The sequence below is a fragment of the Gasterosteus aculeatus genome, chromosome 14 (genome assembly GCF_964276395.1).
Source record: "Gasterosteus aculeatus chromosome 14, fGasAcu3.hap1.1, whole genome shotgun sequence".
Lineage (NCBI taxonomy): Eukaryota > Metazoa > Chordata > Actinopteri > Perciformes > Gasterosteidae > Gasterosteus > Gasterosteus aculeatus.
This window is the reverse complement of record NC_135702.1, coordinates 8,500,385-8,630,802: the sequence shown is the minus strand read 5'-3', so window position 1 is coordinate 8,630,802 and position 130,418 is coordinate 8,500,385. Positions and strand designations below refer to the sequence as shown.

Sequence of the window (130,418 nt, the reverse complement as noted above, 5' to 3'; positions counted from 1 at the left end):
CACAACTACACATGTTGTAAGAAAATCAAGAAAACCATCGGGAACCTGAAAACACTCCGAGAACACACGCGTCCACCAAGGCGGCACAATCCCAGTCTTATGACATAAAAACGTTTACAGGGAACGCCGTGCTTGCTTAAAGAATTTCAACTCAATGACCAGATATGTGGAACCCCCCCCCCCCCCACACACACACACAATCCTACAAAAGCACCACTTTCAATTGTGTCTCAACCAGAAACAAGTGATTCAGCATGAAGAAGCATAAAATATGAGATATTTACTATACTTATAGTCCACTAAGAGCAAAAAAATGTCGAACAAAGCGACCGAAAAGGTTGTGTATATATACAGGGAGTGAAAATACACTCAGAGTACTTTGTTTGTGATGAAGAACAGAGACAGTTCAGCAAGTACAGCGACCTTGTAAAAGCTTATGTAAGCTTTATCTCTGACTTTTCTTTGGTAATTCTAGCTCACAACAGTGACGTCTAAATGCATTTATTCCATCCGACAAACACCTTCACATCACGCTTGGAGGTCTGTGCAATTAAACGTTCCCTCAGGGAGAGTGATGGTCTGATTTCAATAGGTTTGATGACACTTTTCTGCATGAATCAATAGCAGATGGGAGATCAGCTTGTAGTGCTTTAAATCAAGATCTTGACCCTGCAATGTAAACAAGACGTTCAACCAAAGTCTCTTTTTAAATCCGCTATCATGCCTTCCGATGGAAAAAGAAAAGAGGACGGCCTTTTACATTGAGCTATTTTTGTTGAATAATAGCGTCACATGATATTGCATATAAGAGGCCCCTCTTTAACCAGAATAAATGATAGAACTTCCTTTTCTGTGTTTTTCTCCGGAAAGCAACCTTCCTTCCTTGTTCTTTAATTGACAGCTAATTCAGTTATTAAAAAAACAAAAACCACGGGAGGGAAAGGTTAATGTGGTATTGCTGTACGCAGACACCCAGTAAATTAGCCTTTATTTGATCCCACGTCAGGCCGTAATGCCCTGCGTGTTGACTCCGCTGTCAGGCCGCCAGCGATCGAGGACCAATGGGAGCTTTCTGCTGCCGCAGCCGCTTCCAGCAGCCGCGGGTCCAAAGCTCCATCACGCCAGTGGGGTTGGAGGAGAGAGGGCCAACGACAACAACAAATATATTTTCATTTAGGCTGCAGCCATATTCCTCTCGGGAGAAGGGGGTGAAGGACGCTGGTGGGGGGGGGGGAGGTGTGGAAAGCTGAGGAGAGAAGGGAGAACCGACATGGATCAAGAGAAGCAGGAATGAGGAGATAAAAAAAATATATAGTAAGGGAGGAGAAGAGACTCATTTTGAGATTGTGTCTGCTCTAACTCAGGCTCTGGAAAGTGTTTCATAGTTTTATCAAGCCTGTCTGAAATAGTTTTACTAAGTACATGCTTACAGTTTTGTTTCCATCCCCATTAATCAAATAAACATGTAACATATTCAACATCAAGCTCTGCTAACTTTTCCTGAATATTTCTGCAGGCTTTTTTTCCTCCCTGTTTCGTTTTATTTCTGTCTTACCCTCCGCGTCCTAAATCTCCTCACTCTTCTTTTTCTGAATCGATAAACAGAGGCCTCACCTCAGTGCAGGCCAAGGCAAATGTTTGAGCCACCTGTTGTAGGAAACTTGAAGCCCTCAGGAGATGTGAAGATGGAGCTGGAGCTCAGGCCGCGCTCCAGGTCGCCCCTCAACCAGTACAGGAAGGGCAACGGAAAATGCAAAGCGTGCGTGTGCGTGCGTGTGCGTGTGTGTGTGTGTGTGTGTGTGTGTGTGTGTGTCAACGCACAGGCAGGGGGTGAACTACCTGATGTGAGGGTTTGTGTGTGTTACAATTTGTGTGTGTGTGTGTGTGTGTGTGAGAGATGAGACATTTTCAAATTAGATGCTGGGATCCTTATTTCTATATTTAAACAGACAATTAATAAAGAAAAATTGTATTCTCTTATTTACGTCTTTTTTAAGTTTAATTACTAGTCCCAAGAACATTTTACAAATTGTACTCATCCCCTTCTCATCACGTTAATGATCACCACTCAAGGGATGAGAGGGATCCTTCTCTCATTCTCCCATTTGTGTCGGGTTTGGGTGGGTATATGTGTGCTTTTGTTTTGTCATCTGCTAACTCATGGTTGACCTTAAAGCAGCGGGACGTTTATTCGCTTCATCTGTTTTTTGGACCGCTGACAGTAAATCTTTTCTCGCTAGAAATGTCTGATTGATTTGCTTCTGTCTTTAACAGTGTTGATTGGAGCAGTGAGATTTGAATTAACCTTTGGGCTATGCAACCAAAACAGTGAAACGTGGAAGGCTAAACAGTCGTTTTTAGCTTGAGACTTTTGTAATGCGTCTCTGTGGGTTTGTCCGTACACAGCACAAGCCCTTCAGTTGAGTTAACACTTAGTGATTCATTGCTTTTATGCCACCTATTCATTACGTTCCATGCAAGGAATAAATGTGTTATTGGAGAGAAAGCGAGACGATGTCAAAAGTTAAGCAACAAAGGACTAAATGATTTTTTTTTTTTTTAAACTGGAAAGTTCAGTAAAAGGAGCTGGACATGCAAGTAGGAGGAGGACTCCTGCTTCACCTCCTCGGTTCCAGGAACTCCCTTGGTCTGCTTCCAATGATTCCCCCCGAGCCCCTTTGCCCCCCCCCGACCCTCTTTACCTCTGCAAATACCCGTTTAAACCACCCCCCCCCAACCCTCCAAACCTCTGGCAACTCCTTTAATAGCCCCCCCATCACCCCTTCTTCCTCCCAGCCCCCCCTCCTTTCAGCCTTCGGCATCCCGTCCTCACTGCTGCCCTTTCAGCAAACAACTCCCCTCCTCCCTTTCTTTCTGCCCCCCCCCTCTCCGTTTGACTGCCGTAAATGCCCCCAGGACTATACGGTCCTTTCAGTTGTTCACCTCTTCTCCAAACCCACACGTCTTTCTCTAATTCAGAGCTTGCAAACTCTCCACGCCCCCCCCCCCGCCTCCCTCCTGTCCCCCCTCCTGCCCCACTCCCCGGGAAGTAAAATATTCACAGCTGCTGCTGCGGTCGGGTCGCACGGCCACAAGACTCTCTGAGCAAACAGCGGAGCTGTGAACGTGTGAAGCCAATGGTGTACGTTTCATTTGAGGTCCGACACAGGTCCGATAGATCCCGATGTAGTCAAAACAGAAACCGCATACTGAGCCTCGCCACATGCCTCAACAAACCAAACACTAACCAAACACACCCAAGCACAACACTAAAAAATGACATTGGCAAACAGCTTTTAGTAACATGTTGGGCACGCTGCAGAAACAGGAGAAATGATGCCTGGCTGGGTGCCGCTGAGCAGACTAACTCAGATGTCATTGGGTGGATAATCAGTGTGAAACATCTGTCTTGGATAAATGCCCTTGCTTTTAAAAAGCAAGAGCACATTGACTCATGTTAAAGTCGCCATGAAAAAACATCAAGGTATTCCAAGAGGTCTACACATGGTTTACTGAATGGGGTCTTCAGTCAAAATTCCCCCGAATGAACAAATTTGTCTCAATAACTGTTATCTGTCCAAGTTCTAAAAAGGACCCGAACGGGAAATGTTGGTCTTGGGGTCTCTGAAGTTGTACCACCAGATAATAAAAAAGAAATCTCAGCGTAGGAATGCCAGCCCTTGAACTTTATGAGGGAGGGAGATTGGGGTGGTGTGGGGGGGGGGGGATCAGGGTAATTGTACATGATACGTCGTTTACAGAACACCCAAGTAATCATATAAACAAAGGACTAGATGCCCTGGGAGGATGAAAGGAAATCCAAAATCTCCCTCTGATGCATCATACTTACTCAGGTTTGACATGAGAGTTAAGAACTGAGGGCTCCTGAGACCCAAAAAGAGGATCTAGAACCTTTTTGTAGTAAACACAGCAGGATGGACGGACTCTGGAGGACTCCACCTTCTCACACACACACACACACACACACACACACACACACACACACACACACACACACACACACACACACACACACACAGGAACAGATGGCAGAGAGTTGAAGGTGATGGATGCAATGTTACAATTGCCGAAGCCCTGTGTGTGTGTGTGTGTGTGTGTGTGTGTGTGTGTGTGTGTGTGTGTGTGTGTGTGTGTGTGTGTGTGTGTGTGTGTGTGTGTGTGTGTGTGTGTGTGTGATAACCTTGCTCTAGGTCTGATCTCGCTAAATGCTGGAATCTGAACTTCACCAAGACGTGACAAAAGTTTAAAAAACAAGGGGGCGAAAAAAAAAAGGGAATGCAGCGCTGGAGGAAACTGCAGTTCCAGGACACTAGAAAGGGAGTTTGAGAAAAGAAGAGGGAAAGCGAGGGAGGAATAAAGAAAACATGACATCATATTTAATTGGAATCAGGTGATAAACAAGGGAGTAATATTTACGTTACACCATATGCCGTGTTCCCTGTGTCTTTCTGCCTCTGGGGGGGCACAGCAACAGGTTTCACACAAGTCAGGTCAAGGAGGAGGCTTTTCCCAGCTGTTGGACCACACTGATGCGCACATCGCTTTGCCCAGCCGCCTGTGTGTGTGTGTGTGTGTGTGTGTGTGTGTGTGTGTGTGTGTGTGTGTGTGTGTGTGTGTGTGTGTGTGTGTGTGTGTCAGCCATTCCTAAAGCCTGTTTTGTCTTTGTTGTTATCACATAAAAGACGGTGTTTATCCTCCTGGAAGCCATGTTTGCCAGGTGTACTTGTAAGAGGAGCGGTCTTTGCGGCGAGAAAATGAATGTCTTGGTTTTTGAAAGTATTCATCGACTTTCTCACTTTGTTATAGACTGATTTTCTAGATGTAGACGATTATTATTAGAATATTTGAGCTCAGATCATTCTTCACTTTGAAAAACCAAAGGTCCGTCTGCCATCTGAAATCCTCAGGAAAAGCTAGAATATTTAGTGAATATATATTTAGTTTATTAATGATATAAATATCATATTTAGTTTATTTGTCAATTTATCTCTTTACTGTCCAATTACAATGTCATCAACCAACAATTGAACTATCAATAAAAAAAAAGATTGAGTATCAAACCGCTTAAAGACAAATATATTTTATATATTTATTCAGGTTTAAATGATGAAGTATTCAATAGACAAGCATAAATGGTAAAAAAAAAAAGACAAAGTTCATCCTTTTTTCTGTTTTTGTTCTTATTTGTTAAATAATACACTAAATAAATAAATTTAAAGAAATATGATGGTGTTAGACTTGCTGTTGTGATGTTGCTTCTTAACTATTATTTTAATTTCTGGCTATTTTATTCTTTCCTCCTGCTCTTCTGTCAGTCAGCTTTCTATCTGTACTTCTTCTTTCCTTTCATCTCTCACATCTTTCTGTCATTTAGTTTCATCCCCATCACACAAATTACATGTACACAAATCTAGAAATGTGAGTTACTAATCACATTTGGCACAGAAGTCATTTCTTTTCATATTTTCTACTGTGACAATGTACATGATAACTTAAAACTGAAAATAATTGTAAGGCAATATATCTTATTTCTTTCTTTCAATATAGAAACGTCTTTTATCCAACCGAGATAAATATGTCCGTAGATTTCCATTGCGTTCCTCCTCAGTGCATCATTCAGATCTGATTCAGATCTGTCCAATGTAGCCGTCGCCGTAAATCCCCAAAGGTCCGGCGCCCTGCGCGGAGCGGAGCTCCCTCTCAATACGTCCGTTCACCGCGGTTGTACCACGATGGGCAGGAAGTGAGTGGCAGTGTTTTTCCTACGAGTCTTCTTCCCCCTCATCGGCTTGCCGTTGGCGTTCAGTCCCACAAACATGTGCTTTTTCTTGTTGCGCCACTCTGCTGAAGCGTAGGTGTTGTACTTGTTCTCCTCGATGCGTTCGATCAGGCGGCAGTCCGGACCAAAGTCCCTCTGAAGGTGGGGAGAAGATGCAAAGAGTGTAAATGTCAGATTGAAAGACCTGAAACCATTAAATTACTACTGCTGAGTCCAGTGTGTAGTGGGCTTTTTATTTTTCTTGTATGAATAAACCTAATATCCTTTTTACTGTAGACTTTTAAATGAGTAATCAATCATTCTAAATAAACATTTGGTGCGTCGATTTCATATCCAGCATGTCCCAAATCAGATGGTTATTTTAACGTACAGCTGTCGTTGCTCAGACTGTTTGCTTGTAAAATGTATTCATCCAACAACTTGATGGAGCCCAATCTTCACTCAATAAGGATCTTCTCCCCTTCCAATTTTTATTGTCCTCAGTTCCTCTTCTGAATCCTTCGGCTTCATTGTGAGGAGTTCTATTATTACTCATAGTTTGATGATGTTGTTCTGAGCACAGATACAGTGAGATATATTTCTTCTAACGGCAGCATGAGCCAACAAACAAACAAAGTCTGTGGTTCTGCACAATTGTCAGTGCGATCAAACGGATAACACAAATTGTACACGGAGCTCTGTGTGCGTGATGATGTTTGTGTGCCGGTGGAGAGGGTGATGGGGGAGCGAGAGGTGAGCGTGACGTCTCAAAGGTTCGGGCCGCGTGCCAGCGAAGGGCATCGGGACTCTGTGTTTGTGGCTTTTGTTGCTGCAGTGACCACCCACTGCGGAATAAAGAGAAAATGATCTGAGCGAGCAGCGTTTGTCAGTTTACTGGAAGCTGCCCTTGTGCTTAAGTCTAACGTTGCTTAAACAGCCTGTTCACTTGTTGTTCGTAAGCAAAAATGTGTGTGTGTCTGTTTTGCTGGCTTCAGGATTTTAAAAGTGGCTACGAATTAAGTGACATCAAATGATGATAATGACATTTCGGGCCTTTTTTTATTTTTATTTTTTTTTATTGCAGAATTCTATAGAAATTGAATTATGTCAAAACCTTAAGGCCATCATAATCCTTTCGTGTGCCCTGTGAGTGTTGTTCTGTCAATGTAATGAAACAAAGATTTCATTTGATCACCAGCGGATAAAGAAGTCACTGTGCAAACCTGCAGAGTGTAATCGAACGCCAGCCCCTCGCCGGCGTGCCACCAGGGCTTCTGTTGCACCGGGCAGAAGACGTCATGGGAATTCAGTTTCAATCCACGCAACAGAATGCTTCTCTGTCTCTTTCCGCCGTGTGTCATTTCATCTGCGGCGCGGCTCCCAGAGAGACGCGCCGAGAGTTCGGGCTCTTTTCAAAAGCGAGCGAATGAGATGAAGGGAAGAAGGGAGAGGGGTGAGGGTTGGGGGGTGGGGGGGGACAACGGATGAAACGAGGGCTGCCCTCCCCAAAGGGACTGAAGGAGAGTTGATAAACGGAGGGATTGGGTTTCCAGTTTGTGAATGGAGCGGTGGGCAGCAGGGAGGAGAGCTCTCATTGACTCACCGTGGTTCCTGTTTCTAGAATAGACAGTCTTGTCCATTGTTTTAAAAAGCTTTTAAAGGGGAAGTCGAAAGCAGCAGGGTCGCCCGTTTCGAGGAGAAAAGTCGCTTTGCAGAGGCAATAATTCAATAATATCCACACATGTGTTTCATACCACAGCGGCAGTTAAGACTGCATTGGTGTTTGACACCGAACGCCTTGAAGAAGAGGAGGTCCTGCCGTGACAAGTGATCAAAACGGGCCCGTGCTGGTGAAAAGGGTACCGAGGCAGCTACTCACCGCTCCGTACAGCTCGCCCTTCTTGCTGATTGCCAGGTAGTAGTTACTGCTGAGGCCCCTGATGGCCACGACTCCCACGTCCACTGACTTGATCTCCAACATACCTAGTGCGGTGGGGACAGAGAGACGGACGAGTGAGAACTCTACATTCTTTCAGTTCTGTTGATTTCACATTTTGGTCGTAAGTGATGTTTGTTTGGTGGTTTGGATTCAGATGTTAGTTGTATAATGAATCCTGTGTCATAATGAATAAAAATACTTTTACTGTCAGCTTGTTCGATTAACTAACTAAACCCTTTGAGCATGAGTGCTGCAGTTTGTTCACTTCCTGCGAGTGTTTGCCGCGTGTTTCGTTGTTACCAAGAAAGTAAAGTGAGGAGGGCTTGAAGATCAAGAGAGTTTCCCGCATTGGCATCGATTTCAAATGTTAAGAGGGTATTTTTTAATTCATGGTTTCAGGTCAGCACGCTTCGCTCTTAATCAGGTCCCATAATGCTGTAAAACGCTTACAACTACTGCATACGCATGCAACCACTGCAAATACTGCAGGAGAAACCGGAATCATCTCAGTTTCATTTGCACAAGTGAACCCCAGTCTCTCTTTTTTTCTCCTCACTCTGACAGTCAGACCTCAGACCGGCCCTCCTGCCCGCGGTTCATTTGCTGGTTACCTTGTGGCCTGCGTGCCTTGGGACCGAGGTGTAAGCCAGGAAAAAAACATTTCTCCGTCCCATGTTTGTTTTTCTGACCAGGGGAGCCCAGGCGGGCGGGGCTCGCGGACGGGACGGAGAGAGGCCTTCTGGCTGCCAGACTGGCACCGGGTCAAGGCGTCCGTATCGGCTTTCAAGCATAAAACAATTACTGGTTTAAGCTGCGGTCGCCGGGCCTTTCTTCTTCCTTCCTCAAGCCAGTTACGCCGAGCCGTAAAACTACCGGGGGTTTGAGAGGATTAGCTAAAGGGGCCACTGAGAAGTGGAGTGTGGTCGCAGGAAGAGTTGCAAAGACGAAGAGCGAGACGGGGAGAGAAAAGCGAGCATCAACTACGGTGTAATATTGTCTGTCTTGGGATTTTAAAGGGAGAGTCTTAGACAACTTCTTGAGTTGTGTTTTATGGACAAGCTTATGTGATAGAAGGCCAAAAATCCATTTGATTTGTTTCGCCATTAAAGGGTGAATTGGCCAGATAGACAGTAGTGTACTCTATAAAAGACTCACGATGGACTCAACTTCAGGCCAGAAATTGTCTTCGTAATGTTTTTGTGTATGAGTTCTTTCTGAATGTTGCACATTTTGTACAGCTTTGCACGGGCAGTTAAACCAGTCACCTCAAAAACGATTTACCAAATAATAAAAATATCAGAATATAGGCGAGATGAAGGGTTAAGATCAAGCTTATGTCCGTCTAATTAGATATAAAGCAGCTTTCTCACCAGATGCCCCCTTCGCTGCCCTCTTTCCTAAGTCTTTGTCTCTTAATGGAGTCATACATTGCTGTTAAATATTTAAATATGTAACTGTTGTCCGCCGTTGTCTTCATATTATCATCATGAGACCAGTGGGAGGCCATTTTGCGGTTGGAAATGTACAAAATTGGCATCAAACGAAGCTGATCTTCGGCAGTTACAAGCAATTTTCTTTTGTATGAGTGCAAATTGTTCTTGGCCTTATTTCCTTTTTTGTTAAATGTGACCTTTTGGCATCAATGCATCCCCACGGTTCTTTTTTTGGTCAACAAAGGCTCGTTAAAACCTCTAAACTTTGGAAAAGGTTTCTGTGACTCAAAGTGCATCGCGTCCACCCGTTCCACAACGCGTATCTATCAGGTTAAGAATCCACAATAAGATCTGCTGCACTGAAGGTTTCTCCACCTGTTCAAACCTTTTCCCCTCCTCCCGTTTGGTGTGGTCTGTCAAAAAAAAAAGCACAGGACTCTTTTTATGTTACCAGAAGCAGCCCGTCTGCCTGCGAGTTAAAAGGCCCGTCTGCAACAAAAGCCTTGGATTGCAACAACAGAGTTTGTGGCACAGAGACGGAGAAAAACAGGACCTAAGCGTGAAAAACACACACACACGCTGAGGCAGTCATGCACTTACACTTACACAACTCTGGTGTAAGATCTCTCCCTCTAATAGCCACTGGACATCAGCCCATCTTAATCATGAATTCATGTTTTAAGTGCAGAGAAAAACAGTTTTGTAACACCAATGAAAGCACAAACCGCTCAGGGCTCAGTTAATATAAAAGGCATGACATTTTCCCCCATCAACATTTATTTTTTAATTTATTTGTTTAACTACCAAGGGCAAACACCTGCTTGCAGCAGGGCAACACAGCAACTTTCATAGAGCAAGCCAAAAGGGTCGTTGCCAGCCAAACACAAACTGTGACACTAACAGAGCTCTGAGTACAAATAAACACAACTTGGCCTCCTGACGGTAAGAAACGGTTCATTAACCACTTCATAAAGATCACCGTGTGGTGATGTTTAACTCCAATGTGACCGTGTCAAACCATTAACGTCGGTGGAAATCGTCGTCTTATAATGCCAAACAAACACACAGAGGATGTTTTATTTATTGTGTTTCTCAGAGGACGGCAATGACACCAGCAGATTAAATGTTACATTCATCTTTGTGTTTATGTCTGGTTCTCTCACTTCCTAACCACCACCTTCTATATTGCATTTTTTTTCTCTCTCTCCTTAGGTCCTCGTCACTGTTTCCCAGTAAACCTTTACATTTAACATATAAGTATACGTTTACTGCAGCAGACGGTCTGGTTGTGTCCTTCTGGTAACACCTGAGTCAGCGATTCTCATTTGTCTGATGCATAATATGCTCACAGACGCACACAAACAGGAACACACACGCACTGCAGATCTTACTGTCGTACTGTCGACCCCCCCCCTGCTGTTGTTGAGACTCCAGCTGAACCTAAAGTTTCCACTGTTTATCCAGGGACTTTTTTGTAGGTTATACTACGGTTGTTCACAATTTGACCTGGACAAGGTGGCCATGTGTGAGTGTCCCTGCCGTGTCCCTGCTGTCCAGAGCTGTCTCACTCCGTATCGGGACGAATCACACCGGTGTCTCTAGTGACCTTCCCCTCAGCGAGATGCTTTGGTTCTTTTATCTTGGGTCAAAAACTCTAAGATATTTTGGGGGAACTCTGACCTTCCTGTGTTTTTTCATGCAGCTACTTATTGCATCCTTGCATCCAAGTGAAATATAAATGTGTCATCCAAGGAACAACATCACGAAGCAAACATCATGTTCAAGAGTTATCGGTTTTCCATTCCTCTTAAACTCGTGCATCAGAGTGACTAATTATGTCTCGTGTTTATTTTGACGCGATCAGGGTTCTGATTAGGGTTCTTTTTTATACCGGAAATAACAAATAAGAAGTAAATAATGCAGAAAGTTTCAGAAGAATGAACCACCAGCCTGCTTACGCATGTCAGCACACCAATCAATTCTCAGTTGTGCAGTTTGTTTGGTGTAAGCCGGTGAAGATGTTGTGTTGGGAGAGGAAACCTCTGCGTGTGTGTTATGCGCTGAGGTCTTGGTTTGGACTGATGTGGTTGACAACGGCATCGACCTGCACTAAGTGGCAACATCAAAGCCTGCATGGCCAACGGTTACGACCAACACTTAATAAACAAAGGCCTGCAGCGGATTTTAGCGGCAAAAATAAGGGCCGAATTTTTAAATGAGTTCTAGTCGTTTTAAATTTCTGGTTTATAAATGAATTAAACAAACATGCATGCATCCGTTTTACATCCAACACCTTTTGCACTGCGTAGAATGGGGTTCAATGTGTGTTTTTCATTATCAGGGTTGTTTGATTTGACCTGCACTCACTGCGTTTTTCATTTTATTCTCTCCCCCTTCATGGTTTTATTTCCTCTCCTGACCAGAACACTCACATCACTTGTCTTTTTCTTTTTTTTGTTGGACAGAAATAGCCGAAACCACACACTGTTCTTCAAGCTGTATGTGATTTCAAACCTGGCAGGAGAACGAAAAGAAAAACAAACCCAGATAATTCCAAAACGAGCCGACGGGATCACCTGAGCGCAAAGAGGACGCCAACAGGCCGCGTCTGTTATCTCGTCTTTGGCGCTGCGTCATTTCAGATCAGCAGGTGATGTCACACAAGTGTAAGAGCAGCTTGGAGCAAACCAGACGTAATGCGCAGTGATGTTCATGGTGATTTGATGGAGAAGAGAAAAAAAAATGTATATATATCCACCGTGGATTGTGATTCCTTGAACACGGCTCACTTTCTTACATGCAAAAGTGCCAAAGATGCCAGTTTAGCAAAACGTCTCACAGGCCTCTCACGGAGGAAGTTGTGTTTTGAGGCAAAGCGCTGTGACGTTCGTCTGCATTTCGCACATTTTCAGTTCAGCTGCCAGCGAGATATTGCCCAACTGTTGTGGTCGGAGTTGATGGCGTTGGACTTTTAGCTTCAGGATTCTTGTTATTTTACAAAATAAAGAAATAGCAACGAATATTATTCAATATGACGCATGCGGTTTTCTGTCTCTGTTTGGTGCGTAATGCCTTTGTCTCTCTGCTCTCACGTCGAGTTCATTCTCACTCACACACACACACACACACACAAATACAGGATAATTAGCTGGCATTCCTGGCTGCTCTGTTCAAACGGCACAGGCTGTCCAGATGCCCCCCTGGTCTCAGCTCTACCTTTGATGACTCCATTAAGAGCCTCACTTTCATGCCGTGTGTGTGTGTCCGTGTGCATGCATGTGTGTGTAGCAGGGCTAGGGGTTAGTGAGAGAGTTTGTAGGAGCAGGAACGTGACGAGTACATGTGTGTATTTGGTGGAGGGGCGGGGCTTCTTTCCCTGAAGCATATGGTGTGTGTATGGCAGCAGCTCTGGATGTCATCTGTCGCAGGTGCTGTTCTGCACCTCCCGCTGCTTTGCAGGCCACGCATTCTGCAGCCGGACATGGAAATGACACTTCTTTTCATTTTTGCATTTTTAATGCAATTGAGGCTGGGGATTGTTTGGGGTTTTCCAAGCGAAGTTTGTTTGAGGACTGTGGCTAACAGATGTTTTCTGGATTGGAGTCAGAATCATAATTGAATCGTATATTAAAGTAACAATTGTTTTCTTTGAATTGAATTGATTAATTTCTCTCCAGCGCCCAATCGGTTACTATGATAATGGTCCCTTTAGATTCTTACGGTTATTACGTGTCAGAGAGTTGTTCTGGTTCCTGCTACAAGAGGTCACTGTTCAGCCCACTTCACAGTATCAAGGATGATTAAATAATCAAACAACACAACTATTCCACTGCAAACTGCATTTGTTTTCATTTTACATTGATGTTCGTCGAGTTTTTCTTATTTTTCCTCGCAATGAAATCCTTTCTAGAAACAAAGTAGTACCGGTTTGCTGAAACTACACGTACAGACATTGATCTATGGTGGAAGAAAAATACTGTAAATTCCATTTTCTAACTAGAAGTAATGAAACTAAAGTTTCTGTCAATGTTTACTCCAAAAAGAATATTGCTGTGAATACGATGCCTCTCCGGTAAAATGGACACATTGGGCTGCATGTAAAACTAATTAACTAGTAAAAGGATTTCTCTCTACTCCCAGATGCTTACAACACAAACTCCACATTATTACACGTTTGCTCATTTAGCACACAGCAGCTACATGGAAGTGGTGTTTCACACTAAATCCTGAGCTCTGTTTAGACGTCCGGCTGATTACTGACAGAAGTCGCTGTAGGTCCCCCTGTTCCTCTTTCGTTATCGCCGTCTCTCAAATATATTGATGCATTGTATTCTGCAACAAAACATAAACAATAAAAAAGGCCGTACATCAAAACGAGGATGTCCAATTTAAGACACTTTGCGTATTCTATGCCCAGCGAAGCGCTCCAAAGCGGCAGAAGATCTCACAGAAACACGATGTGCTGTTTAAGGTTTTGACTCATTTTTCTGTTTTGTTGGCAGCGAAACGATGGGGAAATATCAAGAAGCGATGATAGAAAAAAGGTTAACAAGTGATGCATGAGACATGAGCCTGTTGTTGCCCTTGGTGACAAAAAAAAGCTTGTGCTTTCAAAAGTGCAACAACTGCACTTTCACAACATCCACATCTTGATGGGAAACTTTCATTGACTCTGAAGAGTTGATGTGATCATTTTCAGCATTCCGTGTTTCTTTCAAAGACATCCAAAGCATCAACACACACATGCTCCATAAATTAACTTGGTCGGGTGGTTTCAGGGTCAAAAGGCACTCGTACATCTGGATCTCTGGACCTTCACATTCACCCCTGTGTGGGAGACGGCTAGTAGTACTTTCATAATAGTAATTTATTTTTCCTTATCTTTTCCTGTTTAAGATATTGATGACCTGATTTCTGAGAGCTTTTTATTAAGTGTGACATAAACTAAACCACATAGACTATGGGAGTCAGGGATTGTGCAATCATTTGTTACCCGTTAACAGCTTGATAATCTCAAAGGTCTACGACAGCGTTATCAATGCATCTGCTTGGTTTCATTATCGTTATTATACAAGATATACTTTGCTCCGTGGATTCCTTCTCATTAATAGAAGTTATCAATCAAAGCTTCCACATCATTTGATGACAAAGCGTCGTTATGAAGAGTGGCGATGAATTGATGATGTGTTCGCCCATGCAAGCAGATTGCTGCTCATAAGATGTTACGAGGTTCTAAGTAAAGGAGCCCAGTTTCACTCGTTACCTCCAATGGTTTTCCATGACTTTTATTTACAGCCCACAGGGAGCGCTTCCTATTTATTTCAGCCATAAGCACAGCGATCGTCGGAGTAGTGCAGGGAGGATCAGAGGGCGTGTGCATGCAGTATATGTTTATTGTAGGTTTTTCGGAGCACAGCTGAAGTTAATTGTTGATGTTAAACATGGAGTACTCCGCCATGTTTCAGTGTTTCCAGGACAAGCTTGTGCGGTGACGTTTCGCCATCACTTTTTATTTACGGCCGTTGGAAAAGAAGAGTCCATGAAGATGTCAGAGCTGCTTTGAATGAAACGCAACGCTGACACTAAACTCTGGTACATCCAGGACCTCCTCATAACTCTCTTTTATTGGCCACACTGTTACCTTTTCCCATGAGAACCCTAAACACGCTCATCAAACAGAGAGCAGAGAGGAACAGCGAGGGGAAGGCAGCCAAATGAAGACATCCAGGAACCGAAAAAAGGGGAGAGCCAGCAATATACGTTGATACATTTTCTGTTTGCGTTAATCTTGCTGAGACGTTGGAGGTTTATGGATCCGGAGGAGAAATATTACAAAGTGCTTGAGGTTTAGAAGATCAGAGGACACAAATTTACATTCTGCGTGTATTTAAAAGGTGAAGAGAGGCCCATTAGGTCTCTTGGTGCTTATTTTGTGGCATTGACCATAGTTGCAAAATATCTCTATCTCACTAAATGATTTTTATTGTGTCCTTTGTAGTTGTATTTTATCAAAACAAAGCGGAAAAATCTGCCACTGTAGTAAAATGTTAGCGTAGCAGTCCGCTTTATTCTGTCTTCTTACTGACAGTCAAGTATTTCTTAAAACATGTTACACAAATTGTCTTTGTTGGATGGAGAATATGCACTGTAAGCATATATGTTTTCTTCCAAATAACACGTATCCAAAGCTAGAATTGAAAATATAAATGTATCATACTCTTTTAAAAGGAATGTGTAATTTGCATCCCCCAACTACGCCACGTACCTAACAGTGGCAGAGTAACAGAACGGCCAAGAGTGATGCACGATGTGTAGCGTTGACCTTAGCGTTAACAAAGCTTCCTGACTTGGGTCAACAGCCAGAGGTCAAACCAGAGGTGGCGGACCTGTGTAATTACCCTGGACACGGCAAACGTGCACAAGGATCAATGCTAATCACACGACCTTCTGACTGGATGTCCAGATTTGGACTCGGAGCGCCTTTTATTTTGAAGGCCCTATGGGATGGATGAAATGGCATCACATGAGCAGGAATACACAAACGGGGACACGCACCAGTGAGCACACGTTCACAAAACGGGGCCTAAACAGTGAATGATGTGCTGCCCTGAGCTTTGGCCAGATGATTAGAAAGGCTCAGCTGTGGAGGAGAGCCTCGACCCCGGAGCTGAAGCTAAAACTTCATCACCTCTGACACCATCTAATGACACTCATTTGCAATCTGACCTCCTGAACATTACCAGACTACTAGACCATGACAACGACACTAACAACTGCCCCCTCGCCAGCGTTCAATGTAGTGTTTTCTCAAGAAAGTAGTCCATTTTTGACAATTAAGATCATCTATAGAACTATCAACCACAGTTGTGCAACGCCTGAGTTTGCTGCATTCGTTAAATAACACTATGATAAAAATATAGTACGTTATATGTAGAGGATTTTTGCATTTATTTTTGATTGAAAAAAGCCATGTGGGTTTAAGGAGCACATAAGGGCCAGAAAACTACCTTAGCTCTCAGGCAGTTATTTTGTTTCTCTGGCTCTTAAACAACCTACAACGTATAAACCATTAATGTTACAGTCTGTAACATATACATAATATGCATATACATATCATGCAAAAACACTGTAAATGATATATATATATATATATATATATATATATATATATATATATATATATATATATATATATATATATATATATATATATATATATATATATATATATATATATATATATATATATATATATATATATATATATATAATAAATCAATTACCCTATCCTTGTTTGCCGTTAGGGGGGGAGAATCTAATCCGGTTCTGTTTGGTTTAGTTTGAAAGGTACCATTTATCCTCTGCGGAGCAGAAAAGTGGCACATGAGCATGCAAGCGTGTGCGTGGATGCAAATACATATAATTAATGATACAACATAACTCCTTAACATGACTCCTTATTTGATTTGTTGTTTCAGTACTGCCAAACCTCCCCATTAAATCTCCAAATTTCCGCTCATCTTATTTTAATCCGAACCATGTTAAACATCTGGACATGGAGTATCCACAGAATATACAAATAAAGACAAAATCTAACCTGAAAAATTCGGCCTTCATGCCCAAATTTTCATTTTTAAAATTTTCCCCGTCTTTATTCTTACCTACATCCCACCACAATCAAGTGGCAAGAGCTGTTGAAAGTGATGGATGGCGCTTCTAATTCCATGACATGATGCCATTACAGCTAGTGACACGTTGCACCCTAATGGTCGAGCTCTTTATGTGCACGTGTGTGCACATGTGCGTGAGTGTGTCAGAGAGCACTGCAGGCAATGGGAGGGAGGAACAGACGCTAATTGAAATTCCTTCAACCATGTCTGGCAGAGCCTTGGTGTCTGAGTGGCACCCACACACACACACACACACACACACACATATATATTCACGCTGGCCCTGGCCCTAATAAAAGTGGGCTTTGCCATATGGAGGCCATGTGCAAGACTGGCCTCTCTGTGCTCAAGTGTATGTGCTCGTAGCAGGAGAGGCTTGGACAGCAGCACGGACCCACAGGCCGATGCATACAAACCTATGAAGCTGTGCCAGTGATTAAGATCCATTTATGCAGATTATTACAGTCTCACCCACAATTCCAAACACACACACACACACACACACACAGTAGACGCAATGCATCATGAACCGTTTGTTCAACCATGAAGAAATCAACTTGTGTTTTGGACGTCTCCTATTTAATTCAATGAGCTGAGCGGGAAACTGTGGCCAGATAAATGTTGGAGTAATGTTCTGTTTCCCTTAACAACTGCTGTCAATGCGCCCTGAGGCCGTGCAGCTTTTCTGAGTTGCGCAGCTAACAGAAGACTGCGGCACCGCTCGGGAAATTCCAGATGCGTTTGACTAAAAGATGAAGTTGTGGACGACAGAATAATAACAGCTGATTTTCTCTTCTCTGTCCTAAATTACTACGATGGCCCTTACTCCCTTATAAGTCATTAAAAATATTCATATTTGCTATTGTAGTTAATATGTTTTTTAACAAACTGAAAACAAAGTAAAAGCTTTTACTTTAATTGTTATTCTTGTATTGCAATGATTGATTAATAAAACCTTTTATCTGCCTTCCTACTAACTTACAAGGAATTTTGTATTCATCATGCAGTCGTACTCTATAAGGCAAAGTCCTCGCGAGGTGAAATAAAGGCACTAGTTGAGTGCTGGGAGTCTCCTCGGTGTGAAAGAGAAGAACTTTAACTGGGAATTTGAGACTAGGTGATGCTGACAAAAGAGCAAGTGTGCTCAGTGACCCTTCTCAGGATACACAAAGGTTCAAATCATATTTCACAGCCCTCAAAATGTAAAACCATCAAAAGGAACAGAAATTGCATGGTTAATACTTTACGTCTGAGTCCATATAACCTCATACTTAACAAATGCCCACCACCACAATGGCAGCGGGGAGTACTTGTCATTCTCCCCGGGGGTTTGGTAATGGCTGTGTTTTAAATATTTCCTCAAAGGAAAAAAACTTTCTGGGCGGTTTCTAATTTGTTCCAGTGGATCTTCTCTCTTTTCTTTCATCTTCCTTGCTTACTCAGTTGTTTTTTTCCCTTTCCCGCTCTCATTCTCTCCCTCTCCTTTCCTCTCTGGCCTCTTCATGGTAGAAAGGCTGAAAAGCACGCGGCTCCGCTATTCGAGTCCACCTGTCTTAATGTCTGCAGTTGCCCTGGGAGGAAAACCAGAAACGTTGCTCTTCCCAGATAAAAACAAGATGCAGTGGGTGAAAACCAGTCCATCATTTGGCCATGGAAACGTCAACGGCAAACATCCAACCGTGCACTTTTAGCTCTTTTAAGCCTAACGTTGCTGTTTCCATGCTTAGACTAAGAACAGCTAAAACACATTTTGAAGGGAAGCAAAGTGGACTTACTGTATGGATCATCCTCAGTTTTGGTGCCATTAACTTTTCCTTTCGTATCGATGCGAAGGAAGAATTTCTGGAAGGAGAACAGTTTCCTCCTGCGCACGTCCCCTTGCAGATGGTTGTAGCTGCTCCGCACGTGGCGCCCGACCACGGTGGCAGAGGACGACGACGACACGTTGGTCGCCCTCGGCGACCTCGCAGAGGATGCGTGCGGCGGCGCGGGCGACGAGGGGGTTGGCCGGCGCGAGATGAAGGCGTGAGGGGGCGTCCCTCGGGGTCCATCGTGGTTCTTCTCAGAGTCCGGCGATGAGGTGGACAGGGGCGCCGACGCGGAGGGCTCGAGCAGGAGGAGCAGGGCGAGGAAGACGAGGGAGAGGAGGAGTGAAGGGGGCCTGTAGCAGGGGCAGGCGGAGGACCAGGCGACCGGTGCACCTTGTGTCACTGTCCATCTACACATGGTAGTGGAGCTGGGAGAGCTGTGGAGGTGCTCAGGGGCTGGGGCATGCTGAGCAGGGTGCAGGGAGAGGGAGCGAGAGCGGGAGGAACTCCCCCTTACTGACCCACTGCACCTCCTCTCTTTGGGGGCCCACGACCTCGCTGGGGCTGAAGGTGTCAGAATGGCCGGCCGCGGTGAACGCGATGTGGCGTTGTCAGTAATGATGATGGTGCTGCAGCTGCTTGTGGTGGTGAACCCTGCGGTGTTGCGGCTGACTCGGCCGCGGTCTGCGGTGCCGCTTGTTCCTCAGCGGCGCCGCAGGAATGCGTCAACGTCCATAACTCAGATCACCTCGCGGCTGGGGGGTGGGCGGGGGGGGGGGTGGGCGGGGGGGGGGGGTTCGCCCCAGAGAGCGCTCACCGCCGCCTCCCAAAGACTGCTGCTTTTTGTCCCGGGTTGCTCTCCCACACACACACACACACACACACACAAACACACACTCAAAATCCTTTTCAATGGACACTTTCAAGTCTCACATCCAAATACGAAAAGGCCCAATTAATGTATATAAACCTCTAAAATCCCAAACCACTTTTTTGCTCCAGTCTATATATTAGGAAGGCAGATGAGGTCTGGATAGAAGATGCCAAATTGGTCAGAAGAAATTGAACAGAAGTAAAAAAGAAAAAAAAAGAAATAGAAAAATCAAGGATTAATGCTGCTTCTCATTAAATGTCCCACGAAATCCACGCGAGGCGGGCCACATCAAAAAGGGTCACAGAATCCAGACTCTGTTCCTTCCTCCTGTTCTTTCCTCTCTTTGTTTCTCTGGAACAGTCAAAGCGGGTCTGAAGTTACTTGAGTGTGTAACTGATCCCGGCAGCTCTCGTCTTTCTCCCCTTCTCTTGTTGTGCGTCTTGTCAGTGAGCTGAGCTCTCTATCCCTCCTCTGTGCTCCTGGAGTCTGAGCACTGGAGCAGTGTGGTGCCTCTCTTCTTTCCTCCTGTGTGTGCCTCTCTCTCTCTCTCTCTCTCTCTCTCCCTCTGCTTTGGCCCCCTCCCTCTTTCCTCGGCCTCTCCTCTCTCCTATCAGCGGTGCGCTCTCTGCTTATCTGGAGTTTCTCTGAGGTGGCTGAATCTTGTCTTTCCTTTCACCTTATTTATTGGCTGCCGGTCACCAGATGTTATCTCTTAGTGTAATTGGATGTCTATGAAAACCACTTGGCTTTGAAGAGCTGTGTGTGTGTGTGTGTGTGTGCATGTTTGTCTGCACACATACATGTGTGTGTGTGTGGGGGGGGTCTGTACCGTTTTCTCTCTCCCCCACCCCCACCCCCCTCTCCTCCCCTTAACAGACTAAACCCCAACCGTTTAACCGAGTCCAAAGAAAACCATTCTACATATCGCTGTGCTTTCGCAGTGCTCTTGATCGATGCTACAATCAGGTCCGTCCTCCTGATTAGTATTGTTAGTTTTGGTTCAGCGCTGATGCCGATAAGGTATTTATTCTGGTAGTTGGAAAACCAAAATAGCACTCGCAAATTTGAGAAAAATAAGCACGTTTCTCTACAAAGCACTTCATATGAAGCCAGCTATAACTATGTATCACAAGAATGTTTCCTAAACACAATAGTGTGAGAATGGCAGAGTTCATTTGAAGATTCTGAACGTCAGCATCTATGCAATGCAGCTATGTTTTTTTTTATTTTATTCTCTAGGCCGAGCTGGGAACTTTTTTTAGTCGATATAAAACATCATTGAACTTCATTATAACATACATAACTGTGTACATGTGCAACAATAAAAGGGAATTTAATATTCCTCAGTTCATATTAATACCCGACAGCGTTAAGTAAATAAATGACAGTAGTTCAAAGTTCACCGATGCATAAGAGCTGAAGTGTACGATTAGTTCAGACATCAGCTGATTGGCGCCAGCTGCTTTATTCCAGCTTCACAATCCCCCGGCCCGTTCTCAGCTCTGCGGCTACCAGCCGGCATGTACGTATATCCCAAAATGTTCTCGCAGGTGTGCGGCTATTATTAACTTGACACCTCACACTATTACTCCCCCGCACCACTGCAACCTTCATTCAGCAGATTCCGTGTAGCTCCGTCGAAGGGCAGAGCCTCGATTACGTTTCGTTCCCCACGGGTCAGTAAAGCGATCTGACGTGGTGTTTGTGATGATGTCAAAAAGCCCCCAACTCTCCGTGACCCACGGTGGCCTTTGACTGGGGATTTCCAAAAAATGTCCTGTATGTGATAATGCGTAGATGCCGTGACGTCTCAACTTGGATCTTAATTTTGAAAGTAAATATCGCCCTTTGTTTGGATAAGAGAGAGTTGTATCTCATGTGTGTTGCTGTGTTTTGCCTTTCAAGAATCCAGGTCTGCTGTCTGGTTTCAGTATTGTTTAATTTCCTTTTCACATTGTCAGACAACAGCCATATTTCCACCTTTCCACCTGCTTTCCCTTCTGTGCACATACGTTCTCAGTTATTACTGGAAAATCGGACTCCTGTCCGAGGAATGCAACAAATAGGTTTTGGGTTATCGCTCTCCGCTGGTTTCTTCCTTCAATTAAAAATAATATTAAACGCTATCAATTTGTCACATACACCTGCGGACAAAGTTCAGCACCACGGACAGCACTTTACGACGTGGATCATCATGTTGGATGTAATTGAACGTCTCGTTAATTGTTCTTGGCTCTTATTCGGGGGGGAATGACTGTTCTCGAAGTGGATTTACTGAGGCGGATGTGTTCTTGATTATTGCGGAAGAAGAAAATAGCAAAGTGTTTTTATTCTGTGACACTGGTAGAAAAGCCACCACCGTGCTTGGGTGTGTACAATAGAGAAAAACTACTGCAGCGCTTCTAGCTTGTACTTTGTAATACTGCAAATGTTACTAGTAGGTGCTGCTTTCTTTAGGAGGCCAATGGTAATATATAAGGACTCAACTGGCATTCATTTAAATGAAAATATTTAAGATTGAAAAGTCTTTGGCAACCTACATTTTTTTGGGGGGGGGGGGTTCTGGGAAATATACATTTCTACACCTGCAACAGGTGTTGATTTTATTAATGTGCTCGCTGACCACAGAAGTGCATAACCGCTTATAAAGGCAAAACTATTTCTAAATGAATGGGAACTTGTGAAGCATTAAAAGGGAAACAAAGCAGTGAGAAACAGACAGAGATAAAGTGAAAGTTTCTCAGTTTGTCGTTGGCTTTGCTCGTACACTCAAAACACGCATGTATAAATGGTCAAACACAAAAACACATGGTACGTGTCTGAGCCATCTTTTACTGATTTGAATCGTTCAAAACTGTTGACAACTGTTGGGCTCCACTAGTGAGCAAGAATCGCTAATGAACTAATTGTCATCTGCCGATCATTTACTGACTGAACTCTTCGTTGCCTCGCCCCGCAGTCATGTTGTTCCATGTAACAGTCCTAACAAGACTCAGATGTTGGAAGTCAGTCGTCCGCGAGGGACAGAGATCTTTCGTCACACCAGAAAACAATTTGTTGGATGCAGTGAAGCGCCGGATATTCGTCTTTTTCCCCCTGAACGTTAGAAAAAGGCTGACGGGGCTTCCCTCTCTGGGAAGGATGGTAATTCAAATGCTGTTTGCTTGAAAATAGATTAAACGGCAAAACGGATTGTTTTCTTACAATTGTTTCTTTCCTCGTGTACATATATATATTGCATAATAGAATTACTATCATTTCAATGCCACTAACGGGTCATAGGTAGTTTTAAGTCTCATTTAATTGCACAACGAAAAAGCAATACCTCTTAAAGCTTTTTCCCTACATAGGAAAGAAATTAGTTAATCTCATTGGGATATTCCCCCTAAACTGGAATTGCAATCTAAGAGCAAACTTCAAAGGGAAGCGCTGATCTGGGGTCAGCAGCTAAACCAATGGCAAATAATCGCGTTTGTTCCCCAAAAGCCGCGCAGATTTTAGATCAGCAAATGTGAGCGGATTCCAGCCCAGATGATCTGACACAGTGTCCCCTCTGGCTCCGCTGGTCATGCCTTTGGAAAAGTCTTGATTGCTCATGCCTAGGAGGAGAACGCCATTAGGGACCAGCAGTTCGGCTCAGTGGTTCTAATTGTTCCATTGCGGTTGTGCTGGTGGCTTTGAATGCATTAAAGTCCTCAACCCAACTCTGCAGAAATGTCCCTGGCAGTGAACTTTAACTACAAACACAGTAAAGCACTTACAGACTAAAAGGGGGTCTTGCGATAACGTACAGATGCATTACGGTTACGGTCGAGATGCTGAGCAGGTCATTCTCAGTGAAAGCAAAACGTCAGTGACAATCTTAATAATGCAGCGGCACTTTGAATGTGATCTGTTTTGCACAATCTTATCAATTTAATGTCATGTTCTGAGATGGATCAACGTAGTCCTTTTTAAAGCTGTGCGTTGTTGTCCCTCAAGTTTTTTGTTTAATTAGAATGTACCACATGCACTTGAATTGGAAACAATCAGCGTGTTAACTGCATCAATAAGAGGAACACGAGTAAACACCTCTCTCCAACCGCCTCAGAAGGTTTGCCAGACTCCTGAACGAAAAGACACAACCTTCATATTCGCCTAAACAAAGATGTTCTGAGACGCCGAATTAAAACAATGAGACTGGTGCTTTGGTTTAAGGGTTTTTTCGTGATTGAGACACCGCTGTAATTCTGATGGTGATTAAAAAAAGTAGAGCAGGTTCTAATAATGAACATGTCTCTCCCAAAGCTACAAATGACACATAAAGGCAGCACCGTTGTCATGCAGAACACATTAGAGACTTGACTCTCTGGTTTCTGTCATTCACGGGTCCCTTTTATTGCTTAGAAATCATCCAACAGAAAATGAGCCACATGTGATTATTTTCTTCTCTTACAGGGTTGATCCAGTGGTGCTCTGATTAAGATATCAAAATTGTTGAAATGGACTGAATCTTATCCATCTGATATACGTGTGTGTGTGTGTGTGTGTGTGTGTGTGTGTGTGTGTGTGTGTGTGTGTGTGTGTGTGTGTGTGTGTGTGTGTGTGTGTGTGTCAGAGGACTAAAGGGTCATTACCAATGACACAACCGTCCCCTATTCCACAGTGAGAAGGAATAGTTTGTTTCTCTGGGCTAAAAAACTGATAACGCAGCCAATTGTACATTTATAGTAAAGTGCTGCCATATTTAGTTTTTTAGACACCCCCTGACATCTGCCTTACAGATACAACACAAACAGTACTGAGGCCATAATGAGCTATTTGGTCAAACCAGTGTGTGCAGCAGGTGTTGATTTCATTAATGTCCGTCCACCTCTTCCATTTGAAGTATGTGTTTCTTCTTGTCTTTTGGGTTGTGGCTACATATGTAAATGTACATTCTATAATAATACATGTTCTATATAAGGTGGCATATTCAGACATTACTAACGCTGGGTTCAGGATGAATAAGTCCTCTCGTGTGAAACACAGAGCCAACGAGGCGGTAGTAGAGTTCAAATGAGTTCAGTTTTTTGTGGCCCAATTGACTACAGTCAGACCAAAGTCTGACGTCACAAAACTTCGCAATGAAACGACAATGAATGACTTTGGCTGATTCTCTCAGTCCCAATAATGACTACCAATCAGAGCCCTCGTTGTGGGCGCGCCTGGAACGCATGTGCCTGTTCCTGCAGTCGGTGGGCGAGAGAGAGTCTGCAGGCAGGACAAAGTCATCAGAGTTTCACTGTCGATATCTTTGGATGTGTGCATTCAGAGACCAAACCACACACACATCATTGTTACACACCCACAAAAATATCCACTAAAGAAGGCTGGAAACACGTCATCCCTTCATTACAACGTCATCGAATCCAACTGCAGCGAGTTTCATACTTGATCCGTCAACCTCCGACTTTAGTTACAAACTGCATTTCCCCATATCAGATTGTGCCGCTCGTACCACCGAGTTTACATTTTGAAACGTAAACTAAAGTTTTGAAAGTTTGCCCGGTGCTCTGCTGACAGCTTTTTATATTCGGGCTCCTTCAAGGCGAGACGGCTTCCATATTTGAATAACTGGGAAGTAAGCAACATGGAATTAATCACCGTGTTCTCGGAGATTTGAAAAGCTGAAATACTAAACCAAACTGCCACTGGAATGCTAATTCCAAAGATACATTTAACATGAAAACAAATGGGGTGTCAGCTGTAAAGTTTCACTCGCAACATAGACCCGAACGTCGATGAAATAAACTCAATGATCCGAAAACTTCGATGCAAACGATTCGTAAATCAATCATTTGTAGAGTTCTTCACTATCTTTTCCTGCAAATGTTTTTTTCCAAAGAGAATAATGGGGAAGAAATTCACCTGGTCGGCCAAATAGAGACGCTGCAGATGTGATCCCAGCTCAACTTTCATTTAAACATTTATTATTAAATGTTGTCATGGAGGCACATTGTGGTTTTAAAGGATCGAATATTGCTGCAAATAAATGCTAAATAGGGAGACTATGGACATAAAAACCAAAACCATACCGGTCTCCACCCTGCTCATGTCAAACAAAAACTCCTGTGGGCAAACCCTTTTTTCCACCACATCAACAACTACCTCCCCGTGCTGCCCAGGGGAGGCGCGTGACCTTCACTGAAATATTGATGTGGGGACGAGGAGTGTTGGTTCCAAGTCAATAATGCAACAGGTGGATTAGTTCTGGTTCCAGAGAAAGCGAGCGGATGGGTCAATTCATTTTGGAAACCTCTTTAGAAACGATTAAAGGCAAACGGAGGGAATGAGAATAAAATAGTTCACATAAATTTGCTTTAACTTACTCGCTTGACCAACACAGAAATGCCATAAATTGGTACCTTTTTTTTTAAATTTTCAACAAAGAACTTCAAAATGCAGATGTACTTCTTTGGTGGGCACGTAGACCTGTTGCGGGCCGAGATGTTTTGCTACGTTACAGTGAACAGACTTAAGTGAGCACCTTTTTCCGTGACCATAATGAAGTTTGACATTTAGCATAAACTGGCACATCCGTCACACGCCAGACGTAGCCAAAGAGAGACTAAATGAAGGTGCAGCGTGAGTCAGTGAGGGGGGCCGGAGGAGGGGAAGCGGGAGAAATAAAGGGAATGAGGGGGAAATCGTCTTTGATGACTGATGTGTCTCGTGGCTTTCTTGTTTATTTCACCAGGCGGGAGGTTGAAAGCAGAGTAGGCCTGGGACCGATCAATGGCCGTCATTAGAGGAGGGAGCAGAGCCAGAACCAGAACCAATCACATGCCGGTTCCTTAAAACACGGAACAAGCGCGAGGCAGACGTGTGGTCTTTTTATGTGAGAGGGCGTTAGGTCACTTAAACCTTTTTGAAACTCTTACAGTTTAGATGAAACTGGTGGCACTGTATTCATGTAGCAGTTTGTTTTTGACAAATGTCCAAAACCCCCAAAAATATTCAGTTCCTAAAAATTGTCCCAGCTTTACATCCGGTGCCGTGATATCTGTCTCTTCAGTGGCCCCACGCAACACAGTAAGCTCTTTTGAAGGGGACACATCTATCGAGTGGTTGCCATGACGTGCTAAATTGCGTCATGTGGGTGTTGAAATGGAGGCCAGGTGTGTGTGTGTGTGTGTGTGTGTGTGTGTGTGTATGTGCGTGTGCGTGTGCGTGCGTGCACGTGAGGGTGGCAGCTTGAGGGGTTTTATGCCAAAATGCTCCCAGACATTTCAAGCACGGAAAGCCTGCTTTGGACTTCACAAGGCGGCAGTCTGCTTAGTTTTAAAGATAACTTTCAGCGCTCCCTCTCGACCTTGACGCTGCCGCTAACGCATACGCGTAAACACACGTACATGTTCACACACACACACACATTTACATAAATGCCCCATATAGGGGTGAGGGGCAAGGGGAAAGATTGAGACATTGGATGTTCCAGCAGGTCTTTCCAAAAATGAACGAGGGTCTTGAACCCGTTGGAACCCGACACACGTGTCCCGTCCCGTGTCCTGAGGTTGAATTTCAGGTATCAGATTTACGTGGGCCAAATCCGCCCCCCCCCCCGTCCCTTTTCCTAAACTCTCTGCTCAAGCTCAGTTAGCAGGTGACCTACAGGACGTCACCCGTAGAGACCTTCCAGCTCCCCCGCGCAACACATTAGAGAAGAGAAGAGAGGGCGAAGGGAGTTGAAAGGCGATTATGTCTGAGAACAAACTCAGGCAGACAAAGCCCTGTGATGTGGTGAAGTCCTCCATCCATCCCCAGGTACACAATAGCAGCCGACTCAAAGCCCCACAAAATGCATTCTGTCTAGACATGCGAGCAAATCAAAGCAGAAAGGGTCCATACAGAGAAGACAAAGGCATTCATTAGGAGATACAACAACAAAAAGTTTTGGAGGTACTTTGAAGCACTTGAAATGCACTTGATTTAACCTGTTAACTAGAGACCAACGGCGTGAAATGACTCGGCAAAAGTAGAAGGAAACTACTTCTCGCTGTTGAAGAAAGTGTCTCCGCTGAAACCGTTTCATGATGCACCATGCTCATTTGTCCAGCGTCTCAGGCTGCCCATGCCGTACGTGTGTGGTTACATTGTTATCCTGCCACATCTCACTCGATTGTGTTGTGCTGACGTGGGGAGACTGAGGACACGCCACGGTATTCCTCCATTGTCGGAGGCTGCTTTTGTGAGGTCTGGAGGACACCATGTATTTAAAGGCTCATCAGCACTCTGATGCTCCTCACACAGGATGCTCTGAAGTTATCATGGCAGCAACTGTTTAAACTTTCATCGCCGTGATCAAGGGGTAAAATATGCTTTACCTTAGCACGCTTGCATGCGCGTTGATGAGGCACTGCAGAACTTTGACGAACGATACAGCGTTGATACAACAACTTTTTCCCCCGTGAGCCGGTTCAGAGGCACCGAGGCTTCGTCGATGGACCGACTTCATCAATGAGAGAGCTCAAGTTTGTTTGAATGCCAAACTCTTGTATTTAGATATTAAACACATTTATAAAACCTACACGCCTGCAGCACATTTTTAGAGAACAAATAAAATAAACAGGACAAATAATTGAATAACGCGAACGAGGATCGTGAGGGTATTTGTGATTATTCTGTATAAAAAGTATTGTAACCCAACAAAGATTTCTGTAATCTTTGTACTTTTGTTTTCTTAAAATTACTTGCAGGTGTAAGGTAATGTATCACTGGTGTGAGCAAGTAGGCCATAGCTCAGTGGTGATTTTCTGATGTAACACACACATGCGAGTGGTAATGGAAGCTCCCATGTTGCCTCATCACTCATAAATATTTGAGACATGATTAACAATCAAAACAGCTTGACAAACACATGTTTTTTTGTTGTGAATAAAGTTCATGACCTGCGTTTTGTCGGTGCTTGTTGTATATTAGCCGTTATCCGTCTATGCGGGAAACATGTGGACACAAGTTGGGTTTGCATCTAAAACAATTTGGGTCAACTCTCTAAAAAAGGGGGGGAAGTTGACCAAAAGCAGACTCTTCTTCAACTTACTCTTATTATAAACATACTTATTATAAAATTATCGTATCAGTGCGTTACTCCAGAAAAGAAAGTGTGAAAGAGTTGGTCGCCCGCCCGAGAAGCGCATGCTTTTTGTTTTGTTGCCTCCATATGAGTAACTTGGCGGCACGTACGGATCGTGATGACATGGTGGTGAACGTGCCAGTTGCGCTGGCCACCATATGAAAAAGAAACAAAAAGAATTGTCGGAGCTCCAAACACTGGAGGTCAGTGTTCCATCCGAAGGAGAATGTGCACAATGGCCGACGTGGTCTGTGACGGAGTGCCAGCTGCGGCCTTTACTCGGCCATCTTTCAAGCCTAAACTGGGTGTTTTTATGTCTGCGGGCTTATTTTGTCAGTCTGATCGCTTCACAAGCATGCAAGACGTCGCCACGACTCAAAACGCGTAGTCCAGTCCAAGTTCGAGGATTGATGTGGTCTATGCAAGGGTGCTTTTGAGTAGAAGAAACATGATTTTCTTTGGGGGGGTTGTCAGACTGGTCCTGTGGTCCCATGTGGGAGTCCTGACCCCCCCCCCACCAGGGTGAAGAACACTGGCACAAAGTACAGCGGGATTTATCTTCAGCGGGGAAATGAGCTGAGGGTCAACCGGGATCCTATGAGTCAAGACGTCAGCTGCTGCACACGGGGGGAATCCAGGCCTCACTGTCCTCATCATAGGCAATAGACCCCTGTGATGATGAAGCGTGATGACTCCTTTTATGTGAGACCAAGTCTCATGTCTAATGGCCCTATAATTACTGGAGAGTGTAAACATGACAAAACACAACATACAGACTTGGGATTAGTCCTGGAGTAAGTGTTGTGGTTTCGGAAACCACAGATTCACGTGTGTGTGTGTGTGTGTGTATGTGTGTTAAGTGTGTGTCGTCTCTGCTAGCAGTGCCTCTTCCAACACTGTGTGCTGCCAATTTGTTGTTGTTGTTGTTTGAGGATGTGATCGCGCTGGCAACATACAAAATGCATCGCCTCCCAACAAAAGACAGAGATGTTTTTTTGGACTGTAAAGGTAAACGTGCTCGCCGCTTACACGCTGTACTACATCACAACAGCGGAACAGAGAAGGCACAAGATTGTATCTCACAGATACGTCAAGGAAATCCACCACTTACGCTCCTGCCGCTTACCTTGGCAGGCGGCGTTGACTGTAGGCGGCGTTGACTGTAGCTTGCTCTCGTGAGGGGAAAGGCAGCTGCAGCTCAAAATCACAGAAAAAGACGAAATAACGTATTAAACCCAAATGAACTCAATCTCTGTGATCCGTGTGTTTTTCAAAAGGTTCCAAAGGAATCTTCATTTTCAACCGTCGGTTCGATCCCCCGGACCAGATGGAATTTAGTTGGGAAATGAAAAGCAGCACTTACCCCTCCCTCATTACCACCACTGAGGCGCCCTTGTTGAGCTGCTAAGTGACCAGCAGACTGGTTCTGCACCACAGCTTCCAGCTGAGAATATGAAGCTGTGATCAGGGCGCTCTTGAAAAAAAAAAATAAACCTATCAACGTGAATCTATTTTGCAAATGACTCCAGTGCTGCAAGAAGAAACTTGACATAAAGGCACTAACGTATAAAAAGAGACAATACAAACATCTTCCAGAATTGAACCCCTCTCGTCGGTTTGCCTGAAAGCAACATGGCTGCCTTGCTTTTGTCACGGCTTTGTCCCGCCTTTTTAAAAACAACCACAGACACAGTCACATGCCTGCTGTACTAACTCCCTATAGGATGAAAAAAACAGAAAAGCCATAAGATTCACGAGCGATAAGTCAGCCCAAAACCTCCCCTCGTTTAACCAGTGTCTCATAACTCTGTCTCACTAATCTCCTTGACAACACACATGGACTGTGACAGATTCTGAATTTAAAACTTCATTATGGTCGCGTGAAAGGTGCTAAATCAACTTCAGTCACTTGCGGGTGAAGTTTTGTTCCAAAGGAACATGTCTTCAAAATCCACTTAGTGCTTTGAGTCGAGCATGCTTAAAAATCTACTCAAAACGTTCTTGATTTATCTTTAGAGCTGAGTTCCCACTACGGAGACCAGTGCTTAAGAGAGTATTTCCTGCAAATGGGCCAATTTTGTTGTATATTTTCTGTTTTTTATCGACTGTCTCGGAAGCACTTGTGCAGAGAAACATTTCTCCAAATCCCTTTTCTATCTTAATCTATTTGTAAGGTCCATGACCTGAGTTCCTCTTACAAGTAAAGGAATTTCCTAATGGAAAGTGGCCACACAAAGGATACTTATCCCTTCCTCAAGATACTCATCAGCATTACAAATTCAATGTTGATAAGTATCTCGATTGCAAAAGAAGGCAAATATGGTCTTTTAAGATGGTCATTTAGAAGCTGAGATTTATAATATGACAGATAACATTTGCCCGTCGCGAAGCGAGAAATAACATAATATTTGAACCCTCCGGCGTTTCCCGCTGAGCCTCAAACAAAGTAATTCAATGACCTTTTAATTGGTGGGGATTATGGTATCTTCTCCCTGTGGGTTGCTGGTTTTAAACCTCATTATATCTTGTCTGATTATGTATTTAATCCTGAACCTGACATCGAATGGTCCACCGGACCGAGAAAACACATCTGCTCACTAAACTAAAGGCACCTGGATCATGACGCACTGGAGCACCTCATCGTGGAGATGAACTGACATGCTACTTATTATGTGTATCAATATAATATGTTTTACCAAGAACACGTGAAGTTCTTCATTAATTAGAGTTTTACCACGTTTAAGAACACAATGTAGCTGTAAACTGGTGCACTGAGTTTCTGCAGTGAACCCAACGTGGAGGCAGTGGCAGAGAAGGAATCCTTCTGGAGCACAATTTATCACGGCTCGGCCCTTTTTTATAGCCAGAATCAGTGCACGGGAGGTTTCACAACATAAATCTGAATGCGCTTATTTTATGTCTCCCTGAACTCGACCATCATTTCTGCCTTAATGTTGTTTTCGGGTGCAACGGCTCTCACAGCAGGAACGGAAATGTTCAATACTAAAACTATAGTGCCAGTCATGGAAAACGCGTCTGGGAGTCTCAGTCAATAAACACTGTTGAGACCGGTCCTTTCCGTCATCCTCTAGCAATCATATGATGTATATTTATGGTTGTAGATGCTGACCTGCCTGATCTCGTTGTTCATGGCTGGAGTTGCACAGTTCGCCTAAATCTGGCTTCCTTTTCTCTTTATATTGCGCATTGATTGTTGAAAAAGAAGTGGATCTCGCAACGTCTGACCTTTCATGCGTCTGCCCCTCACACGTAGCACATCATCTAGCACGTCCGCCCACTGGTGTGAAATCAAGAGCAAGCCTGTTGTCAGAAGATTGCAAAAAGGCTGCCAGTGATACAAAATCCTCAGCTGGTGATTGAAGAAAACTTGTGTGAAGCGAGCAAATGAGCTAAAGCTTTTAGGGACGTGTGTTGGGAGGCGGAGTGTTGAGAAGAGTGGTGGGCTGTGATGTATGTATGAAAGCAATGATGTCACAAGAACCATTTGTCTGGGAGATAAAGAGCGGGGGAAGTTGTTATCTAGGAGAGATAGAGAAAATATATCGCGAGTAAGATTCATTATGTAATAACCTGGAGCCGCTACTTGCACCAGTTCACTTGAGACAGAAAAAACGGTGTGCTTCTGATGCGTCGTGAAAAAAGGTAATTCTATCGATCTAACTATCAATAATGAATGATGGCTGTCATCCAGTGTTGCTCCACACTTCTCAACCATTGCAACGCTGCAGCGCTTCTCCATTCCTTCCTGGGTCACTCCCACAAGACAAATTCCAGAGCTTTCCTGAAAAAATGCTCTCAGACCGCATTAGCCCAAATAACACTCTTGATTAACAATTTGCTAACGGACACTGATGTCTGTTCATGTGAGAGACATCCAAAGGCTAATGCATTACTCACACAGCCTGGTGTTTCTGGTCACACACACACACGCACACACACACACACACACGTGCACACAGGAAAAGAAAAACATGCATACTCTCATGCACAAAAACCCCACTTAGAGCTTGTACATGTGTGCATAACTCTCTCAGGCTCCTTTGGCCTGTTACCTGAATGAAGCTCGTGGGCCAAGTTTGGTTTGTAATTCAACCCCTCTCTGCTCTGAACCCATGACAAGCAAAACTTCAGCAGGTGACAGAGACAGAGAGCATGACTTGGACTAAACGCTGGTGTTTGTTTTAGTTTATTTTGTCCCCGTGAGTTATTAACCTCACCAAGATAAACGCTGATTAATTTAACTGATCAGAAACACATGGCTAAACTGCTGCAAGGCCCTGATGAGAAGTGAATCCAAACGGGCCTGATACTCTAGATCTAATTCATTACTGTAAGTACATGTAGATTTATTGCCTCAGACACAGCAATGGCTCAAAGCAACATCGGCAGATTGGATTACTGAATTTACAGTCGATGATTGCTTTTTACAGGGAGAAAGGAAAAAATAAGAGAATCTGATATTTCTTTCTCGGGTAATCCTTTTGTGCGATGACAACATCATTTTCATGCTGACGTCTCTCTCCCTCATTACAGTAAACCAGAACATGTGTACGTGGTGTCGTTTGTTTGCGCTTGTAATTAAAGACACGTCACTTAGAGACACTGAGGTCTCTGCAGGCCAAGACACACACTAAGAGAGATGTCTATTCTGTAATAAAACCAAATGAATCATTGTGTAGCAATGTCGGGAGAACGACCAAATAATCTTAATTAATATACGAGCAACGCCACCGTGGGAATTTCACCCCCGGAATTAATGACATGGAGCACCTAATTATGGTCAGCAACAGGACACAGATTCGAACAACACCGGCTCTAGACGTGATTCCATTATACAAAATTATACGTTTATTTATGAGTACATCGTTCTTAAAAGACAGTCTCGAGACTAGTGCTATGGTCTATAAACTGATACACGATTAGACCAAAACAATGAAAAATGCTTAAAAGTCATCCATGTTACAAAAAGAAATAAATCAAACCAGGAAAAGGGGACAGAAGACTGAGGGCTCGCTGGCAGAGATGACTTCTGAGAAAAAGGTGGGGGTGGACGGTCCCTAATGTCACAGCAAAGAAAACCAAACAAAATAAAAGAAAACCACACAGCTGAATATATGATGAAGTAATATAAATCAAACGAAGGGGACCGCCACCACCAGGCTCAGTCAACCACTCTTACCAGCAGCCCAAGAAACTCCTGTTCCTTAAATAAAGAAAGAAAACAATTAATAAACACAAAATATCGGCCACGGGGCCCACACACTCAAACAAAAACAAAGAAAAGAATGATTAATTCACAAAACGAGTTCAGACAGAACAGCAGTGGAGGGGGTTTCCGCAATATCTTGTGGGGCTTGCCTCCGCAGGTGATCCGCTGGTCAGCCGTGCATCAGGCCAGTGCCGCTTGGCTGCAAATTAACACATCGCTTAAAACAGCTGGCCAGAGCAACTGCAATCACAGTACAGATGAGACAGCCTACCGTCGGAATATGGTGTCACACTTGAATACACCAGGCTGGAGAACCACGCTCTTTCAAGCCAACTCAGCCGACAAGCTGGTGAGTACCGTTGATGGCACAGAATGGGAAGTTGCCACACCAGCTTCCTGCAGGCACGCTCCCTCAGCCGCAACCTCCAAACCACGGCTGACTATGCAGACAGGCGCATCAGCTACCACCAAACAATGCCCAACAAATGATATTACCCTAACTTACCCAAAGCCCACGAATGCCACGACCAGGTGAGTCTCACAGGAGCCCCCAAGCAACCATTATACCCCCGAGAAGCGGAGAGGAAGACCCACCACAGGTAGGTGTACTGAAACATACTCTCCAGGGGAGAGCCCCGCCCTGTGATCACAACGACGGGGAATAATTGTTTGCAGCTGGGTATCCCACCGTGATTGGAGGTGCATAGGTGGCAAGCCACCTGAGTTAGACCAACCCACTAGACAGGTAAATTGAAGTGGACTGAGCCACTCTGTCACATTTACCCCCAGCTTTTGCATCGTCGCCCCGGCGATGAACCTACGGGACGGGGGGGGAAAGGTCTAGAGGTTAACACCAAGGCCGATGGAAGGCCACCTGAACATTGGACACAGCCCTCGGCGGTTCAACAGGGTTAGTGTCAAAGCAACCAGCAGGCCGTGGAAGATGATGGACGTTAGGGTGCCTGCCAGCAGTGGACCGACCAGTCCGACGAACAGCGGGTTGACAGACACCGACCGGTTCTGATGGAGATGGACAAGTAACTAGTGTGTCGGCCGGGCCCTTTGCCAGAGGCGCATCAAGGACAGGCAAGTCCTTCGCCACAGCGGGTCCCCTAGTAGTTGGGTAGCCGGTTCCAGTGGTTTCAGAGACCATGACCCACAGATCATCATCGCTGGAGGAGTTACCCTCCGTTACTGTTGGTAACGGTGGTGAAGGAACGGGAAGGGCCACCGTAGCAGGCCCCACTTGAGCCTTCAACATGTTGCGGTGCACATTCCTCAATCTCTCCAAATTGTCTACCGGTGCAATAGTATACACCGGACCCTCGCCATGAGGCGCTCTAAGCACCTGATATACCACAGGACTCCAAATGTTGTGGATTTTATGACGGCCCCTGACACTGTTGTCTCTCATATAGACAAGCTGTCCCACCCGCAATGGTTCATCATGGACCCGCTGGTCATACCGCTCCTTGCGGCGACCAGCTGCTGCCAACAGACGATCATGCGCCCCCTCAAAAGCCATTCTAAGTCTGGCCTGATGCTCGACCACCCAATCCTGTACTTTCCCGGGTACAGGGTCGCGGACCCGACCCAACAAAAAGTCAACAGGAAGCCCAGGGTCGCGGCCGAACATCAGGAAGAACGGAGATTCCCCTGTTACCTGGTGGGGCGTGGTGTTATAACAGAACAGGACCTGCGGAAGACATGACGTCCAGTCATGCTTTCGTGAAACTGGAAGCGTGCGCAGGAGGTTGTGTAGGGTTCGATTGAACCGCTCACACTGTCCGTTCCCTGCAGGATGGTATGGGGTAGTGCGGGATTTCTCCACCCCATACAAACAACAAAGTTGCCGTATCAAGGCACTCTCAAAACTGCGGCCTTGGTCGGAGTGGATGCGGCTCGGTACCCCAAACTTAAAAAACCATTCGTTCAACAAGACTTGAGCCGCGGTGGAAGCACGCTGATCCCGAGTTGGGACAGCCACTGTGTACTTACTGAACACGTCAGTCATTACGAGGACATTTTCCATGCCAGTGCTGGAAGACTCCAAGATCGTGAAGTCCATGGCAACAATCTGGTTTGGACGGGCTGCCAACAGGTGCCCCATAAAGCTGTGAATGACTGGTCCAGAATCCTTTGCGACCTGACACCGCTCACATTCTTGGACCCACTGCTTTATGTCCGAGCACATCCCTGGCCAGTAGCACCGTTCTCGAACCAATTCAGTTGTTCGATCGATTCCTTGATGTCCGTGCGCTTGGTGGAGCTGCCTCAGTGTCTCCTGCTTTAGACAAGCTGGCAAGATCAGCTGGAGGTTCTCTTCTCCACCATTTGATCGGAACACTCTGCGGTACAGAATACCATCTGTCTCAACCAGGCGGTCCCACTGTCGCAACAATGCCAAGGCTGGCTTGGACAACTCTCGCCTTTCCTCCAGGGTCGGTGGAACCTGCCGCCTCCAAAAAACCATAACCTCCTCTAAGAGGGGATCACCATTCTGCATCGCATGAATGTCCACACACGAGTAGGACGGAAGAGCAGATATCACCGCCTGAGATGCTGAGGGTAGCGAGTCCGAATGAGTAGCTTGCTGAAGTACAGCTGGGACTGATGTGCCTGGTAGAGCCTGTTCAAATAAGCCATGGTCCGAAACGTACTGCCGAGAAAGTGCATCAGCATTTCTATTGCTCCGGCCAGATCGATATTTAATTTCAAAATTGAAAGCAGCCAGTTGTGCAGCCCACCGATGTTCTGTGGCCCCCAATTTGGCAGATTGCAGGTGACTTAACGGGTTGTTATCAGTGAAGATAACACACTTGTGGCCCAACAGGTATTCCCGAAACTTCTCGGTCATAGCCCATTTCAGGGCGAGAAACTCCAATTTCATTGAACTATAATTGTCCATATTTCTTTCAGTGGGCCGAAGGCCTCGACTGGCATAGGCCACTGGCCTAATGCTACCTTCTTGCTCTTGGGACAGGACAGCCCCTAGGCCATTGTGACTTGCGTCAATCTCCAGAATAAAAGGGCAAGAAAAGTCTGCATATGCCAAAACTGGGGCTGAAACCAACTTGGTCTTCAAAGCCTCAAAGCTCTCATCACACAGAGATGTCCATTCCGAACCAAGATCTTGTTTCTGGCGTCGTTTGGACTTGGTACCCGCTTTTTCTGCCACTAGCTTATGAAGAGGGGCTGCCAACTGGGCAAATCCCTCTACAAAGCGTCTGTAATAGCTTGCAAACCCCAGAAAAGAACGCAGCTCTGAAACATGGCGGGGACGCTGCCACTTAGAAACTGCCTCAATCTTTGTCGGGTCGGTGGAAACACCATTCGCCGAAATAACATGCCCAAGATAGCGAACTTCTTTCTGAAAGAATGAGCACTTCCCCAAATTGACCTTTAATCCTTCCTTCTGTAGGCGACTCAAAACAACGTCCAGACGTTGGAGATGTTGAGTGAAGGAAGACGAGAACACAACAATGTCGTCGAGATATAAGAGAAGGGACTGGCAATGTTGAGCTCCGAACATCCTCTGCATTAGCCGTTGAAATGTACTTGGGGCGTTACACAGCCCAAAAGGCATCCGGTTCCATTCAACAAGGCCAAAGGGTGTGCAGAAGGCCGTTTTAGGCTTATCCTGTTCCGCCACTGGAACTTGGTTATACCCACTGGCCAAATCCAAAGTTGAGAACCAACAGGCACCAGAGAGGGCATCAAGACTCTCCTCTATACGAGGGAGGGGAAAAGCATCCTTCCTGGTCTTACTATTAAGGAGCCGGTAGTCCACGCACAGGCGTAGACTGCCATCCTTTTTCCTAACCAGAACAATAGGTGAAGCATAGGGGCTGCTGCTCTCCTTAATCACCTTGGCCTCCAGAAGTTGATTAATATGGGCCTTTGCCTCCTCATACTCCGATGGAGGGATGCGCCTGTATCGTTGTCGCACCGGGACATCGTCAAGCAATGGTATGTTATGAGAAATAAGCTCGGTGCACCCCAAGTCACCCACATGTGCCGAAAAGACAGAGCTATACTGGCGCAGAAGGTGCCGAGCATCAACTTCGTCTTGGTCAACCAAAGCTGTTAAGTCTACCTCCTCTATACCACTCTGCACAGGGCCACCAGCCGTGCAAGAGGAAACTGTAGCCATGGTTGATCTCACTTCAGTAACCCCAGTGGGTAAACTGACTACTTTGGCACTACCAAGACTGCCCAGTGTGGTGCGTGGGTAGAGGAGGACTTCAGTAGTCCCTACGTTAACTACAGGGATGTACACTGTACCTCGGACAACTTTGATAAGGCAGGGGGATGCAAGGAGCCCTGCCGGAAGCCCAGATGCCCTGGGCTCAAATAGCACCACTGGACTGGAGGGCTGTTCTGGACAGGTGCTCGCGATGAACTGCATGACCCCACCAGGCAGGCGTACTGCCTGTGGGCCTCGAACTCTCACCATTCCAGAGAGGTCCCTGGATTGTTGGGTGGTTGACTGGTGGCATTGCTGTAGGGCTTCAAGAACTGAATCAGGGGCCTGGTTAACTACCGGCAACGTGAACAGCCCAGTGCCATGTGCTCCAAAGAGCTCTTGGTAACAGCGTCGGATGACGTTCATCCCCAGGATTCCGGGGACTGAAGACGACCCCCCAGGAGGGTCTCGCACCACCAGTATCCCACAACCCTGAAACACCTGGTCACACAACGTCACATCCAGCTCAAGATAGCCGATGTATGGAATTGCCAAGCCATTGGCCGCTCGAAGTTGAAGCCAATGACAAGATTGTAGGCGCTCCTGGCCCCAAGATGAAAAATGCGCCAAAAAGAAACTCTCTATTATAGTGGATACCATGGATCCAGTATCCACCAAGCATGGGACCTTAATGCCTCCCATCAAAAGATTGAGTTGGGGACAAGATGACACTAGTTTACCCACGGCCTCTCCCGTTGAGTCGATTGACTCCCCACCTGAGCTGTGACTCGTGAACTCAGAGGGTTTCAGTTTTCCGAATGGGAAGCAGGAGCGGAAGGTCTTGGCATACATGTACTTAAACCAAGTGCCGAACCAGCATGAGCGGGAGCTTGTCGGCTATGACACTCCCTGGCAAAATGGCCTGGCCGCTGACACCTACGACATATTACAGGGCCCGTACGACGAGGGTGAGGCGGAAAAGAGGAAGTCTGCAGGGAGGCCACCGTCTGGGTGAGCTGGTTGAGTTGTTGCTGCTGTTGTTTCAACAGTTCCTTCAGCTCTCCCAATTCTGAGCTTGTTGCAGGAACCAGCGGTAGACGAGGACTACTCTGTACTCCATACTGTAGACCGTACACGGCTGGAAGAGAATGACTTCGCTCTCTAACGCCACCTGGGAGTCCCTCTCGTTCCCAGCGGATAGCTTCTGCACGCACTTCTATCAGGGTGACGTACGGCTGACGACGGACCAACTGTTTCAGTTCCCTACGAAGGGCCCCGTCAAGGACATGTTCCACAAATTGGTCTCGAAGAAGAACGGCCGAATTAAGCAGACCATCAGGTGCCCGCTGCTTAACCTGCTCCATCAGGGCCATCAGGGCCAAGGAGAACTCCTGCAAGGTTTCTCCTTGCTGTTGTGTCCTAGCGAAGAAGGCTTGCTGTAAAACTATATATGACCGAGTGCAACCATACAATTCTCTCAGGACGGCAAGAATCTGGACCGAGTCCGCTTGTTCAGTGCTAGTACGATATTTGATCTCGTTCCTTGCCTCTCCCTCTAAATGATCAAATATGAAGTGGGCCTGATCAGCAGCTGTCAAGCGGCGAGTGCGCATGCAGGCTTGAATTTCCTCTGCCCAGTCATCCACACCTATACCGGTTTTTCCATTAAATATTGGACACCGCCGGTCTCGTGGCACCACGACCAGTCGCTCGGTTATGGTAGCACTAGTCTCGGCTAAGGGAGCACCACTCACCGGAGCTGAAAGGGTTGGTGTGATTGAGCTTGGGCCAGCCTGCGAAGCATCCGTTTCCCGGCGCAGCTGCTCATTGTCTGCCTTCAGCTGTATAACAAGGTCTCTGAGCTGTTGCAGTTCCTCTTCCATGGTACCAGAGAGGGACAGGAGCAGAACCTGCTAGGCAAATTTTAGAAATCCAATAGTTAAGCCAAATTAATCCACTGCTGTTCTGTCTCTACAACCACTCACACAAATAACAAAAAATAAATAATAATAATAATAATAAAAATGATAATATATATATATTTATTTACAACAAAAAAAGGAATACACGTCCGGCTCAAAGTGTTGTCCTGCCAGCAACGCCAAGTTTGTAGCAATGTCGGGAGGACGACCAAATAATCTTAATTAATATACGAGCAACGCCACCGTGGGAATTTCACCCCCGGAATTAATGACATGGAGCACCTAATTATGGTCAGCAACAGGACACAGATTCGAACAACACCGGCTCTAGACGTGATTCCATTATACAAAATTATACGTTTATTTATGAGTACATCGTTCTTAAAAGACAGTCTCGAGACTAGTGCTATGGTCTATAAACTGATACACGATTAGACCAAAACAATGAAAAATGCTTAAAAGTCATCCATGTTACAAAAAGAAATAAATCAAACCAGGAAAAGGGGACAGAAGACTGAGGGCTCGCTGGCAGAGATGACTTCTGAGAAAAAGGTGGGGGTGGACGGTCCCTAATGTCACAGCAAAGAAAACCAAACAAAATAAAAGAAAACCACACAGCTGAATATATGATGAAGTAATATAAATCAAACGAAGGGGACCGCCACCACCAGGCTCAGTCAACCACTCTTACCAGCAGCCCAAGAAACTCCTGTTCCTTAAATAAAGAAAGAAAACAATTAATAAACACAAAATATCGGCCACGGGGCCCACACACTCAAACAAAAACAAAGAAAAGAATGATTAATTCACAAAACGAGTTCAGACAGAACAGCAGTGGAGGGGGTTTCCGCAATATCTTGTGGGGCTTGCCTCCGCAGGTGATCCGCTGGTCAGCCGTGCATCAGGCCAGTGCCGCTTGGCTGCAAATTAACACATCGCTTAAAACAGCTGGCCAGAGCAACTGCAATCACAGTACAGATGAGACAGCCTACCGTCGGAATATGGTGTCACACTTGAATACACCAGGCTGGAGAACCACGCTCTTTCAAGCCAACTCAGCCGACAAGCTGGTGAGTACCGTTGATGGCACAGAATGGGAAGTTGCCACACCAGCTTCCTGCAGGCACGCTCCCTCAGCCGCAACCTCCAAACCACGGCTGACTATGCAGACAGGCGCATCAGCTACCACCAAACAATGCCCAACAAATGATATTACCCTAACTTACCCAAAGCCCACGAATGCCACGACCAGGTGAGTCTCACAGGAGCCCCCAAGCAACCATTATACCCCCGAGAAGCGGAGAGGAAGACCCACCACAGGTAGGTGTACTGAAACATATACTCTCCAGGGGAGAGCCCCGCCCTGTGATCACAACGACGGGGAATAATTGTTTGCAGCTGGGTATCCCACCGTGATTGGAGGTGCATAGGTGGCAAGCCACCTGAGTTAGACCAACCCACTAGACAGGTAAATTGAAGTGGACTGAGCCACTCTGTCACAATTGTAATTATTGTCAGACGGGTGCTTAGAGGGAATACCTCAGAGGCCATCATTATGCTGTATGGTAGCATGGGCATCGCCTCAGTGTTGGAGCTGCACATATGTGTGGGTTTAAGCGGTCGTGCAGTATTGAGAAAAGGGATTTTTATCAGGAAAGCTCTCGATACAGGTGACAAGAAAATGGCAATGCAGAATATTTATTAACTCAACTGAACAGTAATGATCCTCCTAATATTGTGTCTGTGCTCCAAGGAAGTATCATGATATTTGATGGCATAACTGCAAACATTTCATTACACAAGACAAGTGGTTTGGGAACTGCTGAAATACATTCCCAAAAAGGAGAGAAAATGCAGTCCAAGTTCATTCAGCTACAAATCATATTTTCTTTATCATATTTTGGTGCTGTGGTTGAGTGAAATCCCCCAATGCATACATACAACTATGCTTATTTTTGGTTGTAATTTTATTGATTTGTGGAGACTGTAGGGTTTGGATTCTGTTAGAAATGCTGATTTGAGCAAAGCAAACTTTGCCACGTTCGTTTCCAGAAAGGCAACAACAACAGAGAGCTGGTCTTCTGTCCTAATAATGTCTTCACACCAATGTATGGCACATCAAACCGATTGATTCCACTCTCATCCCTCCGTCCACAATAAAGAGCTCAACGAAACAACAGATGCTAGTTTATCTGGTAAGATTTCACAGAAGAGTAAAATATAAATTCAAGTAGTGAAATATGTTTAATAGCAACACAGAGTCCTTTATTCAAAAAGTCCCGCCATTGGCAGTTTTCTCAAAGAGAAGCAAGTTAAGTAAATGTGCATCTGGGACGAGTAATATGTAACGATTCACTGTGCTGTCGTGGTTTCTCAGTCCTGCGAGGGTGACTCGCAACATTGTCAACTCTCCTAATGTGTAAATATAAATAAATAAAGACATCTGATGGTCTTCGTTTGAAGACCTGTGGGATAAACAGAAAAATGCATCATAAAGTCATCAGGCCAAAAAAAAAGAAACTAAACTAAATTGTCGCTCTAATTGAGGTTTGAGGTTTTCACCCGACAGCAGTGATATCCGATAATGTGGATCAGTCTCCTCTGGCTCTCGAGTGTTTAGTCTGAGAGCTGCACACCACCATCTGCTTTACAGCTGCCTGTTGGAGGAACTAATGCGAACAACGATAATGTTTAATCATCTATGCTACTTTGAGCTAACGGCTAACACAACCATTCAGGAGGTGAGGGAGTGTCTTTGTTAACTAATCAAATGGATCATTGCTAAATGTTATGTTTTGGTTACTTATCTTGATGACCATTTATAAAAAGGTTATAGTTGATACTTCATTGAGTTTATTTGGCGCTGGTTCAATGTAACTCTGATTTAAAATGACCATCAGTCAATATCAGTTGTTGTGCAAGTATTACATGCATGCATTCCAGTTGATTTACATTAAATCAAATACAATCATAACTGTACATTGGTATTATTCTATTACAGTTGCAGAATTACAGTGGTTTTACAATATTGTCATTACTTTATTGATTACACAGTTTCAGAATCATGGCTGTATTCTGGTGCACACTAAATGCATTTTATTCATTCATGAACCGGGTCGTCAGTTTATTTCTAATATCCACTGTCAAGACTTGAAGACTGAACACGCCCTGAAACTCTTGTTTAATCGCGGAGATGATCGACACACAGTAAAATGACTAATATCCCTACAGAATATGTACCAAACGTCATGGCAACCCACCACACGCAGTAATACCTGAGATATTATAGTCCGACCAAAGTGGCGTGCCGACTTTTGTTACCTCCCATCACTCAACAAAAAGGGTCTCCTCTCGCTTGGTCTCCCTCCTTGGTTCTTTCCCCTGAGAGCATCTCAAAGTCATTGATTATAAACCAAACACTGCCGTCCCCTAAGCTGAGTTAAGCCCACTCCCAGCCATCATCCTGAGCCCCCCAACATCAGTATCTTTTCTTCTTCCTCCTCTTCATCATCTCTCGCTCCGTGCCCCTCAGCCCCCGACACCAGCCTCCCTTTGAAGTCCTTTTTTTAAGAGCACAATTAACCCCCTCTTCCAGACACTGCACTCACTTCTCACCTTTTTAATAAGACACTCGTAGACAAGTGTCGGACCTTTTTTCTTTCTTTCTTTCACACGCACACACTCTGTCACACGCTCACGTGCACACTTAGATCTGCAGTTACTAACAACACGCCTGTAAATTCTTTGTCACTTGGCTGTGAACTCAGAGACCCCTCTGTGTGTGTGTAGGATGTGGCGCTGTACACGTGTGTGTGTGTGTGTGCGTGTGTGTGAGAGAGAGCTTGAGAGACGGTAAATTAAAGAGAGAGACATGAGGTGATTTCTGGTGGTTTGACTCAGTTTCAGAGTAGTTTCCTGGACTTTGATACAAAGTGAATGAGTTGATGACTTGGGGGGTGAAGACCACCTATGATCGCTCAGCGTGGGCTCTTTTATACACAATATCTGCGCAGTTCAGTTCAGGTGGGTTTAGTTGCACCAACTCACACACAAGCCTTATCCCAAAACCGGGGTTCTAGTTGGTCTGCTGGGGACATTTAGCTGTTATTCAGCCCCGAGAGTTTAATTTGGCATTTTGGTCATTTCCATTTTCCCGCAATTGTCCCGCCTCCATCCCTCCCCGATGCTCAAGGGTTTCCTGCAGGATACATAGTCAGAGGACGCCGGAGTAATTTGGTGCAGAGACATCCAGCTTCTGTGGTTCAACCTGCTGCACCAAGATGTTTTCCGTGTGATCCGTTATCAGCAGGCTCATGAATATTAAATAACACAATCAAATCATATAACACTTCTTCTTCTTTTGTTCATTATGTTGGTTTTGTCTTTGTGGTATATACAACTGTTCTATTAAGAGTTAAATACACATCAACCTTTTATATATGATCAATGGCAAAAACCCACATGCTTGTGGTGTAAAGCTTATACGTTATATCTAAGCCAATGTTGTTCGTCACCATCTTAAGTACAACTACAGTAACGTGGTTTGAGTTGTGAGTATATTAGACGTAACATCTAAGACTTAGTCGAACTAAACGTGGCCAATTGAGCAAAACACATCTCTGAATTCAGACACACGAGTAATATAATTCTTGTCCATTACGCAGTTCATTTAAGTGGTTAACAGCAATTGGCCCTTTGCATGGGGGGGCATTGTCATGTTTTACTAGGAAAAAACCTTTGCCAACCTGCAGTCAACTCGGCAGTACAACATTTTTCATAAATATCAATTGCAGCTTTCAAACAATAAGATGTTCCTTAATCAGAGCTGAACTAAACAGAAAAACCGCCTGCAGTCCAAAAGTACACACAAGGAATGTTGACTTTAGAGCATCTTTTCCTGCGTGTGGTGGATCCAGAGCTCCGCGGCTTCAGGAGAAGTGACCAAGGGGCTAAAGCCTGTTGAGTATGGAGTTAAGTTGAGAGGATATTTCACATGCAAACACAGACGTCCTGCCTTCTTGTAATAACTTCCTCAGAAGCGACAGCAGCTCAGCGTTGAGCTACTTGAGCCCGGCGAGCCTATGAGGAGGCAGGATTTCCCTCCCTCACGTCCCTCCCTCTGTCCCTCTCTTTCTGTCATTAATAATGTGATTTTGTCCCATCTGTCTGGGGAGCCAGCGTGGACCACGTGTTTCCAGTTAGGCTCATCAGAACCTGATGTGTGGAGGCCGCAGAGAATGCTTGGGACAAAGAATGGGAAGCCTGGCCCCGAGTGGGAACAGCGCTACGGGGTAATTAGCGTCGGCGCTATTTCTGTTGCACAGGTACACACTTTGGTGATGTGCGTGTGTTTGGGATAAGAGGGCCTCTTGGGACAGATGCGAACCGCCGTTATTCAGCTTGAACAATAAATAGTCGAGTAAAGATGTTTTTCCTGAAACTCGTGCACACGATCCAACATTGACACGCTGACGCTGAAGCGTTTACCCTCCCAGATGCTTTGGTTTCACGAGTCCCTGCCAAATGCTTAAATGCACAAAATACAAGTTATTATTTAATTAAAGTTCCTCCTGCGATTGTTTTACAAAGTAAAGTGTGGGGGCCGTGGGACAAAAGTAGGTTGACATCACTATCAACATATTTGCAAGATGCCATAATGTAAAACACAAACAAGGAGAAAAAGCCTGATCAAAGAGCTTGTTTTGCCCACTGCTGTTACCCCACCTCCAGACAGTATTGCTGCAATCATTCTGTGCTAAACCAGATGCAGGAATAAACATCTCTGGGGTTTGCATCTGGAGCCAAAGCTCTCCGAGTCCAGGGATCACATACAACCACACCACATCCAGAGAGCGGAGAAGAGCACTTCTGATCATTCTGATGCACTACTACGATCGCTCGTTGGAGGTTTGCAGACTCTGAAGAGAGACGACAGGTGGTCGTGAAGCTCCTGCACCGGATCAGGTTGAATGACATGAAAACCAACCAATGTAAACACTTGATCATGATCATAACCGCGGCTTTTACGGCTGGGTTTGTGTTGCAGGGCTTTCCTGGGGGGGGGCTTTGTGTTGCGGTTTTGCTGTGTTGTGGTCGTCTACGGTTGTGAGTGTAACTGTATCTCGGTGACCTGGGCTGCTGCTGCTGCCAGCACGTCTGAAGTCAGTCGGTGACGTCACAGAATGCACCGTTGTGCCCGTGGAACACGAGAGCGAGAAACTGGAGAGCCTGGCTTGTTAGCCGTGATGTTGAGCGCGGGTTCGCCTGCCCGGAGCGCCAATCAAGATGAGACCGAATACCGGTGAATGTCTTAGTGGACTTTTGCTGACGTCAGATTTAAGTCATGAAAGGTTTTCCCTGAGGTAATGTTCCACTGTCACGGTCACCTTTTTCCAACTTTTCCAATTGATTATCGATGGACATGTGCACTGGTCTCAGATCATTTATCGTTTATGACTGCATTAAATGTTCCCATAGTTTATGGATCCAGAAATCTGATATTATATATACAAATATTATACCGTAATGGTGTAATTCAGAGAGGCTCCCTGTGTGGCCACAGCTTCGTTCCTACTCAGTGACGCTTCATGGATTCCACACGCAGCCAAATGCAGATCGCACAAAAAGCACCTTTTACATTAATATCAACCGTCAGACCGTCCTAAAATGCTTTATGCCTTATTATCATCCCGATTTGGTTTGCTTTTAATGCTCTCTGTCGAAGGACCGCTTCGTTTTTCCACAGCAAACAATGAAAAGTGTCCCTGCAAGTTCGGGCCGGTGCCAAGACGCCAAGAAAAATCCTCACTGTGTTGCCGTTTACTCACATTTACAACACTTAAATCAATTTGCGTTCTCTTTACTGCAGATACTTTGTGTGCACGAGAGCCATGTTGTGCGAGCTGTTCTATTTGCATGCGTGTGCTTTCATGTGTGTGAATGTGTTTGTGGGCCACAGTGGGCTCCGGGCGAGGTTACATCTTGCAGCAATTAAGCCTCATGCGTCTCTTACGCCCCTCCATTGGTCTACTGCAGGGTCTTGTTTCAGGGCCAGTCTGCATCAGACAAACCAAGAACAGTCGGTGGCTCCATGGTGGCTCCATGGTGGCAAACAGCACATCGGTGAATTGGCCGACACCAGAATGTGGTCGTACTGGATGGAATGTAAGCGCGTTTACAATGTTGACGAACCGTTGGGATGAGCAGCCGAAGGACGAGATGAAAAGGAGGAGGAGGAGGATGGAAAGCGAAAGAAGCAGTGGAGGGGTGGAGAGGTAATGGGGGAGGCTGTAATGTGTCAACATTTGCTGAAAAATGGTTACCAGAAAGCTGAATTTGGAAATGTGTCAAACCTCTTTTATTTGTCAGGTTTGTTCTTCGTCTTCCACAGTGTTCCTTCCTGTCAAACCTCCCATAAAAATACATATGTAAGCACACAATGTTCTGCCAAGGACAAGTGATACTTAAAAGTTCCCTGATGACAAGATGACTGCAAACACGCGATTACTGACATACCAAACACCCCCCCCCCCTCATGTTTATGGGAGCCTGGATACCAAAAGCCAAACGTCCCCAGCATTGCTGAATGTCACATCATCGTTATTTTAAACCGTAGTTCATCCCATTATCAACAAACAAACATTTTCTAGTAGCTCTAGACGCACATTAATATTTATGTAAACATATGGTGTATGGAAAAGTCCCGTGGCTGTGCGGTGGCTTAGACGCACACATGAAGAGATTCTAGTGGAATATTGTTTTATAAACTGCCAGTGTTTCGCTAAATTGAAGCACGTTTCGTTACCTTTTGGTAAATTGATGTGAGGGGTTATTGATCTGCAGGTTCTTTGTAGACTCAGTGATTGTGCATGAACTTCATTGCACGTCCAAAAGGTATCAGGATACCTGAAGATTTTGCACTTTTGTGATTCTCAGGGGGAAAAAAAGCCTCAGGAAGAAAAATGTGGCCCCCAAGGATCCTGTCATCATGGCCCCAAAATCAGCGCCTGACCTCACAATCTTGTAGAAAGCAGCATATTGTTTGCCTCCACAACACTTAACATTAAAACAAATATCCAACATTCCCATCAGACTTGTAGATGGGACCCGAGTGCTGAAAGAGAGTAGAATAATCTGTTTACATTGTCCAGGATATAGCGCGTGTGCTCATTGACGTATCGTGCACACTTACTCATAATTAATCCGCCGTGCCGCCGATGAGTCGCTGTGACTCCCTCGTGGGTGGGGAATGCAAACCACAGTCGAGGTGATGCTCCTCAGCAACCTGTTTAACACGACTTCCTTTACGCACAGTTTGATATCTCTCTGCGAGGCATCGCTGATCAGAGGTCAGCTGCAGCCCTGTCGGCTTTGAAGGCCTCACATGTAGCTGCAGCAGCTGGTTGTTCGTCAAGTCCGTCTCACAAATTGTGACTCATTAGCGTGTGCGCATGAATAACTACTTGGAAATACTTGTTGTAGAGGCAGCGGAAACAACACGTACTGTTGCGAGTAGCAGCACTTGAGCGTGAAAACACACGCCGGCTTGCTGAAGTCAAGCGTTCGCCCTGTGACGCACATTAGTGAGAAGCCGTTCAACAATATTTACTAAGCACACAAACCTTGATGAGTAGGAAATGCGCTTTATAAACAATTGTTAGCAAAGACACAGATAGAAATGTTAAAAATGTCGTAAAAGTGGCAACTTGGCAGCTGGAACTGCACTACTTTATTGCTCCTGTGCTTAATCACTAAGTGAGTCATGGCGGTCGAAACTCGCGTCTTCATCAGCAACATCCTCTTCCCCTCGTCATCCGGCTCCTCTCACGCTTCTAGCCTCTCGTACAGGTTCATACGCCACTTCAGAGGACTCCCTTAGTGGCGGATTAGTCATACTTTCAGTGATTCACTATACACACTTGTCTCTCTCTCTCTCTCCTGATCTGCTGCTCTTGCCTCGCCATGTTTTTTCTTGGCCAGTTTCTTCTCATTTCTCCCCTGAATGGACTCCTTCAGACAGTCTCCCTCTCGTAGGCTTTGACCTTCTGTTAGAACTTCTGAACATTCATGACACTGAATTGCCACTAAATCAATTAACTTCATTCATTTCTTTTCTTTATCCTTTTTCGACATTTATTTTATTTTATTTGTAAAATATTTGTATGGATAAAAGTTCTCATTTTCCCTCAATTTGTTCATGAAATTGGGTGTTTTGTCTGACCAACTGTCCAAAACACAATTATATTCAATTTACTACAGTAGCTAAATGTTGTTTTGCATTTATGCTCGAAAAAAATATTTAAACCATGAATACATTACCAAAGCTTTAGACAATTAATGCTGTCCTTTCAATAATGGATAGATTGGCCTATTTGTTTTAGTTTTATATATTTTGGATTAAGCTGATAAAGAACAAATGAGTCATTTATTCAACTCAAATTAATAAAATTAAATATTTTTCATAGTAAGCCATCATCACAAGCTTCATTAGCCAAGCAGAGCGATTGGGATGCTCGATAAACACAGGATCATGATCACAGCACTAGATCTCTGACCCCTGAGGGCGGAACGTGTGGAAAACTACAGGACTGACAGGAAGTCGTTGTGTAAAGGCAGAGGTGTGTGTGTAGTTTCTTGCGTGCATATACGCGTATGTGTGTGTTTGCCCAGCGGGCAGGAAACAAAGTGGTTGTGCCACCGGTTAGAGGAAACAGAACGGTAGATAAATGACCCAGTCGGGCTGGCAGGACTTCTGAGAGCAAAAGCTGAGTAGACATTTAGGGAGGATGGAGTGTTGACATGGACAATGTCGTTCACAACCCAACAGGAAGATGAAAAATCTGTGTAAATGTGTTTTTTATTCACCCAGTATTGGAAACTCAAAGTGTGTATTTCTTACTGATTCTGGAGGAGGTCAGAGGGAATATTTGTTTGGAGAACAAGTGCGGGGTCTTCATATTGGATACCATTGTATGTAAAATGTATATAGGAATGGATTAGCGTAAACGATAAATAAAACGCCTTAAAAGTATTGGTCCACTTGCAGCCACCAGAACTAATTCAAATGCTTTCTTTCCATTAATCCCACATGTTGCTGTAACTCTAATGGAGGGAACAAAAAATACTTTGTTGGTATTCGATGAGGGTGGTGATCCACTCTAATTGGTTTGTCTTATCTAATGGGATTTAAATCAGTTAAAATGATAACTCTATTCAGATGTTCCAATTTATGATCATTCATGTCTTAGATTTTATTTGTATTGATTTACAGTGAGCTCTGCTGAAGGGAGCCTGTTGTCTAAGCTTTTCATTGGCAACACGTCTCTAATATTGCGGCGCATAAAGATCCGCTTCTGTGTGAGGCTGCCATCTGGTGGCCATAAATCACCTGTTCAGTTGCACTTACACCAACACAGATAAATTGCATCAAATTTTTATTGAGTAACAGCTCCTGTTTTCGTAAGCAAGCATTTAATATCCTGTAAACAATAACCTGTATCTCTTTGCAAAGAAGCAAAAGGTTGTTATTGGTTGTTGCAGGGGGAATATTGAAACATTCAGAAATTCCACCTCTGGATGGCTCAAAAAGAGCTAAATGCAGGTCGGATTGGCGTAGTCAAAACTGCAAACAAGCAGAGATAATTTTGCAGGACTTTAAACGGGCGCTTCATGCACGAAAACCCTCCGTGGGGGAGGAATTAAAGTAATTCTCCAAAGAAGCATTCGCCAAAATTCCTCCACAGCCACCTAAAAGACTGACGTTCAGTTATTGGAAGAGTTTGGTTGCAGCTGTTGCTGCTTAAGATGTTAAGGGGGGGAATTATTACATTGGGTGAGATAAAGTGTTGCTATTTTTCCTTTATTAATTGAAAAAAGTCATTTAAAATGTGTTCAGGTTGTCTTAGTCTTATATTTAATGTTTAGAAGTATAGGAGGAGTGTGTGCAGATATTCTGTGGCAGACGTATTGGTGCTGGATCGCTGTACTTGTGTGCATTCACACGATGAAAAACAAAGTTTTCATTTGAAAAGGACCTTTCTTAGAAATTAGTTAATTTTCACAATTTTTGGGAATCAAGCGATGGGGAAACACAGACAGACACACACTGGTACAGGTTCTTGAAAATGTATTATTGTGTGCAACAAAGCAGTCGGCAAACAGGTATTCTTCCACTTCAGTTTAAAAAACAACCAACAAAACAGTTGTTGCTTTTCTTTTCCCTTTCTTGTTACAAAACATTTCAGTCAAGGCCGAGAAAGAAAGAGCCAAGTTTTTATGATATCCTACAAACTATGAAAAGAAGCAAAAGCTCTACTCAGGCGTAAATCATCTCCAGTAAAAAAGGTTCCCGAGTGAGGAAACCTGGCCGGGAGTTTCAGCCAGTCATCTACGAACTATTTTCGTTAGTGTTGGTTGTGTTAGTCTGAAACATTGTCCAGAAGAACAACGCTGTCCAAGTACAGTACCAAGGCGAAGGAGTGCGATGACACAACGGTGCAGAAGACACGTTCAGAGAAATGCACAGTCTGACAAATGTAAGAACGGGAAAACATTCCTGGTAAACGTTAATACATTAATAAAGAAGCCTGGTGAAATTGGCATCTATGACATTGAGAATTGCTGATGTTCATGGTTCCAGGCACAGGACTCGAACATCTGCTTTCAGCACGTTGCATGCTTTTCAAGTAAGGAATAGAACAAAAGATTCAGAGTGTAAAATACGACGAGAGAACTCTTTCAGTAAAAGTAACTAATGGCAAAATATTGAGCCTGTACAGTGAAACGCTTGTAACAACTGAAATGTTTTTCTGATTACGGTTGACGATCATATTCAACCCCCTTAGATGTAGAATATGACAGTAATTCGGGTGTCACTAGACAAAATAGTGTGTTATACTCAAGGGAAATGATTTTCTTTTACACAAAAAAAGGTGATTGACAATACAGCTATCAAATCTGCAATTAAATACGGTATTTTAGAAAATATGGCATGTAGTACAATTCAGTAAAGTACAGTTTTAGCAATTTTGTGCTTACACAGAAATACCAATACAAACAGTATCATACTTTTTCTTCATAGAAGTGCGTCCAAAAAAAAAAATCAGTTTGTGATTGTTAGGCTTGTATATTCGACTAAGTCACATGCATTGAGAGGGTACTAATAATTTACACTGCATGAGGAAAATGTTGACGACCATGAAAACTTTAAACAAGTAAAATATTACTAACACTGTTGTATCATAAAACGGATACTTCCAACAGTAGTTGGTGAGTATTTTATTCCTCGAAGCGCACGTTGTAACAGAAACAAACCACATGAAAGCCGCTTTAGTACGCACATACATGCGTGTTTGTGTCTGAGTGCGCAGGCTTGCATTGCCGTGCTTATGCAACTGCATGTGACCTCAGGTCACTGCACATTGACAGTGTAGTGTTAACATGCGCTTACTGGGTTCAAACATTTGGCTGGAACCACTCGGTTCTCTTCTATTTCAAAGGTCGACTTACTGATGTACAGTATCTTCGTGCCGGGCCGGGCGTTTCCCAAAAGCATTGTTCATCATAAGATTCTCGATATTACTCGGTCGAAATTACACTATTGAAGGCAGCGAACTCTGTTGTAAACCTATTCCCCGGCTGCAAATACTCAAGGTTCATCCAGAGGCACCGCGTGTTGTCCTGCGATCAGCACGCGTAACGAGTGCAGGACACTCCAGGCCCGGTGCGTCTTAGCAGGCCTCCTTGGCCTGGCTCGGCATCTTGCACATCATCAGGATCTGCTTCAAGGCTTTCTGGACATCCTCGTCCATCTGACCCTGAAAGCACAGAACGCCGCGTTCAGTGAACTAACCAAAACAATACAACATTACTCAAACCCAAAATGACTGAAGGGGTTTTACAGAGCGCCCAAATACAAAGAAAAAAAAAAACACAGGTTTCGGTGGAACTACTTTCTGTCACATATGCTGTAAAACGTCTCTCTTGTGAGTGCAGAGACTATTAGGATGAAGGCAGACATTTTATTTCAAACCGCCGGCTAATTAAACCAAAACTAGGTCCTTGCCTGGATACCAAAACTGGTGAGTGAGAAAGAATACATGTGTTCATCCTGAGGTGATCCGTGTGGCTGCACTGTGATATAGAATTTTTTTAGAATTGGGAGTACAAAAATTCACTAGCAAGCTTTGGGTAAAAACTGATTTACCTGGACAGCGTAGAGGAGGTGCATCCTGTAGACTGACACGATCTCATGGTGCTGCTTCTTTGACTCCTGGGAAGAAAAGCATCAGGTGAATCCACATTTCACAATTGAGACCGGTAATCCTTGCGTGTTCCATCCAAACATCTGCATCAGATCTTACAGCCAGCTGGTACTGTAGTTGTTTGATCTGCTGCTGCAACGTCTCCAGCTGCTGGTTTTGCTGCAGTCTCTTGGAAGGAGGACCGGAGCTGTAGGAGAGCTGCGATAAGCTGTTTAGGGCGTCTTTCAGCTTCGCCACCTCCCGTGACAGGTCATCTATCTGATGGGGAAAACGGAAAAACATGCAATTGAAGAAAAGGGTTAAACAAGACAAATGTAGGTTAACAGATCAGCACTCACCCTCTTGTTTTTTTCCCTCTCTGAGGCAACGTGGTTCTCCACCAGCTGCTTGAGTTGGCACACGGCGTCCTGGGACTCGGCCAGCCTGGTGGTCAGCGTCTGGTGTTCCTTCTCCGTCGACATCACCTGCTCCTGCAGAGCCTCCCACTCTGCGCGGTTCTCCCGTGCCTGACGGACACATACGAGGACGGATGGGTGCGTTTTAAGAAATACGTGAACGTGACGCGGAAGAACAATATTCGGACACTGTTTAAATGTTTTTCTTCCCACCTTTTGCCATGCGTCAGCAGCCTCCAGAGCCATCTCGTCCTGCTTTCTGAGGGCCCCCTGGAGGAGCTGCGTCAGGTGGTTCACCTCGCCCCGCAGCTGCTCCTGAGCGTTCTCGTGGTCGGCGCGGGAGACTGAGTCATCTGGGGTAACGTCTTTCTCTGCCGTCAGCCTTTTGCGAAATAGACACACGCGAAAGACGCGGGGAACTTCATCACAAAAGCAGGAGACGCGTTTAGCCCGCAAAGACTGGACCGTAAACTAGTGAGAGTAAAAACTGAAATGTGTTGGTATGAAGCATTAAATGCAAATAGAATTACTTTGAAATTGCGTTAAAAGTACATTTACTTTAATTCTTCCACTGCTCTTATTCCATTTCATACGCTCCACCTCTGCCTCATTATCAAGCTGTGCTCCAAGCTGGAAAAAATATCTATCAACCACTTGGGCTGCAGGTTTTCTTCTTCACCTGTTCTGAAGAGCCTCCACCTGCAAGGTCTTCAGGCGTAGCTGCTCTTTCAGTGTCTCCGACTGGCTTTCCAGCTCTTTGATGGCACTTCCCAGGGACGACATCACCTGCGCGTGGTCGGAGAGGGCGACGGAGCTCTGCGCCTGAGCTTCGGCCTCCTGCTTCAGCAGGCAGATCTCCTCCTGAGCAGCCGCGTGCTTCTCCTCCGCCTCAGCTAGCAGCGCCTGCAGCTCCTCCGCCTTGCTGTGCAGCACCTGGACCTGCTGGTGTTCTGCGGAGGGGGAACCGGAGGCGGCGCTGCTCTCCGCCAGCTGTTTCTGCGCAGCGCCTAGCTGGCTTTTGGTTTCGCTGAAGGAGTGCGAGAGTTCCAGCAGGCGGCGCTGCAGCCCGGCAATTACCTCATTTAGCTCCGCCTTCATTTCTTCAAAGTCTTTGGCTGCTGCTTCAACCGGCACTGTGCCCCTCAGAGCCTCCTACACAACAAGAGGATGCTATTGATCTCAAAAAGTAGAATACACTTGAATTGAAAGATACAACTATATCTTAAAGCAACATAATCTGGGCCTTCTTCTACATTCAAAAAGCCAAATCAGCGTTGGAGAGTTCTGACTTTCAGAAGAAATCCCAAATATCCATAAATGGACTTTGAGGATTTCCCCTTTTTAGTTGTACAGACGTGAGAGAGAAAAAGAGGCCCATATTCACCTGGAGCATTCTAATCTCCTCTTGTGCCTCCGTGTACAGCCCCTCAATCTGCGCCGTCCTCTGCTCTTTCTCCTTTAAACTCCGTCTCTCCTCCTCCACCCGCCTCAGGGCCTCCTCCAGCAGGCCGATGCGTTGGGCCGCGTCCTCCTGCTCGGATCCCGACTGGACGAGCAGGGCCCTCAGCTGTCTCACTTCGTGTTCAAGCGCGGATGATGCGCGTCTCTGCAGCTCCCGCTCCTCCACTGGCTCACCTCCTCCCCTTTCCACCTGTTCCCTCAAATCCTCCACCTCCTCCACGGCTTGGTGGTACCTCTCCTGAGTGTCAGTCAGCTTTGCCTGAAGCTCCGCGAGACTCTCCATCAACTCCTCCTCCCTCCCTTTCTCCGTCACGCCGCCCTCCTCCTCCTCTTCCCGCTCGGGCTTCAGCTGCGCGTGAAGCGAGCGGTTTTCCTTCCTGGTTTCTAGCAGCTTCACTTGAACGCTCTCCAGCGCCTGTCTCAGCAGTCTGATCTCCTCTCTGCTGACGGCCGCTCTCCCGCCTTCGCTCTCTTCTTCCTCCCCTCCGACTGGGACGTCTTCCCGTTCCCCCCGTGGCAGAGGTTCAAACTCATCCTGGGTGGAGTGGAAGGAGGAGTTGGAGGCCATGCTGTTCGGACGGCTGTTGTCCTTCTGGTCGTCGCTTGCCTGGAGGGATGGATGTCTCTGTGGTGGAGGATGGAAAATGTTGAGATCTCACTGATAAAAACACAGCACGAGCTGAAGTGTGTTGTCTGTAATTGCATGGAGGAACCAAGGACAAGAAGAATCTGCTAATTCTCAAGATCTCTACTCAAATGAGGGATTTAAATGATTTATAGAAAAGTAAAGTTGTTAAAGAGTTGCTGAGTCATTTTCTACTCTTTACATATTTTATAATCATTGACACAGTAATAGAAAGTAAGTGAACCTTAAAAGAAGAACACAGGGGCCTTCGTGACAGACAGATGACATTCAATTTGATTCTACACACCAAGTTTAAGGATATTTTCATTCATCAATCAATTATTGATTGACAGACAATTAGTCTAACTATTAAGCTCAAACTGAATGGTAATTTGTCGTAAATGATGGTGAAAGAAAGTGGCTTTGGGTTCTGGACCGACGGCTGAATAGACCTTTTTGGGTTGTGGGAGATTTGAACTTTTTCCACTATTTTCTGACATTTTATAGGCGATTAATTAAGTTTAAAAAGTCTTGTGAGCTAAAGTTATTCTCCTATAGTGTCCTAGTCTTACCTTCAATGAGCTCATTCAGTGGTTTATTGTTAACTCATGAGCGCGGCTGAATGAGTTACATACCTTAAGTTTGCTTGCAAGTTGCTGATTCTCCAAAGTTAGAGCAGTAATCTTGGATTGCAGAGCACGAACCAGAGCGGCAGATGCCGTAAAACTGTGTTCGACCTGTCAACACGTACACACACACACACACACACACACACATTCAGAGGCACACAAGAGACAGAAAAGCAACGTTAGGGACCACTAGCTACCTACTGAAAAACAAAAACAAGTTTTGACACGTCTGAAGCTCAGGTTAGACCTCCTTCAAGAATGCCCAAGGTGAAAAGGTTCCGCAGCACACGGCGGTCTGTTGTCGGGTTTAGTATTACACTCACAAAAGCAATGTTGATTCAAGACTTTAGCAACCAGAAAGACCTTTGGAAGAAAATAGCTGAGCATGCAGCAAAATAGCCACCAAGTAAAACTACATTTCGGCTGCATTGGGTAGAAGATTCATCCACAATGTTTATTCACCGGTAATTAAATTCAATGCAGGAGTCCTTCTTTCCAAACTAAAAAAGAAATATTTTACTTGTCGTCTGTTAGCGCCAAAAGATCTGTGTTCAAATCTGCTCATCTGTGATGTAGATGTAGTCACCCTGGTTTCCGGCTGTGGACCCGTCTGCTCCACCGACTGCTTCAGGTCCTCGATTGTCTCCAGCAACATGTTCCTCTCCTCGTGGAGCTTTTCAACCTCCTCTCTCAGCGTCGTTCCCTTCACCGCATCCTCCTTCGAAATGAGGAAAAAAGGAGGAGTGGAGAGGAAGAGGAGTGGGAGGAGAGAAAAGAAAAAAGATGGTCAGGAAGAGAGCGTGAAGGTGAGAGACGGAGGAGGAGGGGAAACCGGGAGAAAGGGAGAGTTTTGCTTATTGGCTCAGGAGATTCAACTGGAATATAAATCACACGATTATTATCCACAAAATGTTTGCTGAAATCTAAAAATGTTGCATATTTGTCTACATGTTTTCAATTCATATTTACAGCTGAGGACTAATTGCACAATGCAGAGTTTAATTTAGGGTTCAGTTGTTGTCGGATTCTCTTGTCTAGATTTTCAACCCACTTTATAATCCAACATAACGTTTTGTGTATTGGAGCCTTTTTGAATGATTTTCTTTTAAAACAACTTCAATGAAATTAAGGCTACAAGATAAAAAATGTGTATTGCTTCCATGATATTGTGTGAGACGCCGTATTCCTATTTTATCACTGATACCCGGTTCACCGGCATCAGCTGCAAGTTTGGGACTTGAATAATTATACGAAATAATTGTATTTCTGTCAAATCAGACTCTTAAGAGCTGAAAGAATCTTTTGCTTCCGGAATAGTCTACCGTGTTTTTATTGGAGGTTATTGTATGAGTTTAGTTGTTTTATGCGCTTTGTTTTACCTTGTAGTTGAATCTTCTTGGAGTGTCGCTTTTGTTGGATCCAGGCGTAGAGACGGCGGAGACGAGAACTGAAGGAGAAGAGGGCCCAGAGCTCTGAAGATGGGTGGATATAATTAGTTCATGGATTTTCTTTCACAGCATACATTTTCTTACGATTTTGCTGGATTTAAAAGTTTTTAAAGATTTGTTTTTGAGCAGCTTTAAAAACAATCGCGTGCATGCTTTTATGATTTTAGTTTCCAAATGTCCTGTTAAAACAATAAGGAACCCTTTGTTTGTATGAAGAAAGTTTTAAAACCTAAACTCTCAAAAAAACATTAATGAGGGACTGAGAGTAACAGATAATATGATTACATAAACATAATTACATTAAAAGATGTAATTTTGAGATATAATATATAATAGCATAATAATGCAATTGACATTATGAATAAGATTCGGAGATTAATCATTAAACCACACGACTAAACCTTAAATCATTTTGACTTTGTCTGCGTAACGGAAGGGGAACACGCAGCTGGATTTAATGATATCATGTTTGCTTATATTGGTGGCAAACAAAAGAAAATCATGCATGCAAACGTGACTGGCAAAATCTTACAACGCACCAGTGCAGTAATTATTGTGGCGGGTCTACAGACCAAACGCACACAGGTCCGACTGCTCGTTTCATGAATATGCTGCAGACATGCATTAATATCTAGAGTGGCAGACCGATGAAAGCAGACATGTACAAAGAGAGGCATGCTTTTACCTGCGGTGGGCTAATAGGAGGTGGAGGTGCTTTTCTTTTTTTGGGAGTTGTGATCCGTTCGTCACTTAGTTTAGCTACTTGATCATGCTGAGGAGCCAGCAAAGAAAGGCAAAAGGAAAGAGAAAAGGAGGGATTCAGTGCCCGTTAGTAAAAAGAGGGTAAAATCAATGAGCTACAGCTTCGGTTTTCCCATAAGCGGAGGACTTTGATGAAATCAACAAAAGAAAAGCTGATACTAAACTTCATTCCATGAGATGTTTTATTATGAATCAGTAGTAGTACTTGTGGTACTAAAATCTAGACTACGTTAATTTATACAATACATTATATATTTATTCTGATGTTTTGCCTGATCCGTTACAAGCTCAAAAGAAAATAAGTTATAATGAATTGTGTGTTACCTGAGGACTTCTAGGAGACTTTGTATCTGTTAAAAAAGAAAACATAAAAGAAACAGCACAATCAAACACAAGTGATTAATTATGGCTTTTCTTTAGACGCTTTCATAGAGAGACGCTTACACCAAACATATAATGAATAATAAAAACGTTACTGAGATCTCTCCTCCAGAGGGCAGTGTTGGCTTTGGAACCAGAGCAGCGCCCAACAAAGGTGATTCATTCGTGTGCATCAAACAACTATTGACTAGACTGTGGTGGAGTAACGTTCTTGTCTGATCAGCTTTGTTCATCATTTCATATTCACATGTTAAGGCTGTTATCTGCTTTTGTTTTGCCCAACTTGATAGAATAACTTTTTTTTTTTTTAAATAAATTTGCACATTTAGCCTTGAACCTCCTCCACAGTGGTGTGAAAGAGCCGGAATTCAAAACCTTTCTGGGTGGAGTTCGCATCTTCTCTCTCGTGTGGGCAGAAATAAATTGTCCCAAAGATTTTAAAACGCATTGATATTCTCTTCTCTTCTCTCAATGCTCACACAGTGCGCGTGTGTGACTCTCACCAGAGGCCTGTTGTCTGTTGAGGGCGGCATTGAGGGCAGTTTTGACCCCAGAGTTGCCCTGCAGCTTGGCATAGTGTCCGACATCGTGGCCTTGTGAATCTACCGCCGACAAGTCTGCTCCTCGCTGGACCAAGACCTCGACGACAGAAATGGCGTTTGACTCGCTGGCCAGCATCAAGGCTGTCCTGCAACAAAGAACAGGACACATCTATTACTGACGCAACATTTGAAGCAGTCACGCAAAATGTGTCTTTAAAGGGCTTGAAGAATTGGACATTTGGAGCATACCTCACAAAGGAAGAGATACTTTATTATCTGATCATGCAGTGATCTTTGAATATTAATACCCTTGAATGTTGAATTTAGCCCCTTTAATTAGTCAACACTATTGTTGCACATCATTCTTGGATTTTCTGTGTACCTGCCGCTGTTGTCACAAGTGTTGATCTCAGCGCCGCAGTCCAGCAGGGCGCAGCACACCTCAGCATGGGCCTGTTTGGCTGACAGCAGCAAAGGGGAGAGCCCGTCCTTTTGGAACAAACAAGACGTTGTACACAATCAGATATGACCGAAGTCGTCCTACCGAGCGAGCACAAACCTACAACACGCGTCTCTTGTGGAGGACAGGACGTGGGCCCGGGACGTGAGGAATGGTGTTTGGGGAGTGAGAAAAACCTCAGATCCGTGTGAAAATGGAGCGGATGTCTCACGAAGGAGTTTTCCCGGCAGATGAACAGAAAGTCACAAGTTGTTCCACTTTGTGGAGCGGGGGTCGATTTTCGGGAAAGTCACGGACGTGATTCACAGTCCTGAATGAAGCGCTGACTCGCTGGAGTTTATTACACCGTGTTGAGAAACTAAAGCTGTATTTTATGCAACGCTGTCCCAGATTGGCCGACTCTTAACCTTTTAACCATCTATGACCTAAATCGAACCTAAACATTTGATTGGCTGGGCCTGTGCAGGGGACGGTGCGGCCTTGAAGGCGCTGCTGCATTAGAACTGTGTTTAACTGTACCGGGGAAAGATATCCGCGTCCAACTGGAAAAAAGCTAAAGGCCGTCCGTGTGTCAGCGTAGCTTTTTGTTTTATATTACAAGGCTGCTGCTTCGACACAGCACAGAACTATGTTGTGGGTTCCTGAGCTCCGCTAAAGACTTTAACAGCCTCCGCTCAGTCTCTGCTTCTACTTAACGGTTTCTTTTCTGAATCTAAAACACAGAAATGTGTTTTTCACCCGGGGAAATAGCTTTACGGTCTGTGTGGATGTACGCGAGAACACAGGTGTATAAATGTTGGCCTACACTTGAGTTATTACAACTTGATGCCGTTTTGTCAGTTTAAAGCCAGAATACCAAATAAGGGCAACGAGGTAAAGGCTCGGTGGAGCTGACGTAGACGTAGAGCTGCAGCAACGGCAGCTACGTGTGACCATTTGAGAGGCCTGTCAATCAAAGAGACGGCACGTGGACATGTGGAAATGTCTTTCACTAACTTAAATATGTCATGTTCAAGCACAACATGGGCCTGACTGCTTTATAGAGGACTGTATTTCTTCACCACCTGACGTGACAGCGGCCGTTGTGCAGCTCTATCCTTCGCGTGCTGCAGAGGGATACAGGAAACGTGACCTTTCTAGCAACATTGTAAATGGAAGCTGTCTATTTGGGACTCGTCCTCGGGTTACTCACGTCAGTGAGCTGTGGACACGGCAGCTTTCATGTACTTCAATGACTACAGAGACCTGGAGAGATAATCTCATGTGTGGAAAAAAGGCTGGAATATATATAATGATGCGTGACAGAATGATTTCTAGTTTTTTTTGCTGTCCTGTCTTTTGTTTTCCAAACGCTCCATTTGAACACCATAAATGTGTGTTTAATTGTTTGTGGAAAGTAATGAATAATTCAACAAACTTCTTCCTGGTATGTGGATGTTCACATAAAACCTAGTATATGCATCCGTACGGTCATTGTCACATTAACAATGAAATCAACTCCCACTGAGCTCTACTTTTATTAAGTGGTTCTCTCTGAGCTACACGAAGATGTTGATTGGTGCTTCTTCAGTTAGTTTATATTTCTTTAACATGGACATCAGTATCGGCTTCAAACATCCACTATCGGAGGGACAATCTCAGCTACATAACTCACGTTCCCCTTTGACCTCCTCCAACCAAACTATTACCATGAATTGGGTAAAGGCCGACTTTTTTCTAAGTGATATAGAAATACATATTTCTATCCAACTGAAAACATAAGGAAGCACTTAGATTACGTCGTACAGAGTCTCCAAACCCAATTTAAAGTTTACATTTACTTGATTTACTCTCTAAACATTCTTGGTCCAACATATGCGGAACCTGGCAAATGTTGCTCTGTTGCTTTCCGTATCTTGCCTTGTTTATTTAAGTCTAAATGGATCAGGTAGAGACGTGTGCCCCGAAGCTGGTTGGCTTGTTCCACTCAGAACAGAAACGGCAATATGTTCCAGACGCCATTGTGGTTCCCCGCTTTTGTCCTCTAACAGCAAACAGAGCCGCTCGCATCTCGCACACATATTCGCAGATGTTTGTGGGCGGAGAAGTAAATAATGACATTTAGTCTCCCTGTAATCAGAAAACGGCACGATAGTGCTCTCTTTCAGCTACGGAACTTGGTATCTCGTCAGAATAAGAACATAAATATATGTTTGGATGACACTCAAACAACTCGTTGAGGGCTTTAAAGGGCGAAAAACACATGAGGATTTTAATTAGTAATAAACATAACATCTTTTATTCGGCCAAGAAACCCCTCTGTGAGAGTCCATCTCCAAAAGGACTGCTGGAGCACGATAATAAAGGGAAATAAATGAGCAACCCATTCTCTCCTCCGTTTCTTTTCTTATTACATGCACAAAATATCACGCTCGCACACCACACGGGTTAAAACCACAGGCACGGAGCGTCACTGCAATGGAGACCACATGTCTGCGGCTCGGGAGCAGAGTTCCCACAGTACGCTGACCCCCCTACCTCGCACACACTCACACATAGATACATGCACACACACAACGCACACTAATCAATCATTAATCGGAGAAGGCCAAACGAGAGGTCAGATAATGAGGGTCCTTCATATGACAGATGTGCAGCTGTGTGGGACGGCTGGAGCGATTTCAAAACAATATTGTTTTACCTCTCTGCGCACATTAATAAGCGCATAAAGGGACGCGTACCAAACTAAAGTTAGGTAGATAAGATATCCAATACGAATTGGAGCACTTCTGTGGTCGTTATCCGGTTTCAGAGCCCCTTTACTACTCTGCCAGGAAAATAAACTGAGAAAGAAAGAGAGAGGTGGTAATAATCTAAGAACATACGGCATCCTTTAGGTTGATGGGACTTTTGAGTTCACACAGCAGTTGGACGGTCTGGATGTTCCCGCTGGCAGCTGGAGATAAAAAGAAAAAACAGTCATGATGAACCACTTTTTTTTTTAACTTCACTTATTTATTTGGCAAGGCCAGGTTGGTAAATATATTTTATATGAAATACTGTTGTTAATTTATTTTAACCTTGTTTAAAACAATTTTCATGAGACAAATTCAATAAAAGAAGTTAATAACAAAGGTGGTTAGAGAAAGCAGTGCGGTCTAGTATCTATATTAGAGAGTAATGCATCTCATCTGCTCCCTTCTCTTATTTCCAGAAGACAAACATGAAAAGGACATGACGCTCTTTAAAAAATGGAACAGACAAAAAGATAAATAAATACAATCATAATTAAAAAGCTGTGAAGGAACATCCTCATCCTGAGCTTCACAAAGACATGATGACAGTAACACAGTGTTTGGTTTGAATTAAATTATGCACAAGTATTATGGGAACTTTTGGTTGCAAACTAATTGGGCTGGAATCACATTTTTAACATCAGTTAATTCCAAATATGGGAGCAAATATCAGCCGAATATAATCAGAGCTTTCACTTAACCCCACAAGACATTTTCCCACGTCCTAAGCAGACTAATCTTGGATAAAAGCACTTTTGTTTGATTAACCATCGGGGCACCGAGACGCTCACCGGCGTGATGCAGAGCGGCCTTCCCCGAGCCGTCTAAAGCATCGATGGGACATTTACTCTGGAGAGGAAAAAGAGAAATTATTAGACGCACAAAATCAATGTTACACATGAATTAAGAATGATTGTGAAAGAAGTTCCATCGTTATGTGCCCTTAATATTTTTGTGTCAGTCTCAGACGTAAAATACATTTTAGACTTTCTGAAACAGGAAAAGGCAAAATGTCAGCAAAATGTCACAGGGCTGCATTTCATACTGAATTACTTTTTTGTTCTTTCTTCATTGTTGACCCGTAACAAGTTAAAGGATTAATACCGTTATTTATTCAAATTTGGTGCGACGTCATGTCTCATGAAGACCGTTTAGACACAATAAAGGCAGTCTGGGACTGCAAAAAAGTGTTGAGGTCAGCAGATTAGAGCAGGAATTTTTGTGTGTGTGAGAAATTGTCTCCTGCTGAGATCTGCTGATGTGCGCATGCCGCACACACAGATGGCCAAATAGTGAGACTATTCAGAGCGTTGGTTTCATATGGTTCGTGCTGCTACTTTCACACACTTTGGCCCTTTTGGCTACACAAAGGGACGCGTACTAGATGCTGATTTTTTATATTACTTCTATTTCATTTCACAATCCTGTAAGACGATACTCTGGACCTGAAACACTGTGCAGACATTGTATCAATCAAAACAACACGTGCTGTGTGTGCACTGTGGGACCATGCAGTCTGTGAAATAGCACGGCTTGATAAGATTGCAGCAAATTGTCACGTTATTTTCAGGCAGTGTTGATCCTCCTTCACCTTACCTGAAGGAGCTTTTTGCAGCACTCCGTGTGATTGTTCTTGGCAGCCAGGTGTAACGGATTGAAACCTGAGCATAGTCGAAGACTTTATTAGAACACAAGATCAAGGAAGCCATCTTATAACAGGCGTTTTATAAAATTATGTGGATTATTATACCTATTATTGAAAGACGCTGCATTTGTGCAGGAATCCGGATTCTGATCAAACCGCAGTACGTACCTGCAGCATCGGTGAGGGACAGGTCAGCTCCGTGGGCCAGGATGACGGACAGGCAGTCAGTCTGTCCTCGTGCAGCCGCCACGTGAAGACTGGACACAGACGAAGAAACACAAACTCCAGTCAGCTGAGATGTTTGTACGACGGCCTGTTAATATTTTTTGCTGGCTTTCAGAGTAACCTTAAATATCTGATGACATGGAGACGGCTCCTGTAGTAAAAACACTCTGTTTGTGCTTTTGTGTGCAGGAGGGAATCAATACGACCTCTTTCCAGTTCAGCGAGCAGAATGGAAAAAAAAACAGTACACATGCCCATCTGTCCTTTGGTGTTTGTGTTTACTAGACCCTCACTTTCATCCCGAACTGCCACATTAATCGTGATTTACAGTCGCTGTCAGGACGCGTCTGTTTGCGGGTTTCTGAGTCTCACGCAAACACGCCAAGGTCAAGGATGTGATGGGACACCAAAACATGTGCGTTTATTTCGGGGTGTGAAATATGCACGTTTTGTTTTTCCTTGCATTTGTGTTTTTGCGTTCCTGGCTCTGCGAGGGTCACTCAACACATCGAGGTCAGCGGGTGTTATCGACGATCTCAACTGGCGAGCAAACGAGTTTCACAGCCTGCGCAGGAATGAACTGGCTCTCAAAACACTGAATGCCAGAGAGGCTGAATTAATGTTTGAGGAGGTCACCCTTCCAGGACTTGCAAAAAACAGCTGTATTTTTAGAGGGGCCATTCATTTTTAACTGCGGCAGAGTAGTTACATAAGCTCAAGACTTTTGAGCATTGGCTGTAGTCATATGTACCAGTCCTCAAGACTGGTAATGTTTAACTTTGCACATTTTCATTTTATCGCAATCCCACTATTTCTTTTAAAACATGTGTGGTTAAAGCGTAAGCCAAGTCCCAGACTTACGCGTTAGATATTTCAGCATCCATTACAAACAGATTTCTGCTTTGCAGCTTCGTCAGCGTGGCAGATGTGAATCAAAGTGCCTCTGTTTTATTTAATTGAAGCAGGTTTCTACCACTCTTGCAGTCCGCGCCCAACTGGAGCCACTGCAGCCCATTGTCTCTCTGCTAGTTTCCTTTGATTACCACATCTGTCTCAACATTTCCGTTATTCGGTTAGATGCAATAGTAATAAAAACTCACGCTGATTTGCCCTCGCTGTCCAGCTTCACGGCGCTGGCTCCCTTCTTGGCAAGAAGCGATGCCACCTTCTCCACCTCGCCGTGCTCCACCGCGGCAAGCAGCCGCTCGTCGTTTTTGCTCCACTCATTGACCTAAAAAGGTGACGATTTGGGGGAAAATGGACAGACGACAAAACCATCATCAAGACATATACCTTCCCAATAATGATCATTGCCAGTCATTAACCGTACCACATTCGACTCTTAATGTGAGGGACGTTTCTCAGTGGGAGAGAACAAAAGAGAACCTTTGTCTCCATGAGTACACAGCACAGTAACACAAAGCATCCAGTATGGACGGACACACACACACACACACACACACACACACACACACACACACACACACACACACACCTGAGGCCATTTTTTGTGTGTATCACTGACAGGCTGCTCAGATAGACAGATGTCGGCTAATCGAAAGCTTCAAGCTTTATCCTCACACACACAGAGGGAGAGTCAATACAAAACACTCGTATGGAACCAAATACAACACACGAGCTCTGAGAGCTGTCCACATCTGGCAACAAAAAAACAACACATTAATGAATCACATTTTTATAATTTATAAATTTGTTTCCTTGAACCAATAAAGTAACTGGGCAGAACAAGTTCACTCGTCAGCTCTCGCTGCGGCCATGTGTGCACATTAGGAGGCAGCGCAGTATTAGAAGTGACCCGATGGCCTACTGACCCACGCGAGATCAGAGCGGTGAACTCCCTGACACCAGAAATACTGGATGGAGAACTGTACCCTATTTTCAAAGGGAGCAATATGCCGGCGTAGCGATACGTGGTGTAAATAGCCTCTGTGGCAAACACCCAAATGCAGTCACTGCAATACATTTTGCACAGCTGGTGGAAAGTTGCTGGGCTATAAAAAAAAATCCCTTCGGTCACTGAAACAGCTCAAATGACCACTGAGCTCTGCAGCCGTTGGGTGATTAATGAGTTAATTAAAAACAATAAATTGTTGGCATTTTCAAATGAAACAAGAAATGACAGATGTCTCGGTCACAGAATGACAGAGAAATATTCTTGTTTTCATTCTTACAAATGTGTGTGATCAAAGGCTGCACGGCACTAAAGCAGGAGGTGACGCTATTTAGGAGGTGCTGTAAGATGAGAGAGTTCTCCGACAGACTGGAAATAACAGATTGGATGTTGAGAGGCACATACCGGGTGTCTCTCCATGTCTGTGGTCAGCACACTTTAATAAGTATTTCCAAAAATATCCAATACCAGTTTAGAGTTGCAACAAAATAAATGCAGGATCTGGAAAAACTGACTAATTGCTGCATCACTCCACTCCAAGATCCTGGAGACGCACATAGCAGCGGCCCTTACTGGCGTCTTTGTCAGGAAGTGTCTGCTTACAGTATTTCATTTCTCTTATGTTTGATCTATTTGCCTTTGCTTTGTTAGAAAGCACCCTGGGGAGTTTTTGACTACGGAGCAATACGAGTGAGTGAAAGTTGTGCGTATCGCGCACACGCACGAGGATGCATGAAGCAGGCGTGATGCACGTGCATGCTGCCGTTTTTTTACGCTGTTCCACTGAAAGTGAGTGACAGTCGATGGCTGGTCATCCATCAATGGGGTTCATTACATTGGCAATGTCGCACTGATTTCCAGGATTCCTCGTTTTCACGCAGGTGAGCTGGACTTTTGCTTTGAAAGGTCTTGTGATTTTTGTTTTTGTGTCGTTCATGCATGGCGCTGAGGCAAGTAAATACTAACAATAAATACACTTAAGGAGATGGAGAGAGATACAAAATACACAACTGAAAGAAATATTAACATACAAATCACTGTATCTTTTTTTGTAACTTTAAAGAAATTGTGAAACTTTGCAGGGGTTGTTTGTTGATACGTCCTCTTCTTATCATGTTTCGTGGACATCAGGAAGGGTGGAGCTCGCTGCTTTAATGGAGTGCCTTTACAATCCGGAAACGGCAGCCAAACAAACCCTCTCCTATACGTGACAGATTGAGTAACGGGAGCGGCCACATGCTGCAGATGGTGAGGCGGGACTGGACTCCCGCATAAATTTAACTTGTGGAGGCTGCACTTCATAACAAACGTAACTGCTGATTCTTTACATGGTATTTAGACTCGTTTGTATATTCGAAACAGGAATTAGAACTTCCCCATGTGTTACTTTTCCACTCATAGCAAATATGATCTTTAGTTGTTCAACCAAAGCGGCATAACATGTGTGCAATGGCTCAGTGTGTGTGTGTGTGTGTGTGTGTGTGTGTGTGTGTGTGTGTGTGTGTGTGTGTGTGTGTGTGTGTGTGTGTGTGTGTGTGTGTGTGTATGTATTTATTTTGAATACAGGAGAATTCTGGGAAAATGTCTCGCAAAGGGAAGATGCAGGCTTTTAAATGCACTTCTAGCGGCGATTCTTGCATGAATGTAGGCCACCAACCCCTCATTTACAGAAAAAGCCCTGAGGGCACAGAGCAGAGTGGCCACGGAAGATGGGTCAACCACACAAACCTGTCAAACCTAAGAGGGCGGCAAGAGAAGCAGCCAGAATGCCAATTATTAAGTTGGAACGTGCGTCACAGGAAAACCAGAAGAAAAAAAAAACGGTTGAGCTAATGCAGCCTTTTTTTACTCGGGTCCGGGGGTCTGTGCTGTATGTTCTCTACCAAGACCCACGCCGCCAACACTGCACAGCCACTTCTCCGTATGTGCACTTCAGTGAAGATTTGTTCACGCTGCGGTTGGTGGTCAGTCGCTTCGAATCAAGAAACCGTAACTCACCACGCCGCGTCTTCTAGCGAATACCTCATAGGCAAAAATGTGCATCATCTACTGGAAAGCGTTGAGCCTTTTATCTCGAAAAAAGGTCGTACGACACAAAACTTCACGCTGTGAGGTTTTTAAGAGCTCTCCGCGACGACATGGACCTCTGGAAGAAAAAGGGAGAAAAAAGGATCCCTGTGAAAGTATGCGGCTTCACAAAAGCGCTCGCCACAAAGAGTTACCTCATCTGAACCTGCGCTCAGCCACAGAGCCGAGTCAACACTCTGTCAAACAGAAATATGTGCGCTCCCGCTGGTACTGCTGTGCCATTAATTATTACACAACACTGCATATCAAGGTTTTCTGAGACACTTTAGATGTTTCACACACATTTTTTCGGGGTGTAAATATCGGTTTGCTTGCGGCTCGACAAACAGCAAACACATAATTCATCTTTAAACTACGGCAGTCAACATTAACGTGGCCTAGATTAATGCAAAATATTTTAACGTTAGTTTGTTCACTTCCGCTCCCGGAAGTTGACCAGTCAGTTACATCAAGATGGAGAGAGCTCCTTGGATTGGAAGTAAAACAAACAGCAAAGGCACGTGGCAGACGGACCAATTAAAGCACCGCTATGCTAAGCTAGCTAGCTGCTATGCTGAATGTTCCCATGTCATTAACAAGGACTGCATGGAGGGACGGTGGAGGGACCCTTAGCAAGCAGCACTAATAGAAAGAATGTATCACAGGATCCGGCCTAGCGGCTAACAGGAAAATGAAGGGCCGTCACAGCAGAGCAGCATGACGCCGATAGCGTTGGACTGCGGGACATTGTAACGGACAGGTGCAAGTGGAGCGGAATGCATTGCTCCAGTTCGGGCCCACGCACGCACGTACGCACGCGCACACGCACACAACCCTGTCATCACGACGAGGCTGATTAAATAATCATGTGCTGGTCGAGGTGCAGTGAAACCACCACGGGCCTCGGCTCCGACAAGTGATTTGAAATAAGTGTCTTGACCAAAAAAGGGAACGATGCAGGAACTGTCTGTCCTTGGAGATTATTCATGTCCTTAAGTTTTCTTCAACAATTTTTAACAATCCATCAATCATTCATAGAAAACGAACACAAACGCAACGGTTCCAGCTTCTCAGTTGTGATCTCAGTTTTCTTTGTCCTTTTTAATTGTTAATGGAATATCTGAAGCTTCGGGAGTTATCATCACATCAAATCATTCTATTTGTTCTTAAAAACAATGGCTGGTGATGCCAGACACTGGACCAACACCACACACGTCATCTGCTTGTGTTGACTGCCGTTGGCTTAGCCTACATCGGCCCGCACTGAACAGCATGGGTTTAGCCCACATTGGTTTGCACCATCAGTGGGTCACGGGTCACTAATCTTGTGATTATAAACCAGTAAGACCACAGTTGTTCTGTGTACCACCAGGAAGGGAAGAGGACCTCACTTCCTCCCTCGCTTTCAGTTCTGTATCCCAACTCCCCCGCTGCCTCCCCCGCTGCCCCCCCCCCCGGTCCCGCCTCGGTCTTCTTCGGCCTCTCTTTCCGTTTCTTGTGCTGTGATAAGCGTGTTTACAGTGGGATCAGGGTGCGGACGGTAGTGTGATGCATTTCTCTGTGTCTCACTGTCAGACTAAAGACTCAGTCGACATCATAAAGTGTTTCCTGTTTGTCCAGGAAGGCGGCTGGCTGCAGGGGACGGGGAGCAAGGGAGCCGAAGGGGTGAGGGGGGGGGGAGAAAGGAAGGCAAATTGATGGATTGTTAAGAGATGCGCTGAGAGGCAAAAAGAAACAAGCAGTTGACTCGTATAAGTCGTCGTTAGTGCGAATGAGTCATTGTGGCCCCTCACGTGTCACACACATGTTCATTTCTCTCTTTTTGAGGTCTTAAAAGAGCGGAGAAAAAAGACGAAATCACAACTTCAAACGTCCAGTTTTAGAATTAATTGCAAAGACAACAGATATCCATCAAGTGTGTGTTTGTTGACCTAATGGCTTTTGCCTAAACATGCTCACGGTGTTTTTTCTGCTACTCTGAAGGAAAAACAAACTAAGATTGGAAAACAGAGATCCCATTCTGTGTGTTTGTGCAGTTCCGCCAGTAAGAGAAGCTTGGACTTTAACGAAAAAACGTTTACTTTTGTAAACCTTTAGTATTTCCTTCCTAAAACAGACAAAAGAACATGTTTATAGATCGACAGATAAAAGGCGTTTGTTGCTCTTTGATTTTCGGGGGAAGTCCTTTTGGCCTTCACTAAACGGATGATACAGCTGCCCCACATCCACATGTGTTAGTTATGTCAAAAAGGCACAAAAAGCTTGTTATTATTAATATTATTATTATTATTATTATTATATGAACTCCGGTGACGCTGAAAAAGAAATTAAAAAAAACTGAGGAAATGCGAAGATGGCAAAACCAGGACTAGTGATGTTGTTCACGGGGGATTTGATCCGACGTCACGGGTCCTTTGGGCATTAAAAATAACCGTGACAATATTCATGGCAATCCGGGCCGTAATTGTCAGCAATCTATCGCTCGGGACAGAAGTATGGGAGAGACAGACTGAGCAAGATCGATAAGAAAAACAAGATAAGAGAGCCGGTGAGAAAGAATATGAAATGCTTAGGCATGTAGAAAACAGGGTAACTGTGCTAAAGTCCTTCCTTCTCAGGAGGTGACTGAACACGACCACACTGCAGCATCTCCTCCAATCCACCACACAACAAGATGAGAATTAAGCCGTCTGTGGGATTACATGCAGACATGACGGAGCCAAATGAATGCAGGGGTAAGCGATGCGGCGGGGAATAACATATGTACAAGTTCCAAGGTCATCATTGCTGACGAGACGGGTGTATGCGGACAGGATGGAGAGGAGAGTGAACAACGTAACCGAACAAAGAAAAGGAAAAGAAACGTCGACGGGACGATTGACGCATAGAACGATATCTGTGCCCTTTGATCCGCACTGGCCGTCAACTTTCAACCCCTCAACGGCGACAAGGCAGACGCTCAGATGTCCTCAAACAATAGATTCTTTCCTTCGGGCCACAGACGAAACCGCTCTCTGCCCCCTGTAGGGCGCAAGCACGCACGCAATAGTTTACTAGACATTGAAACTAAAGACCCGAATGAGAGAGTAAGTAGAACTGGTAAACAAAGACCAGATGGTTGCTCTCCTGATGAGAGATCCAGCCGTGCGTTTCTGCTTCGGATCACGTGTGATCACGTGCGTTTTACGTTTTACCCACAACCCGGCAATGAGCCGCGGGATAGGAGACCCGGGTGTTTGATGCTTCACATGACGATGTACTTCGCTCTGTAAGAAGACTTCTACATGTTGATAGATTTCCTCCTATGGGAAATCTAATGACAGATTCAACAGCAGCGCTCGACTCCACTGGGATGCAAACCATCTTTTAACTGATGAACCAAATAAAAAGTTCCTCTCTTTCTCTCTGTCTCTCGCTGATGACTTAAACAAAACCGTCAGCGTGTGTCATCCGTCAGTTTCCCTTTCTAATGACTTCTTGTTTGAATGATTTTGCTCCTCTCATAAACAACGCAGTGGCGTTACAGGAAGACGGCGAGGAACCGAGCTGCGAGTCGATAACAGGCTGCCTCACAGGAACCAGCTCCTCGCGCGCTGGAACAACACATTTCGATACGTCTGTTTTCATGGAAGGACGTTGACGACCAGCGTGAGACAAGTAAACTTCCAGTAAAGAAAAAGAAGCGAATAGCCTTCGTGCAACACTTCCCCCTGATAGAAGTAGCCTTTCCTGGCCTATAAATAAACACTGGTGGACTTGGAAAGCGACCAGGCTCATTGCGCTGGATGTGTGCTCATAAAGCCGAGGGAGTAGGGCAAAAATATACGGCAACCCTCAGCTTCAGTCCGCATTTAGAGTATGTGCGAGGAGTCAAAGTAGAGTCAAACTAAAATAGATTTATCTCTCCGAGCCGTCTGTGGTGCTCCGGGGACAAACTTTAGTGCAACAGGAAAAGAGCGTCTGTCTGGCAACTCCACTTTAAAGTCTCGCCCATAAAACCCTCAGTCTTCTGTGAATTAAATCATCGGACTGAACTAAAAGACACAAGCGTTTGCGAGGAGGAACACCACGTATCAAGTAGTGCAATGGTCTCTCATGGAGGAGAGTTCTCATGGGTTCCTTTTCTTTCTTTTTTTTTTTTTTTAAAGTGAACTGAGACTAACCTTCCTTCCATCCATCTCCTAGGATTAATATTGTTCCAGTTGTTCGGCGCAGGCCAAACCAAACAACCCGCCTCAACCCGACCGGGGCCGGACTGACCTTCCCGCTCGTACAGGGTTTCCTCTGCAACTCACCCAACCCTCCATGTCCATTCATCTCCTTCTCCTTCCTCACTGTCCCTTCATCTGTTGCTTATCGTTCTTCACAACCCCTCCCTCTTTTCTGCAAGCTTTCAACTCCCCTCGTCGGCTTTTCGTCCCAAACCATTACTTTGTCTACGTGTCATTCGGCGCCGGTCTCGCGAGTCCCCACACATCTTCACGAACATACCGCCGTTAATATGAACGTCGAGCAGCAGAACGGCATCGCATCCTCTCGCCGGCGATCAAACAAGGCCGCGTGCAAACGCACAAACACACACCCACACACGAAACGAGCACACAAACGCATGCACGAACACGCGGATCACACCCGTCTGCCCCCTTCTCCACCTCCTCCACCTCCCGGGGGCTTTGTGTGTTTGCTGACGAGCAGCTTCTCTGACTGTCCTTCTGTAGTTCATGTGCACAGGCGATGAGACGGTCCCAGGTGTGCAGGTTCTGCCTTAACTGGACCCGTTTCCTCTGTTTCACCTACGATCCAGTTAAACTACATTTACTGTGTATGGGGGGTAGGGGGGGTTACATTAAGAGGCCCTTGGGATGGAAATCGATAGCTTGAGGAGAAGAAGCACAGAGGGTGATTATACAGTAACTATAGGGTGAGCCTGCCAGTTTGCTCCGGTTCTGTTAGCGAGCCGCTTAAAGGAAGGTGTCAAAAATACAATTTGGCAAGACGACGTTTACTTTCCGCTCACATCGATCACCCAAAAATGTTTTTTGTTGAACGACTTACTGACAAATAGTTTGCGCTTCACACTTCAGCCGCTGCGTGACGCGCTCGTGTTTCGGCTGGTTGGTCGCCGCCTGTTTGACGATCGCAATGATTAAATGAATTATGAAATAAGACAAGGCAATAGTGCTGTACTTCAGACACACACATTAATACTCGGATGTCCCGGAGGTTTTACCCTCCCCATCAGCGCTAATACCACTTTACTACGCCCAACCATTCCATGCCAAACCGAGTCGGACTGGGCCAACCCAAACTGAGCCAAGTAGCTGGGCTTCGGTTAAAAGAAAGCCTTCCTGTCCTGAAAAGTTATCACCGTGGTTACAACCATGTATGGCACTTAGAAATAAAGTGTGTTCATCATTCTATAATTGAAAGGATGCTGCATTGTTGTGCTGCTATAGAATGTTTTATTTTGGGAAAGTATGGTTTCTACTCTCATGGAAAAAGGAGGGTGGAACATTTTATCCTCGATGTGCCAAGGAGGAGGGCAGCTATGGTTTTTGAACATTTTTGGAAATGCCTTCAGATGATCAGCATGCGTTAGGGCGGACACATTTCATACGTCTCATAATAAGGACTTCCTTCCTTCCATTTTATTAATAATAAGTCACAAAAATGAAAACAAAAAAGTAAAACGTGCCGAGGAGCTTAGATGAATTGAAGCCGTGAAACAGCTGTGTTGAGTGAGAGCAGACGGCATAATCCACACCTCAATTAGACAGAGACGGGATGGGAAGGGAAGGGCGTGTGTGTCCGTATGCTGTGGATCCTGGTCTATGCACATGGGTGGGAAAGCGTGTGTGTGTGTGTGTGTGTGTGAGAAAGCCTTGAGTAATCCTGCTTAGTCTACCGGCTGGGGGAGCAAGTTTAAGTAATGTGACAGTATGAGGCGCTGGCTGGGTTTAACACTCGAACCACTGTGAACAATAAAATACGCGCACTCACACGCTGAATCGCGCAGAGTGTGCAAGTGTGTGCGCACAACAGCACAGCCGGTGAGCACTGTGCTTGGGGGGGGGGGGGCGGGGGGGGATGGTCGTGGGGGTCCGAGAGAAAGATAACAAATTAACTAATTTGTTCCAGCTCTGCTCAAAACAGCAGGGACGCCGTCGCTAACGAGGCCTCAAAGGGTCCGCGCACATCACCACGTTTAATTAAGATTTCTCAAACTAACTACACATGACTGATTTCACTACGATGGAGGTTGTTTAAGAGGAGTGTATTATGTTGGGAGTGCGGTATCTTTTATACAATGGGTTGGTTTTATGTTGTTTTTGCGGCACCACAGAGAAGACTTCTCAAAGCACAATAACTTCTCCCTCTTTGGTTCTCCACCCAAGTGTGCCCGTAGCGTTGAGTGTTGAAAAGTACCAAAAGCTCAAATTAAAGCTCAACCTTCTCTTTTATCCGATGGCTCATGATTTAAATCATAATGTTGACATTTTCGTTGAAGTATCTGAAGTCACGACAAACCAAACCTCGCTAAACCTTAGTCCAAATGTAGTCGGACCATCACGCTGGTGAGGCCCGCTTTGAGCACTACGGACAGGAACACTACGATTAACAGTTGTGGATCACAGCAGAACCGTCTCTTACAGCAGATACTTCCGACGTGGCCGAATGCCTGTAAATCTTTCTGTGGCGGATCGCCAGCCCCATTCCCAGAAACCCCGTCACAGGCGTCTGCTCGTCTTAAACACTCGTTATACAGACGGTTTGTTTAATGCACTTAGCTGATCTACAGAAGAATCCCCAGAATGCCAGTGATGTATTCCAAATACATATTCAAGCCGACGCAGAAACAACACTCGAGAGCAGACACGGAGTCCAGCGGAGCGAAATGCTAACATTTCAACACACACAGTTTGACCTTGCATAACTTACAGACCCGCTGATAAAGAAACACTGGCATGGACGGAATTCTGACCAATTGAATGTTGAAAAAAAAAAAAAAAGCACTGCCACAATGATTCCAGTGCAGACAGACATAAATAGTTATCACTATTCCTGCATGATCTGAGAGGAAAGTCACTCCCTCTGTTTGAAGTTAATATTTTTTCTTGCAGCAATAAAGCCCTTATGTATATAATATATACTTAAGTGGCATTTTCACACTTCTTCACCTCACAATGCAGCGTTAGTAAAAGTCCAGCCACTTCACATTCTGCTGCCTCAGCTCGGCTCTGGAGGTTTAAGCCAGTTCACGCGGTATATTTGCTCCCAAACAGATTTAGATAACAATTAGAGATGAAAGGTAAAATAGCTCTTAAAGCCACGGTGGAGAATAGGACCTAATCAATATTACGGCGCCGCACTGCATGAAGCATAACAACTAACATGCCGGAGTTAGATTAACATTTGTTACACACAACTTTTAATGTTGGCGGTCGGCGTGAAGCCAGGCATCAAACGGGATAAAAAGAATGGATACACAAGCTCAAAAGAAGAAGAAAAACAATAACTTATACAACCAGAACAATGAAGAAGAAAACTAGCATCTAAACCATGAGGAAAAAGCAATAAAGTTACAAACTATGATGAAAAGTGACGTGTAAAATGTGTTATTAGGACGTTGAGTCGTTCATTACTGGCGGTATTACGCACAATCTGCAATGGGGTGTGAGATGAAGCACGCACACACACACACACACACACACTGTGAACTTTATCATCATGACTGTATATTGACTTATTCACACCCCAAGATATCATTCATGGCTCCGCGACTGCACCACATTGGAACTTGAAGATGTTTTTTTTTAAGGTTTTAATCAGTTCTGCAATTTCTTGCAGCTCAGTTTGCAAAATCAGCGCCGCCCTTTTTTTAAATGGCGAAGCATGGAGGAATTTGAAAAATGACATCGTCAGGGTTTTATTATCTCCTGGTCCTCTTACCGCCTGTATCAAACCGAAGTGAGCTTATGGAGAACATTCAAAGGGAAGCATTTAGAAAAGATTTGACATTCAACCAAAGATTCCATTACACATTACCTGGAAATGTTATTTTGTCAGGAAAATTACAGGCCCGTTTGGGGTTCAGGGGAGAGGGGGGGGGGCATTCCTGAGAAATCAGTCACTGAAACATAAAGCCTAAAATAGAACCAGAGAAATATTTCCTTTCTATTATGGTTGTTCAGAGTTTTTATAAACAGCAATGGAATGATTATTGGCTCAGGGGATAAACATGCTGGCCTGTGAAACATGACAGTTTGTTTTAATGATGTGGCTACTAGTACTGACTTTACCCAGGACCTGCATTACGTTTTTAAGTTATTTAACTCCTCTATAGCAAAACGACAAAGCCCCATTACGGTCCTTGTGTTATATGATGCTGGAACATTAATCAAAGTGTTTGTATATAACGGCTCAATTGTTTCCTTTCCCCAAAACAGCATCATATCAATGCCATAATAAACATGGATTTATTCAAACGAATAGATGAACCGAAAAAATAACTGGAGGCCGGATCTATCAGCGCTCGATAATGAGTGTGGGTGTGAGTGCTGCAAAGACACTCCTGACCGCGGAGGCCTTCGCTGCCGTTTCCAAGCAACACGCGCATCCACCGCGCTTCCCTTTATCTCTCAGGCCGCCTACGAGACCGGCTATTTCAGAGATGACGACCAGCGCTTTGCATGAATCCCAAAGAGCCCGCAGCTCTCGGTGGGACAACAGCTCCCCCCCCCCCCCCGGTGAACACCGGGTAAACAAAGGTGGGACCACGTTATGCACCGAGGAGGAACCGCTGTGACCCTGCTGCCCAATTTGGGACTTGACATTTTCTCAAACAATGGACGCTATTGTCCCCCCCACCCTCCACATAGGTGACTGAATTTGCAATAACTTACTAATTAGGCTGTAGATCTGTGTAAAGAAATTGCAGGTTGTTAAAGACTCAAATCACACATTTGAGATTAATTTTTGATTTCCCCCCCTCTCTGTTTTCCTTCTAAAGAGCTTTAAATCCACATTTCAAAGTGCATTGGGGCTATAATTGAGTAAAAGCAGGGATGTACTCCACCTAATTCTTCTCCTGGACGGAGCGTGACACTTAACGGGTCACACTCTCAGTTTTATGGACCTTCCCAACGCATCCTTCCTTCGGACCGCTCACCAACTGCTCTACTTCTGAAACTCCCCTCGTCCCATAGAACGCACATCCCATTCAGCCCAACCCTCCCAGCTTCTTCCCCCGTGTGCCGTTTGTCCTTACGGTCACCGTGACAACAGACGAGTCAGACGCTGCGGAGACGCCTCGCTTCCTGTGATCGGAGAGTATCTTGGACTGCGACCGCACGACAGACTGAACCCACACACGGGAACTCCTCCCTAAAGAGTGAATCACATCCCGCGGGATCGACTCCTCGTGAGGAGCACTGACAAGTCAGAGTATCTGTGGAGGTTTGTGGTCTACGTAGGAAGAAACACGCGGGTCACCTTCCAACGTGACTAAACACGCCTGTGTAAAGATCTCGGTTCCCATGACACCGGCAATCACAGCTCACATGTTGTTGTTTTTTCTGTTTACAAGAGCATGTAGAAGAAGCCCTAAATGGATTACGCCGACATTATGATTAAAATTTGTTTTATTTTGCTAGCCTTATTTTTCTTGAACACCTAGATATCAATAAGCAGTGGGATGCTGAGGAAAAACCTGCCATAAATCATCCGCAACCGCTCAAGGCATAAATGCACAGACACTGACTCAACGGCAACGTACACGTGTGCGCACACGGTTGTGTGAACAACTGTTATGAGTACTCACATCAGTTTTTCTAAACTTGGCTTTGAGGCTCTTCATGTTCAGTCCGGTCCATGCAGTCACTCAGTCAAGGCTGTGGAGACAGAAGACAGATGTTTAGACTCACCACGAGTGATCGCTCGCCTCCGGTTTCACATTCACGCGATGTTGCGTTTCTGGACGTCTAAACCAGGGGATTTATGCGGCGTACGTACGCGGGGGTTGCAGTCGATTTGAGGTGCAAATGTGCAGCAGGGATTTATTGTGGCGAACCTCCACACCCTCTAGAAATCAACCGCTTGGACTCTGTCAAAAGCAAGTGGTCGTAATGAATATCCAGGTTAAAGCACCTCTGCATTTGATCCGTCAAAGGTCTGAAGCACTCTTACATTCATCGATTCCCTTTCTATACCAATTTGAACCTGTTTTTTTGGCAATGGCTTCCGGCTCTGTATTGTTTCCTATGAGGATCATATAAATCACCACAGAACCCTTGGAGATGTCTGGTGACTGCGTGTTTGTGCCTTGACCGCCTCTGGCAATTTCAGCATTTTCCATGCATGAAATGACCTACTCGAGGGATTTACTCCCCAAAATATTTAAATAGCATTCCAGTTCCAAGATTAGTCTACTCACTCCCTTCATTATTATTGTTATTATTTCCCCCTGTGTCTGCTTGGATTTCAAACCAAAGAGAACAAGCAACTTGAGGCTGCTCGCAATGAAAACTTTGTCCCGGTGGATTAATATTCAGACAATGAACGCATTCATACGGATTTTGCAGACACAAAGCAGAAGTTCGAAAGGGTTGTTCGGATTTTCAAGAGACTCACATACTGAAGTGGTCTGTGGTTTTATCAGCAGGTTGGTGCATTAAGGACAGCCTTGTCTCGGCAGCATTCAAGCCAACGAGATTAACATACATTTGCCTGCCACATGCAAATCATCTCGTTGTGTGAAATACCAGCAGCCCTTCAGCGTAAAATGGGCTGAAAAACACAAGAGAGCTGGTTTACAAAATAAAAGAATGTCCAACAAACGCTCTGTCTCGCGGTTAGACAGCAATATTAAGTTAAACCACTGGCTCAATGGTGTTTTATTTCCTTCGGACAGACAGTTGTGAGACTTTTTTTTAAAGAAGGTTACATGATGGGAAATCCCTGGACACACTTACCCCGGTAACCAGCCGCGCGAGGGCTGCACACGTCACACGAACTCAGCAAACACGACCGCTTTTTGTGCCCAAAACAAAAACAAGAAACAACGAGGAGTATCTCAAAGGCGGGAGAGAACAGGAGGATGCATAAAGGGGTAAGGGGGGGGGGAAATAATAAAACAGTGCGCCCCGAACACACTGGCCCGGCTCGGCCCGCACGCATTCACCGCCCGTCGCTCCTCGGGACTCGACTCGAGAGCTGTTGCCCGCTTGAGGAAAGTGACGTCACTCCCCTTTCGCCCATTGTGCTCCATTCACGTTGTGGTTAAAGGGGAAGGTCTTTCCCACGCAGCTCGAGTGCAGCCGGTTGGAATATAATAAAAACGCGTCTCACTCTACTACTCTATCGTCCGCTTACCGAAGTGTGTGTTTTTGTGATGTCTTGAACTTCTGAAATGTTGTTTGTGTGTAGCTGCTTGCTCATTGCGTCCATAGTGTCCTTACGTGTAACAGCTGAGTGCATCACCTCGATAAGATTGAGAGAGTCTGCCAAAAACTAAAAGTCGTGTTGATGATCTGTCGCAACAGCTTTGCAATGCAACGTCTTTAAGCAGGCGAGGACGTGTCTGGGCTGCACGGCTGTGCTGTTGATGATAATCATCATAATACTGACTGGTCTACTTCACTGATGAACAAAATAGCATACGGTTAGAAAACGTATTCAAAGCATGTCAGCCTCAGTATCGTCTAAAAACTGTCTGTGGTCGTCTATTCAGGTTGTACTGGCATATATATATTTGTCTAAATGATCAGACATAAACATAAAACAACATAACATAAAAATGAGTCTCGAAAGTTAGTCTGCTAAGCCAATGCGTGGGCACCCTTTATACAATATTCTGACTCAACAGGTATGACTCTAGTTCATAGACTAACAAAGAATGTTAGCGCTGGCATTGAGTTTTAGTAGATGTCAAGACAGCGGCACCTGGTGGAGAGGTTATCTACTACACTGTTGTTCTTTATTGTGAATAATACGTACTAATAGAAGTGTCACACATTCCACACATATTTCAAAAAGCCTTTATCACAAATATTTAAATAATATTATATATATATATATATATATATATATATATATATATATATATATATATAGTGTGTGTGTGTGTGTGTGTGTGTGTGTAAATGCATGTGTCAACATGACCTATATACTGAGATGTAATGACGTCATTGTCATTCGATTAGAAACAAAGAGTATAACATTCAAAACAGATATTGTTTGTACATTTGGCCTTTGAATTTCCGCTAATATAAGAGGAAATAACCGGAAGTCTACTGTGTTATGTATGTTAATACACTAGTGAATATGAACATTTTCAAACACAACTTTGCGTTAAACGGGCATTAAAAAGAAAATCCATGTAATCATCACGGTCGCTCGCTCCAGGCGGCCGTTTACGAAAGCGGAAGTAGTAACAGTGAAGATCTCATTCCGGAAGTGGCTCTTTCTCTTTGATCTACCGAGAAGGTTCCCGGGGCATCAAAACAAACACAGCAGCCCCCCACAGGCGGTAGCTTGTGTCATTGAGAGCTGCTGCCGTTACATTTCACTCTGCTGCGTCACCATGCAACTCAAATCATGTTGCATTTACAGCATCGGAGTTTTTTCTATCCTCCTTCTGATCTCGGGCATTGTTTTGGTCCTGTCCAACGTGTTTCCTCTCCTCACCCAGTCGTTGGTCGAAAAGGTAAACATCATTTTCTGGGTCGACCTTCACAACGACGTCATCGTTAAATCACCGCTAAATAGCGTGACGTTAGACATTCTGAGGACGGCTAACGTTAATTAAATGCTAACGGCGATCACAGCCCGCTGGCTTCCAATTTGGCCGCTAACGTCACGTTTCAAGATCCAGACAGTCGCCAGAAAAGCTTCAACGAGGTTGAATGTTTTACTGATAACTTACATTTAGGAAAGCGATTTCATTAGACGTGACATTAACAGGTATTTAGCTACGGTGAACCAGCGTCAGGCTAACGTGATCTCTAAAGCTCATTTGGGCGTGGTGTGTGTGTGTGTGTGTGTGTGTGTGTGTGTGTGTGTGTGTGTGTGTGTGTGTGTGTGTGTGTGTGTGGCCTGTATTATTACTATTATTAAGTGTTATTAAGTGTTTCTAAACCGGGGATTATATGTTATTTCAGTGATCAATGTGGGAGGTTAACTTTTGTGCAGATGGCACAGTCATGAGAATGTATTCTTGCGTTAAAACCTCTTTCGCCTACCTAATCTGAATTAAATGGTATAACGTTACCATGACCACTGACCCAAATGTGGATGTTGCCTTTGTCATATGATGTGAGAAGAGCTTACTCAGCAGGAAACTGTTTGTCTGAAGTTGCACATTTTTCCTGCAGTAAATGTAATTTCCCGCTCTGTCCTCCGTAGGAAGTCGTTTTGAAGAATGGTACCGAGGCATTTGAGGCCTGGAAGAACCCACCGGCACCTATTTACATGCAGTTTTACTTCTTTAATCTGACCAACCCACTGGAGGTGCTGGATGGAGATAGGCCTGCTGTGGTGGAGATCGGTCCGTATACTTACAGGTGAGTAAGGGAAGGGATAAAGAGCTCCTCTCCCTTCAGTTCAATAAAACACAGGGTGGGTGGAAACATGGCTGCGATAGAGATTCCATACTATCATACTTGAATAGAATTAAACTGCAGACGCCACGTTAATTCATTCAACTATTTCACAGTCAACTCTACCGACGGATTGCGGATCTTACAATGGAAACAAAGTCTTCCATCTTTTGAGCAAGAAAGGATCTGATGAGTAGCTTATCTAGAACCCCAAAGAAATGACCTCGAGATAAGCAGGGCAGTGTTAAAAAATGACATGTGCATGTAATTACCAATAAACTATATCACAAAATGTAAGTATGTATGTCTACAAAGCAAAGCATACACGTTCTACAAAGATTTATAGAACAGGATAGACGTTGAATGGTATTCTCTACTACTATCCCTGTAATATTTCTACACACTTGTTGAATCAAAGCACGGCTTTGGTAGAGATCTTAATAAATTATTACTTTCCTCCTGACGTAAACATTCATAAATGGTGGAGGTTCACCTTCGGAGACGTCACATTAGATTCAAGAAGGGAAATGACTTTGAATGAAACCTCTTTCCTGCATAATTGCAACATTTCAGCCAGCAATAGGATTTTCAATGCAGAACTTTATAATTATATAACAATAGTCTGAGATGCAGATACTTTGTGTATAATAAATTCCATCTTTTTATTTCCAGCTCCTAAAGTATTAAGCTGGAGGACTGTAACAAGGGACTTTCTCCGGTTTTCTTATTTCAACATTAACCAGTATTTATATTGTCCTGCACAGAGAGTACCGGCCCATGGAGCAAGTGGACTTCCAGGATAATGGCACTAAAGTCGCGGCTGTCAACACAAAGACGTACATTTTTCAGCCTAACATGTCCCGAGGTCCAGAGAGTGAACTCATCAGGACGGTCAATATTCCTGCAATGGTAAGCCAGATAAATGAACTATTGAACCACTATGAACCTCTACAATTGTTGGATAATACATTATTGAGTCTTAGTATTAGAATTCTCTAGTTTTATTTATCTATTTTATTGGTAATAACAAGCAATAACAAGGTAGTTGTGGGAATGTTATGGGATTATATTGGACTCAACATAGATGTGATTTTTGTTATTACGGTTGTACAAATATAGTGAATCCTTTATTGTCCTTCTGAGATTGATAATATGCAGGGTTACTACTGCAATGTGAACTCCTGCCACTCCGCTTTTTACACAACTCGTCCTGTTTTTTTCCCGGTAGACGGTGATGGAGCAATTCAAGGACCAGCCGCTGATCGCCAATCTGATCGCCGCCTACATGAGGTCCGCCGACGAGGGCTTGTTCAGCACCCACACGGTGGGAGAGCTGCTGTGGGGATACGAAGACGCCCTCCTCAAAGCTCTCAAAACTCTAAAGCCTGACTTGGATGATGTGTTCGGACTCTTCCATAAGGTCTGATTCAAGCTTTCTAATGCAGCGTTATAAAGACTTTCTAATGTATAAGATCATTGCATGCACGTTTGATCATATTCACAGAAAGTTATGGTAAGTTTAAGTTTGTTTTTTTTTACAGAACAATGGTTCCAACGATGGTCAATATGTCTTCTTCACTGGCCACCAAAGCTACCAGGACTTTGCAAGAGTGGACACGTGGAACGGTGACAGGTAACCGCCTCCACGCCCCTGCAGCCAAAAACAAATGACAGTAAAAGAATGAGAACTGTGTCTGAAAATCCAATCAGTGAGACACATGGACTACCTGCAGTTTAAATGGACGTGAGTTGGTTTACACAAAGTGATTGAATCAGCACCACAAAGGCTTATAAATCAATTCTTGTCTCCCCCCAGTTAGATGACATCTCCCCTGCCTTTGTCCAGTCACATTCAATGTGTGTCCTTCATCAGTGCTTTTCTTGTCGCAGAGCCGCGCCAATCTTAATCTCCTCTGTTACACTTTCATCATCGTCTATCTTTTAAAGCCTAATTGTTTCAGACTCTTTTGTTGTGTCTGTCAGTCAGTTACAACAATGATCTTCCATACTGGACTTTCCAGCTAGCTCGAACACACAAATGGTTCAGGGCTCAGTCCTGGGTTTCAAAAACGCTTTTTCACAAAATACCACGAAGCAACAATACAATTTTTTGCGTTTATGCGTGCAGATCACTGAGTTGGTGGACGTCTGATGAGTGCAATATGATCAACGGAACCAATGGAGCATCTTTCCATCCCGTCATCGCCAAGAATGAGACTCTCTACATGTTCTCCTCTGACCTGTGCAGGTGAGTAGGTCGACCGAGCACCATGCAGCTAGAAGGCTAGAGATCTCTGCAAATGTTCGCCGCCGCTCACCAAATCACTCATTCCTCAAATCTCGTGTGGATCTTTAAAGGCATTAAGCATTGAGTGAGATGAGTCCCAGTCACACGTGACCCCAAACTCATTCAATGTTTCTCTCTTTCCTTCATTTCTTCGGGGCTCAAATGGGTCTAGGTTTCATTTTGTCCCAAATAGTTAGAAGAGCGGGAGCTCTATTTACCTTTTAGATGGGGTTTGTTCTCTGCCTATTCATTTTCATTTTTTATTCATTAATTTATTAATTTTCCTGACAGACCGCCATGGTTCATCAGGCTGTAACATGTTGAATCAGCACTACCGTAAGAGTGTGTGCAAAGACCGCTCTGCTTTGTGGCGCTTAAAGTTGTGCAGAACCTATTCGTGCCTGCAAAGACCAACCAGCATCTGACTCTGTTTACAAGGTCCCTGTACGCTGTGTACGAGGAGGACGTGACGGTGAAGGGGATCCCCGCGTATCGCTTCAGTCCCCCCAGCGATGTTTTTGCCAATCACACCGTGAACCCGGCCAACGCAGGCTTCTGTGTCCCCATTGGAAATTGCCTGGGCTCCGGCGTGCTGAACGTCAGCCCATGTAAACAAGGTAGGAGGCGCATTAAGCAGCTGCTCCGCATGGACGGCCGAATTACATTTCATTCTGTCACTTAGGACGGCTGTTTCTCTGAATCTGCTCTGCTCACTGAACGTTTTGTGTGCTCAGGAGCTCCCATCGTCATGTCTTCACCACACTTCTACCAGGCGGATGAGAAATATGTTCAGGGCGTATTTGGAATGAGGCCACAGAAGGAGCAGCATCAGACTGTAATTGATATCAATCCGGTAGGACTTTCAACTCTTAAGTCTTGAAAATACTTGTATATTTATAAAACTAATGTTTAGAAAGATAATTCGTGTCTGGTATTTTCTCTCTCAAAACAGTTAAATGAGAAAGCTTCAAATGATATCTAGTCCCCTAATTAAACTTGTTTTATTCTAAAACACTTTACACGAGCACCATGTTCCACTCCCGTCTCCCACCAGATGGTGAACTCTGTCTGCGTGGTGGCCGCTGGCTCAGGAAGAAGTGGTGAACAGTAGTTAAAGATTAAAGCAGACGTGGGACGGAGCTGTCACCGTAGATAAGCCCCGACGGCTCTTATCATGAGTAATACTGTGATAATTGGATGGAGTGAGCGGTAAATATGGAGAGAAAGAGAAGCGGACTTCCAGGAGCACAACGCGTGGCTTGACATCTGGTTGACCCTCGTACGTAGAATTAGTATTACGATGGTTTTATTTGGACACGCACTTCAACCATTTTGACAATTACGATCCAAGATGAGATCAATAAAAAATGTGGAGTGAGTGAGTACACTATCAAACTGTCGCACAACTAGCAACTAAGGATTTGGTTCCAGTTATTGAGTCTTGAGAAAACTACTACTAAGACACATTCAATGCAGAGCTTACTTTGCACGGGTGCTTTACGTCACTCCTTTTCTCTAGTGAGGTGGCGCGCGAAGCCGCACACGCATCAGTGCTGTTAAGTTTCCCTCAAACAGTCAGCGTGGTTACATGGATTCGAATAACTGGCTTAGTCGGACTGAAATCGAATGATCCGTTTCATGTAAACACCTTTGTCCGACTATGTGCGGCCCGACTACGATCCGACTAACACCCCTGGATAACGCGATCCGATCCGGATAATGAACTGGACTTTGCGTCTTTGCGCATGCTTGAGATCCCGACGGCGTCTTCTCTCCGTTATCAAATCAGCCGATAGCGCCATTCGCATTCGCTGTGCTCCTATTAACATCATGCAAACATAGTAGAGGGATGTAGCTTCACCTTGCTCTCCGCTCGCCACGTTTCTCGTAATGTTGATGTTGTTGTTGTTGGTAGTGGTGAAGCGGTCAAGCGCAAATGGCTGTATCACAACTAGTTGTAATGAAAACAGCGCCACCTATCGAATCGGATATGACATTCTTTCGGCCAATGATTCGATTTATTCACCGCCATGTATATTGGGATAATAGCACTTGCCCCGAAAGATAGCATAGTCCGACCAAGCAAAGATTTTAATTATACCATCATGCAAACACACTGACTGAGTAAGAGTTTGATTCTGTTTTCGCAGTTTACAGGAATCATCGTACAAGCGGCGAAGCGGCTCCAGATCAACGTATTTGTCGAGAAAATCCCCGGCTTCAGGTATTTGCTCATCATTCCCGTCCCCCACGTTGGCTGAAATGAAGCCGTTTTAGTCTCGGAAGGGGTTTTCAAGGAGATGACAGTGAAGCAATCATGCCACCATCATCAATGTGAGTGGACTTTTGGACACTTGTTTGTGCGTCCGCTTGGCATCGGAAGGAATAAACATTCTTGATATGATCTCGAGTGGACTACTTCTATGTGGACTAATGAAACGTATGCTATACGACAACAGTAGGCCTGGAAATGTAGTGCAGTAAAGGTGACCTGCATGTCTCTTTGCCATTCATTCATTAAAACATGGCGAATAATCTCGTTTTCTTTCAGTGAAACAGGAAATGCGAGGACAGTGTTGATTCCTGTGGTTTATCTCAACGAGGTACGAAGACAGCAACTCGTCCTTCAGTCATAAATGACATGAAACCGTGTTTAACTCCCACTAGAGCCTTTCTTTGTCGGTGTTTCATGTGGTGCTGAACCTCGATTTCTCACCTCCTCAGAGCGCCCTCATTGATGACGCGTCTGCCGCGAAGCTGCATAAGATCATCGTGCAGCAGAACGTGGTGGTGAACATTCCCTTCCTGTTTATTGGTCTAGCCATCATCCTGGGAGGAGTCTTCATGTTCCTGATGTGTCGACAGAAGGTCCCCGAGGTGAGTGTTTGAGATGGACGTTGATGGGTTTGTCAGATAACGATTGCCTTCCTCATTGTTCAATCTGTTGATTATGTGTCTCTTTGACGGATTCATTCTTTAGTCCAGAGAATTTTATGATTAAGTGTTTTGTTTGACTAACAGTGCAAAATCCAAAGATATTGAAGTTAAAAGATGTAAAACAGAGGACACCTATTTGTTTCTGCTGGATAAAATGACGCATTTAGCCAATAGTGCCGAATTGTTGTTAACTCACTAGCAATATTCTGAGGATTAACTAATCGATTAAATTAGATAATAATATTATCTCTGGCAGCCATGTAGAAAAAGAGCATAAAACATTTTTTATAATAAAATAATGTTCTAGTGACAATGTTCTTAAATGCATATTATTATCTGAATGTGTTCTATATGTAACTATAACTAATAGACACGTTTTTCAACAACTTTAGTTGATACTTTTGTGACTGGTTTTATTTTTCAGAGCTCTGCGGCTGAACGGCAGCCGCTGCTGTCGTCATAGCACCAAACCGAATGTAACACGAAGCAGCGTTGCCGTATTTGCATTAGATTTCACATTTCATGGGTTCAATGGATCGCGGCCGTTAAAATCATTAATCCCAAGTTTCCATTATGAACCACTGTTACGCATTTTAATCAGATTTTCAGTGCAACGGTTTTAGGAAACAAAGTGAAAAGGTTAGTTACAGGGACGGGGTGAATGTCGTCTTTACAAGTCATTTGGAATGATCATGAAAAAACAGCATTTAAAAATAAATTAACAGCGTGAATTTGGCGGATTAAATCGATCACCGAATCTAATTTGAATGATCTTTGGAGTACGCCCTAAACTGATCACACCTAGTGCGTTTTATTGATTAACCGTAGCCAATATTATAATAATGTATAATCTGTCTCAGTGTGTGACCATAGATGCATGTCTGTATAACTGAAATATTGACGGAGGAATATTTTAAATGAGCCACTAATCTGTTTTTAGAACCGTCTGGTTTTGTTGTTGGTTGTTGACGCATCAACAAGAAGAAAGTTTGTACAGCTATTTTATTAGCTAAGATAAATATCTTTTCTTTTTTTCCACGTCAACATTTCAAATTTCTGAGTTGTGAAAAACAACTGCATAACGTTTTATTACTGATGTCTTAAACCTTTACCTCTCAGCTTCCTTTTGTAGGGCCGTACACCCTTGTTACCTTCAGTGGAAATCTACTAATCCACAATATCTAAATGCTATGATCTGCAACCATATCCAAAAGTATTACACAATATCAGGATAAAGGAAAGTATTTTTTTGGTGCACAGTACAATGTCTTCTTTTCCCTAATTTCAATCATTTCATTTAAATGGGATGATTTTGAATACTACTGATATTAGTACTTTTTATACTAATTATAATAGTATAATAATTATACTACTGCTAAAATCCTTGTTGGAACACTCATGTTAGTGACAGCACTAATAAATAGAATATGTTGTTTTTAACCACCCTGGATTTTCCATGATTTTATTTTTAAATGCTGCACTTTTTAATAGACTTGTTTCAGATGATATATTGTTACGATATTTTTTTTTTATTAGGTCAGATGGAAATAAAAATGAATTTTCTGCTCCATAACTACATAGAACGTCTCTACAAAGTGTAATTTGCTATTTGACCACTGACGAATCGCCTTGTGTTCATTTTGTTTTGGTCCTTGTTTACAACCTTACTCTCACATAGTGAAATCCATGTGTAATAACTGTTCAGGTACTCTCAATATCACATATAACCATTCGCACATTGTCTTGCCACTTGCTAAACTTCAATAAACCTGGTGTGCTTCACATTGTCTAAAGGTGTGTTTTGTTCAGCCACATTCCCACAGTCCGTGACACATGTTACCTTTAAGTTAAGATACCTTTCGACGTGGAGTCGCCCCCGATTACGGGGTTGAAGTATACTTTGAACTCCCTGCCGATAAGCTTTGACTGCCACTGGCATTATAAAACAGTTATGTACCAGTTGGCTTCATTGGCTCTGACTTGAGATCAGTTTCTTTGGACTGAATCTTTCACATCTGTGTAATGCTAACTCCTCCCCAAGCTGCTGAAAGCCTTTAATACAAGTGGCAAAGGGACAACACAGCGGCTGCACTACAGACTTGCTGCACTTGAACTTGATCTGCAAACATGAAGACGTTTCAGGAAAGGATCATTGTTCTGTCAGTTTTTCTGACCCTGACCTGTGTTATTCAGGTGAGTTAATAACCCTTCTGTTACCTGCAATGTCCTCAGACTTTGCTTTACCTTATTTGTGCCGTCAGAGGGCATAATGCTTTTTTTTTTCCATCTTTAATGGAATTTGATTTTATTACCTTAAATCGTGAGGGTGATCCCAGTTGTTAAAGGACCTCGTATTTACCTCAACAGGTGGAGTCACTGCCAGTTCCTGAAGACTGGATAGGTTTGGTGCACCGGACCAAGCGGTCCCTGCTGTGGCGTTGGAACAGCCTGAAGCCCGTGGGGGCCAGCTGCAGGAACACCTTAGAGTGCGCCACAAACTACTGCAGGTACAGCCGAGCCTCCCAGACACCATGAAACCTACTTCAGCGGACACTTCAAATTCTAAATTCACAAATAGAAGAACAACGTGTTTTAATCCTGGGGGGATTATTGTATTCATTTTGTTTTGTTTTTTTCATCATAAATGTGAGACAAGACATGCTATTTCTGAATGATTCCCCTTATTGAATGATAGCTCATGATATTAAATAGACACAATGTTGCTCTGACTCTATGCAGTAATACATGTTGACTAAATGAAAGTTTGGTCCGTGTGTATTTTGAATGGCATGGACAAAGTCAGAAGGTTACGACACTGCAATGAAGTTGCTCCTTATCTTTACAGGAATAATGTCTGCGCCTTCTGGAACTCTTTTTGAAGAGGATGCATCAAACAAAATGCTACTTTATGGACCAAAGCGACAAGGCTGATTGATTGGACTCTGTGGACTCAGTTAAAGCCACAAGTTCGAGCATTGCACTGCAGAAAAACAAAGCTATGAATCCTCCTTTTGTATGGACAAACAAATGGCTGCATCTAGGGCAATATGATTTTGGTAATTTTGATTTGAAACACTTGCAGGACATCAAACACAATGTATTTAATGTTTTAATACACAAATATAAATATTCATGAAAAGTTTGTGAGTTTATTTGTTCATGTTATTGCCATATTCTTATGTGTACATACTGTAAAAAATGTAGATATTCAAATATACATTACTTTTTTTTCAAAGAAGTTGCTTTGCCCAATTTATTTTTGTTTAACAAGCACAGAAAAAAATTAAATTATTCCATTTGCATCCGTCTACTCTGTTAATGAAATGGAGGAGGAGGAAAATTTTGATGTTGGTGGGTAAAAAAATACATTTTTGCATTTATCAGCCAATCCCGTGTACCACAATGTGCTGATGCATGTTAGTTCCAATTTGAAAAAGAAAAAGTGCCCGAACATCTGTCCAACACCTCAAAGAAATATGAATATCATAAGTTGTCAGACATCTTTTTGAAATCGACATACTGTTACTTATGTAATACAGGATATTATATTAGCACAGTTTCTCCCATCACATTGGTTAGAAACTCTCAGTAAAGCAAAATATAGAAAGTGAAGCGTAAATGTAATTTGTTTGTATTGTCCTTTTACGACGCTAGAACCGTACAGCCCAAACTTAGCTTTTATTTTTCCCTTTTTTGTTGATCATTATTTTACTGTTGGCCAACTTTATTTCTTAGTTCATCATCCCCACCTCTCACTGGAAGTTGGCTGGGATAGACTGCAGCCCCCCCGCGACCCTGTGTCAGGATAAGCGGTTCGAAGATGGATGGATGGATCGTCCCCACCACCTACTTCACCTAAATCTCACTTTCTGATCCATCACTTCTGTTTCCTGTTTGTTTACAGTTGTCTCCACCCCCTTTGCTCCGCCCAATGCTCCACCCTGGTTTCCACCCTAGGCCGGGGGCTGGTTCTACGTGGTCCTAGTAGGCCTGTGCCTTTTTTATTTTTGTTGAACGTTAGTTTTTCTGACTGAAAAAATGAGAGGGGTCCAATATTGTGTTTGAGTCCCCACTGTAAATGACTTATTTGCTAGAATCGAGGGTACAAAATACAAGTTACCACACTACCAAACACACATCGTACACTGATATCTGAACCCTGACTTCTCATCTTCACCACTAGGTGGCAGGCTAAGGCAGGTCGGTTTAAACGAAGACGCCACCTTGGACCATTTGTTTTGGCTCCAATAACCATTAAACTAGTATTATATTAGCAAAGTGAGATTCTGTGATTGCTTTGGTAAGAGTTACACCATGACGTTCTCCGCTGTTCAGGCATTCACACAACTGTTGCTCCTAGAACTGAATAGTTCAACATGCATGGTCACTGTATTTGGTAATGATTCAATGAAGATGACTATCTAAAATTAAATCATTTTATATCATTATCATCATGAGGCAATTTTAGGTGACAAAACCCTTAAACATCAGGCCTACCGCTTAAATGAGAAATACAATGGGCATAATGTTAATATGGCACGATTATATATTATAAACGTTTTTTTTTTTTATTAGTGTATGAGTCAAAATCATTATTTAGTGGCTCACATGTGTGACTAATCATTATAAACTAAAACATATTTCCACGCACATTATCTCAAATGATATGATATATTTAAATCAACACATATAAACACACCAGATAAATGTGTAAAATATTAAGCTATATACAACCCTGAGCCATACATAGTTACTCATGTAAAAATAAATAATATTATCATATTTATTATATTGACGGCGGCGCGTCCTTCTCCCTCTTCATTGGTTGAAGGCGCGTGACGGAACGTCTCCGTCGGGCTGAGCGGTGCTGGTCCGCTGTCTCCGTCTGGACTTCAATGCTGGACCGCTTTCATGTAGTTCTACGTTCCCCCCGGTAAGCCTTTGGATTCTCTTTATTTCTTTAACCACCGATGTCGGGTTTCAGAGATGAAGATATCGGCTTTCTGATGCGTCTCTGACATCAGAAGTGCGTCGAGTCCTCGCGCGTTTAAAAAAAAAAAAGATTTGTTTGGCTGCGTGTTTTTTTTTTTATTTCTACCATATTACACGGAGGCAGAGGACGGACAGCGCTCTGGATTGAGAACTGTTATCAAGTAGGTAACAATGTCTAAAGACGATGATGGCGATGACGCAAATTAACGAGCGCGTGTCTTGCACATGCACACTTTGCCTTGAAGTCAATTATTAGCTTCTGCTGATTTTAATCATTCGTCTTTAGAGAGAAAGAGGGGGAGGCTGTTTATGCTGCATCTCCTGTTGTCTAACACGTTGTTTGAATCTTCCCTTTTCATTATACTAAACAGCACACATTACCTCTCTGTCCACGATGTATGTTTCTGTTCATGTCAAAGTTAACATCCAAACTGCGTGTTACTGAGTTTATACTGAAAGTTTTCCTCACATGATGTCCCAAAGTTAGAGACAATAATAATCAGCCTCACCATCCAAATATTTCCAAGCACTACAGCAACAACAACAGTGGACTTGGGACTCTTTGCCACCGTCCCGTCCCTCGTGTCAGATGGCTGCCTTGACCTGGTTCAGTTCATCACGGACATCTCAGCGTGCTCCAGAGGACAGACCTGCTAGTCTGCGGACCTCCAGCCCCGTGATAAGAGTCGTATCCGCTTTGCGGGGTTATTGTTAGTCCTCTGCAGACCAACACAACCAGTCATGGCGGCCTACTTGTGAGGTATTGGCATTGACGGGATAAATCCCAATTCAATGCAGCCCATCGAGAATGATATCACCCTGTAGGCCACATTAGCAGAGCATCAAACTACAGCATGTTGATTTCAAATGACAATGAAAAGAGTTCGCCCCTCCTTCCACAGACCTAATCAGACTGTTTCCGGCCAACATGTACGTTTGTACTGGGGGCAGTCGGGTATTCATCATATTGCTGAAGGACAAGACGCTGACCCCGTGATTACAGGCCGAGCTGTGCTGCCTCCTGCTTTCATGTGGAAGTGCCAAACAATAGCGTTTGTTTAACAAAAAACAAAAAAAAACTAATGGATATTCAAATTTACACATAAAATAATACAATTTAACTAGATCAGAATTTGTATTCCGAACGAAGCTCTGGTGTTACAAAGTTAGTACAAACCGATCATATTCTTTTTTAACTTTTTGTTGAAGAAAAGGTTTCACCGCTAAGAGACACATCCACTTTCTGTATTGATCAGACGGAGATTCCTGCCTACGAGCATGTTTTGATGCCTTTGCTGTTTGTTGTTTACTGCAGAAAGAGGATTATCTCGTCTGCAGCAGATGTTGTTTGTTTACACACGTTGTTGCCAGACAGTAGAGCAGCAATGTGGCGTCTGTGAACTGATGGCTGCTTGATGGGTGACATAAAGTCATTAACAATCTCTCAAGACTGCGGATGTTTCAGCTAAATTGAATAATTTCATGATTTCTAACTTTGTTTTAATTTCAAAGTATAGCAGAAACACTATTCAACACTGCTGACGGCAGATATCAGCGAATGGTGTGTGGGCGTATCCTAGCAACATTAATTATTACTGATAACTTAAAAGGACTATTTTGCGAATGAATGCCAACAGTGTTGTAAATGTTTCATGTGCTTTGTAATGACATTTTTCTCTACTCAACACCAGTCATCACGGTGGTGGTTTAAGAAGAAGACGACGATCATTACGCTGCGTCCACGTGTCCGTCTGTGAAATCCAAAGCAACGTGCATGCGGTAGAGCGCATTGAATTAAGTAAACTGATGTGAAAGTGTATTTAATCTTAGCGGTGGCAGACGAGCATCTCCGCAGTGCAGCTGCCCTAGTTACAGAGCAGCTGAGTGACTGAGAGTCTGTGGTTGGACCGGGCGCAGAGAGGGGAGGAGTTTGTTAATGGTTGACTGAATTATGGAGGGTAGCCTGGGCTGAGGGCCAAAAAGCAGACAACACAGTAGGACTTTGACTGTAGGACGAGCGGCGTGAAGAGGGCGAGTAGACCCTTACAGCACCAGCCTGCAGTGTTTTTCTTTTTTATATTTCTACTCTGAGTTGCTTTTAATGTGGAATTCAAATATGCACATTACTTAGCAAGGTCCCTGAGGCTTTAAGCCTGTCAGAGCATCACAGCTAGACGTGTCATTGAGTTCATGAATCAAGAAACGGATCTAAGGGGAGATGAACATGAACGCTTTGTATGTACATATACCAACAAACATATCCCGATTACATTTACATGCGACATTAAAACATGCAAAACTGAAAAAAAAAAATCTCAAATTCAGATATGTCCACAATGGTATCTCTACTCTGAGCTCGGCCTTACAAAAAGCTTAAGATTATATTTGGTGCGTAAAAAAATGCTTGACACAAAGTGTCATACTTCTCTGTTGATTCCATGATGGGGTTTTCACCACTCATAATATATATTAGATTATAACATTAGTATAATATCATAATATAATATTTAAGGCATTCTTCATCACCCTTGACAACGAAACTGTGTACAGTGGTAGTAATTGATTCATCCTGTTTTTAAGAAATTCTATTTTTCCCTTCAGGATTTCATTTTAGGAGCATGGAGACAGTGTCCGTGGTCCCGCCTGTCCCAGCAGCATGATTGCAGCACCGAGTCTCTCAGGGGACACCCTGATAGCGTGCCGCTACCCTGTGGTCCGGCTTCCCACCTGGCAACTCAAAGCCTTGTGCCGTTCGGCCAAGAGACCCAGCCGGCTGTGCTCGGCGGGCCTGACCCGAGCCGTGTCCCTCCCGGAGCGAGACTCGCAGAGCCCGGAGCATCCCGGCGCCGGGGGCCGAAGGCCTTTTTCCAGCAGCTACGGTAGTCTCAATGAGGACCGAGCGGAGGACGAGGGGGGCAGCGACAGCAGCGGGAAGTACGACTCCACCTCGTCACCGGAAGAGACCAGTTGCCACCTGAAGACGGAAAGCTGCGGCGCCAGAGACGGGCTGCGGTCACACAACTCGTTCCTCGCCAGCGCAGAGGTGGACGAGGATCAGGAAGATGAAGACAGTGATGGAGATAATCTACACAGATATCGAGAGGACTCATCTTTTGTCTTGCATGGGAATTCCAACTGGCCACTAAGTAATGGTGCCAGAAATCATGCAATGTCCAATGGAGACACGGACGGTGAATGGGGCAACGAAGACACCATCTTGGGTTCGGAGAGTGACCACGACTGGCTCTCTAATCAGCCTGACTTGCTGGACTCGCTGCAGACTGAATGCCGGTGCTTCCATGTGAGCACATCGGGCATCGCAGGGATGGCTCACGGAGAGCAGGGCTCAGAGAGGGTGAAGGATAACAAGTCCGGCTGCATCCACAGGCGGCACAAATGTTCCCCCGAGCTGTTCTCCAACAGTCTCAGTGAGTATGTCAGCGACTCCTCCTGCAACAGCTCCGATGGCGTCTTGGTTAACTTCTGCACTATCTACAACAGGAGCAACAACCCCGCCACGCCTAATGACCTCAGCGGCCCTGCAGCTCAACCCTATCAGTCGTCCGAGGGATCCGTGTTCCTCAACCTTCAACCCGTTCCTCAGACTCCAGCTGAGAACGTCCAATGCGATGACGCGGCAGTTGACGCTCCCTCCAGCGAGGAGGTTGACACGACGCCGCCTTCTTACTGCTGGTCTCCACGGGGACTCGACTCTAACTGCAATCTTTATTCTCTGGAGCCGCCGCCCCCGGGTCTCTCCTCGCTGGAGGTGTCCGACCTGGCCGCCTGTCTCCAAGGCCAGGCCACACTGGCCATGGAGACCAACCAGAAGTACTACAAGCTCGTGACTTGTGACCTGTCCTCCCAGTCGCCCAGTCCAGCCTGGTCCAGCCTCACCAGCTGCGCCGAGGCTCAGATCAGAAGCAGCTCCTTCCATCCCGCTGAGCAGCTCTTTGCTGATCATAAGAAAGAAGGACAAGACAAAAGAAACCAAAAGGTAATGTCACAATAAAACAGATCTCCTAGTGGATGTGTGAAATATTCTGTACTGATAATCATTGTATCTCCTCTTAATTTATGTAAAAATCAATTTGTGATTTTTGTCGCTTAAACCAACTCACCATCAGGAGGAGAATCGTCAAAAATATTGCTCGCAGTGTCAGACCTACGACTATCAAGCCGCCACCACAGAGAAAACCCCCTGCAAGAAGGAACACACAGACGGCGTCCAAAACGTCTCCCACGCGTCCTGTTCGCCGCGTCCCACCAAGTGTAGCCCACATAGCTGCAACGGTCAAGGCACCGGCGCTGCGTCCACGCAGCCACCTGTGAACGAGGAGCCCTGTGAAACGTGTGCCACTGTGCAGGGTGCGTCAAAGAGCGCTTCCGTTTCTTACTTTCTTGAAAGAGAACAATATGCGAACGCAAGAAAAAACTGTATTCATCGAATTTAACATCTGTTTCAACTATTTTCTTTATTCTCTACCTCCACCTCAGGAGCGTGTTCGCTGGGAAATGCCGTGGTGCGCTACAGCAAGGCCCAGAGGCCGACCTCGCTGCCCATCCAGCCCTTTGTCTTGGCCCCCGCGGGCAAACCCCAGAGCCAGCACCTCGGCTGTCTTCTGGAGCAGTATGTGAATCAGAAGAGCGGCAACTCTGGCAGCTCCCATCCGGGCATCAAGTTCAACGTCAAGCGCAGCCAATGCTTTTCTAATCTCCAGCTTTCGCCAACGTCCGACCGCTTCCCCGTCCTGCTGGAGGCTCCTTTGAGCTCTGACACGTGCTCCACCTGCACGCCGAGTCCAGAGTGGTCGGCCAGCCGCGGACGCATGTGGGGCCAGTTCAGCAGAGGTCAAGGACGCCCGAGTCCGCGCGCATCAAAGATCATCCCCGATCCGGCCTACAGCAGCCCAAAGCCAACACTGGTTCAAGATAAAAGCCCATATCCGGGCGAAACTGAAAATACTTGTTTTAATCTGTTTTCAACACCGAATCAGACAAACCTTGTTGAAATTCCCGCCAACCAGACTCTTATCAACCTTACTCCTGAAGACAGCCATGGCAACACTGAGGCCATAAGTGACAATCAGTCCCAGACCCACAACTCCTATGATCCAATCTTCTCCAACACTACCACACCACCTACTTTACTCCTAAGCACCGACACCCGTCACCCAACCCTGCAGGTGTGCCTGTCTCCTGCCACCACCACCCGACGACCAGAAAATAGGTTCCCTCAGCACCGGGCCGCACCTGCGGCTGACTCTGGCTTTTTCCTGGGTAGTTTTACAGCTGCCCTCTCCTCGGTAGCTCCTCTGTCCTCTTTGAGCGGCCTGCTCTCCTTGGCAGCATCCGGGCTGCAAATCCCGGACTCAGCTGGAATCAGTGGGAAGGAGAGTCAGAGTCAACACAGCGAATCTCTGATCCTGAGTGACAGGCCGCCCACAGAGTTCTGCCTCTCGCCGGATACATCTTATGAGTCGATGTCCATCAGCCACCTTCAGAGGAGAGGTGAGGCCAATGGGCGACCACCTTCTGTTTGTGTAAAAACATGTGATGTGGGTATACGGCTTACTTTGAAATCTGAATGGAGTAATAAAATAGTGTGCTAGTAACAGTAATGACTGAATCCCTCCTCGATTGGATTGTCGATCCAGTCATGAGTTGTAAAGAGCAGCAATAAAAACTCCCTGTGCTGTAGCAGTGCCTTCGACACCCCGGAGGGGATTCCTCTCAAACATGACCTATTTTTAACTCTCCCTGCACGGGATTGGCTGAGCCTCGTGTTCAGTAGCCTATGTGTGCACGACTGCAAGCTCCTGAGAGGAGATCAGAGAGGGAGAATCATGCAGTAAAAACAGTGTTAAAGATTTATGAACACACCTTATCGTTCCTTTGTGCGACATGGGTCACCGTGTGCAAATTTTTTTTTTCATATACGTGAGCCTTTTGGGATGGATAATCGACGATGCAGAGACTGTGGCAAAACATTCAGTGCGGTGCAGCATTGGGGGCAGCATCAATGCATGACGAATTTACCGTGGCATTTGCCGAGGCTAACCAGTATGGGATGAAGAAAGGCAGGCAGGGGGAAGCAAGTCAATGAGGTCTGCTGCTAAAATGGTCTCTTTCATCTTGCGTTCACATTAACATTTGAATTCCCGCAATATGACAATGAACCCTTAACTGAATCTCATATTTCTGTGCAGTGACCCAGTTAGCGGGGTGAAAGTCTTATTGAGCAAGTTTTGGATTAGTATTACGGAGTCTTATTTCAAATCTTATGGTTCCGAAAAAATTATTTCAACCCGTCTGAAATACAAATCAACATGTGTAAAGAATCTTCTGGAGATTACAAGATGGACAGAAGAAGGGAAATGAATGCACTATTATTATAATTCAAGAAATCACATTGTTTGTGCTGGAATTAGGTTAGCTAAATTCCTCTATTTGTTGAAAATGGCTCACTAAAATGCCATGTGATTGGGATTTATAATGTAACGTTTTCTATATTGTAATATATCGATATTTTGTTTCTGCCCAAACAATGTATGAAGCATTGACTACTTCAACTTGTCAAACCTCTCTTCCATTTTCTCAAGGTTTGCTGAGGTCTGTGAGCAGGGCGGTGGACTTGATCACGGCTCATTTTGGCAGCAGCAGAAACCCTGAAGAAAAGGTAGGAATTTTGGGCAGCATTTTAGGACCGAAGTGTCAGCAGGAAAATATACAGCATATTTGTATTTATTTGTTCCTTCTGCCACAGATGCGTCTGGGTAACAGCTCTCGCAGTCCCACGATAGCCGGTCTAGTTCTGGAACATTTGTGTCCGGCGATACAGAACATCTTAGAGGACGGACTCAGGGATCACAAACTGGATCTCGTCATCGGGCAGCGACGCAACAACTGCTGGAGTGTGGTGGAGGTCTCTACTAGGCTCGGTAAATGGAACCGGAGCGAAGCGTCAGTGATGTCGTGGCTTGTTGTGCTGGCGGAGCAGCATTGTTTGTGAAACTCGAGTATTTTTGGTCCCTGTCTGCAACAGGTCCATCCACCAAGGTCCTTCACAGCCTGGTCTCCAAAATTAGACAATATCCACAGCTGACCAGCCACTGCATGAGACTGAGGGCCTTCATTATGGGCCTGCTTAAGTGAGTAGGGAAATGGTCAAAGTAATGACGCTGAAATGACTCCACGTGCAATCATTCTTCTTCTCTTTGTTTTATTCTCTCTTTCAGCTTGAGAGCTTTGGAATTCTGGCTGAGTCACCTTCAGAGTCTAAAAGGTGAGCGCACAGTCAATTTACTGTGCTAGCATTAAGGACCTGTTTCCCATACACTTTTTTGATATAACTGAATATTTTCCGTTCGCTCCTTTGTCAAATTTCCATTTGTTGCTGAATAGCAAACGTTAAAATGCACATTAGATTGAAACGCTTATCATAGTGGTCATCAACTGCAGGCCAGGTGTTCACAGAGATGTGGTTGAGAGGTCTAAAAAAGAAGGACCTTGAGAAGCATGTGAACATATCATCAACATGACTGTTATCATGTCCATGTTAGCGTAAAGCTCAGCAGCAGATTATTATTGCATGTCATTGCATCTTTGTGTGTTCACACTCGTTACCGTCTCCACAGATGTAGTGTCAACCTACTACCACTCTTGGGGGTTCCTGTCCATGTCACTGGGTCGGTGTCAGCCCTTGTTTCAAGAGCTGCTGCTTCTGCTGCAGCCGCTCTCTGCGTTGCCCTTTGACCTCAACTTGCTCCTGGAGCCCCGACTGTTGCGTAACAGACAGCTGTGTTCTGAGGAGCAGGGAGTTCCTCCTCCTCCGCCGTGCTCGGCCCTCCTGGTGACCAGCTGGCCGCTACTGCAGGCTGACAAAAAGGTGGACAGAAGCGACTGTAGTCAGCAGACTGAAACGTCTCACCGGACACGCCGGCGTCACCAGGAGTCTCTCGGCTTTCCGGGTGGTGCCGGGCCGGATCGTGGGGGGGTGCGGGCCGACAGGAGCCCGTCGTCAGCTCCCATTCCTGAGTGGTGGCCGAAGGAGCCTTACCTTATGGATGGTGTGGTTGAAGGAGAGGACTGTAGGCAGAATTATGCAGATAATTGGTCTCAAATAAGTATGGACAGCAGGCAAGAAGAGAAGAGGCCAGAGGGGGACAGTGAGACACAGAGTGCGCCCGCCCGTCTCCTGGCTGAGAGTCCACGTCAGGGCGGCATGCGCTGGGCCAAACTGTTCGGAGCATCCGATACCTCCACCAGGACAGAGACGGTTTCTCACAGTGGAGCACAATCCAGAAGGTAAGAAGCACGACAACAAAAAGCAACAACAAGTAGCGCATTGATTCTGAGTTTTGATTTTCTTACCAACCAATACCTCTATGTCGCTGCTTTCATAGGTACACGCGACCGTCGCAGTGGCTGAACTTTGACGGATCACAGTTTGGACTGTTTGCTCAATCCATCAGGTCAATGAAGCTCGGAGGAGCTCAAACCAACAAGGACTGCTGAAAACCAAACGCTGTGTAGGTGGGGGACCAAGTGGAGCCTATTTACTGTATAGGCCGTGTACTGCACAGTCTTACTGTAACTGCATGATGACACATACACGGTGCTGAAGTGATCAGACAGCACATAACATAACAAGCTTTGGCCCTCATTCATCAAGCCTTTTGGAAATTAGTTGATAATGTTCTCGTGAGAAATCTAAAGTATCTTCAGCGTGTTTTTGATTAAGTATTTCATGCAGACCAACATATAGGAAAATAATACCCAAATCATTGAACACGAGCCATAAGTGCAACCAGGAGTTCGTGACACAATCCAGCCGAAACGGGAGGAGCAGGAAGGTCTGACAAAGCGTCTTGGAGGAAGAGATGCGTTAATCAGAAAGGTCACTCCTGCACAGAGTAACTGGAGCAGGACACAGGTGTGAAGGAATGCACACATCAAGCCCCCCGCGCCTCAGTTATGAGTAAAGGAGAGGTCACGAGAGGTCACAGAGATCACAGAGTTCCCAGGAAAACTCAGAGTGTGCAATAAGGTTAATTTTTGCCCGTCCGGTATTGTTTCGACCGTGTGTCAACTAGGCAACGAGTGGTCCAGGAGACACTTACTGTAGCTAACAACCACAGAGGAGGTTTTCACTACTTTTAACAGCACGTTTGTATTTCTGGTGTTGTTGCCACAGCACAAGATGCAGTCATGAAAACGTTCACAATCATCTCATGATGACCATGAGGCTCTCGTTTGAAGGTGGCTGTGGTCTGCTCAAGGGGAGCACCATTCATACTAAAGAAATGCGCAAAAAGCGATATATAATGTTGTCAATAAAACTGTTTCAACAAGTCCCCTTATCAAAAACTGTAGCAAACTGAGCATAAAAGTCAAAAATACCATTTAGAATCCATCTATCATTTGTAAACCTTTATAAATGTCGGTATTCCTTTGTGTCATTGTTTTAATAGTGAAATATGTGTTTAGAGTATTTAGATAGATATTTAGTTTGACCAGTAACCTTACGTACCATCTTACTATTGAAACCAACGGGTCATATATCAGCAAGTCAGTTAGTTTCTTGGTGGTCGGGTTTAACAGTTACACCTGGATTCTACATATGTCCCTTCATTGTTTTTTTATAGGCGCTCTTTTGTAATTTGAGCTCAAATTAGTTGTGAGATAAATATCGATGATTTCTGTCGGAATCATTTCCTCAGATCCTGAGCTGTTTTCCACTAAACTGCTTGATGAATGAGGGCCAATTTCACACTGGCGTAAATGTCCTTCGTATCGTACGGATAAGGCAGAAATGATTAAATGTGAATATTGACCTGTTTTTTTACTGTTTTTACTGTGACATTCTTGTGGTCATTCTCTCCATAGCTGTAACTTTAATTTAAAGGTGAAAAATTCTTGCTTGTGCCAAATACACCAGTTCAGTGATGTTTTATCTAAATAACTTGAGCAAATCCCTGCATGGATTGACTTTGGGTGCATGAGACAACACACATAAAGTAAGTGCTTTTAGTACTTACCACATCCCCCAAACTGTGAATACATATATAAGTACGGTTGTTTTCTCAGATGTGTGTAATTGTTTGGTGAATACAGTAGAACGTCTTCCAGTGAAGTCGATTGAGTTGCACGGTTATAAGCCATCTTGTGGCAGCTTCAGGTACTAACGGTGTGTGTCAGGTACATTTTGATGGACTGCTGATTAGATAAAAAAAACTAAAGTGTGTTCTTACTGAATTTCTGATGTACGGCAATAATGAGAACACTCTGAAACCCTTTTTTTCAACACCTGAATGCTTCCTCTGATGCCCAGTGACAATCACAATGTGTCAATAAAGACTTCTTGTCTTTGCCGTGACAACAGTGAACAGAAACAGGGAAGAGTGTCTTTATTTATGGTTTCATGTCAAAGTGCGGACTTCTTGATAAGGTGTCCGGTTTGACTCATGTCACGATGCTCCTCTTTAATGACGTGTAGGATGTTTACTGTATTTGCTCTGCCCGAATCAGCCTCTTGATGCCGCTCTTTCCCAGTGCATTCTTGGGGAGTTGGTCAAAGGTTTGTCCGTGCACGAACTGGCATCCCGCAGGATTGTGTAGAGTAAGATCCAGGAAGCCGGCAGTATCTGGAGAGTAAAGTCAAACACGTAGTGGTAATGTGAGTATCCTTTATTTTGTTAAGTGTCCAGAGAAGTTGTAAAGACCAACACGCAATCTGATATCAGACTGTAAAGTCCCCAACGAGCTGAACTGTGGAGCAGTTAATGAGTCAGATATTTCACCCACGAGGTGCTGGATGCCATAAAAAGCTGGAAGCAGAGTGAAACGTTATTCAGACGGAAGTATGATTTTAGTCTTTACATGTGCTGGTTGCTAACAGGTTTATGTTGCTAACAACATAGAAGTTGATACGTTTTGTTCCCAGGTAATTTGTATTGCCTCCAAGTTTGTATATCAGAGTGAAATGTTATTCTGACAGAATTAAGATTTTAGTTTCTACATGTGATGGTTATACAGCATCAATAGAAATATGCTTGCTAACAGGATCAACATAGAAGTTGATTACAGCATTTGCAATTGCAGGTTTAAAACCTAATTCATTTGAATGATTGATGACGATTGGAGTAATTTGTTAAAGTCAGTTGTACCTGAGATAAAGCACTTTGCAGGTTATCATCCATGAATTATGTTTGTTCTTTTTTAAGTGGGGGTGAGAGACCTTAAAGGGGCCTGCAGATAATCCCTTTGTTGGGGATTGTTTTCAAAGGGGGTCTTGGTCTCTGCACCAAAAGATAACAGAGAACCAATAGCGCACGCCTCAGATCATATACATTATAATATATATAACAAAACTGCTATATATTAAAAAAAAAGTTCACCTGAAACGTAAGAGTTATACATTGTTGAATTTGTGATTGTCTCTCCAGGAATCTGCAGTTCTTCCTCTTGAGTCTTCTATTGGGTGTATGATGATAATGAAACAAGTTTTAGCCTATTCAGAGGCGCCATTGACATGGCGTCAATGTGTGTGTGTGTGTGTGTGTTTAAGAGAGAGAGAGAGAGTTACTTCAAATTGTTGGTTGTTGTAGTTTACAACAGCTGGCAGATCAGTTGATTTCCGTTGGATCTTCACCATGCCGGTGCTGGTAAAACTCAGACAGAGCTTTACGACATGTGTCTGAGTAGCTGCAGGCAAAGTAGTTCGGCCTTTTTGGAATGAAGCCTGGAAACGCAAGAAATGATGTAGAAAGGTCCGTTAATCCAAATGTCTCGTGGTCATAAGGAAGGTTTTGGTTTTAGTGACACAGTTTTTGAAACCAAATCTATCTAACTGAAATGAAAGAATGTAAATAATATGAAATAATGTGTGTCTACTCAAGGTAGACAAGGAATAAGAAACTTCTTCTTTAAAACGTTTCTACAAATATGGCTGATTGGTGTTTGTTAACTTGATTTTCAACACTGTCACTTAACTGATTGTTTATACTTAATTATTTAAAAGTTGGACACAGATTTTTCTCGTGTTCCCAAGGTCTCATGTCGTTGTGTGAAACCCATTTAAAAGCACATGTATCCTGCTATCCTGTATCTTCTTTGTGTTACATTGAAGGTCTGCCTGCGTGGAGGACCGGACCATCGGAGCGTTGCACATCAGCACTGGTCAGCAACTCGGCTGTGAGCCGGCCATAAGACTTCCCCGCTTTGTGCCTGAGCTGTGGGCAATTCCCTGTGTACATGCACACAAAGGGGTGGGCGGGTGCATCCATACTTTTTGGGATATTGGGAAAGATTATGTTGGCTGATTTATGGAAAACTAACTAGACAAATTTGAACGCATAGTAAACCAAAAAATATAATGAACAGGTCAACTAGCATCAGGACAGTAACAACAACAATAACTGTGAGCTCTGACTGAAAATCCCTCTGGCTTTGTGTTTCCAGGGTTGTGAAGGTTCCAGGGCAGAAAGGCGGGGCTTAGCCCCAAGGGGAGTGGCCTTTTTGCATATACATACCAACCAGAACGCGCACATATGTCGCATGTTTGAGTTATAAATAACTCGTTCACATGAGAAACAATAGTTTTATTTAATGACATCACCTTGTGTTTTTTATGAGATGTTTATGTGATTTCTTATTTAAAGCCAATGATGCCAAATTATTTTTGGGGGGGATTGAAGAACATTTTAGGCCCCTAACGGCGCCCCTGACCAGGGCTCTTGCCACTGCCACATGGGGAATGTAGATCATATCTGCAGACAGGACGGTCGACTCTAGTTTTAAACTAGTAAATCTAGTGTTTTTTATATTACGAAAACAGCGTTTACAGTTTCAGCTTCAGAAACCATTAATGCCGTTCATCCACGAGACATGTTGACATGCCGTGTTACAAACTGCATGTTCCCACTCACCATGTAGGTTATACAAGTGCGTTTTGTTTCATGCTCAGGTTGTTGGAATCATTTTAATGGCAGTTGGGATTCTCTGTGTCTGAGTTTTAGATGACTGGAGTTTGTATCTGATATTTGTTTCTAACCTCTGTCTTCAAATGCACATAAACATCTATGACTTTGTCCCGCGGCTTGCACCGGGCCCCAAATGTGTCCCCGGATGTCTTACAGCTGTGTGGACAAATCCAACTTTTTCAAATAACAAATGAGTCCCGTTTTCCGCGGTGACGGGAAGCAGCAGGTAGGAACACGCGGCAGAGGCCCGACAGGTGATGGGGGGAGGCGTGGTGAAGCCGCGGAGGCGGATCACGCTTCACCAGTTCCCCGCGGATAACCGCTGTCTTCAGTTCGGAGGTGTGAGGGGGGGGGTGGAGGATGAACGTGTACAGGAGCTTCGGGAACCTACTGGAGTCCTGGGTCGTCGACGGAAGCCGGTATTCGGACGCGGCGTGTCTGGGAAACAACGACGGGGACCCCGCGACGTCTTCCTCCGACGCGGGGACGAGCCTGCGCCCGGAATCGGTGGACTCTGGCGTGGAGACGGCCAGTCCCGTCACGTCCTTCCCGCCCACGCCGTCCTCCGCCTCCACGGATAACGCAGAAAGAGAAGCGTGCGGACTCACTCCCGCCTCGACGTCCCGGTCTCCCGCGCCTTCCTCCTCATCCTCCTCTTCCTCGCCGCTGCTCGGTGCCGCAGGAGCTACGCGCGTCTCAGTGGACGAGGTGCTGATGCGACGTCCGCGCGCGTCTTCCGGCCCCACGCGGCGCGCGCCGTGGGTAGCCAGGGGTCAAAGGTCGCGGAGTTTCGGCGCGAAGAGGTCGGCCAACGCACCTGAGCCCACGACGCAGACGCCACAGCTGCGCAGACGGCCGATGTCAGCGGGTTGCGACCTGCAGGCGGGTCAGGTGAGATCCTGTTCATGTCACACACCAAATACATGTGTTTGTTTGTTTGTTTGTTTGTTTTTTCATTTGAAAAACAGAGTAGTTTCAGCCTGACACGAGTTTCACGGGAGCAGGTGTGTCTTGATCAGGTACCACAGGTATGCATGGACGTTTGAAGGAGCGAGACACTGCTTCTCATTGTATTTCCGCTAAAGGGTTGCAACACAAATTCCCCTCGGCGTGCTTTGAAATGTAGAAGTAGGACGAGCATGTCATTACTCCTTCGTGCTCCAACCCGTCACACGTCCGTCTGCGGCCCACAAACCAGTCTGCCCAGGTGTCTTCACACCCACAGGCACGAGAGGAATGGACCGAGACAAACTCAATAGGCTGCCTGTGTGTTTTCTGTCGTAAACTTGGCAGACTGGTTGTTAACCAGATGCATGAAGCATGTAAAGCATTGGGTGGTTACATTTGCTAAAAGTTAGGAAGCTCAGTGTGAAGGTGAATTCATGTTGACAGGAAATTATTTTACCGTTTGTATCTAATTTGGTCCTCATTGTTATTACATTCCTAGGTGTGCGTGTGTGCGTAAGGGCCTGAGGGGAAATAATTTGGTGACACAAGGAAGACATAAAAATGAAGACATAATTGTCCAATTACTTTTGCAACAATGCTTTCACTATTCTTTGGGAACGTTCATGCAAGAGTTGCAAAAGAAGCAATCATTGAGTCTGACTAAGAGATCCTGACTTAACAGGTCGACTGAGAAAGGGTTTCAAACTTTCATATTCTGATATTAAATACAAAACTTATTATTAATTAGATTAATTATATTATATCGCTAAATTAATGAATATATTTTCTCCGTTAATGTTCAAAGGAAAAGAAAAAGGTTCAATTGTAAGTGGTTAACGTTACATTCATTTGTAGCACAAACCATTCATTAAAACAATAATTGTAGACTTCATTTTAATTGATCAAGACAAAGGCTACAGTCTGTAGCTGCCTTTAGCTAAAATCATGATCCAATGTTTTACCATGTTGATCGTACCCATGCTAACAGTCGCTAACTTGCACAAAGCCACCCAAATCGTTTCAATTCATCCTGTGGGACGGATGAGCGTTTGGCTCATATTTCATGTCGATCCATCCGAAATTTCCCTCAAAACCACAAATATCGACCCAGCGGTGCCGCTGAAGTAAACGTCAGCGGAGCAGCAGAGTCACAACAATTCACGGTCACGGGCGCCATCGATGTATCCAGAGGAGGGCCTGTGCATGTGTTGGATGCATCGGTCTGAAACAACGTTCACGTTGACCAAACATACATATTGTTACATTATTGTATCCTTGCTGAATGATCCGTGCAGGACCTCGGTGAGCGGGACAGAGCACTGCTCAGCCCCGGCCTCCGCTACTTGGAGCAGGTGTGCCAAATGTTAGAAGAATTTGCCAGACAACAGATGGGCAGCCGAGCGTTGCAGATGGAGACGAATGCCCTACGGGAAGATCAAAACACAGAGGTGGACCAGGTGAAGACTTTCATTTAGGCCATCTTTTGCAAGGCAATTCATTAGTGACAGTTTCCGAATTCCACAAACCCCATCTTGTCAAACTTGTTACGACATACCAAACCTTGCTGACGATGGTTTCCGCCGACGCTCGGCCTCCCTTTCAGGCTCCCGCCACTTGTCAGAGGGACTGCAAAGCTGCCGAGGAGGAGCTCTCTTTTTGTCTCAAAAACAACACAAAACGTGCAGAGCACAGCGAAGCCCAGCCCGGGCAAAATCATCCCCACAGCCATTTCCGGCAGAGGTCTGCTTCTGACACAACTCTCTCAACACTTCATAGAAGTGAGTCTGAGTCCACCTACCGCTTTCGATTTTCACCTTTTGCGATATTGTACAATTCAATATATTCTCATTGTGTGTACTGCATCCATGTTATTGTGTGTGTGTGTGTGTGTGTTATTGATGCAGGAAGGCTAAATGCAGACTGCAGAGGGCAGCATCTGAGTATAGATGACCTGCTCGAAATGGATGAGGAAGAGCATGAAAATCTGGTAAAAATACGCTTAAATAACACAGAATATTTGTGTGTAAGTGAAAAACACCACTAAAGAATGAGCACATTATGTATTTGACATCACGTTTTAGTGAGTTTTATGAGAAATGTGTTATTTTTCTAATATTCTCTTGTTTTTGTGCAATTTCAGGGCTCTGAAAAAGAAGAGACTAATAAAAAAAGGCCCTGGAAATTAAAATTTAGGTCTCTCAAAAAAGCAGAGTCGGCAGTGACGGATACAAATAGGTGAGCCATTGCATTTTCTCCCCTCAGCTACATCGTCATACGATGCACGATGCTCTAAGGGAAACGTTTGTGCTGCTCGCTCACGGCATCGGGCCACACTGACGCAGACGATGGAGAAGCTTTTGGTCCGGAGTTCATTTTCAGCCGGTGCTTCTGCTCCTCCTGAACAATTTGTCCCTTTCCCCCCCATGCGAGACTTAGCCCACACGCTGGCTGAGTTTGAACTGTGTTTAATGAATTTTTCATTCGCACAGCCAAAAGATGCAGTCAGCCGAGAGAAACTCGGCCCGACGACGACTAAGCCAGATGTTCAGGAGGAAGAAGACTCTGCCTGTGTAAAGGGGCCATGATGTTTTGGACATGTTGGTTTCAGTTATAAAGAGGAAGAAGCTTTTCTGCTGTGTTTATTTATTTTCTGATGCTTTCCCTGACTTTTTATACCAAAATAATTACATTTTTCTATAAACCGAAAGAGGGAACTCTGTAATAAGCTTATTATTGTTAAATATGTATGTGTACTGTACAGTCCAATACGCTTGCCATATTAAATAATGTGAATATTTCCGTTTGAAGTTCTTATGCATTTAGTTATATATATATAACTTATAAAAATAAGTACTTATACTTATTATTTAAACAAACACAGGACCGTACAAAAGGACACGCATGACTGTGACACATATGCTTTCACATATGCTGACACAACAGCGTATTCATTATAGAGACTATAGTGAATGAATGAAACAATGCCTGAAAAAAGTTTCCAGAGGTCTGCATTTGCCTTGAAAAGCCAAATACAACTTTACAGTGACATAATTGTAGATCTGGCTGAGGAACTGGATCAGGTGTACGTTGCATATTTTTCTCAAATAAATTACTTTCATACATTTTCAATTATGATGAATTTCAAGTTGATTGACCAATAAAGTAATCAACTTGAGTAGTTTAATGTATAAATTCATGGTTTATATTGGGGGATTTAAAAATATGAATTGAGGGATTTGTAGGTGGTGAAATACAAAACACCATGAAAAACACACATTTTTATCTGAAAAGAAAGAAAAAATAAAAAAAGACAAAATTAACAGTTCGCCATTGAATGGCAAATGATAGAATGTAAATTAAGGGAGAGTTTTCATGTTTAGAGCATTTGTAGGTTTTAGTTTCTAAAAAAAAAACATGAATCCCTTTAAACAGAAACACCATTAGAAAATACCACTCCATTAACTACCCCCTTAAGTAAAGGCAAATAAGCAATGGATCTATCTCCATAGTACAATAATCCTGAATCATTTCTGTAGCTTGACAGATCACAAGTGCAGGCCACACAGTTACTTTTATCATTTATTTACTTTATTCACCTAGGTTGGGGGGGACAGACCTCCCCTGGCATTCCCATGTAAAGAGATGTCAATGACAAACACGTCCAACCTAACGAGAGAGGGTGAATAGGATTCCAGTCCATACATAAAATACATATATTTACTATTTATTGAACCATCGGCATCCATTAGTCCCACATAGCATCCATCTGCGCTATTAAATATATAGAGATAACATCTGTGGAGGGATTTATTTACTGTGTGTGTGATGAGAGGGGGTTGGCAGAAAGGGTAGAGCTTATAGAGGAAAAGAGTGATGATGGTGGTGGTCTGTGTGAGTTTGGGGGGGGGGGCGTGCAGCGTCCAGTTATGCCCGCCATTGTCCCCTACATGATGCCACAGGAGGACAACGGGTTGGCGATCTGGCAGGTGCAGGCTGACTGGCAGTATTGGCGCACAGTCTGGTAGCAGCTGCGGTCGGCCTCGCCGCCCCACTGCACGGGCCCGTTGGGGTCAGAGGGCAGGCGGCTCAGGATGCTGGTGTTGATGGCCAGGGCAGCCAGGCCATAGTCAGTGAACAGCACCGTCTCGCGCCTGCAGGTGGGACAGGAGATGAACTTGTACTTGGGACAGGACTCGTAGAGGATCTGCAGGCACTCCTCGCACACCGAGTGCAGGCAGGAGAGGATGCGCGGACGCTTGCCCGCAAAGTTGTAGGTGTGACCGCAGGTGGGGCAGTCCAGCGGCTCGCAGGGCATGACGGGCCCCGTGGAGGACGCGGAGGACGAGGTGGAGGACGAGGTGGAGGAGGAGCGCAGCACGTACTGGTTGACGATGACGTCGTCCATCTTGTAGTGGAACTGGTGGTAGCAGATGTCGTTGGCACTGGTTTTGCGCTGCGCCAGGAAGCTCTGCTCCCTACGCGTCAAGGGAGGGGCCGACGGGGACGCCATCTGCCGGGGGGAGCCCGTGATCTCCAGGGCCAGGTCGCTGCAGGCCTGGTTGACGATGATTTCGCCTTCGCCTCCGCCGTCCCACGCCACCCTGGGGGGTGGTGCATAGCGGGGCTGGGTGACGGGAACGGGGCACTCTCGGGGGAACTTCTCCGACTGGATGATCTTGACGGTGTCCATCGGGATGCCGACAGGCTGGCGCCTGAGACAGGACATCCGCACGTTGTCTACAGGTGGAAGGGAGAGAGGGGCTGTGGCTCTGATCGGCGCTGGTCGCCGCCGCCGCCTGGTTCTGGGGGAAGATTAGGCTCGGTCTCCGGAGTCAGCCATTCGAGGGAACGTGGGGACGGATGGTTGCCTCCATGTTGTCCTCAGAGATCTCCCGCCCCACGCTGGGTGTAAGCTACTATCAGCCTGTGTCTTTATGAAGGGAAGACAGATAAAAGAGCGCTGCCGGAGCAACGCAATCTGCTCCCCGTGGATGTGATGAGTTAACAGTCCAGCTTACAGTGTCTGACCAGTGTTGCCTACTTAAAGGTGTTGTTTTTGTTGCTGATGTTGTCTCAGATTGCTATTTGCAGTTTATTCACATACAAGGACAGGTGGTACTTTAGCACAAAGATATCTTCTCACTCAGTGATGACACCAATAAATAATCTCATAAGCACACGGACGCTCACATATATAAATACAGAACAGGTTGTAGAATTCCAGCGTTCACACTATGGGGAGAGGTGGGGGGGAGTTCAGGCAGTCCGGAAAGGTCCAAAAGATGTTGTCTTAAACTATATCCTGTGGCCTGCAAAGGAAACTCTAGTCTTGTCAAAGTACCCTTTACACATGGTTCTCACTTAGCTTAACTTCCTGTTTCTGGCTGAGGGAGTGCTTCACATTGACTCGAGTGCGTGAGAAAGAAAGAAAAAACCTCCAGTCTTTCTCTCCGCTCTTGGTCCAGTTTGGTCAGGTGACCCCGCGTGACCCTCTCAGCGGCTTATTGATAACAAACAAAAGTTGTCCCACAATACCCTAGACGGCTGATAGAACGGCTCTTCAAGCTCCAAGGCTCCTGAATTCCTCAGAGGTGGGAGTGAAGGGTTAAACTTTCAGACGTCCTCCCAAGTGAGCAGGAGAGCTGATAACAGTCTGAGGGACGTCTCCGCGCTTGTCTCCCCTTGTCAGTAACTCAGACTCATACCGTGTCCTCGGGTCTCCTTTGGTCCGTCTACCTGTGAAAACAGTAGAAATTTATGAGCGGCATTAATTTGTGCTCTTTAAAATGTATCACGGAATATTAAAAAGAAAAGATTGGGGGGAGTGGGCCGTCTTTTCAAGAATACATTTTAGATTGTGTTATTCTTAGAAAGGTACGCAAGTGTACGCTACTTTAATTCTTTTCTACTTTCACTTTCTTTGTTTGATTGGATTTTATTTCATAACTCAGAAAGATTCTACTGTAATTATATGGAGATGGCTTTGTAGTTAACTTGATGACACACACTTTTAAATTGGCACCTTGCACTCGGCCCAGCTGTGTTTCTTAAGGGTGAGAAAATTATCATGCCGCCTAAGCACAATCGGTGAGCTACAAAGTCAGAATATTGTGTTGATGTGGGGCGCTTGGGCGTTAGAATCACAAACGCGGCACATCGACTGTGCATTTTAAATTAGCCAATTTCCATTAGCCAATTTCCATTAGCCAATTTTTCACATGTTTCTGTGCCTAATCACAAAAACCTTTATGTGAATGAGAACTGTTCCGGGCAGTAATAACGGATACACAACGCTGCAGACGCAAACAGTGAATGCAACAGACAGGTAATTAAAAAAAACAAAGCCTGACGTGCTGTCCGATCGGAGCGGGTCATTGCGACACATGTTGCGGCGGCACCGCTTTTGTCACGCTTCCTGCTTCTCGGCAGCCCTGTCACGTCTGAGTTGCGTCAGGGAGACAGCGTGAAACTGCTTGCACCCTCGCCATGCACAGCCTGTGTCACACTGTGTGGGGTTTTGTGAAAAGAAAAGAAAAAAGAAAATGTACGGATGATTTTTTTTTTTTTAGCTCAACCAAAACAATAGCTGCCAACCAGGAGAGGCGGGAGGATGACACGTCTTTCACTCTTTTCACTGGATGCAACAGTGACGATTCGTTAGAGAGAGGAGGTGACCTACATGGCGAAGATGCGAGAGAGAGAGACAGAAAGGAAAAGGGGGAGACAGAGCCGTGTGCTGGTGCATGTTTCTATTTATGGGTTGTTTATCTATGCACATCTTAGTGGTTTGCTGCCCTCGACCCCTGCTGAAGATTCACACCGAAGGAGAGCGAGAGATGTACCCAACAGGCAGAAGGCCCTTTGCGAGCAGGCAGACATTTGCTTCTCCCCCCCGGTCGTGGACGCTGTGACGTATTTGTAAAACCCCACACTCAACAAACACAGAGCTGTTGGACATAATCCCAGGAAATCTCACCGAACGTGCTTCGGCACCTCCTGAAATAGCCTTTTCTTTTTAGTCCTGTTTAACACACAGTATTCATTCGCACACGCTTGATAAAGACAGGGATGTGCTTCAGCGGCAATGTCGATTTTTATGCAAGAAATAGATATGGAGACAATATGAATAAGAATTAAAAAAAATAAGAAATATAAAACTGAATGAAAATAGCTCGCAAAATTAAAACAAAATATTGTTTTTTTTAAATCACTATATGGCAATTTTCTGTGACAAAATGTGTGTTTTTGTTTGAATTTGGCTGCACCTGTATATTAGTATGTACGAGCCATAATAACACAATATGAAAAAAACAATGACAGACGTAATTTATATATATTTCCCTTACATGCCCATACATCATCTACAGACTACAACAAAACTTAAGGGATCCAAAAGTCTTTTATTACAAAAAATAATTTAGCATGTTGTTTTATTGACTAATCCCCTCCTCTAATGGCAGATATTAAAGGTCTAGACACACTGTGGGGACATAAACTGCCTGTGAGAGAACGTGTCTGCCTCGTAGCGTTAAGGGGTCGGGTTGATGAAGCATTCCGGCTGCGAGAGGAGCCTTTGAGTCTGGGGGGGGGGGGTGGCGGGGGGGGTGAAGCAGCTAAAATTACCCTCTAATTTGGTGACAGCGCTATGAAAAGGGCCGATAAGTGAAGCCGCCCGCCTGATGATGGCCCAGCTTTGGCGCGGCCTCTTCCTCAATCCACGGGGCCCTCTGCGGTTATATAAGGAGCTCATCTCTTACCCAGTCACCATATTAACTCAGCTCTCCCACAGTCTTGACATTGACGGTTTGTGTTTGTGTTTGTGTGTGTGTGTGTGTGTGTGTGTGTGTATGCATAGCTCCGGGTCCTCTCCCTGCAGGGGAATTATTACACTAATGAAATCATGGCAGGCATTTGACCTCGTCATCACAAGCAGGAGGAGAGGAGAGCCGACCACTGTCAGACGTCAGAGGAGTTTGTCTCGCGGCAAATTCCTTGTGGCAATAAACACACACAGAGCTGCACGGACGAAGTCGCACACACAGACACACACACGGACACACACCTAAAGCGTCTCACCCTCCGAAGACTCCCCATCATCGTACTTGGCGCCGCCCTTTTACATTCCACCGGGCACACAACAGATAACAGGAATATTTCTAAGTATGCCGACTATCAGTCACGCTGCTGATTAAACTCCCGCAGACACCTGAAGAGGGAGAAAAAAAAAGAAAAATACACATGGCGCCACACGCCAAGAAAGATTCCTATCCTCTCCCACTCCAACTGTGTTGGTTGGTCTCACAAACACACAAAAATGTGTCATCCTCTGTAGATCATGTTTGCACCATGTTTGGAATGAGTCATAGAAACCCTGCCCATCAGCCCGTCTCTCTCTCCTCTAAATGACAATCGGTCTCCATATCCACCTCCGTAAAGCCTGCGCTCCATCCATCCATCCATGCATCCATCCATCCATCCATCCCATGTTGCTCTCTGTGTGAGCGTCCTGTTGGCCGGGACCGAACAGATGGTCCGGGTCTTTGTGCTTCTGCACCACATACCAGCGGTACGTCAGGTATGCCAGCTATGTTGAGATGTGCACCCGCATTCATGCCTCGGCTGGTAAAAAAGCATCGCTACATATCTGTACTCTGACCTGCGTGGGATGATATGTTAGTGTTTTGATTACGTAACGTGTTGTGACCTTAACGTGATGTGTGGACAAATCCCCAGATTTACTGTATGTTTGTCGGCTGCACATTGTCTCCGGAAGGCATCGCGCTTACAGTGAAATGCTGTGAATGACTCAAACACAGGAAGATTTGCATCTGTGGCATATTTCACAATTTAGTTTAAGTATATATTTGTATATATATAAATTGAGAAGTTGCACTGCAGATGGCAGATGCATCTCATAATTTTCTGAATATACATATACATTTACTTGTAACTCAAAAAGCCAATGTTTAAATCTTTGAATTATATATATTTTTTACAGGATTACGTCATTCAATCCACCGAGCTGCAGTGTGGCAGAAAGTGCTTTTCTCAAAGAGCGCGGAGGTGTTGTTTTTAATAATTCAGCTGGCTGTCTGTCATTCATGGCAGACATCGGCCATTTTGCCTCGCAATTCATTACAGCCAAGTGCTCTTTGTTCTCGTCTAGGTTTCTCCCGCACAGCAACTTCGCAGAGCTGCACACGGGCAGAAAACTAAAAGGCATTAACCATCCTCGCTCTGCCCGACACGGACGTCACGCAAGACGAATGAGGGGAAAGGTCCAGCAAATGTCCCGCACTTCAATAACAACAGTGGCTTGATTGAAAAAAAGGCGACTGGTTTTGGTCTTTTAGGGAGGACACGAGACACGGGAGAGAGACTGTGTGATGGAGGCAAAGTGGCCGAAATATTTGGACGGTGCGAGAGGCTTTAGCGTGCAGGAAGGGAGGGAGGGAGGGGGGGGGGGTGCGTACAGGAGCATCAGTTATGCAATCGCAGCATGGTGTACCCAGCGCTCGCACTGCAGCGCCAATGTATTGCCAATATAGAGATGCCTTAATCCTGCTGACGGCTACAGAACAGGCAGTTCCAGCCCCCGTCCCTATAACCCCCCCCCGCCCACCACACACACTCCGGCCCATACTGTCTGTCTGTGCAGAGGTCTGTCAAATGCCCCAAACCAGCTGGAGACTTGACCCTGAACACACCACCTACACCAAAACTCACACATCGTAAAAGGGTCTCCTCCTGGTCTCGTCCCCCTGTTTGTGATGGACGCCAGTGAGTGGCTGAGCAGGTGTGTGTGTCTGTGGGCGTACCCGTGCCTCTCCGTTCATGCGGGCCATGCGTGTGTCTGCTAAAAAGTGATGCAACCACCATGCAAATCCCAGCTTAGCGGGACAAAAGGCACAGAGCCCCCTCTGTCTTGCACAAAGACGGCTGGGGAAAAAAGCAGGACGTTATAGTGTGGGACCCGCAGAGAGGAGCGACACCTCACCTAGGTAAAACGGATGATAAACACGGAGAAACACCTCCACATCTTCCCCAGTGAAAACACAGGCAAAGTCATTTCTCGTCCTCACCTGTCTACCTGCGCACTTGTCTTCGGTTCCGGTCCTTTCTCGCCTCCTCGATCGGGTTCCAGTGGTTGCTGTTGACGTTTGTCGACGTTGTATTGACGGGATGAACTGCTCGGTCTCTTTGTTCAGGGGTCTGTCTGGCCTGCGGAACGATGCGCTCTCATGTCCATTCGAGTCTAGCAGCATGAACAACGAGCAGCAGTGGAGGGAGGCGAACATGGAGTGGATGTAAGATGGAGGAAGCTTTGGCAAGGCGGATGCGTCATGTCTGGTATCGTTGAGCTCAGCATCCCTCGTCCCCCTGCCGCCTCTCCCCTCTGCTACCTTTGTCCTTCACTCTCTCACCCGAGGCTCCTTTCCGCCGGGCAGTGGCTGAGCGTCTCCTTCAGGTCTCTCTTTCTCCATCTCTCTCTCTCGCTAAGCCCCCAGATTGTTCAGCGTGTCCTGTGCAGCGGCCTGAGCTCCGGCGCCGTGTTCCTCTGCACGTACGTCCGTACGTCTCCTCTTCCTTCTCGTCTCCGTCTCCTGGTCCTCAGGTAAAAACTGTCGTCGCGTTGTTTCCCTCTCCTCCGCTGTTATCCGACCTCCCGTCTCAGCTGCCGTTCATTACCTCTTTTTCTTCTCCTGCTCCGTTCGCTCCAGTCAGTGCGCCTCACAGTCACACATGCGCAGTGTTTTCACACATACATGCACACTCACACACACACGCACACACACCCCTCTCTGTCTCCAGCTCGCTCCTTGTGGATGTGGCTTGTTTTTTGCCTGAGCACCCCCACCTCTTTTTCTCTCTCACACACAGTCGCCCTCTCTCTCTCTCTCATTTGCTCTCCCTCGCTGCAGCACACACTGCAGTGCCTCTGCAGCCAGGATCACGTTTTCTAGTTGCCAGAGAAAATATTTCAGCCAATGAGAAACGTTCTCCCTCCCCGGCCCCCAGACCCTCCCTCCTCCCCCTTTAACGTTGCTACACACACACACATAGTATGCGTGCACACACATAAAACACACATCCTCATTTATACATAAGCATGCACACGGCCGTCTGAGATAAGAGGGTGTTTGTGTGCACTGTTTGTGTATAAATGCAAAGGATTTGCACCTAAGTAGTGCATCATACTTCAAATGCAATCTGAACCCACATATGGTTAAGCCGACAGCAAGAAAATACAGCGGGCTGGTGTGAGTAGATCCGGTTGAAAGGGGAGCAGCACATCTGACACAAACAAAATGAATTAATTCAAAGTTAAGTATTTATACTCGTATTCCACTGAGCTCACATAGCCCGCTCATGTTTGCACAAATGGATTCCCGCAAACATGACCTCAAAGAATTTTTTTTTTTAAACAGAACACAGTGTGCACATGTTCTTCCTTGATACTGTGAATCAAAAACAAACGATTTCACTGCTGAATGTGACACAACAGAGTTTCTATAAATTCACCAAGAAACTTCAAAGCAGCATCCTGTGAGCTCCCAATGCAGATCTGCTCCGTCAGCGTCGTTGCATAACAAAGAGTTTGTATTACAAGTTTTGTATCAGCCCGAGCCTTCATGCCGACCAAATAATCCTCAAATCAAATGTACGAGGGCTGTGCTTATATAACATGGGCAACAGAAGAATAATGTAATGGGAGATAATCTGAACATTAAATAGCTTGTGTTTGAAGGGTTTTTAGCAATCGAGAATGTTTCAACTTGTTATTCTGTTTTAAGGATGATTTGGATTTTTGCTCAACACAGTGATGTAATATAAGTTCCTCAAAAATGTTCTGCGGAGTTTTCTTAGACTATCTCTCATTTATTTTAACTAGCAGCCATTATAAGTAACTGGCAATGTGTGTGTTTAAAATCCCTTTGTTGAAGTTCATGAAAACAAATATTTCTCATTTACATTAACTATTGGGAATCTGACTCCGGATTAGTGGTTGAAGATGAGAGCGAGATTATATATTCCTTACCAGTGTTAGACAGTAATTAATCATAATGTGTTACAGTTTCATTAAGGATTATTTCAGTTATCATTTATCAGCAGTGCATAAACGATAAAAAATTGTTCATTACACAAGGTGGTTAAATCGTAAGCAGATAGAAGAGTTAATTAGTGTAAATGATGTATTGGCAAGCAACTATCACAGCCAATGAGAAATGCAGTCAAACACAGTTGGAACCATAGCAACAATTAAATTTCTCCATATGAGACGTTGTACGACGGGGGGGGGGGGGGGGGGGGGGGGGGGGGGGGGCACAAGTACAGAGAGCAAGCTACCAAAATAGAGAAAAAATATTTAATTTCTGGGGTTTTCGTACTCATGCGACACACTAGCAACATATAGTAATATTACATATAATTAGGGCTGCCAATAGATTAAAAAAATGAATTCATTAATTACATATTTTGAAATGAATTAATCACATCTAATCGCTTCCTGCAATTGTTACAATGTTGTTGTTAATGAAAGTATTTTCTAGCTTCTAAAGACTAAATCTTACAAGTAATGAGTAATGACTTTCGGTAGCATATTTGGTGTTTGTCTAAACTCTCCATAATTTGAGGCTGTGTTTGAAGTGACAACAATCTCGCAGGCTAACGTTAGATGCTGAGATGGAAGTAGCCACTAGCTTAGTAATTAGTTTAGCATAGCGGTACTTTAAGTGGTCTGTTTGCCACTCACCCCCCTTCTTTTTGACACTTGGAGGAATTCCTCTGCACAGTTCGCCTCTGTTTTTTTTACTTCCAATGCAAAAAGCTCTCTCCATCTTGAGCTACCGTCTTGCTTTCTCGGAAGCGACTGACTGCAGCTAGCTGCCGTTTCGTTTCCGTTGTCAACTTCCGGTTCCAGACCGGAAGTAAATTGAGTTACGTTAACTACGTTAAAATATTTTGTCGCATTAATCTCGGCCACAATTATTGCCTTTAAATAAAAATAAGTGGTCTTTACTGGGATCTAATTAATTACTTAAGTGACCTTCATTTGTATGCATAAAGTCACAATGGGATATTTGCTCAAATATATTGGATGGCCCAACCTAGAAAATGTTCCACCAGCTTCCTGAGAGAGAAAGCTAAAAAACAAGGCATTTTTCTACTACTAAACTTAAATTAATGGCAATGTTTATAAGATCCCATGAGAAAAAGCTGCAAGGTATTTTGTTTGTGTAAGAATAGCCCGAGAAAGCTGCTATCATTAACATTTGCAAATGTCAATGGACAAAAACATTACAAAAATGTGTGTGTGGGAGACGGAATTGGCAATGAACTAAGGCTCTATGGCAAGTGAGTAGGGGATTTTTTTTCTCCATGAATAATTTTTCCATTGCTGTCCTATGAAGTGACACAGTGTGTACTTGTTTTAGAAGTAGGAATGGATGTAATTCAGGTGTTGATTGAAGGCAAGTGTGCCCAAGTGTGTTTCCACTATGCTGCATTCATTTGTACTGTACATTTTCTATATTGCTATCAGTATTGAGTATAGTTATGGTTGGATGCTGAACTGCATGAGGTTGCTGTGCTGTATGGTGACATGTTTTAATGTCATCTTAATTGGGCACATTTATGTGAACATGATGAATCATGTTCGTGCTATCTTTAATCAACTCTCCTCTTATCTCCACTGTAACAACCTCCTTGACCCCCACCAGTCAGGTTTCAAGGCAGGCCACTCTACAGAGACTGCTCTCCTTGCTGTCTCTGAGCAACTCCACACTGCTAGAGCCGCCTCTCTCTCCTCTGTCCTCATCCTTCTGGACCTCTCTGCTGCATTTGACACGGTCAACCACCAGATCCTTATTTCCTCCCTTCAAGAACTTGGTGTCACAGGCTCTGCTCTCTCCCTTCTCTCGTCCTACCTCGATGGCCGCACCTACCGGGTAACCTGGCGAGGATCTGTGTCGGAACCGTGTCCTCTTACTACTGGAGTTCCTCAGGGTTCCGTGCTGGGTCCCCTCCTGTTTTCGCTTTACACCAACTCTCTTGGCGCTGTCATTCGCTCGCATGGCTTCTCTTACCACAGCTATGCCGATGACACCCAACTAATTCTCTCCTTCCCTCGCTCGGACACCCAGGTGGCGGCTCGGATCTCTGCCTGTCTAACTGACATCTCTCAGTGGATGTCCGCCCACCATCTGAAAATCAACCCCGACAAGACTGAACTACTTCTCTTTCCCGGAAAAGATTCGCTTACCCAGGACCTGACAGTCAACTTTGGAAACTCTGTGCTAACGCCCACTTCGACTGCTAAGAACCTCGGCGTCACACTCGACAACCAACTCTCCCTGACTCCCAACATCACTGCGACAACGCGATCCTGTAGATACACGCTCTACAACATCAGGAGAATACGTCCCCTTCTCACTCAGAAGGCAGCGCAGGTACTGATTCAGGCTCTTGTCATCTCCCGCCTGGACTACTGCAACTCCCTCCTGGCAGGTCTCCCTGCCACCGCCATTCGACCTCTGCAGCTCATTCAGAATGCAGCAGCTCGACTGGTCTTCAACCTTCCGAAATTCTCCCACACTACTCCACTCCTCCGCTCTCTTCACTGGCTACCGGTGGCCGCCCGCATCCAGTTCAAAACACTGGTGCTCACGTACCATGCTGTGAATGGATCGGGTCCAGCTTACATCCAGGACATGGTCAAACCCTACATCCCAACCCGCACTCTCCGCTCTGCATCTGCAAAACTACTCGTCCCTCCCTCACTGAGAGCAAAACACTCGACTAGGTCTCGACTCTTCGCTGTCCTTGCGCCGAAATGGTGGAACGCGCTCTCTGAAGACATCAGGACCGCAGAGAGCCTTCACATCTTCCGCCGCAAACTAAAGACACACCTCTTCAGACTCTACCTCGACTAAAGACTAACAAATTGCAGCACTTAAATTGTACTTGTGACGTCACTCATCTATAGCAAATTGTAAATTCGCTTATTTGAGGAAATTGCACTTTCTTGTTTCTTGTTCTCCTGAGTTTGTACCCTATGGTTGAATGCACTTATTGTACGTCGCTTTGGATAAAAGCGTCAGCTAAATGACATGTAATGTAATGTAATGTAATATATTCTGCATTGAGTTTTGAGAACTCCTCAACCAGACACGTTTTTTAAAGTTTTTTATTTTTACATAGACAATTAGACATCCATACTCACACCAAGTTCAAAATGTATGTTTTGCTGAATAAAGCAATATTGATTTTGACTTCCTTTGAGATTAACTTTTCTTTTGAACTGCAGGAGTGCTGTACAATTGCAGTAAATACAATAGAGTTCCATATTTTGTGAGTATCAATCCCAAACAGTTGGAATTTAAAAGGAATTGCGGCCCTGATATCTATCTACAATGCAAGGTTTTAACTCTTGTCCGGTTTGGAGTTATAGAGTTAATAGTCCTGTGTAATGACGCTCTTGCACCACTACGAGGCCGTCTTATATTACAGTTTTGTATACTGTGTATTTTTTTATCTAACTCACTGATCCCTTATTATTACATTTGCATTGTTTGTGTAATGGGTAGATTTTGGAGTGATTTCCCGGCTGAAATGAAAAATAAATATCAAAATGATCTACTTTGACAATGATCTACTTTGAGAATCATTAAGTAAGAGGGGTATTTAGGCCACTGTGGATTGAGACGAGCCTCACTGTGCTCAGAGCGGGTTAAGTGGAGACGGATACGAAAATGGCATATGGATGTATAAGACGAGTTGCTATTAAAAAGTGTAAATACGTTATTTCATTTAGGCTTCTCTGTCTATTATAATCGATTCAACTTTTGAAGATTACAGAATTCAAAGCATGTCTTCATTACTCATTCCATGACTAACAATGGCAGACAGATGGGGTTTGGATCCCCAGCACTACAACAAAAATCTCTCTGACTGAGAGCCAGTTGAGTTTCCATTTTGGTGCACTTAGTCACCACACAGGTCAGCAGAATCACTGCCAGACGTATGATTCAAACGCATATCAAAGTTATATAAGGAGAATTAGGCAGGTGTAAAAGAGCCGAGAACTAAGCGTGCCATTGCAAGGCATAAATCATAAATCATTCAACAGTGGTGCACATATTCAAGGCCTACATTAGTGCACATTAACCACGGAGTTAGTGATAAGAGCAAGACAATCAATGTGTCGCAATGAGAATTATTAACAGTGCATTGAAAAGTGTTCACGTCTGCTTTTAGCATTTCCAATAAACAAAAGACAAAATTTACCTCAATAAGGGCAGATTTCACCAGAAATTGCATACGCAATCAAACAAACAGAAAACCAGTGTCTCACATGTTCAGCAGTGACCCACCGGACTGAAGCGAAGAGTGAAACATTCTGTGTAATTCACAAACCTACTTCCCTGAGTTGTTTTGAGTTGTTTTTATTCATTAACACCTAAAACAACTCAGTAAGTATTTAAGGAGGAAAAGCGGCTGTGGACTTTGAGCACAGATAATGGGAAAAAAGGCTTTTGTTTCCTGAGGAAGCCAAAAAAAATGTAATTGCTGGAAATGTTAACATCTTCAATCTTGTCTAACTTTGCATTCATCATCTATTACAGGTTGAAGATGCATTCAAGTTTGGCAAGTAATCTTAACAACACCATAATGGACATAAGTTAATCCACTTTCTCATCACTTACATGTAAACTACAAGGTCCAAGGGACAGTGGGAATTTATATTTCCAGTTAATACATAGTCAAATTAAACAAAATAACTTGCTAGTAGCAGAGAAAGTGGACTTTCCAGTAAACAAGTGTGAGTCACCATGCATATTAGTTTGGTTTACTATTTTACTTTCAGCTGCTACATTTACATCAGAGCAGTAAACACTGGTAAAATATTTGTAAAAGTGCACACGGATATGCTTTCAAGAAAAGATCTATAGTTCAGTAGTCATATATGGCATTCACACAGTAATTATGATACCATTTGGAAAAGTCTGCCATTCATCTGTATAAGAGGGTTGAAAAAGGTTATGAAACATGACATATGTAGTCGTACAATACAGTCATACATTTAAATATAAATTATCCAAGAGCATTTGGGGCCAACCAAGTTTCTTTAACCGAAAAACCCATGAAAGAAAACGGCCACACACAGGAGGATGATGGCGTTTGCATTGACAACGTTCCTCCATAGAGGCACCTCGGAGGTGTCTGTGAGCTTCTTCTGCAACTCCGCCTGCTCCTCGGGACTCAACGTGGGAGCCTTTTCCTGATCCAGGCCACAGAAGCACATCACCGCCTTCTTGCACAAGCCAGGCTCCTCCACGTGCTCTTGAGATGGAAGAGACAAAGGCGATGTTGAAAATCTGCTCGGGTTTGTGTTTTATATATGTTAATACTAGATGTCTGCCGAATACCTTCTATTTCCATATCGTTGGACTCTTGGTTATCGATCCAATCATCCTGTTCAATGTCCACCCTCTCCTCTGTACGGTTCCTCAGGCTCCAGCACAGTCGATACAACTAGACAGTCGACACAACACATTGAAATACATTATTTACAAAGTTGGCTATTTATGCGTCTACCAGTGACGATGGGAGATTATTGATCTGTCCTTATGTCACAGTGGTCACGTACATGCTTGTCCTCAATGGGTTTGGTCATGAGAGAGATTCCCACGATGATGATACAGGAGACAACAAACAGGATGATGGAGAAGTAGAGGTAGTGGACTCCACATATGATGGTGGGACAGTTACTGGGGCTAATGCAGCTGCCTGTCCCATAAATAAACTCTGTAATCATCCTGGAGAGGCCGATTAGCAGGCCGATCACGAGGCCATAAAATGCACCCTGGAGAAACAAGTAAATAGGGAAAAATTCTCAGTACACGTATTAGGATAAGGTCTTTCAAAAGAGTTTTTCACCTCTTAATTTAGGTGTGATACCTACCATAAAGAACCAAACACAAAGTTCAACTGAAGCTGTAAGCAATATTCAAGTAGTATTACAGGGATTGGGTCATAAACCCAAGCATTTGACAAAAATTAAAGTTATGTGATTTGATAACGAGACTTGATAAATGGTACACGATGAAAAGGATCATCAAAATGATTACAATTGAAAAGGGACAGCGTTCCCTCTCCCTTAGAGGAGCAGGAAGGTCTAACAGAGCTCTTTGGAGGAAGTAACTGGAACAGGAGGACACAGGTGTGAAGGAATGCACATTTTCGGCCACCCCCAACCCCCCACTCACTTATGGGCAAAGGTCACAGAGTTCCCAAGAGAACTCACAGTGTCCAATAAGATCAATATTTCCGTACAATTCATATATTAATGTTTAAGTCTGGAAGTAAGTGGTGGGCCGAGCGATACAACTAAATGAATCCATTTAGCAGGTAATACACTCTGTTAAGCCACAGAACCCGCACAAGACTACATTGAACAGGATCCAGCTGACATGTATAGCTGATATCAAATATACAAAATGCAGATTGCATGTTGAGTCATTGTGCTTACGAACATGAAACCAGGCCAAGAGGAAGCTGGAGAAATGAGCTGAGACAGCACTGGCAATATAATGAGTGAGAGGGAGTTGGACCAAATCATAAATCCCTCAATGGCCTTTGTGATTACGTGATTATGTGGATAGGCGGTGGTCCATCTACTAATGACTGACAGATCAGCTGATTTCATGTATGACACCATACATTGCCATAACCAATATGAGGACCATAAGGGTAGAAAAGTTCACGGTCGCCAAAGACCTTTGGTCAGTAATTACTTAAAGATTGTGACAATGGACTGACGTTTACCAAAAAGCAAGTCCTTTCATCATCAGGTGTACCCTAACCCTGTTGGGCTGTTAGTCCACCTAGGTCCAGACTGAAACATCCCAATAACTACTAGATGGAGTTCCATGACATTTGGTACATAAATTCACATTTGGTACATGAATTCCTGAAGCCCAGAGTGTAAAGTTGAACGATTTGGGGAATTTTCCAATACTTTGGATTTCATCATTGTCAGTTGTCAATGTCAATTGTCAGCTGTACTTTGTATTTTGTGCTAATAAGCATGGTTGGTTAAAACAGCAAAGATTGTACCCGCTCAACTTCAAGGAAATAAAGGGACGACTGAAAGGGAAAACTCACAGACTCATTGACACGCTTGCAGAAGATGGCGAGGATGAAAACAGCGGCGACAGGTGGCGTGAGGTAGCTGGTGATGGACTGGATGTAGTCGAAGAGCTGACCACTCTGGGCTGATTGCACCACAGGGATCCATGCTATGCTCACCCCAATCAGGGCCAAGATAAACAATCTACGCACAGACACAGATATTGGCAGTGAGGCATGCATGAACCGTATCGCTGTCACGTAATAAACAGGAACCCTGATGGGTTTTACCTGCCAGCAATCATGAGTTCCCTTTCACTGGCCCTGCTGCGTATCTTAGTGTAGATGTCCATTGTGAAAAGAGTGCTGGCACTGTTGAAGATGGAGGTGAGCGAGCTCATCAGAGAGGCCATCATCACCGACAGCATGAGACCGCGCAGACCTGAAACAGACAGAGAAACGGATTCAAATGGGGAACCCAAAAAAAATCCACCTTTGTATTCTGAGCTCGCAAGACAAACATTTTTTAGCCACTCACCATTAGGCATGAGATCCACCACCAGTTTGGGATACGCGATGTTGGTGCAGCCGACACTGGCATCACAGAACTCTTGACATTTAATCGGATCCACACATGCCACCTCATCTTGAATGTAAGGAATACGATCAGCGAGATATTGAGGAAGATATGGAATCCCCCATTTGATCTACAATACTTGCAGACGGTAGGCTTGCGTCTGCCAACACCAGTCCCATTACGGACTCACCCACCTGGATAGAGGATCCTGCTTATCATCCCTGGGAACACCATGAGGAACATAGGCAGCAGCTTCAGGTAGCCGCACAAGATGCAGCCTGCCTTAACGTGAGATAAATTCTTAGCGGAGAGGCAGCGCTGGACAATCACCTACAGGAAATGTCACAGACGGAAAAAAGATAAGTAGTGCCATAATGCACTCAATAAAAAAAAGCATATAATTGACTCTAAACCGGTGAAGTGAATACATCACTTAAGCCAAAGCAGCCAATTGGATATGCTTGCTGATAAGTATTCTCCCCCGAGCAGGGATAAAGGCAGACGGCGATGTGTGTATCTGTGTGCCGGATGTCAACATTTAAATTTGCATCTACTTCTTTGCTGAGATCAAGCAATACTCCGTCCGTTAATCTTATCTCAGTCATTGGGAGTGCATTAGGGTCCAACTAAAAGCATGTCCCTTTTCATACTGAAGGCAACCTAAGACCGCTTGAATGAGTCTGGCCAAAACAGGTATAAATATGGGCACATCAATTGAATGAGTCAGTGCCTGCGTGCGTGTGTGTGGGTGGGTGAGTATTTATGACCATGGATTGTGGCAATGCAAATGCCCAACAGCGTTTTCTGGAACTGACCTGATCCGTGCACCAATACCAGGTGGCCTGAATGGTGAGTCCAAAGATGAGGCCGGGCCACGGCAGGTCCCCTGTAATCGCGTTCCTGAAAATATGGAAGGAGTCTTCCCGAGGCTCGTAACAGCTCGCGCTGACGTTAACTCTGTCCGCGGGAATAGCCTCCATGTAGCGCTGCTGGAATTGTTCATAGCCTCCCACCTCATTGAAAGCTGCACATGTGTCTCAGTTAGACTGACTTAATCTTTTTTTTTAGTTAGTGTCAAAAACAGGATGTGTCAAGTCAAAATGCACAAAAGAGTGTAATGAAGTTACCAAAGCCCATAAGGATGAACGATCCAATAACCATGATGATTGTCTGTAAGGTGTCTGTGTAGATCACTGCAGCCAATCCACCTGAGACACAGCATGTAAGGCTATGAGTGTAAGACTCTTCCATTCCAAAAAACATGTTTTAACACCACTGATGTACATCAGCCACACATCAACACAACTTACTAGAGAGAACTGTTAATTGAAGATTAACAGATTCATTATGGCAAATGTATTTGTATTTTGTACTGTGCTTGTTTTGTGTAAGTGATCATTAACTGTAGAGTATACGTTCTTACAAAACGGCAACAGAAGGCCATTTCCTGCTTATCGCAGCCCACGGGTAATTAACCACACAAACACACTGGACAGGAGAAGATTGTGTGTATGTATCTCTATAAATTGTCTTCAGAAGACTTTACCCTCTGCCGTATAGCCATTCTCTAAAGTAGATAAGCTTTCGTTTATGAGTTTGGTGGAAAAGGTAGAGAATCCACCCTGAGGAGACAGACCTGTGACGGTGTACAGGGCGGTAATCAATAGAAGCATGACGACAGCAAGGTAGATATTCAATCCAAGTGCCTGGTTGATAAAAATGGCTCCAGAGAACATGTCTGCCTGAGAGGGGAGGAGAGGGGCAAGCACATCCTTTCAATCAATGACGGGAAATGCAATGTTGACATAGAGGACATCACCCAGGGTGACGGCGCCGCGACTTACTGAGATCTTGGTGAAAACATACAGGAAGAGGGACAGCACAGAGAGATAGATGCGAATACGCTGTCCTCCAAACCTCTTCTTCAAGTACTCCGGCATGGTGACCACCTAAAGTCATACACAGTGGATTAAGTTTTCATTTGTGATGGTCTGACTTTTGTCTTCTAATGTTGTTGTTTTACGTCCCAACAGTGTGTTCTGTTTACCCCGGCTTTAATGTAGATGGGCACAAAGAGCCAAGCCAGAATGATGACCACTACAAGAGCCTGAAACATTCAAACATACAGAGAGGTTTACCATAAATAAGCAATACACCCAAAAGGCTGGTCTAAGAAGTGAAAAAATTTCACTTTAGACACAATTACTCACATTCCACTCAAATCCACCAATGGCAATTCCCCCGGCTGCAGCAGTCCCAGCGATGCCTACAAAGTGGCCACTGCCAATGTTGCTGGCAAACAGTGATGCGCCAATCTGGGGAGTGCATAGTTATCATTACTACAAACAACTTTCTATGAATAATATGCATCCTTTCTTTTTTTTACATGTTATAGGTAGCACAAGCAACAAGAACCTCCTATCATGAGATACCCACCGGCCACCACACCATACTCCTCCCCGCCAGGAAGAAACCACCTACTGTGGATCGGTTGGTTCGGACCATGGCCTGAAACAGCACAAGAGCACATTTTAGAAAAAACAAGTATTTGAGCAAAACAGAAAGAGACTTGATAAATGTGTCTCATCACACTGTGGCAACTAAATGCTAAATAATCTGACCTGCAGTGAGATACTGTGAACCAGGTTGTTTAGTAAGATGCTGCAATGGAACAATATGAGTCAAACCCATTGCAGATCATTTATGCTAAAAAACAACACCTTTGTTGCAAAAAGTGAGATGCCTTTTATATAAAAAAATAAATGATCATTATCCTGACTTTGCTTATTCTCTTTCTCAAGGCTCAATAGAGACTTCTTCTTCTTATATTGACGTAAAACAAACTACAGATCTCCAAACTGTGGTACTGCCTAGTTAATTATTCACAGACGAAAACGATTTTCCACAACGTTCAACTAAAGGTACGAGCAACTCACCCATACTCCAACAGCCAAGACAACCAAGAAGTAAATCACGATGACAGAGATATCTGCAGCGTTGTTAAGCACCACCGTGCCATTGCTGTTTCTTGCATTGTTTCTTGTCAAGGAGAATCCCAAATAATCCTGAGCCATTTCGCTGAGAGGGTGACCAGAGAACACGAGCGTTGCTGGAGTGTCTCCTCTTTGACTGAAGCACCTGCACGGACACTTATGTACCTTCTGGAGGAGGTGTGTTTGAGTTGAGAACGATGGGAGGGACGCAGTTCGTCTAACAAATGGCCAGATATTGGGTTTTATTGAAAGGGTGTTAGGATCTGAAAATAAACCTTTGCAGGTGCCTTACGGTGTTTGTGTAAATTTATGTGTCGTAATGTTTCAGCAAATAGAAAATTGCTGTAAATGATTGACGAGGAAAACCACAAGGAAAGGAATAGGTGGATTTTCTGCCTTCAGCAACACTGCAGCCGAATTTAACTGAATTCAAGCACACACAATTATACACTAAACTTACGCAGTTTATTCTAAAACAATTCTAAAAGAAAATCGCACTGTTTCTTTAGAATAAACCAACATTAAAGTGGACTCCACCAGCTTATATATACTGGATATACGTCATTCTCCCTCTCTATATGTCTATATTGACTTATGTTCACACAATAGCAGAGGAATCTAGTGAGAGGCCACAATGAACAACTTCAGATACTATTATTCATCTTCCAAAATCTCTAAATTAAAATGAGACTTTTAGAGATTTTTATCTCTAAAATATTGTCTCATTTACAGTAAGTTGTTATAAATGCACTTATCGACTTCCCTCTACAGCCAGTGAACACTAAAATCTTTTAAGGACGTCACAGAAGAGACAAAAAATGTTTAATACCCATCTAAAATACAAACCAATGTATCGAATTGTACGAACATTGAAAGAAGATACAAGCATCCACTAGGTGTCTCTACAGGACCGCTAAACTAATCTGATTCAGATGATTATTAAATTATACATATTCAAGGGTGTTCTGTAGTATTTGCTTCGTTTTACTTAATATTCCTTGTATGCTGCTTCATTCACCAACTCCTATAGTGATATATCACATATCAACAATTTTGTTTAAATAAATTATCATAGATAAACCAAAAACACAATTAATATTCTGAAATGTACTTAGTCTTTACTTTTACTTATTGGATTAAAGGCTAACATTTTAAGAACGTCACAGAGGAGACAAAAAAAATTATACACCATCTAAAATACAAAACAATAAATCAATGTACGAACATTAAAAGAAGATGTAAGCATCCAGATGTCTCTATAGGACCACTGAACTGATCTAATTCAGGTGATTAGAAATGATACAGATATCAGGATCATGAATCAGGAAATATTTATTACCAAAATATGTCTTGGCGGTTGGTGCATAACATGAGACAGTAAGACAATGGACAACAAGACAGATAAGACAAACAGGATTTACAAATTTACAATTTGGTTGGTTGAGCTGTGGG

The 130,418-nt window shown here is 44.5% G+C and overlaps 8 protein-coding genes across 18 annotated transcripts; 4 read left to right on the top strand and 4 right to left on the bottom strand.

Moving 5' to 3' along the window:
• Nucleotides 1-4,942: 4,942 nt before the first annotated feature.
• Nucleotides 4,943-20,349, bottom strand: fgf10a (fibroblast growth factor 10a). The gene is made up of 3 exons (XM_040198251.2): nt 18,597-20,349; nt 7,659-7,762; nt 4,943-5,935 (listed from the first exon to the last, which is right to left on the bottom strand). The coding sequence occupies exons 1-3, from the start codon at nt 19,045-19,047 to the stop codon at nt 5,735-5,737; spliced, it is 756 nt and encodes a 251-aa protein (XP_040054185.2). The 5' UTR covers nt 19,048-20,349; the 3' UTR covers nt 4,943-5,734.
• Nucleotides 20,350-51,045: 30,696 nt separating this feature from the next.
• Nucleotides 51,046-80,022, bottom strand: rai14 (retinoic acid induced 14). Of its 9 annotated transcripts, XM_040198338.2 has the most exons (22): nt 79,494-79,903; nt 78,535-78,625; nt 78,344-78,413; nt 65,645-65,775; nt 64,488-64,576; nt 64,271-64,335; nt 63,466-63,523; nt 62,765-62,835; nt 59,823-59,929; nt 59,402-59,586; nt 58,842-58,867; nt 58,441-58,527; nt 57,687-57,779; nt 56,894-57,025; nt 56,314-56,415; nt 54,977-55,678; nt 54,272-54,744; nt 53,806-53,974; nt 53,536-53,703; nt 53,297-53,455; nt 53,140-53,205; nt 51,046-52,750 (listed from the first exon to the last, which is right to left on the bottom strand). In XM_040198338.2, exons 3-22 carry the CDS (start codon nt 78,377-78,379, stop codon nt 52,664-52,666), a joined length of 3,006 nt encoding a protein of 1,001 aa, XP_040054272.2. In that variant the 5' UTR covers nt 78,380-78,413; nt 78,535-78,625; nt 79,494-79,903; the 3' UTR covers nt 51,046-52,663. The 9 variants fall into 9 exon arrangements, with proteins under 9 accessions (XP_040054272.2, XP_040054273.2, XP_077944006.1 ...); XM_040198339.2 differs by lacking the exon at nt 78,535-78,625 and having other exon boundaries at nt 79,894-80,022; XM_078087880.1 differs by lacking the exon at nt 58,441-58,527 and having other exon boundaries at nt 79,494-79,782.
• Nucleotides 80,023-80,954: 932 nt separating this feature from the next.
• scarb2c (scavenger receptor class B, member 2c) lies at nt 80,955-89,124 on the top strand. The gene is made up of 12 exons (XM_040198407.2): nt 80,955-81,226; nt 81,925-82,082; nt 82,883-83,027; nt 83,347-83,538; nt 83,660-83,751; nt 84,247-84,366; nt 84,844-85,022; nt 85,140-85,258; nt 86,556-86,629; nt 86,957-87,008; nt 87,130-87,282; nt 87,767-89,124. Exons 1-12 carry the CDS (start codon nt 81,104-81,106, stop codon nt 87,803-87,805), a joined length of 1,446 nt encoding a protein of 481 aa, XP_040054341.1. The 5' UTR covers nt 80,955-81,103; the 3' UTR covers nt 87,806-89,124.
• A 210-nt stretch (nt 89,125-89,334) lies between these two features.
• Nucleotides 89,335-90,577, top strand: LOC120832305 (liver-expressed antimicrobial peptide 2). The gene is made up of 3 exons (XM_040198489.2): nt 89,335-89,535; nt 89,710-89,849; nt 90,188-90,577. Exons 1-3 carry the CDS (start codon nt 89,470-89,472, stop codon nt 90,219-90,221), a joined length of 240 nt encoding a protein of 79 aa, XP_040054423.1. The 5' UTR covers nt 89,335-89,469; the 3' UTR covers nt 90,222-90,577.
• A 1,558-nt stretch (nt 90,578-92,135) lies between these two features.
• Nucleotides 92,136-102,728, top strand: LOC120832211 (AP-4 complex accessory subunit RUSC2). Of its 2 annotated transcripts, none has more exons than XM_040198321.2 (10): nt 92,136-92,495; nt 94,936-96,331; nt 96,462-96,702; nt 96,832-97,845; nt 98,937-99,013; nt 99,101-99,275; nt 99,380-99,485; nt 99,573-99,619; nt 99,972-100,641; nt 100,740-102,728. In XM_040198321.2, exons 2-10 carry the CDS (start codon nt 94,991-94,993, stop codon nt 100,849-100,851), a joined length of 3,783 nt encoding a protein of 1,260 aa, XP_040054255.2. In that variant the 5' UTR covers nt 92,136-92,495; nt 94,936-94,990; the 3' UTR covers nt 100,852-102,728. The 2 variants fall into 2 exon arrangements, with proteins under 2 accessions (XP_040054255.2, XP_040054254.2); XM_040198320.2 differs by having other exon boundaries at nt 92,172-92,275.
• Nucleotides 102,729-104,880: 2,152 nt separating this feature from the next.
• Nucleotides 104,881-109,062, top strand: LOC120832260 (uncharacterized). 2 transcript variants are annotated; one of them, XM_040198422.2, is made up of 6 exons: nt 104,881-106,208; nt 107,561-107,722; nt 107,869-108,043; nt 108,170-108,252; nt 108,406-108,500; nt 108,755-109,062. In XM_040198422.2, the coding sequence occupies exons 1-6, from the start codon at nt 105,678-105,680 to the stop codon at nt 108,837-108,839; spliced, it is 1,131 nt and encodes a 376-aa protein (XP_040054356.2). In that variant the 5' UTR covers nt 104,881-105,677; the 3' UTR covers nt 108,840-109,062. The 2 variants fall into 2 exon arrangements, with proteins under 2 accessions (XP_040054356.2, XP_040054355.2); XM_040198421.2 differs by having other exon boundaries at nt 104,882-106,208; nt 108,170-108,288.
• Nucleotides 109,063-109,835: 773 nt separating this feature from the next.
• On the bottom strand, nt 109,836-117,226 carry rnf208 (ring finger protein 208). Its single transcript, XM_040198453.2, has 2 exons — nt 116,348-117,226; nt 109,836-112,001 (listed from the first exon to the last, which is right to left on the bottom strand). The coding sequence occupies exon 2, from the start codon at nt 110,989-110,991 to the stop codon at nt 110,209-110,211; it is 783 nt and encodes a 260-aa protein (XP_040054387.1). The 5' UTR covers nt 110,992-112,001; nt 116,348-117,226; the 3' UTR covers nt 109,836-110,208.
• A 5,468-nt stretch (nt 117,227-122,694) lies between these two features.
• On the bottom strand, nt 122,695-129,123 carry LOC120832238 (sodium/glucose cotransporter 1). Its single transcript, XM_040198388.2, has 15 exons — nt 128,910-129,123; nt 128,410-128,481; nt 128,184-128,288; nt 128,021-128,080; nt 127,818-127,922; nt 127,610-127,715; nt 127,101-127,181; nt 126,789-126,997; nt 126,168-126,303; nt 125,935-126,042; nt 125,688-125,838; nt 125,433-125,601; nt 123,916-124,131; nt 123,695-123,800; nt 122,695-123,608 (listed from the first exon to the last, which is right to left on the bottom strand). The coding sequence occupies exons 1-15, from the start codon at nt 129,045-129,047 to the stop codon at nt 123,394-123,396; spliced, it is 1,977 nt and encodes a 658-aa protein (XP_040054322.2). The 5' UTR covers nt 129,048-129,123; the 3' UTR covers nt 122,695-123,393.
• Nucleotides 129,124-130,418: the final 1,295 nt, after the last annotated feature.

Bases quoted from the DNA above. Each gene is read 5' to 3' on its own strand.
- fgf10a (XM_040198251.2), bottom strand. From the start codon at position 19,047: ATGTGTAGATGGACAGTGACACAAGGTGCACCGGTCGCCTGGTCCTCC. The intron at 7,763-18,596 runs GTAAGTCCACTT...CCACCGCACTAG, and splicing joins AACTGAGGATGATCCATACA to GTATGTTGGAGATCAAGTCA. The intron at 5,936-7,658 runs GTGAGTAGCTGC...CCCCACCTTCAG, and splicing joins AGGGCGAGCTGTACGGAGCG to AGGGACTTTGGTCCGGACTG.
- rai14 (XM_078087876.1), bottom strand. From the start codon at position 72,840: ATGAATGGACATGGAGGGTTGGGTGAGTTGCAGAGGAAACCCTGTACG. The intron at 59,930-62,764 runs GTATGTTCTTAG...TTGTTCCAAAAG, and splicing joins CCATCAACCTAAAGGATGCC to GACGGGCTCTCCCCTTTGCT. The intron at 53,456-53,535 runs GTGAGTGCTGAT...TTTCCCCATCAG, and splicing joins AGAGGGAAAAAAACAAGAGG to ATAGATGACCTGTCACGGGA.
- scarb2c (XM_040198407.2), top strand. From the start codon at position 81,104: ATGCAACTCAAATCATGTTGCATTTACAGCATCGGAGTTTTTTCTATC. The intron at 82,083-82,882 runs GTGAGTAAGGGA...TGTCCTGCACAG, and splicing joins ATCGGTCCGTATACTTACAG to AGAGTACCGGCCCATGGAGC. The intron at 83,752-84,246 runs GTAACCGCCTCC...TTATGCGTGCAG, and splicing joins GACACGTGGAACGGTGACAG to ATCACTGAGTTGGTGGACGT.
- LOC120832305 (XM_040198489.2), top strand. From the start codon at position 89,470: ATGAAGACGTTTCAGGAAAGGATCATTGTTCTGTCAGTTTTTCTGACC. The intron at 89,536-89,709 runs GTGAGTTAATAA...TTACCTCAACAG, and splicing joins CCCTGACCTGTGTTATTCAG to GTGGAGTCACTGCCAGTTCC. The intron at 89,850-90,187 runs GTACAGCCGAGC...TTATCTTTACAG, and splicing joins TGCGCCACAAACTACTGCAG to GAATAATGTCTGCGCCTTCT.
- LOC120832211 (XM_040198321.2), top strand. From the start codon at position 94,991: ATGATTGCAGCACCGAGTCTCTCAGGGGACACCCTGATAGCGTGCCGC. The intron at 96,332-96,461 runs GTAATGTCACAA...ACTCACCATCAG, and splicing joins AAGACAAAAGAAACCAAAAG to GAGGAGAATCGTCAAAAATA. The intron at 99,014-99,100 runs GTAGGAATTTTG...CTTCTGCCACAG, and splicing joins GCAGAAACCCTGAAGAAAAG to ATGCGTCTGGGTAACAGCTC.
- LOC120832260 (XM_040198421.2), top strand. From the start codon at position 105,678: ATGAACGTGTACAGGAGCTTCGGGAACCTACTGGAGTCCTGGGTCGTC. The intron at 106,209-107,560 runs GTGAGATCCTGT...TGATCCGTGCAG, and splicing joins GCGACCTGCAGGCGGGTCAG to GACCTCGGTGAGCGGGACAG. The intron at 107,723-107,868 runs GTGAAGACTTTC...CCTCCCTTTCAG, and splicing joins AAAACACAGAGGTGGACCAG to GCTCCCGCCACTTGTCAGAG.
- rnf208 (XM_040198453.2), bottom strand. From the start codon at position 110,991: ATGTCCTGTCTCAGGCGCCAGCCTGTCGGCATCCCGATGGACACCGTC.
- LOC120832238 (XM_040198388.2), bottom strand. From the start codon at position 129,047: ATGGCTCAGGATTATTTGGGATTCTCCTTGACAAGAAACAATGCAAGA. The intron at 127,923-128,020 runs GTAAACAGAACA...GTATGACTTTAG, and splicing joins CCATCTACATTAAAGCCGGG to GTGGTCACCATGCCGGAGTA. The intron at 125,839-125,934 runs GTGAGTGGCTAA...TGTCTGTTTCAG, and splicing joins GGTGGATCTCATGCCTAATG to GTCTGCGCGGTCTCATGCTG.